Raw genomic sequence first — 144179 nt, forward strand, 5'->3', positions numbered from 1 at the left:
CCTCCAAACCCCTCTGTCCTCCATCCTTCAGACTGCTTAGACCCCTATCCCTTTTCTAAACACTTCTGTCCTCCTCCAGACTCATCTTTTGTCCCACAAAGTCTTCGTATGTATCAGCAGATGACAAGGCTGTAAAGGGTTGATTGTGACTTGTAGGATCGCTACTTCCAACAGGTGGCGCTATAGAGTTTAAGTCCTCTTTTTCTCAGAAGAGGCAATTTGCATATTATATTTCCCAGAGAAGCATTGCACGGCGAATAAGCCTCCTTACCTTGACAAGCCAGAGATGGTATGTCACTCTCCATAAGGAGAAACGATTCCCCTTAGACCCCAGTCCAGAGCCTCTCACCTAGCCAAATTAGTTCTCATGCTTCGCACTGATGAGGGCCAACAGCCCGAAACACAGTGTCTGCGAATTGAGATACTGATTTGGCTTTTATCCTAAGTCATATTGCACGACTCATTAAAGGGTTGATTGTGACTTGTAGGATCGCTACTTCCAACAGGTGGCGCTATAGAGTTTAAGTCCTCTTTTTCTCAGAAGAGGCAATTTGCATAAGGCTTAGCTGGCAACATGACCAACAAATGGCAACCAGACAACTCTTACTAGGTAAAGTACTAGAAAATATTGAGGACTGGTTTAGATAACACATCCCCCAAACCTGTCTCACACAGAATCTCTCTAGAGGGACAAGAGCTAACACTCCTTGAAGTAGAATTACACTGTTTAATGTAGGGAAGTGAGGAAATTATGCATGGATGAGAAGTAACAAAACTAATTAAGACTCCCCACAAAGTACAAGTGAATAAATAGGAAATATCTTTTCTGAGGTCCAGATGACAAAGGGACATGTGTTTACTAAAGCGCTGCAGAATATGTTGGCGCTATATAAATAAAGATTATTATTATTACTAGGCTTGAGCGAAACGGATCGGACAAATTCATAAGTCGCCGACTTTTGGCAAAGTCGGGTTTCATGAAACCCGACCCGATCCTAGTGTGGGATCGGCCATGCGGTTGGCGATCTTTGCGCCAATGTCGCGTTTCGTATGACGCGTTTGGCGCCATTTTTCAGCCAATGAAGGAGCACGGGCAGAGTGATGACATAGGTCTTAGGACGCCTATCGCCATCTTCTCGCTTGTGCGCTGTAGCGATTTGCAATGTGTAGCACTAGCTTTTCTGTTACTTGCAACCAGGGGAGCGCGGACCTCCGCCTCAGGCCGGCTCTGCAACAGTGCTCCGCAGATGACACAGAGAGACATCTGCAGCTGGTCCTGCAATTCAAAGAGGCCCAGTAGGAGGAGCAGAGAGCCCAGCAGAGGCTGAGAGGGCTGAGCAGCAAACGGAGCAGGAGTACCAGCTGGAGTTAGCCCGACTCCAAATGCAGGGGTCGTCCCAGTCCAGCCATGAGCCCAGCGGCGCTCAGATTCAAAAACCCCGGCCAGAGCATTATCCTGTGATGGAAAAGGACGGGGACTTGGACACTTTTCTGTGGGCCTTTGAGAAAGCCTGCAGACAGTACCAGCTGCCTGGGGACCAATGGGCCTGATACCTGATCCCAGGACTAAAAGGCAAAGCTCTGGAGGCGTTTGCTTCTCTTCCGCCAGACCAAGATGACGACTATGAGGCCATCAAGCAGGCCCTGATGACCAAGTACCAGCTTACACCTGAGGTGTACCGTAGAAAGTTCTGGAACCTCCAACGTGGCCCACACAACAGTTACAGTGATGTGGTGCATGGACTGGGGACCCACTTTGACCAGTGGACCCAAGGATTGTCAGTGACCACCTTTGCACAGCTGCGAGACCTGATGATCAAAGACCAGTTCTTACATCTTTGCCCAGCTGAGGTGCGACAGTTCATGATGGACAGAGAGCTGCAAGTTCCAAACCGGAACTGGGAAGTGGGATACAGATAAATCCCCTTCAGAAGGAACCAGGGGCAACCAAACAATCCCGGTTCGCAACAAATTAGTGTGAGTAGTGGGGACGAAAAAGATATCCTCCCTGGCATCCCTAACAGATTGGGGGGATCCGTGACAGTGTTGGCAGCATGGTGTGAACCGTGACACTTTTGTACATTTTTTATAAACACTGCCTATCGTTTTGGATTAAATATAACATTTAATAGCTCTGTTCCTTTTGTTCTGTAAACTGCACCCTGAAGCCATACGCTACTAGAACCAGGCATCAAATCGGCCTGTATAAACTATTGGTGGTGGCAGCGAGTAATTCTTGAGTTATCGTTGAGTTCGCAGTGATCATGCCGGGATATATATATATATATTCTATGCTTTAGAATCGGAGGTGTATACACCATATGTTCACCTTTATTTTTCCAATAACCGGCCTATTAGTCGTAACAGGCTTCGACCTCTTCTGTTAATCGTTGGTCAATCGCGTAATTCTCCATTCGATAGGGGGCAGCAGAGAGCTGTTTGTGAGAGAGGTAACAGCGGGCGGATCTGCGTGACCTCCCAGGCAGCTGTGAACTGACAATTGGTGGCAGCGGTGGAATCTGCGTTGTCTCTCTGGTATCATTCTTGACAAGGACTGTATAATATATATCTACTGTACAGTACTGTGCAAAATGGGGAAAATTACCAAAATGTAAAGTTACTTAAGGGAAGAGACATGTAAATCTCATCAGTATCTGGTGACCGTCCATTACTTCCATCATCAGTATCTGAGGATCACCCGTCGTCTCCACCATAAGTATCTGTCAGGTATTTTTTTGTCCTCCGTACATTTTTCTATTTCTGGATATGCAGTTTATCCGTTTTATGTATTCTACGGTCCTCAACGTCACCCATATCTTGGTGCTTCTTCAAAAGATCTTGACCCTCACATCTTGAATCCCCAGTCTTCTGTGAAATCTTTGCCTGGGAGAGACCTCGCTGATGCAATATAACTACCTTGTATCCTGTTGCTGCTCTCAGTCTCGCCATGGTGAATGACCTGAGACATGAAATGATCTTTACAACCTCATCTCCGTCTCCCTCCACACCTTTTGTGTCCTCCTGCAGACATCTCTATCTTCTCCAGACCCCTCTGAATTTCCTTAAGACTTTCCTGACTCCGCAACAACCATTGAACATGGTCACGTGGGAGCGTTCCAGGAGTTGGAAATGTGACGTTGCACAATATGAAGGTGCAGAGATGATACCTGTCTCATCATTGCATAAGACAAAATGCAACATACGGATCAGCAGCTAGTTCCTGTTCCCACAGAATGTATATGTAGCAAGATTTGTCTAGCCACAACTCAATGGCCACTGTTGTGATTAGACAATTCAGTACCACAGTGAACATAGAGGTCAGAGCACATACAGTGATCTGACAATAATCCAAAAACAAAGAACGAGCTCTGAGACGTGGGAACTCTGTTGACCGCAATCCCTGATCCTCTCCAACAACACTAGAGGCAGCCGTGGATTGCGCCTAACCAGTGGCGTAACTACAAAGTTATGGGCCCCGGTGCGAACTTTCAAATGGGGCCCCCCACCATGCCAAAATATTTTCCACCCAAATTCACATTTTCCCTATTAATATTGCACACTATAGCTTTATTGCAAAGTTGTATAGTGTGACCTCAGTTGCATAACTATCCAGTGCCCCATCCTGGCATATATTTGTCCCCCGTACTGCCATTGTTATGTAATGTATAAAAGAAAATAAACCATTATACTCATCAGGGGTTAACATAGAAGTCATGGGGATCCATATGAGAACTATAATGTACTCCTTATAGTATAATACACTCCTCATAGTCCCCCATATAGTATTGTACACTCCTCAGTCCTCCATATAGCATAATACACTCTTCGTAGTGCTCCATATAGTATAATACACTGCTCAGTCCTCCATATAGTATAATACACCCCTCATAGTCTTCCATATAGTATAATACACTCCTCAGTCCTCCATTTAGTATTATACACTCCACATAGTCCTCCATATATTAAAATACACTGCTCAGTCCTCCATATAGTATAATCCACTGCTCATAGTGCTCCATATAGTATAATGCACCCCTCATAGTCCTCCATATAGTATAATACACTCCTCAGTCCCCCATTTAGTATTATACACTCCACATAGTCCTCCATATATTAAAATACACTGCTCAGTCCTCCATATAGTATAATACACTCCTCATAGTGCTCCATATAGTATAATGAACCCCTCATAGTCCTCCATATAGTATAATACACTCCTCAGTCCTCTATTTAGTATTATACACTCCACATAGTCCTCCATATATTAAAATACACTGCTCAGTCCTCCATATAGTATAATATACTCCTCATAGTGCTCCATATAGTATAATGCACCGCCATCGTCATCCATGTTGTACAATTCACTTCCCATAGTATGATGGACCATAGTTCTTCATATAGTATAATATATTCCCCATAGTCCTCGATTCAGTATAATGCAGCCCACATATAGTATAATACAGCCACCCCACAGAGTATACTGCAGCCCGGCCATACAATACAATGTAACCCCCATAGAATATAATGCAGCCCCCCTCACAGTATAATGCAGCCCCTCATACAGGGGCAGTGAGAAAGACATGAGCAAATGGTGACTAGGGGGCAGGGGACAAGGACACAAGGGGAGTAGGGGAGACAGGCACAATAGTAATATAGGGGGGCTAGGGAGCAAGGAAGACAGGCACAAGGGGACACTTGGGGGCTAGGGGGCAGGGGAGAAGGTTAAAAGGGGACTAGTGGGCAAGGGAGACTGACACAAGGGGACAAGGGAGACTGGCACAAGGGGACACACAGGGACTAGTTGGCCATGGAGACTTAGAAGGGGACACACAGGGACTAATGGGCAAGGAAGACTGGCACACGGGGACAAGGGACACAAGCATAAGGGGACAAGGGAGACAGGCGCAAGGCGACACACAGGGACTAGTTGGCAAGGGACACTGACACACGGCTACACACGGGGACAAGGGATAGAAGCACAAGGGGACTCATAAGGACTAAGAGGAAGGGGAGAAGGGCACAATGGGACACACGGGGACTAGGGTGCAATGGAGACAGGCACAAGAGGACACAAGGGGACTCCGAGGGCAGAGTAGATAGGGACGCAAGGGGACAGAGGAAGATGGGGGGGGGGAAACTTGGGAGGAGGGAAGAAGGGGGCACAGGGATTACAAGGACAGGGTAGATGGAGAACACACGGTGAGAAAGGTGACAGGGGAGACTTGAGAGCAGGGCAGACGAGTCACACGGGGACAAGGGGCAGGGAATGCATGGGGGGTGCAGGAGGACTCAGGGCATGGGAGATGAGGAGCATTGGGAGACCAGGGGAGGAGGAACAAGGTGTGTACGGGGAGCCCAGAGGAGCACCATGACCTGAACCTGGGGACCTACTAAGACATGGGGCACGGGACAGCAGGGAGGAAACGGGGCTGGTGTCACAGGGGGCCAGGGACGCTGGGGGCCGAGACGGCGACACACGGGCAGCAGACACACCTCACTTCCGCCGGTCCTGTACACCTCCATGTTCATCCCCGGATCCTCCATATGGCTGAGCCGCTGCGGCATCCCCCTCCTGGGCGGCTTGGTCCACGTGCCCCCCACTAGCTCCGGCACTACCTGTTCCCGGTCCCAGCAGCCGCCTCAGGCTTTGCCAATATGGCGGCCACCATCACCAGAACCTGCAGAGCTGAATCCTGACATTGCAGCTTCTGAATTCTCACAACGCATGCACTGCACACTACTAGGATTCTCCCTTGCCGGTGGACGGTCATGTCAGCACAAGTATGCGATTTATATACCTCTGGCCACATTCCAACTAGACATGCCCGGCCTCGCTCAGTTCATTTTCACTGACGGAGGCTACACATGTCTAGTCAGCATGTGACCGCACGTATGTAAATCGCCAGCACGACAGAATCCTGACAGCGTGCAGGGCGCACTGTGAGAAGTCAGAAGTCTGCAGTCACAAAGAATGACTGCAGACTCATTACAAACCTGGACAACCCCTTTAAAGCTCCTAACATAAATAAAAACATGAGAGTTAGTCAGTATCACAAATAACATTTACATCCAGGTACCTTATAGATGACGTCGTCTCTGGAGCCATTCTTCTTTTCTTCATCTTGTCCAGATCCCATGATGAGTTTTCTCATCCACAGCCGTCTCTGCAGACTTCCATCTTTTCCGCTCTTTTGCAGAAAGTCTCCACAAGATGCTCTTAAAGATACAAGTGTCATTATAATGCTCTGGAATAAAAAATTGCCCCTCACTATATTGTCTGCACAAAATATGACCCCCACACTGTCCTTCTTATGGTACATACTCTTCACACTGACCTCTCCTTTCTATACCGGCCCCCTCTTCACACTGTCCACTCACACTGTGTCCCCCCTATAGGGCCCAGTATTTATACTCCATATTTATACTCCATCCTCCCACCCTGTGTGCATGGCTCCCCCATCCTTCTCCCCTGCGTTCACGGCTCCCCCATCCTTCTCCCCTGCGTGCTGGGCTCCCCCATCCTTCTCCCCTGCGTTCACGGCTCCCCCATCATTCTCCCCTGCGTTCACGGCTCCCCCATCCTTCTCCCCTGCGTTCACGGCTCCCCCATCCTTCTCCCATGCATTCATGGCTCCCCCATCCTTCTCCCCTGTGTGCTGGGCTCCCCCATCCTTCTCCCCTGCGTTCACGGCTCCCCCATCCTTCTCCCCTGCGTTCACGGCTCCCCCATCCTTCTCCCCTGCGTTCACGGCTCCCCATCCTTCTCCCCTGCGTGCTGGGCTCCCCCATCCTTCTCCCCTGCGTTCACGGCTCCCCCATCCTTCTCCCCTGTGTTCACGGCTCCCCCATCCTTCTCCCCTGCGTTCACGGCTCCCCCATCCTTCTCCCCTGCGTTCACGGCTCCCCCATCATTCTCCCCTGCGTTCACGGCTCCCCATCCTTCTCCCCTGCGTTCACGGCTCCCCCATCCTTCTCCCCTGTGTTCACGGCTCCCCCATCCTTCTCCCCTGCGTTCACGGCTCCCCCATCCTTCTCCCCTGCGTTCACGGCTCCCCCATCATTCTCCCCTGCGTTCACGGCTCCCCCATCCTTCTCCCCTGCGTTCACGGCTCCCCATCCTTCTCCCCTGCGTTCACGGCTCCCCCATCCTTCTCCCCTGCGTTCACGGCTCCCCCATCATTCTCCCCTGCGTTCACGGCTCCCCCATCCTTCTCCCCTGCGTTCACGGCTCCCCATCCTTCTCCCCTGCGTTCACGGCTCCCCCATTCTTCTCCCCTGCGTTCACGGCTCCCCATCCTTCTCCCCTGCGTTCACGGCTCCCCCATTCTTCTCCCCTGCGTTCACGGCTCCCCCATCCTTCTCCCCTGCGTGCATGCCTCCCCTATCCTCCCACCCTGCATGCATGGCTCCCCATCCTTTTTCCTTGTGTGCATGGCTCCCCATCCTTTTTCCCTGTGTGCATGGCTCCCCGTCCTTTTTCCCTGTCATACTTACCTCTTACCGCGCAGCACAGAACAGAACTTCCTTCCTGGCATCTCTTCTGCAGCGTCTTCCTTCCTGTCTTCAGCGGTCACATGATAGCGCTAATTAAGGTCATGAATATGCGCATATTCATGATCTTAAATTAGCGGTGCCATGTGACCGCTGAAGACAGGACGCGCTGCCGGCGCTGAGATGCAGTTGCAGCCACCGCTGGAGGAAGGTGAGTATTACGTCTTCAGGGAGGGGGAGCGGGAAGGAGGGAGGAGGGGGGGCGGGAAGGAGGGAGGTGGGAAGGAGGGAGGGAGGAGGGGGGGTGGGAAGGAGGGAGGAGGGGGGGCGGGCACTTGACCCCAGAGTTTTATAAAAAAAAAAAAAACTAGCAGCGCAAATCCAGTTCTGCCGCCCTCTCTTCTGCCGCTAGTAGCGTCCCTGGCCGCACTGCAGGGGCCCCCCAGAGCTGCACCGGTTGAACCGGCGGTATGTCCGCCCATGAACATGGTGTCGGCCGGTGCCTCTGATCTGCCGGGGGGAGGGCCCCTGACCAGCCCGGGCCCCGTCGCAATGGCGACCGCTGCGACCGCGGTAGTTACGCCACTGCGCCTAACACTGCCTATGCAACTCGGCACAGCCTGAGAAACTAGCTAGCCTGAAGATAGAAAATAAGCCTACCTTGCCTCAGAGAAATACCCCAAAGGAAAAGGCAGCCCCCCACATATAATGACTGTGAGTAAGATGAAAAGACAAACGTAGAGATGAAATAGATTTAGCAAAGTGAGGCCCGACTTTCTGAACAGAGCGAGGATAGGAAAGGTAACTTTGCGGTCAACACAAAACCCTAAAAACCACGTAAAGGGGGCAAAAAGACCCTCCGTACCGAACTAACGGCACGGAGGTACACCCTCTGCGTCCCAGAGCTTCCAGCAAACAAATAGATAAGCTGGACAGAAGAAAAGCAAACAAAATAGCAAAGAAAAACTTAGCTATGCAGAGCAGCAGGCCACACGAACGATCCAGGAGGAAAACAAGTCCAATACTGGAACATTGACAGGAAGCCAGGATCAAAGCACTAGGTGGAGTTAAGTAGAGCAGCACCTAACGACCTCACCACATCACCTGAGGGAGGAAACTCAGAAGCCGCAGTACCACTTCCCTCCACCAACGGAAGCTCACAGAGAGAATCAGCCGAAGTACCACTTGTGACCACAGGAGGGAGCTCTGCCACAGAATTCACAACAGTACCCCCCCTTGAGGAGGGGTCACCGAACCCTCACCAGAGCCCCCAGGCCGACCAGGATGAGCCACATGAAAGGCACGAACAAGATCGGGAGCATGGACATCAGAGGCAAAGACCCAGGAATTATCTTCCTGAGCATAACCCTTCCATTTAACCAGATACTGGAGTTTCCGTCTTGAAACACGAGAATCCAAAATCATCTCCACAATATACTCCAACTCCCCCTCCACCAAAACCGGGGCAGGAGGGTCAACAGATGGAACCATAGGTGCCACGTATCTCCGCAACAATGACCTATGGAATACGTTATGTATGGAAAAAGAATCTGGAAGGGTCAGACGAAAAGACACAGGATTAAGAACCTCAGAAATCCTATACGGACCAATGAAGCGAGGTTTAAACTTAGGAGAGGAAACCTTCATAGGAATATGACGAGAAGATAACCAAACCAAATCCCCAACACGAAGTCGGGGACCCACACAGCGTCTGCGATTAGCAAAACGTTGAGCCTTCTCCTGGGAGAAGGTCAAATTGTCCACTACCTGAGTCCAAATCTGCTGCAACCTGTCCACCACAGTATCCACACCAGGACAGTCCGAAGACTCAACCTGTCCTGACGAGAAACGAGGATGGAACCCAGAGTTGCAGAAAAATGGCGAAACCAAGGTAGCCGAGCTGGCCCGATTATTAAGGGCGAACTCAGCCAAAGGCAAAAAGGACACCCAGTCATCCTGATCAGCAGAAACAAAACATCTCAGATATGTTTCCAAGGTCTGATTGGTTCGTTCGGTCTGGCCATTAGTCTGAGGATGGAAAGCCGAGGAAAAAGACAAGTCAATGCCCATCCTACCACAAAAAGCTCGCCAAAACCTCAAAACAAACTGGGAACCTCTGTCAGAAACGATATTCTCTGGAATGCCATGTAAACGAACCACATGCTGGAAGAACAATGGCACCAAATCAGAGGAGGAAGGGAATTTAGACAAGGGTACCAAATGGACCATCTTAGAAAAGCGATCACACACCACCCAAATGACTGACATCTTTTGAGAAACGGGAAGATCTGAAATAAAATCCATAGAGATATGTGTCCAAGGCCTCTTCGGGACTGGCAAGGGCAAAAGCAACCCACTGGCACGAGAACAGCAGGGCTTAGCCCGAGCACAAATCCCACAGGACTGCACAAAAGTACGCACATCCCGCGACAGAGATGGCCACCAAAAGGATCTAGCCACTAACTCTCTGGTACCAAAGATTCCAGGATGACCAGCCAAGACCGAACAATGAACCTCAGAGATAACTTTATTCGTCCACCTATCAGGGACAAACAGTTTCTCCGCTGGACAACGATCAGGTTTATTAGCCTGAAATTTTTGCAGCACTCGCCGCAAATCGGGAGATGGCAGACACAATTACTCCTTCCTTGAGGATACCCGCCGGCTCAGACAAACCCGGAGAGTCGGGCACAAAACTCCTAGACAGAGCATCCGCCTTCACATTTTTAGAGCCCGGAAGGTACGAAATCACAAAGTCAAAACGGTCAAAAAACAGCGACCAACGAGCCTGTCTAGGATTCAACCGCTTGGCAGACTCGAGATAAGTCAAATTCTTATGATCAGTCAATACCACCACGCGATGCTTAGCTCCTTCAAGCCAATGACGCCACTCCTCGAATGCCCACTTCATGGCCAGCAACTCTCGGTTGCCCACATCATAATTTTGCTCAGCAGGCGAAAACTTCCTGGAAAAGAAGGCGTACGGTTTCATCACTGAGCAATCAGAACTTCTCTGCGACAATACAGCCCCTGCTCCAATCTCAGAAGCATCAACCTCGACCTGGAACGGAAGCGAAACATCTGGTTGACACAACACAGGGGCAGAAGAAAAACGACGCTTCAACTCTTGAAAAGCTTCCACAGCAGCAGAAGACCAATTGACCACATCAGCACCCTTCTTGGTCAAATCGGTCAATGGTTTAGCAATACTAGAAAAATTGCAGATGAAGCGACGATAAAAATTAGCAAAGCCCAGGAACTTTTGCAGACTTTTCAGAGATGTCGGCTGAGTCCAATCATGGATGGCTTGGACCTTAACAGGATCCATCTCGATAGTAGAAGGGGAAAAGATGAACCCCAAAAATGAAACCTTCTGCACACCAAAGAGACACTTTGATCCCTTCACAAACAAAGAATTAGCACGCAGGACCTGAAAAACCGTTCTGACCTGCTTCACATGAGACTCCCAATCATCCGAGAAGATCAAAATGTCATCCAAGTACACAATCAGGAATTTATCCAGGTACTCTCGGAAGATGTCATGCATAAAGGACTGAAACACTGATGGAGCATTGGCAAGTCCGAATGGCATTACTAGATACTCAAAATGGCCCTCGGGCGTATTAAATGCAGTTTTCCATTCATCGCCTCGCTTAATTCGCACAAGATTATACGCACCACGAAGATCTATCTTGGTGAACCAACTAGCCCCCTTAATCCGAGCAAACAAATCAGATAACAACGGCAAGGGGTACTGAAATTTAACCGTGATCTTATTTAGAAGGCGGTAATCTATACAAGGTCTCAGCGAACCATCCTTCTTGGCTACAAAAAAGAACCCTGCTCCTAATGGCGACGATGACGGGCGAATATGCCCCTTCTCCAGGGACTCCTTCACATAACTGCGCATGGCGGCGTGCTCAGGCACAGATAAATTAAACAATCGGCCTTTTGGGAACTTACTACCAGGAATCAAATTGATAGCACAATCACAATCCCTATGCGGAGGTAGGGCATCGGACTTGGGCTCATCAAATACATCCCGGTAATCAGACAAGAACTCTGGAACCTCAGAAGGGGTGGATGACGAAATTGACAGAAATGGAACATCACCATGTACCCCCTGACGACCCCAGCTGGACACCGACATGGATTTCCAATCTAATACTGGATTATGGACTTGTAGCCATGGCAACCCCAACACGACCACATCATGCAGATTATGCAACACCAGAAAGCGAATAACCTCCTGATGTGCAGGAGCCATGCACATGGTCAGCTGGGTCCAGTACTGAGGCTTATTCTTGGCCAAAGGCGTAGCATCAATTCCTCTCAATGGAATAGGACACTGCAAGGGCTCCAAGAAAAACCCACAACGCTTAGCATACTCCAAGTCCATCAAATTCAGGGCAGCGCCTGAATCCACAAATGCCATGACAGAATACGATGACAAAGAGCAGATCAAGGTAACGGACAGAAGAAATTTAGACTGTACAGTACCAATGGTGGCAGACCTAGCGAACCGCTTAGTGCGCTTAGGACAATCAGAGATAGCATGAGTGGAATCACCACAGTAGAAACACAGCCCATTCAGACGTCTGTGTTCTTGCCGTTCAACTCTGGTCAAAGTCCTATCGCACTGCATAGGCTCAGGTTTAAGCTCAGGTAATACCGCCAAATGGTGCACAGATTTGCGCTCACGCAAGCGTCGACCAATCTGAATGGCCAAAGACATAGACTCATTCAAACCAGCAGGCATAGGAAATCCCACCATGACATCCTTAAGGGCTTCAGAGAGACCCTTTCTGAACATAGCTGCCAGCGCAGATTCATTCCATAGAGTGAGCACGGACCACTTTCTAAATTTCTGACAATATAACTCTATCTCATCCTGACCCTGACAAAGAGCCAGCAAATTTTTTTCTGCCTGATCCACTGAATTAGGTTCATCGTACAGCAATCCGAGCGCCAGGAAAAACGCATCGATATTACTTAATGCAGGATCTCCTGGCGCAAGAGAAAATGCCCAGTCCTGAGGGTCGCCACGCAAAAAAGAAATAATGATCAAAACCTGTTGAACTGGATCACCAGAGGAGCGAGGTTTCAAGGCCAGAAATAGTTTACAATTATTTTTGAAACTCAGAAACTTAGTTCTATCACCAAAAAACAAATCAGGAATAGGAATTCTTGGTTCTAACATAGATTTCTGATCAATAGTGTCTTGAATCTTTTGTACTCTTGCCGAGAGCTGATCCACACATGAAGACAGACTTCTAATGTCCATTGCTACACCTGTGTCCTGAACCACCCAAATGTCTAGGGGAAAAAAAGGCAAAACACAGTGCAGAGAAAAAAAAATGGTCTCAGAACTTCTTTTTTCCCTCTATTGAGAATCATTAGTACTTTGGGCTTCCTGTACTGTTGTGATTAGGCAATTCAGTACCACAGTGAACATAGAGGTCAGAGCACATACAGTGATCTGACAATAACCCAAAAACATAGAACGAGCTCTGAGACGTGGGAACTCTGTTGACCGCAATCCCTGATCCTCTCCAACAACACTAGAGGCAGCCGTGGATTGCGCCTAACGCTACCTATGCAACTCGGCACAGCCTGAGAAACTAGCTAGCCTGAAGATAGAAAATAAGCCTACCTTGCCTCAGAGAAATACCCCAAAGGAAAAGGCAGCCCCCCACATATAATGACTGTGAGTAAGATGAAAAGACAAACATAGAGATGAAATAGATTTAGCAAAGTGAGGCCCGACTTTCTGAACAGAGCGAGGATAGGAAAGGTAACTTTGCGGTCAACACAAAACCCTAAAAACCACGCAAAGGGGGCAAAAAGACCCTCCGTACCGAACTAACGGCACGGAGGTACACCCTCTGCGTCTCAGAGCTGCCAGCAAACAAATAGATAAGCTGGACAGAAGAAAAGCAAACAAAATAGCAAAGAAAAACTTAGCTATGCAGAGCAGCAGGCCACAGGAACGGTCCAGGAGGAAAACAAGTCCAATACTGGAACATTGACAGGAAGCCAGGATCAAAGCACTAGGTGGAGTTAAGTAGAGCAGCACCTAACGACCTCACCACATCACCTGAGGGAGGAAACTCAGAAGCCGCAGTACCACTTCCCTCCACCAACGGAAGCTCACAGAGAGAATCAGCCGAAGTACCACTTGTGACCACAGGAGGGAGCTCTGCCACAGAATTCACAACAGGCCACACACACAAAACCAGCTCAGGTCGGTGTCTGCTGGTATATACGAGGGTATCTGATGGGCCTCTAAAGATAACAATATCTTATGAAAAGCATTGGTTAGGTATAAAGTATGAATATTCCGATGAATTCAAATTGGTAACCAACCAAATGGTATGGACCAAATATGGACAAATCGTCAATTAGACAAGCAAAACAAAAAGAAAAGAACCTCATGATCAAAAAGTCCAAAGCTTTGTAAAAAGATTATATACTTTATTACTGAATACATAGTGAAGGGAATGTTACAATGACTGTGAAAACACACATAGAGAACATAAAAAACATAAAAAAATGCTCAAGGACAGGCAGGACCACAAATGGGCCAATATTCCAGGTAAATCCAATTCAATAATAAATGTTTGTATATCTAAAGACCGGAAAAGCCCACATGCTGTTAGATTGCCTACTACATGTTGGTTGATTTGTTTGAGGCACTTGATACTATATATAGGTGCCTGCCTGTAGGCATATTATCTGTGGGCTTTTCCGGTCTTTAGATATAAAAACATTATTGTATTGGATTTACCTGGAATATTGACCCATTTGTGGTCCTGCCTGTCCTTGAGCGTTTTTTATGTTTTTTATGTTCTCTATGGGTGTTGTCACAGTCGTTGTTACATTCCCTTCACTATGTACTCAGTAATAAAGTATATAACCTTTTTACAAAGCTTTGGACTTTTTGATCATCAGGTTCTTTTCTTTTTGTTTTGCGGGCCTCTAAAGAGTTATATGTTAATTTTAACGCAATGAACCACAAATAAGGCAAATTACCTGTAAAAAAGTATTTTATTAAAAACAACTATTTTCTGTACCACAGAATTAAATACAATGATCAGTACATCCTAACAAGAGTCGGCTCAGGAGCCTTGTAAACATTTAGCAGTATAGGGGTACGCACCTGTCAGGTTGTCCTGGCGCGGCAGTCTGGGGTCAATAGTAGGAGATACAGACACAAAATGAAGAGAGAAGCTATATGGTCAAGAAGAGGAGTATTCATAATTGTATAATCTGGCATCAGTGCGGACCCCATGGCCGTACCCCATACTTTAAGTGGTCATTAACACTGGAAATAAAACCACCATATGATGTTTTAAGCTATGTAATATATACCTTGCTTTCTATATATCTTCAATCAGCCTGGTATTGAGGCACCGTACGTGCTGGAAATGTCTTCATCCATCAATCTGCCTAGAGATTGACTGACTAGTGATTCCCATAGCAAATAAATAGATTAAAGGGACACTTTAAATAGTAAAAATATGGATGTACAAACATTTCGTATATCATATAAAAGGGAGCGTCGTCACTCTGCAGAGGTAAAACGCAGCAGAGATCGGACATGAACGTACCAATCAGTCTAAATTGTAACCAATCAGTCTAAATTGTAACCATAGAATTTCTGAAAAATACACTTGAGGATATCTACAGCAGCGGTCGGCAATCTGTGCTAAAACTACAACTTCCAGCATTTCCGGCTGGGATCATGCAACACCCCAGAATATCGGCACCAGCTAATACGTGTATATAGTATACCGTCCATATTGCACTGTGCGTGTTTCCTATGGTAGCAGAGGATGATGTAAACTAGTACAGTATATAATACACAGTATATGAGCGAGTCTCCTGATAGCCAATCCCTGGTCAGATGTTTTATCCACACAGAATACAACGTATGACTTACTACATGTTCCATGTATAACCTCCATGGGCATGTGTGTATGTATACGCTTGGCAGAGAGGTCATCTTCACTGAGACAGGCCTCACCTGAGTGTACAATCCTCAAGTGAAGTTCTCTAAGTAGGTGCATGGGTGGGATGCCACCCGGATTTCCAATCATTGGAGGCTATTACAACGAGGGCTGTGATGAGGGAACAGCCGCCATCTTGGAACAGGCATACTAACAGATTGGCGTGACTCCATTTTGTCTCCTGGTCACAGGTCTGCAGCGAGGAACGCTTCTGGCCCCCACCTTTTCTAATGAATAAAGTTACTATTAGTATGCTAACGGGCTGAGCTCAGTGTAAACTGTAGACGGTATTTCAAAGCTCAATGAGGAAACCACGCCAGCAGGGAGCTTGGAAATGCTTGGGGGCTTAATTAAAACACGCATGCCAAGTGGCCACTGGATACACATCTATTATGGCAGCCCAGTCGAACCGTCTCCAACATGGAATTGTGAATTATGGACACATCGTCCGAGGTACAGGCTCATAAAAAATATTCTCCTTGCCCTAAAGAAATTGTGCATCCAACAGTGCGACTCCCGTGGCGGTGGGAGGCCTGAAACCCGAGATATAGAGATCAGCCTCCCACAGGGACCGAATGGGTCCAGGTTTGATCCCAGTACGACCGGCAGAACAAACCACAGGTGCTGGTACTGCCCGTGTGCTGATCCGATCATCCTGAGGGAAGTTATCCCATTTATTAGAAATTGGAATAAATCTTGCAGGGAGGCAGAGGGGGTGGAGATTGCTAAGCCCACCCAGCTGCAGGCAGGGGGGCTCAGCCAGGTTTAAGAAGAAGCTGAGGTCACTGGGAGGCTCTGACTCCACAGAAGAAGATGATGATGATATCTTAAGGAACAGGGTATGCCAGCCAGAGGGGAGCAAGCACACGCTTTCTGGGGGCTGCCCGGTAACTAAGTTTTGGACCTGCGGAATGCTGCGCGCCCCCGGCTTCCACAAGCGACCTTCAACCTGGTAAATCGACCTCCAGCTTTATACCTTTAAGCCTTGTATTATTGTTGTTATATTGTACTCTGACTGTAACTCTTGATATATTGTGATTGTATATTACTTGTAATTATCTAGTGCGCCCTTAAGGCAATTAAATCATAAATTAATTTTGGGCTGATCCTTTTACTCTGATTGCGAATCTTAGAATACCCAGTGTGGGTAACAGGGCAGTCTCCCCGGCGGCCATTTGCTCTAGGTGCAGTTCCTTTACTGACCTGAGAGACAAAGGGGGCGCCGGAGAGCTGGGCCTGTGTAGTGACGTCACGGATCGGTGACGTGGGAGGAAGGGGTAATCCTTCACAAGGGCCATTTGGAAGGAATTACTTTTCTACACGTCCTTCATCTTCTCATGAAACCAACACTCAATCAATGGACATAAAGTCCTGTTGTGACGGATATCATCATAGGTCCATGTGAAAAGACATCGGAAGCATCGGATCAGATGGCATGAGCTGGGACATAATGGGAGAGATGCATTACTTTTCTCTGGCTCCACATGGGTGAGGGATGAGAGAACATAATTTTGGCTTTCTCTTCACACTTCAATATTTCTTGCATATTCTAATTTTATAAGGCACTGAAAAAAAAGTCTTAATATTGGTCCAGAAAGACGATGAAAGTCTTCTTCACGCTCAGACCAAGTCCAGTAGACCATCGCCGGAGTGTAGGGGATATCATTCCACATACATTTGAGAAGATCATGGATGTTCCTCCATGAAGTACCTCAGTGCAATACACTACGAAGGCACGCTTTGTGTCCAGCATGATCAGATGTCCTCTTTTCACCTTGACGTGTCTACAATCTCAGTATGGAAATCTCAGCAGTTTTAGGGTCTTCTCATCCTCATAGTGCTGGTGTCAGGATGTCGTATCTCCTAGTTCCTGGCTTTGTTTCCAACTCTTGGATTGCTGACTACATCATTGTTTTTGGAGAAAGGCCGCAGCTGTAGCTTGAACTCTACTTCCAGGCTTTGGCCTTCAGGAAGAAAGAAACGAGTCAGTTTTTGGATCGTTATATGTTTTTATGTCGCATCTGTAACTTTTCATGTTAAAATACAAATATAGTTGTGGATATGTGCAGAATGATCAGTTGTCCGTGTGGTGAAGACCCTCCATAGTAACAAGTCACCTACCAGTGTAAGGCTTTCATCTGCACGGCGGAGTTGGTCAGAGGAGGTTTCACCGGTGTCTTCACCATAAAACATTCCTTGTGGACTGGATTCCCAGGAAGTGGCTTTCGGGGAGGGTTCACCTTTGAAAAATACAGAGAACAAGTCACATTATAGTGTAATTCTTCCAGAGTGCTAGAAAACTTTGCACTTGACAACATTACCTGTGGGGTCCGGACTGGACACGAGGGCAGTGGCTTCTTAGGCGGCAGGAGCTTTGAGTGCTGGCCATCCTGCTTGGCTGGTATGAGTGGGGAGGACTTGACTGGTGGAGGAGGTCTGGATGGTTTCAGCTGTATGCTTGTCTTTGGTGTCTGGATGCTTGGTGGCACCAGTGGCCGAACAATGTTGACCGGCTGAGAGTTGACCTGCGAGGCCCCACGTTTCCCATGAAAAGCAGACCATGAGCTCTGTGTAGTGAGAGCAAAAGATCAAGTACACCGAAAAGTGGACAGGCAGCGGTGTGACGTGAAGAGGAAAATGGATTGACGTGTTGATAAGGTAATCATAAGAGTCTCTGGGGTTTCACCTTACTCCAAACCCGAACTGTGTTCAGGTCGACCTGTGGACAGATTGTAAAATGCATGGGCTCCACAATAAGTAATGGAGCATTCCAACTTTACCTTTTGTGCTGCTGGAGATGCGGCTGGAGGTGGAAAACTGCGCTGGGTGAAGATGGTGCTGGAGTGTCCTCTAGCCGGCTGCTGGCGATGACCTGTCCCCATTCTGTAAAATGACAAGACAACTATGGAGAAAGCTTATAGTAAATATGTAGAAAGTTTTATTGCGGCCGAGGACACGTGTCAGAAGTCAGAGGTCCTGGAGCAGAAATGTGAAATGAAGACCCTGCGGAGAACCGTCCTATGTGAAGAAGATAATGGGAGGACAAAGAGCTTCTCCAAGAGAGAACTCTACGGCGCTCAGTCACCAACACCATAAGATTTGGTCACATTCAAGAACAGTTGGGCAACAGGGTCCATGTTCCAGGTTCCCATTGGTTCTGAAAACCCAAATGTGATAGGACATGGCTCCTGCACCCAGAGATGCCCACCATGGGGAGACTTGCACTGGACTGTCCTCGCCCTAAAGACACCAATCGCGTTATCGTGTGTATTATGTTTTGGGTCTTTTGTATACAGATACATGGTGTCATGTGATATGTTTCTGTGTAATTCAAGATTAGTAATGTATAGAATAGAATAAGTGTAGGGTAAGACATAGGTCAGGGCTTAAGACACAAGTGACTGTAGATAGGTAGCAACATTGGGGTAAGGATAGTGTTAATGTCTGGAACTAGCCCATAGTGGGAGGACCTTAGTGTTAGGGCAAGTGACTGCTTCATGTTAGATAGTCAAATATGGACAAGTTCAAGTACAAGTTGGAAGTGTCTGTGAGCATTGCTACCATTTGGGTGAGCTACTAAGAAAAGGAGACTAAGGGACAAGGGAGTAGTGCTATCTGGAACTGGCCAAATGCAAGACAAAGTGGCCTTACATCTTAAAGGGGTCCTTAGATAGGATGATGTGTCAAGAAAAGCATTGAGCTTGCAAAAGGCCAAAGGCAATTGACCTAAACGTGACTGAATTTCGTTGGACTAGTGGAGGTCAAGAGCGGTGAATCCAGGGCACCAGTAGTGGAAGAAACAGGATGTGGAACTACTGAGGCTGTAGAGAGACCGGCTGAACAGGACTGTGGCCACAAGCTAGGCTGTGACGAAGTAGGACGAAACTGTGTGTGTGAAAATGCTTTAGACTGTGTGTGTAGGAAACATCCATAAGATTTTGTACCCACTGCCCTTGTACATAACCCTTAGCAATTCACCGTTTCGTAAAGACTTTTAGAACGGGAGTCTCCTTTATTGGACTCTGAAACCTATGATCCTGGCCGGCCAACACCACCGACTACAGGCGGCCTACCAGGGCGTAAGGCCCTCACAGCACCAACACCACCGACTACAGGCGGCCTGAACGGGCGAAAGGCCCTCACAGCACCAACACCAACTACAGGCGGCCTGACCGGGTGAAAGGCCCTCACAGCACCAACAGTAAGGCCCTCACAGCGCCAATACCACAGAATACAGGTGTCCTTTATGGGCGTAAGGCCCTAACAGCACCAACACCACCGACTACAGGCGGCCTTCACGGGGGTAAGGCCCACACAGCACCAACACCACCGACTACAGGTGGCCTTTACGGGTATAAGAACCTCTCAGCACCAACACCACCGACAACAGGTGTCCTTCACGGGCGTAAGGCCCTCACAGCACCAACACCACCGACTACAGGTGTCCTTCACAGGCTTTAGGCCCTCACAGCACCAACACCACTGACTACAAGTGTCCTTCACGGGGCAAGGCCCTAACAGAACCAACACCACCGACTACAGGCAGCCTTTTCGGGTGTAAGGTCCTCACAGCACCAACACCACCGACTACAGGCAGCCTTCACGGGCGTATGGTCCTCACAGCACCAACACCACCGACTACAGGTGTCCTTCACAGGGGTAAGGCCTTCACAGCACCAACACCCAGCTAGGACCCACTCTTTCATGTAGCGCGCTGGGGCATGATAGGAGAAGACCAGTGCCTCACCCACACCTGCGTTACAGATACATAGATAATGTCCTTCACATCCGCTTACCTGCACTTCGCTCTGCTCTTGTTGACCCATTTCTTCAGTTGCGAATCCGGTGTTTTGTACCAATAGTACATCCCAAATCCAATGAGAGGAAGGATGACAAGGAAGAGGAGGAGCAGGAAGACGATGAGACCTTCCTGGACTGTAAAGAGAAACATAATATGTCACAGTGGTCTCATACAGGAGGGTGGACTTCAGTGTAGGCGGACATGGTCTCCACCTTTGTAGTGGCGCCTGATATTAACGATGGCGATGATGGAACATAATGAAGAAGAACTGAGACAACAAATATATCCACATGGACTAACTCACAGTCATCCGGGACTGGTCCACTGTCAATGCTTCCTCCGTCACCAGATGTTTCACAGAATGGAGGGCCCCAGCCTGCGTTACAGTGGCAGTTTCCTTTACTGTTGCACACCTAGAGAAGGGTGAAGAACCAGTCAGTAATAAACCCTCAGCTGTGAGAAATATTATGTCTGGACTCGTTTTTAGCCATTGCATTTGGTACTGGTTGTGGTTTCTTTGCACTGGTCACTTTTCCGAGGACTCACCCCGTGCCCATTGCATCGCGCTATACATTTATCCCATTCGAAGAAGGAAGCGTTCTGGCACTGGCGATCCTTACACACCTAGAAGGAGAGGCGAGAGCATCGTCACACGGGGGGCAGAAAGCTCGCCCAGAAAGAAAAATGGTCGTCCGTAAGACATTTCCAGGAATATGAAAGGTTCTCAACATGGAGAAAAGAAAAGACGCTGGAGGTCAGAAAAAAAGAACAGACCAATGAGAACGAGGATATGTGGCCTCCAGGGGACCCCGAGGGTGAGAAATGGAGAAAGACGCTCAAGGGTGGGGGGTTTTAACTGCCCAATCCTCAGTTCCCATGACAATTAATCCAATGGTGGAGATGTGTGGATGGAGCAGATCCCACAGATGATCGATCGCCTGAGATCTGGAGATAAGTCATCACCTGGATTCTCAGATCATTCCTGGCCGGCCATTGACCTACTGAAGATGGCACTGCAAGAATCCCACCATTATGCATGGGAACCGTACAAGTGTGACATCCACATGACGCACCCGTCACATGGCCACACCAATGACTTGTCTTCTTGCCAGACTGTATCCTTCTGGAGGTACATGAGGTGCGCACACAAACGCCAGGACCCAGCAGAACCACAATGTGCACAGTGTAGACACGATCATGAAGGAGGTCATGGACCCTGTGCCACAGACACATGGACTCACCATGCCATCGCCACACTTGGTGCCAGTCATCACCAGACCAGGGTCGGAGGAGTCTCCTTCTTCCTCCTGCACGGAGTAGGAGTGTGTGCCACGACACTTCACCTCGTGCCCATTGATCTGGATGGTGGTGTCCATGGACACGGTGTTCTCGTGTTTGGGCTTCTGGGCGCTGCTCTCACACTGGATTTTTCCACATTTGGCATCTCTGTAACAAAAAAAAAACAAAGAAAAATCTGTAGACCTTCATACCATTGTCAAAAATCATCGAATCGGACAACTGAAATACATTGCTGATGTTGCCTGACAACCATGACCGTCCCTCAGCGCATCTGACCTCCCTTACGCCTTATCACATTACAGCACAGTTCCTCCACCATCGTCTGTCATCTCTTCATTGTTCTTCCCTTTCATCTTCTCTGAACACTTGATGCTCCTTCGATTGTCTTCCCCCATGGTGGAGTTTTCCCCTGGGGTCCATCACCAGACGATGTCGGGGCCCCTGGGGCCAGCAGACTCCATGGCTGCAACAGGAGTGGTGGGACATGGGGGCTTTGGGCTGTCCACCTTCGCTTGTTACTGAGGGTTACTCACTTGGGTTTACACCTGATGAACTTCCCCTGGGTGTCTTTTCCACAGTTCCCGTATTTATCCCCAGCCTTGTTCACGTCAATGAAGCAGATGTCCTGTGCCGGCCGCGCGCCTGAGGAGGAACCGGGAGAAGATCAAGATGGAGAAGTCAATCACCAAGTCATGTTCTACTGAAGATGAGGAATCTGAGGCCGGAGGAGACAACAGAGGCACATCCACCGACCCAGGGATGGATCAGAAGAGTCTGGTACTACCCAAAGCCAAGAGCAGGAGCCTGTAGTAGACCAATCACAGGAGGCCACCCAGAAAAAGTGCAGGGCCAGTAATGCAATATATGTACACAGTGACTGCACCAGCAGAATAGTGAGCGCAGCTCTGGAGTATAATACAGGATGTAACTCAGGATCAGTAATGCAATATATATACACAGTGACTGCACCAGCAGAATAGTGAGTGCAGCTCTGGAGTATAATACAAGAGGTAACGCAGGATCAGTAATGTAATGTATTTACACAGTGACTGCACCAGCAGAATAGTGAGTGCAGCTCTGGGGGATAATACAGGATGTAACTCAGGATCAGTAATGTAATGTATGTACACAGTGACTGCACCAGCAGAATAGTGAGTGCAGCTCTGGAGTATAATACAGGATGTAACTCAGGATCAGTAATATAATGTATTTACACAGTGACTGCACAAGCAGAATAGTGAGTGCAGCTCTGGGGTATAATACACGATGTAACTCAGGATCAGTAATGTATGTACAAAGTGACTGCACCAGCAGAATAGTGAGTGCAGCTCTGGGGTATAATACAGGATGTAACTCAGGATCAGTAATGTACGGTATTTACATGGTGACTGCACCAGCAGAATAGTGAGTGCAGCTCTGGAGTATAATACAGGAGGTAACTCACGATCAGTAATGTATGTACACAGTGACTGCACCAGCAGAATAGTGAGTGCAGCTCTGGGGTATAATACAGGATGTAACTCAGGATCAGTAATGTAATGTATGTACACAGTGACTGCACCAGCAGAATAGTGAGTGCTGCTCTGGGGTATAATACAGGATGTAACTCATGATCAGTAATGTATGTACATGGTGACTGCACCAGCAGAATAGTGAGTGCAGCTCTGGGGTATAATACAGGATGTAACTCGGGATCAGTAATGTATGTACACAGTGACTGCACCAGCAGAATAGTGAGTGCAGCTCTGGGGTATAATACAGGATGTAACTCAGGATCAGTAATGTAATGTATGTACACAGTGACTGCACCAGCAGAATAGTGAGTGCAGCTCTGGAGTATAATACAGGATGTAACTCAGGATCAGTAATGTAATGTATGTACACAGTGACTGCACCAGCAGAATAGTGAGAGCAGCTCTGGAGTATAATACAGGAGGTAACTCAGGATCAGTAATGTAATGTATGTACACAGTGACTGCACCAGCAGAATAGTGAGTGCAGCTCTGGAGTATAATACAAGATGTAACTCAGGATCAGTAATGTAATGTATGTACACAGTGACTGCACCAGCAGAATAGTGAGTGCAGCTCTGGAGTATAATACAGGATATAACTCAGGATCAGTAATGTAATGTATGTACACAGTGACTGCACCAGCAGAATAGTGAGTGCAGCTCTGGAGTATAATACAGGATATATCCGGCATTACTCGCTATATACCTGCGCCCCACAGGTGCACACATTGCTGTCCGTGTGTCAGACACATGCCGTTCATACAGTACGCCTCGCCGTAGGAGCAGGGGGAGCCATCCAGCATGTACACATTGGCCGGGCAGAAGGCGGCGTCTCCTCGGCAGAACTCGGGCAGATCACAAGCCCCCGACTTCTCACGGCAGAGGGTCCCGGCAGATGTTAACTATTGATAAGAAGAGAATAATCGTTTAGCTGATGTCGCGATTTCTACAATCTTTATCCGCCATATAACAGTCGGTGGTGCGTGGCCGGCGGACGTATCTGGCCCGGGCGTTACCGCACCTTGCAGTCCTGGCAGCAGTCTCCGTGGGCGCACTGGGCGCCGGCCTTTAGGGTGCAGTCTACGGCGTTACAGCACGGATTGGTGCATTCCTGCAGGAGACATATTGTGTCAGCGCGCTGGGGTGAGACTCCTACAGGACGAGAGACCTCCTACAGGAAAGTGAGACCCCCTACAGAATGGTGAGACCCCCTACAGAATGGTGAGACCCCCTACAGAATGGTGAGACCCCATACAGAATGGTGCGACCCCCTACAGAAAGGTGAGACTCCCTACAGAAAGGTGAGACTCCCTACAGAATGGTGCGACCCCCCTACAGTAATGCGAGACTCCCCTAAAGAGGTGAGACCCCCTAGGAACATGAGACCCCCTACAGAAAGGTGAGACCCTCTACAGGAACGTGAGACCCACCTACAGGAAAGTGAGACCCCCGTACAGAAAGGTGAGATCTCCCTACAGGAACATTAGACCTCCTACAGAAAGGAGAGACCCCCTACAGAGAAGCGAGACTGACTAGAGAGAGATGGGACCCACTACAGAGAGGAGAGACCCCCTACAGAGAGGTGAGACCCCCTACAGAGAAGCGAGACCCCCTACAGAGAGGCGAGACTTACTAGAGAGAGATGGGACCCACTACAGAGAGGAGAGTCCCCCTACAGAGAGGCGAGACCCCCTACAGAGAAGCGAGACCCCTTACAGAGAGGCAAAACTGACTAGAGAGAGATGGGACCCCCTACAGAGAGGCGAGACCCCCTACAGAGAAGAGAGACCCCCTACAGAGAGGCGAGACCCCCTACAGAGGAGAGACCCCCTACAGAGAAGCGAGACCCCTTACAGAGAGGCGAGACCGACTAGAGAGAGATGGGACCCCCTACAGAGAGGAGAGACCCCCTACAGAGAGGCGAGACCCCCTACAGATAGGAGAGACCCCCTACAGAGAGGCAAGACCCCCTACAGAGAGGCGAGACCCCCTACAGAGAGGAGAGTCCCCCTACAGAGAGGAGAGACCCCCTACAGAGAGGAGAGACCCCTACAGAGAGGAGAGTCCCCCTACAGAGAGGAGAGACCCCCTACAGAGAGGAGAGTCCCCCTACAGAGAGGAGAGACCCCCTACAGAGAGGAGAGACCCCCTACAGATAGGAGAGACCCCCTACAGAGAGGCAAGACCCCCTACAGAGAGGCGAGACCCCCTACAGAGAGGCAAGACCCCCTACAGAGAGGAGAGACCCCCTACAGAGAGGAGAGTCCCCCTACAGAGAGGACAGACCCCCTACAGAGAGGAGAGACCCCCTACAGAGAGGAGAGACCCCCTACAGAGAGGAGAGACCCCCTACAGAGAGTCAACTCCCTACATAAGGCGGACGCACCTCAGGCTCCCCACAGTCGCACTGCTCGCCCTCCTCCAGGAAGCCGTTCCCGCACTTCTTGGCCATCACCAGGTCCTTGGTGTCCGGCATGTTGAACAGGCACATACCGCCGCCCTTCTGGAAGTAACCGCGCAACTGCTGCTGGCTGCACGAGCTGAACTTACGAGGGAAGGGATGTCTGGAAAAGCAGAAAGGCGACAATGATCCCTGGAGTCACACTGCGGGGGTGGTCAGACTGCGGGGGGTGGTCAGACTGCGGGGATGGTCACACTGCGGGGGTGGTCAGACTGCGGGGGGTGGTCACACTGCGGGGGGTGGTCAGACTGCGAGGATGGTCACACTGCGGGGGTGGTCAGACTGCGAGGATGGTCACACTGCGGGGGTGGTCAGACTGCGGGGGTGGTCAGACTGCGGGGGGTGGTCAGACTGCGGGGATGGTCACACTGCGGGGGGTGGTCAGACTGCGAGGATGGTCACACTGCGGGGGTGGTCACACTGCTGGGGTGGTCACACTGCGGGGGTGGTCAGACTGCGGGGGTGGACAGACTGCGGGGGGTGGTCACACTGTGGGGGGTGGTCACACTGCGGGGGGTGGTCACACTGCGGGGGGTGGTCACACTGCGGGGGGTGGTCAGACTGCGCGGGGTGGACAGACTGCGGGGGGTGGACAGACTGCGGGGGGTGGTCAGACTGCGGGGGGTGGTCAGACTGCGGGGGGGGTCAGACTGCGGGGGGTGGTCAGACTGCGAGGGGGGGACAGACTGCGGGGGGTGGACAGACTGCGGGGGTGGTCAGACTGCGGGGGGTGGTCAGACTGCGGGGGTGGTCAGACTGCGGGGGGTGGACAGACTGCGGGGGGTGGTCACACTGCGGGGGGTGGACAGACTGCGGGGGTGGTCAGACTGCGGGGGTGGTCACACTGCGGGGGGTGGTCAAACTGCGGGGGGTGGTCACACTGCGGGGGGTGGTCACACTGCGGGGGGTGGACAGACTGCGGGGGGGTGGTCACACTGCGGGGGGTGGACAGACTGCGGGGGGTGGTCACACTGCGGGGGGTGGTCACACTGCGGGGGGTGGTCACACTGCGGGGGGTGGTCACACTGCGGGGGGTGGACAGACTGCGGGGGTGGACAGACTGCGGGGGGTGGTCAGACTGCGGGGGGGGGTCAGACTGCGGGGGGTGGTCAGACTGCGGGGGGTGGACAGACTGCGGGGGGTGGACAGACTGCGGGGGTGGTCAGACTGCGGGGGGTGGTCAGACTGCGGGGGTGGTCAGACTGCGGGGGGTGGACAGACTGCGGGGGGTGGTCACACTGCGGGGGGTGGACAGACTGCGGGGGTGGTCAGACTGCGGGGGTGGTCACACTGCGGGGGGTGGTCAGACTGCGGGGGGTGGTCACACTGCAGGGGGTGGTCACACTGCGGGGGGTGGACAGACTGCGGGGGGGTGGTCACACTGCGGGGGGTGGACAGACTGCGGGGGGTGGTCACACTGCGGGGGGTGGTCACACTGCGGGGGGTGGTCACACTGCGGGGGGTGGTCAGACTGCGGGGGTGGTCAGACTGCGGGGGTGGTCAGACTGCGGGGGGTGGTCAGACTGCGGGGGTGGTCACACTGCGGGGGGTGGTCAGACTGCGGGGGTGGTCACACTGCAGGGGGTGGTCACACTGCGGGGGGTGGTCAGACTACGGGGGGTGGTCAGACTGCGGGGGTGGTCAGACTGCGGGGGGTGGTCAGACTACGGGGGTGGTCAGACTCTGCAGGGACCTCAGGGCTGCAATGTTACACCACAGACTCCTGGACAAGCTGTTCTCTTACACCAACAGGAGAAGATCAATCACATCAGGCTGAGGCCTTGGAAATAAAAACATTCTCCCATAGACTACAGAGCAGCCTGTGGATCACTGTTAGTGTCAATGCATGTGGATCACTGTTAGTGTCAATGCCTGTGGATCACTGTTAGTGTCTCTGCCTGTGGATCACTGTTAGTGTCTCTGCCTGAGGATCACTGTTAGTGTCTCTGCCTGTGGATCACTGATAGTGTCTCTGCTTGTGGATCATTGATAGTGTCTCTGCCTGTGGATCACTGATAGTGTCTCTGCCTGTGGATCACTGATAGTGTCTCTGCCTCTGGATCACTGATAGTGTCTCTGCCTGTGGATCACTGTTAGTGTCTCTGCCTGTGGATCACTGTTAGTGTATCTGCCTGAGGATCACTGTTAGTGTCTCTGCCTGTGGATCACTGTTAGTGTCTCTGCCTGAGGATCACTGTTAGTGTCTCTGCCTGAGAATCATTGATAGTGTCTCTGCCAGTGGATCACTGATAGTGTCTCTGCCTGTGGATCACTGATAGTGTCTCTGCCTCTGGATCACTGATAGTGTCTCTGCCTCTGGATCACTGATAGTGTCTCTGCCTGTGGATCACTGATAGTGTATCTGCCTGTGGATCACTGATAGTGTCTCTGCCTGTAGATCACTGATAGTGTCTCTGCCTGTGGATCACTGTTAGTGTCTCTGCCTGTGGATCACTGTTAATGTCTCTGCCTGTTGATCACTGTTAGTGTTTCTACTTGCGGATCACTGTTAGTGTCTCTGCCTGTGGGTCACTGTTAGTGTCTCTGCCTGTGGGTCACTGTTAGTGTCTCTGCCTGTGGGTCACTGTTAATGTCTCTGCCTGTGGGTCACTGATAGTGTCTCTGCCTGATGATCACTGTTAGTGTTTCTACTTGCGGATCACTGTTAGCGTCTCTGCCTGTGGATCACTCTTAGTGTTTCTACCTGTGGGTCACTGTTAGTGTCTCTGCCTGTGGATCACTGTTAATGTCTCTGCCTGTGGATCACTCTTAGTGTTTCTACCTGCGGATCACTGATAGTGTCTCTGCCTGTGGATCACTGATAGTGTCTCTGCCTGTGGATCACTGATAGTGTCTCTGCCTGTGGATCACTGTTAGTGTCTCTGCCTGTGGATCACTGTTAGTGTCTCTGTCTGTGGATCACTGTTAGTGTTTCTACCTGCGGATCACTGTTAGTGTCTCTGCCTGTGGGTCACTGGTAGTGTCTCTGCCTGTGGATCACTGTTAGTGTCTCTGCCTGTGGATCACTGTTAGTGTTTCTGCCTGTGGATCCCTGTTAGTGTTTCTGCCTGTGGATCTCTGTAAGTGTTTCTGCCTGTGGATCCCTGTAAGTATTTCTGCCTGTGGATCTCTGTAAGTGTTTCTGCCTGTGGATCACTGTTAGTGTTTCTGCCTGTGGATCACTGTTAGTGTTTCTGCTTGTGGATCACTGTTAGTGTTTCTGCCTGTGGATCCCTCTTAGTGTTTCTGCCTGTTCATCACTGTTAGGGTTTCTGCCTGTGGATCCCTGTTAGTGTTTCTGCCTGTGGATCACTGATAGTGTCTCTGCCTGTGGGTCACTGTTAGTGTCTCTGCCTGTGGGTCACTGTTAGTGTTTCTGCCTCTGGATCACTGTTAGTGTTTCTGCCTGCTGATGATCGTTTCTATTTCTGCCTCTGGATCACTGTTACAAATTTTAACAGTGGTTCACTATTTGTCTTTTTATCCTCAAATCAAGAGATCTTTGTTTGAGATCTAGGTTGGACTTGTTGAGAAGATATGATAAAAGTTCTATATGCAGAGGCATGGCCCCCAATCACTCGACCAGGAGAGGACCGCTCTCTCAGTATCTTAGCAAAACCTCAGCTGTATTTTCTTCCGTCTTGTTGTGTTCGGTGTTTGTTCTTCTACTGTTCTGTGTCAGGAACTTTAGAGAATGCAGAGCAGCGCTCCACGCCACGTGCTGACCTTGCTGGGTTTTTGTCCTTGCCCTGCCGTCAGTGTCTGGTTGGTGACTCGATCGTTAGAAGAAGGCCTTACAGGGTTCTGGTCGGAGGAGAACCTTAGCAAGTTCATGTATCTTTGCTGCTGCGGTCTCTCTCATGTAGAAGTATCTTACATATCTCATAATATATGGTATTGTCTCAACGTGCTATGATGTCCACCTGCCCACAAGACCATTCACTTGTTTTGGTGAGACTCCCCCTGACCCCAAGTCCTCACACAGTGCTCATATCAGATGCCGTCCTCACTCACCCGGTGGCAGCCGCCATGATGCATCCCCCTTGTTCAGGAGTGGCCTCTACACAGCAGTGCTCCTTGTCATGACTCAACCCAAAGTTATGTCCGATCTCATGAGCCATGGTGGCCGCCGCTCCAATCGCCAGCTCGGAGTGGTCCTAGAATTCATCGGCAATACATTTTCACAACCCCAGAACCTCAACATTGACCCAGCCTCCCCGCACAAGAACAATGAGAGGACGGCACAATACAATGTATATTACTCTTTCCAAAAGCAGATCTCGGTGAAGCTCCTCAGGGGAGGGGCCAAAGGATAACGTTTTTAATAAGGTAGAAATAGTTAAGTTAGTAATTAATAAATACATAATGGCAGGCACTTACCATACTGACTCCTCCTGAATTATCTGCAGTGCACATCCCCTCCAGGGGAGCCATCCCAATGGTCGTTCCTTTGAAGGTCACGCCCCTTAAAGGAACACACACATAAATAGTTAATAACATAACGTGCACCCATGTACAGAACATTAGTAGAGAAGAGGTTATTTCCTCTCCTTCTGTAAATAGCCATAATTTTTGCTTCTTTTTCGCAGAACAAGTTGCAATTTTGCAATTTATACCATTCACTTTACCATATAATGTACTAAAACAAAATTCCAAACAAGATGAAATTATGAAAAAAAGTAATATTGGCATTTTTGGGGGGGTTCTGTTTTTACGGCGTTAACTGTGTGGTTAATTGAGGCACAATCGCACTGGTCAGGATGGCGGGGTTTAAGCGCTGCTCGCAGGTATTTAAAGGGTTAACAGAAGCGACCAGAGCTGGATCCGGTAGCTGCTGTTAGAGGTCGATGCTGGCTGTGTAGCGCAGCTGCTGAACCTGCTCCATGCACACGTGCCGGCTCGATAACATAATATTACGTGATGGGGTAGAAACGGGTTAATAACAGTACTAATGGTCCTGAGTGATATACGAGGCGATGATTTCGTACTCACGTGATCAGTTGAGCGTTATCGTGCTTTTTCTTGTTTTTTAGTTTTTGCTTCCAGGTGAGGAAAGATCTCAGACTTTCGTTGGCATCAACATGGATGTCACACAGGTCTCTCTCGGTCCATACCTCCAGGCCGATTAGAGCAACTTTGATGTTTACAGACATGTAAAACTGTGCAGAAGAAAACAGGGAGAAATAGTTACTGCTACAACCCGGAGCCAAGGGAATCTCTAATGCCAGAGTTGTCTGCCAGCTGCTTATCGCTCTCCCTGGCAAAATAAACATGCATGCTACGTCAATTCCTTCATGCGGGATTCTTTATAGACAGTCTGCAGACATACGCCAGAGTAGCATGTGATATATACCACTTCCCTTTTAATGGGCCCATGAACCATGGCTCTTGACTCACCTTATCAACAAAGTTGGCTATCTCCTTAATGCGTTGCTTTGTTTGACCCAGATCCTTATTTTGTTTTAAGTACTGTAAACCAATCAAATATTATTTATATGATTAGGTCTGTTAATGCTAAAATAGCTGTATTCCAGATAATCACACAAAGTATCTAATAGAAGTTTTAACATTTGCCTATTTTACACTGATTACATAGAGGTAAAGTAAAAATAAGTTAATGATTCAAGATCAGGAACACTTTAATCAAAGTTAAAGAAAAAAAGGGACCGCAATGGGGTCCTTAACAATTCAAGAACTAGACAGGAGACATATATAGACAAGAAAATAATTAGTATAAAAAGAAACTCCAGAATTACAGGAAGCAGAAAGAATATTTTTGTGAAAAATTGCAAGTTTTTTAAAAAATGTTTAAAAAAGGACAGCAATATGGTTTTTAAATTGAGAAACACTTATGGTAGTTTGTTTTTTAAAGGTAGAAACTCAAAATATAAGGAAAGAAATATTTCTCTGTGAAAATTTATAACGAAATCATAGAAATGAACAACAATAGAGAGCAAAATACTTCAAAAGCAAATCGGCATGTAATAGAGAGGGGACATACAGTGGGGCAAAAAAGTATTTAGTCAGTCAGCAATAGTGCAAGTTCCACCACTTAAAAAGATGAGAGGCGTCTGTAATTTACATCATAGGTAGACCTCAACTATGGGAGACAAACTGAGAAAAAAATCCAGAAAATCACATTGTCTGTTTTTTTATCATTTTTTTTGCATATTATGGTGGAAAATAAGTATTTGGTCAGAAACAAACAATCAAGATTTCTGGCTCTCACAGACCTGTAACTTCTTCTTTAAGAGTCTCCTCTTTCCTCCACTCATTACCTGTAGTAATGGCACCTGTTTAAACTTGTTATCAGTATAAAAAGACACCTGTGCACACCCTCAAACAGTCTGACTCCAAACTCCACTATGGTGAAGACCAAAGAGCTGTCAAAGGACACCAGAAACAAAATTGTAGCCCTGCACCAGGCTGGGAAGACTGAATCTGCAATAGCCAACCAGCTTGGAGTGAAGAAATCAACAGTGGGGGAAATAATTAGAAAATGAAAGACATACAAGACCACTGATAATCTCCCTCGATCTGGGGCTCCACGCAAAATCCCACCCCGTGGGGTCAGAATGATCACAAGAACGGTGAGCAAAAATCCCAGAACCACGCGGGGGGACCTAGTGAATGAACTGCAGAGAGCTGGGACCAATGTAACAAGGCCTACCATAAGTAACACACTATGCCACCATGGACTCAGATCCTGCAGTGCCAGACGTGTCCCACTGCTTAAGCCAGTACATGTCTGGGCCCGTCTGAAGTTTGCTAGAGAGCATTTGGATGATCCAGAGGAGTTTTGGGAGAATGTCCTATGGTCTGATGAAACCAAACTGGAACTGTTTGGTAGAAACACAACTTGTCATGTTTGGAGGAAAAAGAATACTGAGTTGCATCCATCAAACACCATACCTATTGTAAAGCATGGTGGTGGAAACATCATGCTTTGGGGCTGTTTCTCTGCAAAGGGGCCAGGACGACTGATCCGGGTACATGAAAGAATGAATGGGGCCATGTATCGTGAGATTTTGAGTGCAAACCTCCTTCCATCAGCAAGGGCATTGAAGATGAAACGTGGCTGGGTCTTTCAACATGACAATGATCCAAAGCACACTGCTAGGGCAACGAAGGAGTGGCTTCGTAAGAAGCATTTCAAGGTCCTGGAGTGGCCTAGCCAGTCTCCAGATCTCAACCCTATAGAAAACCTTTGGAGGGAGTTGAAAGTCCGTGTTGCCAAGCGAAAAGCCAAAAACATCACTGCTCTAGAGGAGATCTGCATGGAGGAATGGGCCAACATACCAACAACAGTGTGCGCGACCTTGTGAAGACTTACAGAAAACGTTTGACCTCTGTCATTGCCAACAAAGGATATATTACAAAGTATTGAGATGAAATTTTGTTTCTGACCAAATACTTATTTTCCACCATAATATGCAAATAAAATGTTAAAAAAACAGACAATGTGATTTTCTGGATTTTTTTTTTCTCAGTTTGTCTCCCATAGTTGAGGTCTACCTATTATGTAAATTACAGACGCCTCTCATCTTTTTAAGTAGTGGAACTTGCACTATTGCTGACTGACTAAATACTTTTTTGCCCCACTGTACATGGATAGTAAGAAGATGGCCACAAATAGACCAGAGCTACAGGGAGGAAAAAGATTTACCTTTGAGTGGCCACTCTGATTTGACCTAGTACAGTACTCTAATACTAGCATTCCTTCTACCTAACCCCCTGGACTTATCTCCCCATGAATATGTATTTGTAACTATTTTTCTCCCTGACCCACTTTCTGGTACTGTCCTGGTTTGTTTAATATTTGCCCTCATCTCACTCCACCGGTTAGAAGCTATTTTGCAGACAGAACATGATGGCTTCCTCAGCAAAGTCTAGAACTCTATTCTGGAGTTAGAAGGTGAAAGCCATGAAGCCCCCAGACTGCTAAATGGGGTGCCTAGCACCAAGCCTGAACTTCCCTCTATAAGCTGAACAATTATTACAAACCCTAAGGATGGGAAAGGGAACTTGTATAAAGTACGCAAGATTTAGTGAAAGCTAAAATGGAACCGCAATGGGGTCCAAGTCTACCCCAGAACAAATGAATGTGTGAAAACAAATACAGTGACAGAGTTAAGACATATGGGAAATGGAACAGAAAGGTTATAAAGGCAAAATGGAAAGAATGAGCTGAAACCAGAATTTTATGGCATTATCAGGATGAATTTGTAGGATCAGACAAAGGAGATGATAAATGAAACATATGGACAGACAAATATTGGGCTTACATAAGTTTCAGATTTCAGTAAGTCACGCATTCATATAAACTCACCAGTGAGTGGTCAGCGACAATATACAGCTCCATGTACTTCTGAGCTCCCCAGACATTCCTCTTCATCTGCAATAGGAGCAATAGATGTTAGGATTCAATTGCCAGTGATGATAAAAATACAAAAACGAGTAACATAGCAAGCCATTAGTGTCCGAAATTAAATCTAACAATATGGTTAAGGGTTATTTTCATCATTTTGATTTTTTTTTAGCAATAATCCACTACTCATGGATGTGTGTAGATCACACACAATGCCAGAAATCTGCAGTAAGCCTTGATTTCACAGCCCCCCTCCCCCTGCTTTACAGCAGGAGACAATTTAGCACTCGGCCAACAGATGGCGATAAAGTGTGCTCCTTAATCTGTTCTACAAAATCACCACTAGATGGCACCCTAACCTCTAGAGGAGCAGCACTAAAATCTGCAGTTCTCCTAGTCCTATACAGTCTATATGGCCGAGCTCTGGGTCAGGGCTGCTGGTAATGGTGCTGGATATGTAGTGATGCCCCGCGGGTCCAGTGTCCATATCTGCAGCTCTGCTTGGTCTGCTATGGTGGGTCAGTCTTAGTCTCACCCTGTGGTGCCCAGGCTGGGAGGTGAAGTCTTCCAGGTGTGTTGTGGCAGGATTGGGGGGTCCTTCATGGCCACAGCCCCCTGCTTTAATGGGCAGGTGTCTGGTCTGGTACAGTATATGGGTCTGGGAGCTCGGTCCAGTTCGAGGATGGAGGTAGAAACTGTTGTTGGCGCTGAGGATGATGAGACCGCTGGAATAAAGAGCGCAGAATATTAGAATCCACGACGCAGGCCATTATAATGGACACTCCGTCCGACAGTGACCCCTATAATGGACGCTCCGTCCGACAGTGACCCCTATAATGGACGCTCCGTCCGACAGTGACCCCTATAATGGACGCTCCGTCCGACAGTGACCCCTCCATCTTACCTGATCCCTGAGCAGGTGCTGAGAGCCACCGAGGACGCGGCGTGGCCCTTCACCTGGCCGTGATAGTAGCAGTGCTCCTGTGGACAAGAGGAGGATAGGAGTGATAGTACCACATAGAAACCTCTAGTAAGGACTACAAGTCCCATCATCTGAGGAATGACCGACCCAGAGAACCTGCATGAAGAGCGGGTCATACCGGACCCTCTGCCCCTGAACATGAGGGTCCTAGAGGGGGACATAGTGGATATGCCAGAAAGGCCTTAAATGGGGATACCCCTTTAAGAGTGGAGTGCACAGTGTCAGTGTGCAGCTGCGCAGGAAGGAAGCGCTGACACATCTGTGATTCCCCCTGAACCCTCGGGTCACAGATAATGTGGAGAGATAAACTGGGACTTACAGTGTGATCAGGGGCCACGGTCACCGGCTCTCCGTCCGCCGTGTAGTGCGTCTCGGTGAAGCCCGGAGAAAACAGGAGGCTGCGGGGAAAGGAGACGCGGGGTTAATGGCGAATGTAGGAGGCGTCACACAGTGTATCACACCTAGATACAGGGTATCACACTCCTAGATACAATATATCACACTCCTAGATACAGTGTATCACACTCCTAGATACAATATATCACACATATAAAGTGTATCACACTCCTAGATACAATATATCACACATATAAAGTGTATCACACTCCTAGATACAATATATCACACATATAAAGTGTATCACACTCCTAGATACAATATATCACACATATAAAGTGTATCACACTCCTAGATACAATATATCACACACCTACAGTGTATCACACTCCTAGATACAGTGTATCACACTCCTAGATACAATATATCACACACCTACAGTGTATCACACTCCTAGATACAGTGTATCATATATTATTATTATTATTTATATAGCACCATTAATTCCATGGTGCTGTACATGAGAAGGGGTGACATACAGAGCTATAGATATCATTTACAGTACACAGACTTACAGGTTTACGATGACAGACTGATACAGAGGGGAGAGGACCCTGTCCTTGCGGACTTACATTCTACAGGATTATGGGGAAGAGACAAGAGGTCGGTGGTGCAGCACTGGTGGTGGTGAGGCAGCAGCTCGGGTGGTTGGTGACCTGGCAGCAGCTCGGGTGGTTGGTGACATAGCAGCAGCTCGGGTGGTTGGTGACATGGCAGCAGCTTGGGTGGCTTGTGATGTGGCAGCAGCGTGGGTGGCTGGTGACGTGGCGGCAGCGCGGGTGGCTGGTGATGTGGCGGCAGCGCGGGTGGTTGGTGACGTGGCGGCAGCGTGGGTGGTTGGTGACGTGGCGGCAGCTCGGGTGGTTGGTAACGTGGCGGCAGCACGGGTGGTTGGTGAAGTGGCGGCAGCTCGGGTGGTTGGTGACATGGCGGCAGCTCGGGTGGTTGGTGATGTGGCGGCAGTACGGGTGGTCGGTGAAGTGGCGGCAGCTCGGGTGGTTGGTGACGTGGCGGCAGCTCGGGTGGTTGGTGACGTGGCGGCAGCTCGGGTGGTTGGTGACGAGGCGGCAGCACGGGTGGTTGGTGAAGTGGCAGCAGCTCGGGTGGTTGGTGACGTGGCGGCAGTGTGGGTGGTTGGTGAAGTGGTATCAGCTTGGGTGGTTGGTGATGTGGCGGCAGCACGGGTGGTTGTTGACGTGGCAGCAGCTCGGGTGGTTGGTGAAGTGGCGGCAGCCCAGGTGGTTGGTGACATGGCGGCAGCTCGGGTGGTTGGTGACGTGGCGGCAGCTCGGGTGGTTGGTGACATAGCGGCAGCTCGGGTGGTTGGTGACGTGGCGGCAGCACAGGTGGTTGGTGAATTGGCGGCAGCTCGGGTGGTTGGTGACGTGGCAGCAGCTTGGGTGGTTGGTGACGTGGCGGCAGCTCGGGTGGTTGGTGACATGGCGGCAGCTCGGGTGGTTGGTGACGTGGCGGCAGCACAGGTGGTTGGTGAAGTGGCGGCAGCTCGGGTGGTTGGTGACGTGGCGGCAGCTCAGGTGGTTGGTGACGTGGCGGCAGCACGGGTGGTTGGTAAAGTGGCGGCAGCTCGGGTGGTTGGTGACGTGGCGGCAGTGTGGGTGGTTGGTGAAGTGGCGGCAGCTCGGGTGGTTAGTGACGTGGCGGCAGCACGGGTGGTTGGTGACGTGGCAGCAGCTCGGGTGGTTGGTGACATGGCAGCAGCTCGGGTGGTTGGTGAAGTGGCGGCAGCTCGGGTGGTTGGTGACGTGGCGGCAGCACGTGTGGTTGGTGAAGTGGCGGCAGCTCGGGTGGTTGGTGACGTGGCAGCAGCTTGGGTGGTTGGTGACATGGCAGCAGCTCGGGTGGTTGGTGAAGTGGCGGCAGCTCGGGTGGTTGGTGACGTGGCGGCAGCTCAGGTGGTTGGTGACATGGCGGCAGCTTGGGTGGTTGGTGACGTGGCGGCAGCACGGGTGGTTGGTGAAGTGGCGGCAGCTCGGGTGGCTGGCGACATGGCGGCAGCTCGGGTGGTTGGTGAAGTGGCGGCAGCTTGGGTGGTTGGTGACGTGGCGGTAGCTCGGATGGTTGGTGACATGGCAGCAGCTCGGGTAGTTGGTGAAGTGGCGGCAGCGAGGGTGGTTGGTGACGTGGCGGCAGCGCGGGTGGTTGGTGACGTGGCGGCAGCTCGGGTGGTTGGTAACGTGGCGGCAGCACGGGTGGTTGGTAAAGTGGCGGCAGCTCGGGTGGTTGGTGACATGGCGGCAGCTCGGGTGGTTGGTGATGTGGCGGCAGCACGGGTGGTTGGTGAAGTGGCGGCAGCTCGGGTGGTTGGTGACGTGGCGGCAGCTCGGGTGGTTGGTGACGTGGCGGCAGCTCGGGTGGTTGGTGACGTGGCGGCAGCACGGGTGGTTGAAGTGGCAGCAGCTCGGGTGGTTGGTGACGTGGCGGCAGCTCGGGTGGTTGGTGACGTGGCGGCAGCACGGGTGGTTGAAGTGGCAGCAGCTCGGGTGGTTGGTGACGTGGCGGCAGTGTGGGTGGTTGGTGAAGTGGCAGCAGCTTGGGTGGTTGGTGACGTGGCAGCAGCTCGGGTGGTTGGTGGAGTGGCGGCAGCATGGGTGGTTGTTGACGTGGCAGCAGCTCGGGTGGTTGGTGGAGTGGCGGCAGCTCGGGTGGTTGGTGACGTGGCGGCAGCACAGGTGGTTGGTGAAGTCGCGGCAGCTCGGGTGGTTGGTGACGTGGCAGCAGCTCTGGTGGTTGGTGACATGGCAGCAGCACAGGTGGTTGGTGACGTGGCGGCAGCTCGGGTGGTAGGTGACATGGCAGCAGCTCGGGTGGTTGGTGACGTGGCGGCAGCACAAGTGGTTGGTGAAGTGGCGGCAGCACAGGTGGTTGGTGAAGTGGCGGCAGCTCGGGTGGTTGGTGACGTGGCGGCAGCTCAAGTGGTTGGTGACGTGGTGGCAGCACAGGTGGTTGGTGAAGTGGCGGCAGCTCGGGTGGTTGATGACGTGGCGGCAGTGTGGGTGGTTGGTGAAGTGGCGGCAGCTCGGGTGGTTGGTGACGTGGCGGCAGCACGGGTGGTTGGTGACGTGGCAGCAGCTCGGGTGGTTGGTGACATGGCAGCAGCTCGGGTGGTTGGTGAAGTGGCGGCAGCTCGGGTGGTTGGTGACGTGGCGGCAGCACGTGTGGTTGGTGAAGTGGCGGCAGCTCGGGTGGTTGGTGACGTGGCGGCAGCACGGGTGGTTGGTGACGTGGCGGCAGCTCAGGTGGTTGGTGACGTGGCGGCAGCTCGGGTGGTTGGTGACGTGGCGGCAGCACGGGTGGTTGGTGAAGTGGCGGCAGCTCGAGTGCCTGGTGACATAGAATGACATAGAATAACAAATCTGCAGGTGGTTGGGCATTTAGGAAATAGCGACCACAATATTGTGCAGTTTCACCTGTCTTTCACTAGGGGGACTTGTCAGGGAGTCACAAAAACATTGAACTTTAGGAAGGCAAAGTTTGAACAGCTTAGAGATGCCCTTAATCTGGTAGACTGGGACAATATCCTCAGAAATGAGAATACAGATAATAAATGGGAAATGTTTAAGAACATCCTAAATAGGCAGTGTAAGCGGTTTATACCTTGTGGGAATAAAAGGACTAGAAATAGGAAAAACCCAATGTGGCTAAACAAAGAAGTAAGACAGGCAATTAACAGTAAAAAGAAAGCATTTGCACTACTAAAGCAGGATGGCACCATTGAAGCTCTAAAAAACTATAGGGAGAAAAATACTTTATCTAAAAAACTAATTAAAGCTGCCAAAAAGGAAACAGAGAAGCACATTGCTAAGGAGAGTAAAACTAATCCCAAACTGTTCTTCAACTATATCAATAGTAAAAGAATAAAAACTGAAAATGTAGGCCCCTTAAAAAATAGTGAGGAAAGAATGGTTGTAGATGACGAGGAAAAAGCTAACATATTAAACACCTTCTTCTCCACGGTATTCACGGTGGAAAATGAAATGCTAGGTGAAATCCCAAGAAACAATGAAAACCCTATATTAAGGGTCACCAATCTAACCCAAGAAGAGGTGCGAAACCGGCTAAATAAGATTAAAATAGATAAATCTCCGGGTCCGGATGGCATACACCCACGAGTACTAAGAGAACTAAGTAATGTAATAGATAAACCATTATTTCTTATTTTTAGGGACTCTATAGAGACAGGGTCTGTTCCGCAGGATTGGCGCATAGCAAATGTGGTGCCAATATTCAAAAAGGGCTCTAAAAGTGAACCTGGAAATTATAGGCCAGTAAGTCTAACCTCTATTGTTGGTAAAATATTTGAAGGGTTTCTGAGGGATGTTATTCTGGATTATCTCAATGAGAATAACTGTTTAACTCCATATCAGCATGGGTTTATGAGAAATCGCTCCTGTCAAACCAATCTAATCAGTTTTTATGAAGAGGTAAGCTATAGACTGGACCACGGTGAGTCATTGGACGTGGTATATCTCGATTTTTCCAAAGCGTTTGATACCGTGCCGCACAAGAGGTTGGTACACAAAATGAGAATGCTTGGTCTGGGGGAAAATGTGTGTAAATGGGTTAGTAACTGGCTTAGTGATAGAAAGCAGAGGGTGGTTATAAATGGTATAGTCTCTAACTGGGTCGCTGTGACCAGTGGGGTACCGCAGGGGTCAGTATTGGGACCTGTTCTCTTCAACATATTCATTAATGATCTGGTAGAAGGTTTACACAGTAAAATATCGATATTTGCAGATGATACAAAACTATGTAAAGCAGTTAATACAAGAGAAGATAGTATTCTGCTACAGATGGATCTGGATAAGTTGGAAACTTGGGCTGAAAGGTGGCAGATGAGGTTTAACAATGATAAATGTAAGGTTATACACATGGGAAGAGGGAATCAATATCACCATTACACACTGAACGGGAAACCACTGGGTAAATCTGACAGGGAGAAGGACTTGGGGATCCTAGTTAATGATAAACTTACCTGGAGCAGCCAGTGCCAGGCAGCAGCTGCCAAGGCAAACAGGATCATGGGGTGCATTAAAAGAGGTCTGGATACACATGATGAGAGCATTATACTGCCTCTGTACAAATCCCTAGTTAGACCGCACATGGAGTACTGTGTCCAGTTTTGGGCACCGGTGCTCAGGAAGGATATAATGGAACTAGAGAGAGTACAAAGGAGGGCAACAAAATTAATAAAGGGGATGGGAGAACTACAATACCCAGATAGATTAGCGAAATTAGGATTATTTAGTCTAGAAAAAAGACGACTGAGGGGCGATCTAATAACCATGTATAAGTATATAAGGGGACAATACAAATATCTCGCTGAGGATCTGTTTATACCAAGGAAGGTGACGGGCACAAGGGGGCATTCTTTGCGTCTGGAGGAGAGAAGGTTTTTCCACCAACATAGAAGAGGATTCTTTACTGTTAGGGCAGTGAGAATCTGGAATTGCTTGCCTGAGGAGGTGGTGATGGCGAACTCAGTCGAGGGGTTCAAGAGAGGCCTGGATGTCTTCCTGGAGCAGAACAATATTGTATCATACAATTATTAGGTTCTGTAGAAGGACGTAGATCTGGGTATTTATTATGATGGAATATAGGCTGAACTGGATGGACAAATGTCTTTTTTCGGCCTTACTAACTATGTTACTATGTTACTATGTTACATGGCAGCAGCTCGAGTGGTTGGTGAAGTGGCGGCAGCTCGGGTGGTTGGTGACGTGGCGGCAGCTCGGGTGGTTGGTGAAGTGGCGGCAGCTTGGGTGGTTGGTGACGTGGTGGCAGCTCAGGTGGTTGGTGATATGGCGGCAGCTCGGGTGGTTGGTGAAGTGGCGGCAGCTCGGGTGGTTGGTGACGTGGCGGCAGCTCAGGTGGTTGGTGACATGGCGGCAGCTCGGGTGGTTGGTGAAGTGGCGGCAGCTCGGGTGGCTGGTGACATGGCAGCAGCTCGAGTGGTTGGTGAAGTGGCGGCAGCTCAGGTGGTTGGTGAAGTGGCGGCAGCTCAGGTGGTTGGTGACATGGCGGCAGCTCGGGTGGTTGGTGAAGTGGCGGCAGCACGGGTGGTTGGTGACGTGGCGGCAGCTCAGGTGGTTGGTGACATGGCGGCAGCTCGGGTGGTTGGTGAAGTGGCGGCAGCACGGGTGGTTGGTGAAGTGGCGGCAGCTCGGGTGGTTGGTGACGTGGCGGCAGCACGTGTGGTTGGTGAAGTGGCGGCAGCTCGGGTGGTTGGTGACGTGGCGGCAGCTCGGGTGGTTGGTGATGTGGCAGCAGCTTGGGTGGTTGGTGACATGGCAGCAGCTCGGGTGGTTGGTGAAGTGGCGGCAGCTCGGGTGGTTGGTGACGTGGCGGCAGCTCGGGTGGTTGGTGACTTGGCGGCAGCTCGGGTGGTTGGTGACATGGCGGCAGCACGGGTGGTTGGTGAAGTGGCGGCAGCTCGGGTGGTTGGTGACGTGGCGGCAGCTCAGGTGGTTGGTGACATGGCGGCAGCTCGGGTGGTTGGTGACATGGCGGCAGCACGGGTGGTTGGTGAAGTGGCGGCAGCTCGGGTGGCTGGTGACATGGCAGCAGCTCGAGTGGTTGGTGAAGTGGCGGCAGCTCGGGTGGTTGGTGATGTGGCGGTAGCTCAGGTGGTTGGTGACATGGCAGCAGCTCGGGTGGTTGGTGAAGTGGCGGTAGCTCGGGTGGTTGGTGACGTGGCGGCAGCTCGGGTGGTTGGTGACGTGGCAGCAGCACGGGTGGTTGGTGATGTGGTGGCAGCACGGGTGGTTGGTGATGTGGTGGCAGCACGTGTGGTTGGTGATGTGGCGGCAGCATGGGTGGTTGGTGACGTGGCAGCAGCGCGGGTGGTTGGTGAGGCAGCAGCTCAGGTGGTTGGTGAGGCAGCAGTGCCGGTGGTTGGTGAGGCAGCAGCGCGGGTGGTTGGTGAAGCAGCAGCGCGGGTGGCCGGTGACGTGGCGGCAGCTTGGGTGGTTGGTGACGTGGCGGCAGCTCGGGTGGTTGGTGAGACGGTAGAATGGATATTGCAGGCTGTAGGCTTTCCTGAAGAGATGGGTTTTCAGGTTCCGTCTGAAGGAGCCGAGGGTGGTGGATAATTGGACGTGTTGAGGCGTGAAATTCCAGAGGAATATATCTAACACAATGTATCACAAACCTAGATACAATGTATCACACACCTAGATACAATGTATCATTCCTCATGCATCACATCTACAGACAGCGTCACTTATTACTCTGGATAAACCTTCCGGCCTTTGTGCATTAAACGCTGCACAGCGAGAAGCTTCCATAGACAGAAGTGTTAATAGTTTATGGGAGAGACCTGTCAGTCACCAGCTCAGCGCTGCGAGGAGCCGGCTGGGGGCACAGACAGACGAGTATTGTCTCCAGCAAAGGTTCAAAGAGTTATACACCTAGATGTAGCCACGTAGCCAAACTGCAATTCATGCTGCCACCACATGCATCAGGTGAAATGGGAATCCCATCAGTATCTGGTGACTGCCCATCATCTCCATCATCAGTATCTGGTGATCGCCCGTCGCCTCCATCATCAGTATCTGGTGATCGCCCGTCGCCTCCATCATCAGTATCTGGTGACTGCCCGTCATCTCCATCATCAGTATCTGGTGATCGCCCGTCGCCTCCATCATCAGTATCTGGTGATCGCCCGTCGCCTCCATCATCAGTATCTGGTGATCGCCCGTCGCCTCCATCATCAGTATCTGGTGACTGCCCGTCATCTCCATCATCAGTATCTGGTGATCGCCCGTCGCCTCCATCATCAGTATCTGGTGATCGCCCGTCGCCTCCATCATCAGTATCTGGTGACTGCCCGTCATCTCCATCATTAGTATCTGGTGATCGCCCGTCGCCTCCATCATCAGTATCTGGTGACCGCCCGTCTCCTCCATCATCAGTATCTAGAGACCGCCCGTCACCTCCATCATCAGTATCTAGAGACCGCCCGTCTCCTCCATCATCAGTATCTAGAGACCGCCCGTCGCCTCCATCATCAGTATCTGGTGACTGCCCGTCGCCTCCATCATCAGTATCTGGTGACCGCCCGTCACCTCCATCATCAGTATCTAGAGACCGCCCGTCGCCTCCATCATCAGTATCTGGTGACGGCCCGTCGCCTCCATCATCAGTATCTGGTGACCGCCTGTCACCTCCATCATCAGTATCTGGTGACCGCCCATCGCCTCCATCATCAGTTTCTGGTGACCACCAGTCTCCTCCATCATCAGTATCTGGTGACCGCCCGTCTCCTCCATCATCAGTATCTGGTGACCATCCGTCACCTCCATCATCAGTATCTGGTGACCGCCCGTCCCCTCCACCATCAGTATCTGGTGACCGCCCGCCTCCTCCATCATCAGTATCTGGTGACTGCTCGTCACCTCCATCATCAGTATCTGGTGACCGCCCGTCTCCTCCATCATCAGTATCTGGTGACCGCCCGTCTCCTCCATCATCAGTATCTGGTGATCGCCCGTCTCCTCCATCATCAGTATCTGGTGACCGCCCGTCACCTCCATCATCAGTATCTGGTGACCGCCCGTCACCTCCATCATCAGTATCTGGTGACCGCCCGTCTCCTCCATCATCAGTATCTGGTGATCGCCCGTCGCCTCCATCATCAGTCTCTGGTGACCGCCCGTCTCCTCCATCATCAGTATCTGGTGACCGCCCGTCTCCTCCATCATCAGTATCTGGAGACCGCCCGTCACCTCCATCATCAGTATCTGGTGACCGCCCGTCACCTCCATCATCAGTATCTGGTGATCGCCCGTCTCCTCCATCATCAGTATCTGGTGACCGCCCGTCTCCTCCATCATCAGTATCTGGTGACCGCCTGTCTCCTCCATCATCAGTATCTGGTGACCGCCTGTCTCCTCCATCATCAGTATGTGGTGACCGCCTGTCTCCTCCATCATCAGTATCTGGTGACCGCCGGTCTCCTCCATCATCAGTATCTGGTGACCGCCCGTCTCCTCCATCATCAGTATCTGGTGACCGCCCGTCTCCTCCATCATCAGTATCTGGTGATCGCCCGTCTCCTCCATCATCAGTATCTGGTGACCGCCCGTCTCCTCCATCATCAGTATCTGGTGACCGCCCGTCTCCTCCATCATCAGTATCTGGAGACCGCTCGTCTCCTCCATCATCAGTATCTGGTGACCGCCCATCACCTCCATCATCAGTATCTGGTGACCGCCCGTCTCCTCCATCATCAGTATCTGGTGACCGCCTGTCGCCTCCATCATCAGTATCTGGTGACCGCCCGTCTCCTCCATCATCAGTATCTGGTGACCGCCCGTCTCCTCCATCATCAGTATCTGGTGACCGCCTGTCGCCTCCATCATCAGTATCTGGTGACCGCCCGTCTCCTCCATCATCAGTATCTGGTGACCACCCGTCTCCTCCATCATCAGTATCTGGTGACCGCCCATCTCCTCCATCATCAGTATCTGGTGACCTCTCGTCTCCTCCATCATCAGTATCTGGTGACCGCCCATCTCCTCCATCATCAGTATCTGGTGACCTCTCGTCGCCTCCATCATCAGTATCTGGTGACCGCCCGTCTCCTCCATCATCAGTATCTGGTGACCGCCCATCACCTCCATCATCAGTATCTGGTGACCTCTCGTCTCCTCCATCATCAGTATCTGGTGACCGCCCGTCTCTTCCATCATCAGTATCTGGTGACCGCCCGTCTCCTCCATCATCAGTATCTGGTGACCGCCCGTCTCCTCCATCATCAGTATCTGGTGACCGCCCGTCACCTCCATCATCAGTATCTGGTGACCGCCTGTCTCCTCCATCATCAGTATCTGGTGACCGCCCGTCTCTTCCATCATCAGTATCTGGTGACCTCTCGTCGCCTCCATCATCAGTATCTGGTGACCGCCCGTCTCCTCCATCATCAGTATCTGGTGACCGCCCATCACCTCCATCATCAGTATCTGGTGACCTCTCGTCTCCTCCATCATCAGTATCTGGTGACCGCCCGTCTCTTCCATCATCAGTATCTGGTGACCGCCCGTCTCCTCCATCATCAGTATCTGGTGACCGCCCGTCTCCTCCATCATCAGTATCTGGTGACCGCCCATCACCTCCATCATCAGTATCTGGTGACCGCTCGTCTCCTCCATCATCAGTATCTGGTGACCGCCCGTCTCCTCCATCATCAGTATCTGGTGACCGCCCATCACCTCCATCATCAGTATCTGGTGACCTCTCGTCTCCTCCATCATCAGTATCTGGTGACCGCCCATCACCTCTGTGATGAGGGAACAGCCGCCATCTTTGGACGGGCGTACTAACACAGATTGGCGTGACTCCATTTTGTCTCCTGGTCTCAGGTCGGCAGCAGGAGCGCTCCTGGCCCCCACCTTTTTCTAATGAATAAAGTTCCTATTAGTATGCTAACGGGCTGAGCTCAGTGTAAACTGTAGACGGTATTTTAAAAGCTCACTGAGGAAACCACGCCAGCAGGGGGGCTTGGAAATGCTTGGGGCTTAATTAAAACACGCATGCCAAGTGGCCACTGGATACACATCTATTATGGCAGCCCAGCCGAACCGTCTCCAACATGGAATTGTGAATTATGGACGCATTGTCCAAGGTACAGGCTCATAAAAAATATTCTCCTTGCCCTAAAGAAATTGTGCATCTAACAGTGCGACTCCCGTGGCGGTGGGAGGCATGAAACCCGAGATATAGAGATCAGCCTCCCACAGGGACCGAATGGGTCCAGGTTTGATCCCAGTACGACCGGCAGAACAAACCACAGGCGCTGGTACTGCCCGTGTGCTGATCCGATCATCCTGAGGGAAGTTATCCCATTTATTAGATATGGGAATAAATCTTGCAGGGAGGCGGAGGGGGTGGAGATTGCTAAGCCCACCCAGCTGCAGGCAGGGGGCTCAGCCAGGTATAAGAAGAAGCTGAGGTCACTGGGAGGCTCTCACTCCACAGAAGAACATGATGATGATATCTTAAGGAACAGGGTATGCCAGCCAGAGGGGGGAGCAAGCACATGCTTTCTGGGGGCTGCCCGGCAACTAAGTTTTTGGACCTGCGGAATGCTATGCCCCCCCCGGCTTCCACAAGCGACCTTCAACCTGGTAAATTGACCTCCAGCTTTATACTTTTAAGCCTTGTATTATTATTGTTATATTGTACTCTGACTGTAACGCTTGATATATTGTGACTGTATATTTCTTGTAATTATCTAGTGCGCCCTTAAGGCAATTAAATCATAAATTAATTATGGGCTGATCCTTTTACTCTGATTGCGAATCCTAGAATACCCAGTGTGGGTACCAGGGCAGTCTTCCCGGCGGCCATTTGCTCTAGGTGCAGTTCCCTTACTGACCTGAGAGACAAAGGGGGCGCCGGAGAGCTGGGCCTGTGTAGTGACGTCACGGATTGGTGACGTGGTAGGAAGGGATAATCCTTCACAGTGGTGGCAGCGTACGTGGGATCAGAGTAATAGTGTGCGTGGGACTCCTACTCCCAGACACTAGAGACTACCAGCGGTATCTTTCACTGCTGGGGTCTTAAGGTCAGCCCAGCACTAGACGGTCAGAGTGTAGATATAATAAGTTGTGTGCAAGGTCGAGGTTACAGCTGTGTCAGTAACCAGAGGTTCCAAAGATGGCTGATGGCACCAGGAGCGCAGTGAGGGCGCAGGCCAGTGCTATGGCCTATGAGGAGGTGGTGGTGGACGGTACTGTTCCAGGCGAGGGGGAGCTCAGCCCAGACTCCCCAAGGAGCCAGCCACCCGTGCTTAGTCCGGCAAGGGACTACCCACCACCTACCCGCCCCAGCCTGTCCACATCAGCGGCCCTTGTTGCAGCGGCAGTGGCACGTCTCGAGGCGGGTAATGAAGACGCCTATATGAGACTCATGGCAGCTGCAGAGAAAGCAGCTGAGGCCGAGCGTGCAGAACGCCGTGAAGCAGAGGAGTGGGCAGAACGCCGTGAAGCAGAGGAGCGGGCAGAGAGAGCTGCTGAGCGGGCAGCGGAGCGCCAGCACCGACTGGAGATGGCTCAACGCGGGCTCCCGCTGGGCGCCCCAGCACCACCAGAGTCCAGGGCTTCCAAAGTCCGAGCCGAGGACTTCCCTCTGCTTGAGAAGGATGGAGACCTGGATTCCTTCTTGCTGGCCTTTGAAAGGACCTGCCTTCAACACCATCTGGCCCCGGATCAGTGGGCAAGATACCTGACCCCCCGTTTGAGGGGTAAGTCCCTGGAAGTTTTGGGGGACTTACCTGCCGGGGCGGAGCAGGACTACAGCAGCATCAAGCGGGCCCTGATCCAGCACTACAACCTCACCCCAGAGTCTTACCGCAACTCAGTCGAGGGGTTCAAGAGAGGCCTGGATGTCTTCCTGGAGCAGAACAATATTGTATCATACAATTATTAGGTTCTGTAGAAGGACGTAGATCTGGAGATTTATTAATTGATGGAATATAGGCTGAACTGGATGGACAAATGTCTTTTTTCGGCCTTACTAACTATGTTACTATGTTACTATGTAAGTTCCGGAGCCTGCAGCGGGGCCCAAAGGACACCTGGACCGACCACATGCGGGCGTTGCTGAGAGCTGCAGAGCACTGGACCTCGGGTCTAGCGCTCACCACCCGCCAGGAGGTCCAGGAACTGTTCGTCACGGAGCAGTTCTTGTGGAACTGCCCAGAGGACCTCCAGCAGTTCCTCCGTGACCGGAAACCGAAGGGGGCTTCTGCTACAGCCGCCCTGGCAGACGAGTATGCCAATAACAGGGCGCCTGAGCCGAAGAAGCCTGCCAGCAGCTCCTGGAGAGGGGGTAAGCCCAATCCTGCCCCTGTTTCCCCAGCCCCCAGAGTGCAAGGGGTGTACCCCCCTGCTGCCCTCTCCAGGCCAGGCGCAGAACCCAGACGTTGTCATCACTGCAACCAGCTGGGACACTTCAAGACCGCATGTCCCCAGCGTCTTAAGGCCCCATCCATGTCCCCGAAACCGTCCACTGTTTTATGTGTGGGAGGGGGTGGTGGGAGGTCCCTGGACAATTACCAACCCGTCACTATCGGCCGCTCAGCGGTCATGGGACTGCGGGACACAGGCGCTGAACGAACCCTGGTACGTCCTGAGGTGGTGTCCCCTCAAGACTTGGTGCCGGGGAGAACCCTTTCCGTCTCCGGAATTGGAGGCGTGGAACCGGCGCTGCCTGTCGCAAAGGTGTTTTTGGACTGGGGTGCCGGGAGGGGAGTACGGGAGGTGGGAGTAACGTCAAATATTCCTGCTAATGTATTACTTGGGACCGATTTGGGGCGGTTAGTGTCTCAGTATGTGGCCACTGAACCCCCAAGTTCGGCTCCCCAAGAATGTCATGACTCTACTGTGAATGTTGATGTGTTGAATGTGCCTCCAACAGTGGGGGAGGGAGTGAAACCTGAGGGTACTCCATGCACTGACACCACACACACGGGGCTCACGGGGAGGACAGGTGAGGAGACTGTAGGGGAGAGCTCAGAGGTGGAGGGAGGGGCTGCTACGGGCAGTGTAGGGCCCCTAAGAGAATCCAGCCTGCTGAGTCTAGGGCCCCTGCGGGAAGAGGAACAGGCCATGGGGGGAGGAGGCGCCCCGAGAGAGGAGCCACCAGGTAAGACCCTAGGGCAGGAGTTCCCCACACCCGGGATGTCAGGAGGGCAGGGAAGTCTGCCTGACCCGGCGACTTGGTCAGGAGCCGGGGGGAAGCAGGCGCTACCCGTGGGCACAGCGGTCGTGGCCGCTGTCACCAGGAGTGGGAGCGCCGGAGCCCAAGGAGCCTTGCAGAGGTCCGACGGCTTCACCCTCTCTGACCAAGTGGCTGCCGAGTCAGACAGCGGCCAGGAGACAGATCCCGGGGAGCTGACGGTGGATGTGGCGGTGTCGTCCATTCTTGCCACATTGAGTCAGGGATTTCAGGAAGCGTTGGAAGCTGATGCTAGCCTGAAAGCTCTTAAGGAGCAGGCGGCACAGCCTCCCGGGGAGTCAGACCGCGAGCGGGTGGTCTGGGACCAGGGACGGCTGTACCGGGTATCGGTCCAGCAGGGCTCACCGGAGGCGTGGCCCAGGGACCGACAGTTAGAGGCAGCCTCAGAGAGAGGAGGAGGGGGCAGAGACAGCCTCAGCGAGAGAGAGGAGGGGGCAGAGACGGCCTCAGAGAGAGAAGGAGGAGGAGGCAGAGACAGCCTCAGAGAGAGAGAGGAGGGGGCAGAGACAGCCTCAGAGAGAGAGAGGAGGGGGCAGAGACAGCCTCAGAGAGAGACAGAGGAGGAGGAAGAAACAGCCTCAGAGAGAGGGAGGAGGGGGCAGAGACAGCCTCAGAGAGAGAGAGGAGGGGGCAGAGACAGCCTCAGAGAGAGAAGGAGGAGGGGCAGAGACAGCCTCAGAGAGAGAGAGGAGGGGGCAGAGACAGCCTCAGAGAGAGACAGAGGAGGAGGAAGAAACAGCCTCAGAGAGAGGGAGGAGGGGGCAGAGACAGCCTCAGAGAGAGAAGGAAGTGGGGGCAGAGACAGCCTCAGGGAGAGAGAGGAGGGGGCAGAGACAGCCTCAGAGAGAGACGGAGGAGGAGGGGGCAGAGACAGCCTCAGAGAGAGAGAGGAGGGGGCAGAGACAGCCTCAGAGAGAGAAGGAGGAGGAGGGGGCAGAGACAGCCTCAGAGAGAGACAGAGGAGGAGGCGGAGACCGCCTCAGGAAGAGAGGGGAGGAGGCAGAGACAGCCTCAGAGAGAGAAGGAGGAGGGGGCAGAGACAGCCTCAGAGAGAGAGAGGAGGGGGCAGAGACAGCCTCAGAGAGAGAAGGAGGAGGGGCAGAGACAGCCTCAGAGAGAGAGAGGAGGGGGCAGAGACAGCCTCAGAGAGAGACAGAGGAGGAGGAAGAAACAGCCTCAGAGAGAGGGAGGAGGGGGCAGAGACAGCCTCAGAGAGAGAAGGAAGAGGGGGCAGAGACAGCCTCAGGGAGAGAGAGGAGGGGGCAGAGACAGCCTCAGAGAGAGACGGAGGAGGAGGGGGCAGAGACAGCCTCAGAGAGAGACGGAGGAGGAGGCAGAGACAGCCTCAGAGAGAGAGAGGAGGGGGCAGAGACAGCCTCAGAGAGAGAAGGAGGAGGGGGCAGAGACAGCCTCAGAGAGAGAGGAGGGACAGAGTCAGCCTCAGAGAGGAGGAGGCAGAGACAGGCTCAGGGGGAGAGAGGCCGAGACCATAGTAATGCTGATGGGTTGTCCCGTCAAGGAGAAGATGCGGAAGGGTGCATGGGGGAACACAGGAATGTGATGCCCCCTAGCGCCCTCTAAAGCAGGGAGGTGTGATGAGGGAACAGCCGCCATCTTTGGACGGGCGTACTAACACAGATTGGCGTGACTCCATTTTGTCTCCTGGTCTCAGGTCGGCAGCAGGAGCGCTCCTGGCCCCCACCTTTTTCTAATGAATAAAGTTCCTATTAGTATGCTAACGGGCTGAGCTCAGTGTAAACTGTAGACGGTATTTTAAAAGCTCACTGAGGAAACCACGCCAGCAGGGGGGCTTGGAAATGCTTGGGGCTTAATTAAAACACGCATGCCAAGTGGCCACTGGATACACATCTATTATGGCAGCCCAGCCGAACCGTCTCCAACATGGAATTGTGAATTATGGACGCATTGTCCAAGGTACAGGCTCATAAAAAATATTCTCCTTGCCCTAAAGAAATTGTGCATCTAACAGTGCAACTCCCGTGGCGGTGGGAGGCATGAAACCCGAGATATAGAGATCAGCCTCCCACAGGGACCGAATGGGTCCAGGTTTGATCCCAGTACGACCGGCAGAACAAACCACAGGCGCTGGTACTGCCCGTGTGCTGATCCGATCATCCTGAGGGAAGTTATCCCATTTATTAGAAATTGGAATAAATCTTGCAGGGAGGCAGAGGGGGTGGAGATTGCTAAGCCCACCCAGCTGCAGGCAGGGGGGCTCAGCCAGGTATAAGAAGAAGCTGAGGTCACTGGGAGGGTCTCACTCCACAGAAGAAGACGATGAGGATTTCTTAAGGAACAGGGTATAGAAGAAAGGGAAAACTGAAACGTTCAATAAAATGTGGTCTCCATGGATTGCTATGGGATAGTAATGTGAAGTGTGGCTTATACGAATGGTTGAGGGATTAGATACTCTATTGTTTTAATGATGGTAGTAATTAACAAGATGAGCTGCTTTGTGGGGTGGGGGAGGGGGGCTTTGGGATCGAAGGGGGCTGTTTGAAGGGGGAGGGGGGAAATACTCTATATTGAAAATGTAAATGTAACATGTTAATTGCCTTGTTATTCTTAATAAAAATGTATTTGAATAAAAAAAGGAACAGGGTATGCCAGCCAGAGGGGGGAGCAAGCACATGCTTTCTGGGGGCTGCCCGGCAACTAAGTTTTTGGACCTGCGGAATGCTATGCCCCCCCGGCTTCCACAAGCGACCTTCAACCTGGTAAATTGACCTCCAGCTTTATACTTTTAAGCCTTGTATTATTATTGTTATATTGTACTCTGACTGTAACGCTTGATATATTGTGACTGTATATTTCTTGTAATTATCTAGTGCGCCCTTAAGGCAATTAAATCATAAATTAATTTTGGGCTGATCCTTTTACTCTGATTGCGAATCCTAGAATACCCAGTGTGGGTACCAGGGCAGTCTCCCCGGCGGCCATTTGCTCTAGGTGCAGTTCCCTTACTGACCTGAGAGACAAAGGGGGCGCCGGAGAGCTGGGCCTGTGTAGTGACGTCACGGATTGGTGACGTGGTAGGAAGGGGTAATCCTTCACAACCTCCATCATCAGTATCTGGTGACCTCTCGTCTCCTCCATCATCAGTATCTGGTGACCGCCCGTCTCCTCCATCATCAGTATCTGGTGACCGCCCGTCCCCTCCATCATCAGTATCTGGTGACCGCCCATCTCCTCCATCATCAGTATCTGGTGACCACCCGTCTTCTTACTGTGCACACATTTTAGTGCATGTGTCAGACGGCGTCATATACACCGTGTGTAGACGCTAGACCCCATAGAGCGGCTCCAGTGACCCCCTCACTCGCCCCACCCGTCACGCAGGATTGCAGTGGGGTGAAGAGCTGACATTCTAAGTCCCATTGAAGTAGAATTGCCCAATTAACAGATGGGAAATTATGTATCATTGGGGGGTGAGGAAACCAATTAAGGTAGGAAGCGTTAACCATGAAAGTTCCCTGTGAAGCCAAGACTGCCTGATGTGAACAAACAAGGCAGGTGTCAATGAATGACACTGGAGGGGTCATGCAGAATCCCACCACTGTCACCAACTGTCCAAGATCACAGCCGGGGAGATCACGTAGATCCAACCACACTCTCTGCTGCCACCTATCATCTGGACATCCACCCACGCTCTCTGCTACCACCTATCATCTGGACATCCACCCACGCTCTCTGCTGCCACCTATCATCTGGACATCCACCCACGCTCTCTGCTGCCACCTATCATCTGGACATCCACCCACGCTCTCTGCTGCCACCTATCATCCAGACAATTACGCTATTGCCTGATGATTAACAATGGAGGCTGCGGCGGTTTCCATAAAGGCCGGTTATTGAGAAACGAACAGTGAGTGTATGGTTTTTACACCTCCGATTTCCACGCATGGAATATGTGTATACCCCGATACGGACACTGCTAACCCTACGATAACCCAAGAACTACTCGCTGCCACCACCAGTCATTTTTATACAGGCCACCCGATTTCCTGTTCTGGTAGCATATGGCTTCGGGGTACAGTTTACAGAACAAAAGGAACAGAACTATTCATTTTCATAGTTAATCCAGAATAATAGGCAGAGGTTATAAAAAAAATATACAAGAGATTTTACAAAGGGGACAAAACAATACAGCATATACAATTACATAAAATAAACAGGACCAACAAAAGAAACTTACTATGCTGATCTCAGAGATGATTCGGCTTGGCGAAGGAGGGCATTGCGATTGCAAACTTCAAGCGAAGGGGATCGTGAACATAGATCATAATTCGTCGTGACCTTTTATCAGCACCTGAGTTATACCCACAAACCTCCCCTTCATGACCTCTTGTGGGCCGGGATGTGGGATGCTCTCAGCCCTTCAAAATTTTATGAAATTCCCTATTTCCATCAAAACATTTACAATAGACAGTTGAACACCGGTGGAAAGTTATGAATATTGGGGTTTGTAATAATAATAATAATAATAATTTTTAGTTATATAGCGCCAATATATTCTGCAGCACTTTACAATTAAGCGGGGACATGGGTTTGTATAGATCTAATATTGATGACACATGGATTTTCAACTTCAGGACTAATTGGGGAAGAGCATACATATTTTCTCATTACTGTGACACCTGCCTATAAGCCCCAAATCAATAATGGTCAGATTGCTGGCATCAGCCATGTCATGTTTACATCTATGAAAAGGTAAAATACTGATGAAAAAAAAATATGGCAGTGATCTCAAAAGTCTGCAATCTTCAGAGGCAAAGATATCTGATAAGTGGGGAATGCCATAAAATCCAGAAGGGCTGAGAACATTCCACAACCCGGCCCACGTGAGCGCATTAATGGGGATGTGTGAGTGTAACTTAGGTGCTGATTAAAGGACAAAGCAAATTTTGATGTGTTCAATGCTAAGGAAGATACCTCCACTTCAACCAGATGTTTTCATTAGGATTGATTCCATCCGCTAGCTGAGCCATCTCTGTGACCAGCGTAGTAAGATTACCTGTTAATCCATTTTATTTTATGTAGCTGTATATGCTGCCTTTTGTAGATAAACACTGCCTATTGTTCTGGATTACATTTAACATTGAATATTCTGTTCCTTTTGTTCAGTAAACCACACCCCAAAGCTATATGCGTGCACAGGGCTGTAATCACACATCAGTGTCGGCACTATCTGATCATACACAGAACATCACACATTGAGTCATCCTCAGGAGCCGACGCGTTTCATCTCATGTATTGTACGTGCTCCCACCCTAACCGTTACAATTCAATAACGGGAACCGTAAATGCGGATTATTAGACATTCTGGATTACCGGGTGCCAGATTATTAGACATTCTGGATTACCGGGTGCCAGATTATTAGACATTCTGGATTACCGGGTGCCGGATTATTAGACATTCTGGATTACCAGATGACGGATTATTAGACATTCTGGATTACTGGGTGCCGGATTATTAGACATTCTGGATTACCAGATGACGGATTATTAGACATTCTGGATTACTGGGTGCCGGATTATTAGACATTCTGGATTACTGGGTGCTGGATTATTAGACATTCTGGATTACCGGGTGCCGGATTATTAGACATTCTGGATTACCAGATGCCGGATTATTAGACATTCTGGATTACCGGGTGCCGGATTATTAGATATTCTGGATTACAAGGTGCCGGATTATTAGACATTCTGGATTAACGGATGCCGGATTATTAGACATTCTGGATTACCAGGTGCCGGATTATTAGACATACTGGATTACCAGGTGCCGGATTATTAGACATTCTGGACTTATGCTCCCGCCCGCCCGCTCGGTGTTTTCTCTCTGTGTTGAGAACGTGTTGGATAAAACCCGAATCTGAAACTTTTCAATAAATAAACTCTGGTACAGAAAAGTGAGACCCAGACGGTGCTGAAGTGGCTGATAACTGCGAGTCAGTAGAACAATGATCCAGAGGAAATTTTATTTAATGAAAGTTCTGGAACTTTCTGGCAGACTTCAGGATCTGGAGACTTTTGTACTGTTTCTATAAACAGATAAAACGCAGACTCAGTCACTTCTTTTGTGGAAATAAATTGCTGACTTTTTACTATTTTATGACCGCTCTTACAGTAGAGAATCCACAGTGTTACTGCTCTTACAGTAGAGAATCCACAGTGTGACCCCTGTTACAGTAGAGAATCCACAGCGTGACCGCTCATACATTAGAGAACTTATAGTGTGACCTCTCTTACAGTAGAGAATCCACAGCGTGACCTCTCTTACAGTAGAGAATCCACAGCATGACCTCTTACAGTAGAGAATCCACAGCATGACCTCTCTTACAGTAGAGAATCCACAGTGTGACCGCTCTTACAGTAGAGAATCCACAGTGTTACCTCTCTTACAGTAGAGAATCCACAGTGTGATTGCTCTTACAGTAGAGAATCCAGTGTGACCGCTCTTACAGTAGAGAATCCACAGCGTGACCGCTCTTACAGTAAAGAATCCAGAGCGTGACCGCTCTTACAGTAGAGAATCCACAGCGTGACCGCTCTTACAGTAGAGACCTCTGCATTGTGGCCGCTCTTACAGTAGAGAATCCAGTGTGGCCGCTCTTACAGTATAGAATCCGCAGCGTGACTGCTCTTACAGTAGAGACCTCCACAGCGTGACTGCTCTTACAGTAGAGACCTCTGCAGTGTGGCCGCTCTTACAGTAGAGAATCCACAATGTGACCACTCTTACAGTATAGAATCCACAGTGTGGCTGCTCTTACAGTAGAGACCTAGTGTGACCGCTCTTACAGTAGAGACCTCTGCAGTGTGACCGCTATTATAGTAGAGACCTCTGTCCGCAGTGTGGCCGCTCTTACAGTAGAGACCTCTGTCCGCAGTGTGGCCGCTCTTACAGTAGAGACCTCCGTCTGCAGTGTGGCCGCTCTTACAGTAGAGACCTCTGTCCGCAGTGTGGCTGCTCTTACAGTAGAGACCTCCGCAGTGTGACTGCTCTTACAGTAGAGACCTCCGTCTGCAGTGTGAGCGCTCTTACAGTGGAGTATTATGTAGTGTTACATTAGATACATTGTTGCTCTGCGTTCCGCAGATGTTCCGCCCGTCTCTCGCCCTCTGTTACTTCCTCTCCCTGTTCTGTCTGGATCTCAGTCCACGTGAGCAAAGCTGATACTGATGAGTAAGACGGATCCATTACAGTTGGCTCAGGACAGAGAGGCCCTAACTGAATCCAGCTGCTGTGGGGGCAGGGAGACTAAGTGGGTCAGCTGTGTGCGCTGGGTTATATGGCCGCAGCTTCCTCCATTGTTTACCAGTGATGTATTGTTTTATTGTTACAATGTATCGTTTCCATTCTAGAGTCGACAGTGCACATTAGGTAAAGGTTCCAGAAACCAATCGATCACTACACCTAGTGGTTATGACATGTTCTCTAATGGCAGACGGCACTGAAAATGGTCGGTACCAGGAAAAGACTCAGGAGTGTGCGCCATGGTGCCAAAAAGAGGCTGAGAGTGTGCGCCATGGTGCGAAAAAGAGGCTGAGAGTGTGCGCCATGGTGCCAAAAAGAGGCTGAGAGTGTGCACCATGGTACCAAAAAGAGGCTGAGAGTGTGTGCCATGGTGCCAAAAAGAGGCTGAGAGTGTGCACCATGGTGCCAAAAAGAGGCTGAGAGTGTGCACCATGGTACCAAAAAAAGGCTGAGAGTGTGCGCCATGGTGCCAAAAAGAGGCTGAGAGTGTGCGCCATGGTACCAAAAAGAGGCTGAGAGTGTGCGCCATGGTACCAAAAAGAGGCTGAGAGTGTGCGCCATGGTACCAAAAAGAGGCTGAGAGTGTGCGCCATGGTGCCAAAAAGAGGCTGAGAGTGTGCGCCATGGTGCCAAAAAGAGGCTGAGAGTGTGCGCCATGGTACCAAAAAGAGGCTGAGAGTGTGCGCCATGGTGTCAAGAAAAGCCGGAGAGAGTGTGTGCCATGGTGCCGAGGAGAGCCTGAGAGAATGTGCGCCATGGTGCCAAGAAGAGCCTGAGAGAGTGCACTGTGGTGCCACGAAAAGCCTGAAGGAGTGTGGTAGTGGTGCAAAAGAGAGCCTAAGAGAGTATGCGCTGGTGGTGCAGAGAAGAGCCAGAGAAAGTGTGCGCCGAGGTGCCAAGAAGAGCTTGAGAGAGTGTGCGCCATGGTACCAAAAAGAGGCTGAGAGTGTGCGCCATGGTGCCAAAAAGAGGCTGAGAGTGTGCGCCATGGTGCCAAAAAGAGGCTGAGAGTGTGCACCATGGTACCAAAAAGAGGCTGAGAGTGTGCACCATGGTACCAAAAAGAGGCTGAGAGTGTGCGCCATGGTGCCAAAAAGAGGCTGAGAGTGTGCGCCATGGTACCAAAAAGAGGCTGAGAGTGTGCGCCATGGTACCAAAAAGAGGCTGAGAGTGTGCGCCATGGTGTCAAGAAAAGCCGGAGAGAGTGTGTGCCATGGTGCCGAGGAGAGCCTGAGAGAATGTGCGCCATGGTGCCAAGAAGAGCCTGAGAAAGTGCACTGTGGTGCCACGAAAAGCCTGAAGGAGTGTGCTAGTGATGCAAAAGAGAGCCTGAGAGAGTATGCGCTGGTGGTGCAGAGAAGAGCCTGAGAAAGTGTGCGCCGAGGTGCCAAGAAGAGCTTGAGAGAGTGTGCGCCATGGTACCAAAAAGAGGCTGAGAGTGTGCGCCATGGTGCCAAAAAGAGGCTGAGAGTGTGCGCCATGGTACCAAAAAGAGGCTGAGAGTGTGCGCCATGGTACCAAAAAGAGGCTGAGAGTGTGCGCCATGGTACCAAAAAGAGGCTGAGAGTGTGCGCCATGGTACCAAAAAGAGGCTGAGAGTGTGCGCCATGGTACCAAAAAGAGGCTGAGAGTGTGCGCCATGGTACCAAAAAGAGGCTGAGAGTGTGCGCCATGGTACCAAAAAGAGGCTGAGAGTGTGCGCCATGGTACCAAAAAGAGGCTGAGAGTGTGCGCCATGGTATCAATAAGAGTAAGCATGTGCCCCGTGGAGCAAAAAAGAGACTGAGAGTGTGCTCCATGGTGTCAAGAAAAGCCGGAGAGAATGTGCGCCTTGGTACCAGGAAGTGCCTGAGAGAATGTGTGCCGTGGTGGCAAGAAGAGCCTGAGATAGTGTGCGCCGTGGTGCCAAGAAGAGGCTGAGAGTGTGCGCTGAGCTGCCAAGAAGAGCCTGAGATAGTGTGCGCCGTGGTACCAGGAAGTGCCTGAGAGTGTACACTGTGGTGCAAGGAAGGGGAGGCGTGTGCAACGTGGTGCCAAGAAGAGGCAGAGAGTGTGCTCCGTGTTGTGAAAAAGAGGCTGAGTGTTCTTCGTGGTGCCAAGAGCCTGAGAAAGTGTGCGCCGTGGTGCCAAGAAGAGCCTGAGAGCATGTTTGCCGTGGTGCCAAGAAGAGCCTGAGAGCGTGTTTGCCGTGGTGCCAAGAAGAGCCTAAGAGAGTGCACTGTGGTGCCAGTAAAAGCCTGAAAGAGTGTGCTGGTGGTGCAGAAGAGAACCAGAGAGAGTGTGCACCGTGGTGCCGAGAAGAACGTGAGAGAGTGTGCGCCATGGTGCCAAGAAGAGCCTGAGAGAGTGTGCGCCGTGGTGCTGAGAAGAGCCTGAGAGAGAATGTGTGCTGTGGTGCAAAGAAGAGCCTTAGAGAATGTGCGCCGTGAATTCCAAGACGAGCCTGAGAGAATGTGCGCCGTGGTGCCAAGAAGAGCCTTCGAGAATGTGCACTGTGGTGCCAGGAAAAGCCTGAGAGAATGTGCACCGTGTTGCAGAAGAGAGCCTGAGAGAGTGTGCACCATGGTGCCGAGAAGAGCCTCAGAGAGTGGGCGCCATGGTGCCGAGGAGAGCCTGAGAGAGTGTGCGCCGTGGTGCCAAGAAGAGCCTGAGAGAGTGTGCGCCGTGGTGCTGAGAAGAGCCTGAGAGAGAATGTGTGCTGTGGTGCAAAGAAGAGCCTTAGAGAATGTGCGCCGTGAATTCCAAGACGAGCCTGAGAGAATGTGCGCCGTGGTGCCAAGAAGAGCCTTCGAGAATGTGCACTGTGGTGCCAGGAAAAGCCTGAGAGAATGTGCACCGTGTTGCAGAAGAGAGCCTGAGAGAGTGTGCACCATGGTGCCGAGAAGAGCCTCAGAGAGTGGGCGCCATGGTGCCGAGGAGAGCCTGAGAGAGTGTGCGCCGTGGTGCCAAGAAGAGCCTGAGAAAGTGTGCGCCGTGGTGCCAAGAAGAGCCTGAGAAAGTGTGCGCCGAGGTGCCAAGAAGAGCCTGAGAAAGTGTGCGCCATGGTGCCAAGAAGAGCCTGAGAGAGTGTGCGCCGTGGTGCCGTAAAGAGCCTGAGAGACTGTGCGCCGTGGTGCTGAGAAGAGCCTGAGAGAGTGAGCGCCGTGGTGCCAAGAAGAGCCTGAGAGTGTGCCGTGGTGCCGAGAAGAGCCTGAGAGAGTGTATGCCGTGGTGCTAAGAAGAGCTGGAGATTGTGCCGTGGTGACAGGAAGAACCTGAGAGAGTGTGCACTGTGGTGCCAAGAAGAGCTTGAGAGAGTGTGCGCCATGGTGCCGATTAGAGCCTGAGAGAGTGTGCGCCATGGTGTCGAGAAGAGCCTGAGCGAGTGTGCGCCATGGTGTCGAGAAGAGCCTGAGAGAGTGTGCGCCGTGGTACTGAGAAGAGCCTGAGAGAGTGTGCGCTGTGGTGCTGAGAAGAGCCTGAGAGAGTGTGCGCCATGGTGCCGAGAAGAGCCTGAGAGAGTGTGTGCCATGGTGACAGGAATAGCCTGAGAGAGTGTGTGCCATGGTGTCGAGAAGAGCCTGAGAGAGTGTGCGCCGTGGTGCTGAGAAGAGCCTGAGAGAGTGTGCGCCGTGGTGCTGAGAAGAGCCTGAGAGAGTGTGCGCCGTGGTGCTGAGAAGAGCCTGAGAGAGTGTGCGCCGTGGTACTGAGAAGAGCCTGAGAGAGTGTGAGCCGTGGTGCTGAGAAGAGCCTGAGAGAGTGTGCGCCATGGTGCCGAGAAGAGCCTGAGAGAGTGTGCGCCATGGTGCCGAGAAGAGCCTGAGAGAGTGTGCGCCGTGGTGCTGAGAAGAGCCTGAGAGAGTGTGCGCCGTGGTGCCAAGGAGAGCTTGAGAGAGTGTGTGCCATGGTGACAGGAAGAGCCTGAGAGAGTGTACGCCGTGGTGCCAGGAAGAGCCTGAGAGAGTGTGTACTGTGGTGCCGAGAAGAGTCTTAGAGAATTTGCGTCGTGGTGACAGGAAGAGTCTGAGAGAGTGCGTCGTGGTGCCGAGAAGAGCGTGAGAGAGTGTGCGCCATGGTGCCAAGAAGAGCCTGAGAGAGTGTGCGCCATGGTGCCAAGAAGAGCCTGAGAGAGTGTGATCAGTGGTGCCAAGAAGAGCCTGAGTGTGCGCTGTGGTGACAGGAAGAGCCTGAGAGTGTGCGTCGTGGCACCAGGTAGAACCTCGGGGGTGTGCTGTAATGCTGTAATGCCGCAGTGTTGCCCTCCAGGCCTGACGGGAGAGACAGATGGCGGCTGATTGCAGAGAGCGGTTTGTGCCTGTAGAAGGTTCGGCGCCTGCGTCCACATGTGGTGCCATATTGAGCCTCCGCTTTCATTGCCCAGATCTGATTTTTTGCTGCAGCCGCTGATGGTGGAGAGGGGCCCTGTGAATATTCCGCTTTGGGGCTCATTCTTCTGGTTTCATTCCCGGGTGAAACAAAGGATCAATCAACAGCAAAAGCGAAACATAATAACAGATACAATAAATACGATTCACAGGGGGATAAAGAGGAGACGCCGACACTCACTGGTTCCTCTTCACCTCCAGGATGAGATGTCGTCCTCCTGACGTCACCGCGATCTCCCCGCCAGCGGGATCCACCTGAAGAGACACAATCATTAATATCAGCGGCACCATCATGTCCTGACCACAAGGGGCGCTAGGTGGCATCTGAACTCCATCTCCTGTATGTGATGAGTCTGCTCTGTGGAGAGAAGTCAGAGGCCTCTGCCATAAAAAATGCCCTCCTTCCCCAGTAGTCACAGCAGCACCTCCTTCCCCCAGTAGTCACAGCAGCTCCTCCTTCTCCCAGTAGTCACAGCACCACCTCCTTCTCCCAGTAGTCACAGCAGCACCTCCTTCTCCCAGTAGTCACAGCAGCACCTCCTTCCCCCAGTAGTCACAGCAGCACCTCCTTCTCCCAGTAGTCACAGCAGCACCTCCTTCCCCCAGTAGTCACAGCAGCTCCTCCTTCTTCCAGCAAACAGAGCAGCACCTCCTTCTCCCAGTAGTCACAGCAGCACCTCCTTCTCCCAGTAGTCACAGCAGCTCCTCCTTCTCCCAGCAGACAGAGCAACATAACATAACATAGTTAGTAAGGCCGAAAAAAGACATTTGTCCATCCAGTTCAGCCTATATTCCATCATAATAAATCCCCAGATTTACGTCCTTCTACAGAACCTAATTGTATGATACAATATTGTTCTGCTCCAGGAAGACATCCAGGCCTCTCTTGAACCCCTCGACTGAGTTCGCCATCACCACCTCCTCAGGCAAGCAATTCCAGATTCTCACTGCCCTAACAGTAAAGAATCCTCTTCTATGTTGGTGGAAAAACCTTCTCTCCTCCAGACGCAAAGAATGCCCCCTTGTGCCTGTCACCTTCCTTGGTATAAACAGATCCTCAGCGAGATATTTGTATTGTCCCCTTATATACTTATACATGGTTATTAGATCGCCCCTCAGTCGTCTTTTTTCTAGACTAAATAATCCTAATTTCGCTAATATATCTGGGTATTGTAGTTCTCCCATCCCCTTTATTAATTTTGTTGCCCTCCTTCTCCCAGTAGTCACAGCAGCACCTCCTTCTCCCAGTAGTCACAGCAGTACCTACTTCCCCCAGCAGACTGAGCATGTATTCCCAGCAGTCTTGCTCCCAGCGACTGCCATTACCTGGGGCCTCTCTCACTCTTCACACTATCTCCTCCTCTCATCTTGTCGTAAAGAACCCGCCATCTCTGTGCCTCATTAGCACGGGCGCCGCGGATCTCCACTGTTCCAGCTTCCCATCCCAAAAACTGTACTGAAAGTAGCTGCAAAGTGAGGGGACCGGGCCTCAGAAACCTGAGGAGAGGGAAGGCACCAGAAACCTGAGGAGAGGGAAGGCACCAGAAACCTGAGGAGAGGGAAGGCACCAGAAACCTGAGGAGAGGGAAGGCACCAGGAACCTGAGGAGAGGAAAGGCCCCAGAAACCTGAGGAGAGGGAAGGCACCAGAAACCTGAGGAGAGGGAAGGCACCAGAAACCTGAGGAGAGGGAAGGCACCAGAAACCCGAGGAGAGGAAAGGCACCGGAAACCTGAGGAGAGGAAAGGCACCAGAAACCTGAGGAGAGGAAAGGCCCCAGAAACCTGAGGAGAGGGAAGGCACCAGAAACCTGAGGAGAGGAAAGGCCCCAGAAACCTGAGGAGAGGGAAGGCACCTGAAACCTGAGGAGAGGGAAGGCCCCAGAAACCTGAGGAGAGGGAAGCCACCAGAAACCTGAGGAGAGGGAAGCCACCAGAAACCTGAGGAGAGGGAAGGCCCCAGAAACCTGAGGAGAGGGAAGGTACCAGAAACCCGAGGAGAGGGAAGGCCCCAGAAACCTGAGGAGAGGGAAGGCACCAGGACCACGAACTCCACCAATCCAGCAGATTCACCACTGCAACCAGAGAGCTCCTTACTCCAGGCTTGGTCAACATAGATGGCTCTATCACCGACAGTCAGCTGATGCGTCATGTGACTTTTTATAGGATGGTGGGAGTGGTCACCATCCACATCAGTTGACTAGCCAGGAAGCAGCTGCCAGCAAGGAAATTTACATTAACCCTTGCTGGCCTGAAAGGACAAAAGCTACATTTAAATAATAACAGACCCAGAGCTGCCTCCCATCCCATAATGAATCATGGCCCAAATCAAGGAGGGCTGGTGATAAATCACTAATACCAGGGGGCGAGGCTGACAACCTCACACATGTACACAGGCGGGTTGTCAGCAGTAAGAGCCAGTGCTTTAGTATACGGTGTGTGATCCGTGGGGTGGAGAGACCCCTTACAGTGTCTCATCACTCAGTATCACCCAGTCACACATGTCCTCACCTCCGGGGCCCTCGCTTTGTGTCATATATGTGTGTGCATCACCAGACCAGGCCATAAGCCCCGCAGCGACCGCTGCACAATGCTCACACTGATTCATGATGAGGACCTACAGCCATGTACACGGCGTGGTGTGTGCACTTATGCAGTCTCCTACCAATGACCTGCAGCCATGTACACCGTGTGCAAAATTATTCGGCAAGTTGTATTTTGATCACAAGATACTCTTTATACATGTTGTTCTACTCCAAGCTGTTCAGGCTGAGAGCCAACTACCAATTACGTAAATCCGGTGATGTGCATCTCTGTAATGAGGAGGGGTGTTGTCTAATGACATCAGAACCCTATAGAGGGTAAAGTCCACAATTGCGAGATGTCTTGCAGATGGATGCAGCGGTCTGGAAATTGCCAAACCTTTGAAGTGTGATCACCGAACAATCAAGCGTTTCATGGCAAATAGTCAACAGGGTCACAAGAAGCGTGTTGGGCAAAAAAGGCGCAAAATAACTGCCCATGAATTGAGGAAAATCAAGCGTGAAGCCGCCAAGATGCCATTTGCCACCAGTTTTGCCATATTTCAGAGCTGCAACGTTACTGGAGTAACAAAAAGCACAAGGTGTGCGATACTCAGGGACACGGCCAAGGTAAGGAAGGCTGAAAAACGACCACCTCTGAACAAGAAACATAAAACGTCAAGACAGGGCCAAGAAATATCTGAAGACTGACTTCTCAAAGCTTTTATGGACTGATGAAATGAGAGTGACTCTTGATGGGCCGGATGGACGGGCCGGAGGCCGGATGGACGGGCTGGAGGCTGGATCAGTAAAGGGCAGAGAGCTCCACTCCGACTCAGACGCCAGCAAGGTGGAGGTGGGGACTGGTATGGGCCGGGATCATCAAAGATGGACTTGTGGGACCTTCTCGGGTTGAGGATGGAGTGAAGCTCAACTCCCAGACCTACTGCCAGTTTCTGGAAGACTTCTTCAAGCAGTGGTGCAGGAAGAAGTTGGTATCATTCAAGAAAAACATGATTTTCCTGCAGGACAATGCTCCATCACAGCCTCCAAGTACTCCACAGCGTGGCTGGCCAGGAAAGGTCTCAAAGAAGAACAAATAATGACATGACCCCCTTGTTCACCTGATCTGAACCCCATAGAGAACCTGTGGTCCATCATAAAATGTGAGATCTACAGGGAGGAGAACAGTCCTCCTCTCGGAGCAGTGTCTGGAGGCTGTGGTGGCCGCTGCTCGCAATGTTGGCCGTAAACAGATCAAGCAACTGACAGAATCTATGGATGGAGGCTGCCGGGTGTCATCATAAAGAAAGGGGCTGTATTGGGCACTCATTTATGGGGGTTTTGTTTTTGCAGGTCAGAAATGTTTATTTTTATATTTTGTGCAGTTATATTGGTTTACCTGGTGAAAATAAACAAGTGAGATGGGAATATATTTGGTTTTTATTTAGTTGCCTAATAATTCTGCACAGTAATAGTTATCTGCACAAACAGATATCCTCCTAAGAGCCAAATCTAAAAAACCCACTGCAACGTCCAAAAATATTAATCTTTGATATTTATGAGTCTTTGGGTTGATTGAGAACATAGTTGTTGATCAATAATAAAAATAATCCTCTAAGATACAACTTGCCTAATAATTCTGCGCACGGTGTATACAGCAGGGTGTGCGCACTTATGCAATCTTCTACCAATGACCTTCTCTGCTCTCAGCTCTGCCTTCAGCCGCCATATTCCGCCCATGGAGCAGCTTTCTGTCTCCGTCATCTTGTGTCTCCTTCGCCCTCTGGCAGCTCTCCCTGGAAGCCAATCACAGAGCAATAAATGCAGATTTTCTGGACACGTATCTCACAGCCTCTGCTGTTTGGATGCTGCTGCCCCATAACTGCTGGGAATTGTAGTTCACTGGTGACATCAGTGAGGGAGGAAGGAGAGAACTTCTCCTCCTACTTGTGCTCCAGCCAACAGGGCTGCATCCTGAGATACAACTGCAGGAAAGCGCAGACCTCAGCAGAGACAGGGGGAGGCGGAGACACTAGGGGGCGGAGACACAGGGAGGCGGAGACAGGGGAGGTAGAGAAACTAGGGGTGGAGACACAGGGAGGCGGAGACACAGGGAGGCGGAGACACGAGGAGGTGGAGATATAAGGAGGCGGAGACAGGGGAGGCAGAGACAGGGGAGGCGGAGACATGAGGAGGCAGAGATATAAGGAGGCAGAGGCAGGAGAGGCAGAGACAGGAGGAGGTGGACATATAAGGAGGCGGAGACAGGGGAGGCAGAGACACGAGGAGGTGGAGATATAAGGAGGCAGAGACAGGGGAGGCGAAGATATAAGGAGGCGGAAACAGGGCAGAGACATGAGGAGGCGGAGATATAAGGAGGCGGAGACAGGAGGAGGCGGAGATATAAGGAGGTGGAGATATAAGGAGGCGGAGACACTAGGGGGCGGAGACACGGGGAGGCAGACACAGGGGAGGCAGAGATATAAGGAGGCGGAGATATAAGGAGGCAGAGACAGGGGAGGCAGAGATATAAGGAGGCGGAGATATAAGGAGGCGGAGACAGGAGGAGGTGGAGATATAAGGAGGCAGAGACAGGAGGAGGCGGAGATATAAGGAGGCGGAGATATAAAGAGGCGGAGACACTAGGGGGCGGAGACACGGGGAGGCAGAGACAGGGGAGGCAGAGATATAAGGAGGCGGAGATATAAGGAGGCAGAGACAGGGGAGGCAGAGATATAAGGAGGCGGAGATATAAGGAGGCAGAGACAGGGGAGGTGGAGATATAAGGAGGCAGAGACAGGAGGAGGCGGCGGTGGTCGTTACACCCTGGAGGTCCTCCGCGCACAATTCTCCTTCTGGAAATGAAGTCTCTGGTTTTCCCCGATTGTGACCACCGGGCAGTGAGAGCCTTAATTCTGGGTCACTCTTCCAGTCACCCCCAGGACCATCCCTGGTAGAAGGTCCTCACGCCTTAACCCCTGCTTGCCTGCAAAGCGTAAAATAGTAGAGAACGAGGTGACCCCACCGACAATCCAGGCTGGAGGACGGAAACCTTTCCAGGGTGGCAGTGACAAGCGGAGTAATGTGGGGATCCCCGGGTGTCTCCTGATGATCCATAGGGTATTAGTGACCCCTCATGAGGAATGTGAGACCCCGCAGAGCTCCAGGTGACTCCGCAGAGCTCCGGGTGACTAACACCGCGTCATGGGGCTTTCGGCCAGCGCCAGATTGTTTCCTGAGATTTTCTACAATCGGGTGGTGAACATTTCATGATCCGACACCGTCCACAAAAACAAAGGGGCACGAGGCCGAAACGTTCCCCCGGGATATCGGGGCAGATAAGGGGCTCATTGGGGAGGTGGGTAGCCTCAGAGGAAACCCCTGGGCAAGAACAGTCCTCTAGTTCTGTCTATGGCCCCCTGAGCTCTCGGGCTCCTGTGCCCTCACCAATGAGATGTCCTCCCCTGTATGGCACTGTATATAGGGGCCATCAGGTCTACGCTGACTCCTTGTGGCCAGAAGATCAGCGTTCCTCCACAGGGTCCCATCTCAGTGATGCGGACTGACAATTGGATTTTGTCATTTTATTCAAGCAGAGGGGCAAAACATTAAAGGGCCCAAAAACTCTTAGAAAACTTTTGATAACTTGTATCCATCACTCAGCTGCTTATGTTGCTGGAGCTGCCCAATCTCCCATGGATCCCAAAAAGTAGGAGGACTGATCACCTAATCTGGAGATGGCTGCTGTGGAGCCCCCAGGCCGGAGCGTCCGGTTCTCTTCTCTTGGTGTCCTCTGTATATGTATGGCAGATCGGGAGCATTTGTACGGTGCTCACCCACAATGCCAGCTTCATGCCCTCTGGGTGCCAGCTGTCTCATACAGCAGACACCCGCCCATTACTGCTGTGGAGTCCCCAGGCAGGAGGGTCCGGTTCTCTGTCTGCTTCTCTTCTCTTGGTGTCCTCTGTACATGTATGGCAGATTGAGAGCATTTGTACGGCGCTTACCCACAATTCTAGCTCCATGCCCTGTGGGTGCCGGCAGTCTCATACAGCAGACACCCGCCCGTTACTGCTGTGGAGCCCCCAGGCTGGAGGGTCCGGTTCTCTGTCTGCTTGTCTTCTCTTGGTGTCCTCTGTATATGTATGGCAGATCAGGAGCATTTGTACGGCGCTCACCAACAATGCCAGCTCCATACCACCTGGGTGCCGGCAGTCTCATACAGCAGACATCCGCCCGTTACTGCTGTGGAGCCCCCAGGCAGGAGGGTCCAGTTCCCTCGCCCCCTTCTCTTTGCCTGGTGTCCTTCGTATACGTACGGTAGATGTTGGGAGGTTTTGTATGGCGCTCACCCACAATTCTAGCTTCATACCACCTGGGTGCCGGCAGTCTCATACAGCAGACACCCGCCCGTTACTGCTGTGGAGCCCCCAGGCAGGAGGGTCCAGTTCCCTCGCCCCCTTCTCTTTGCCTGGTGTCCTTCGTATACGTACGGTAGATGTTGGGAGGTTTTGTATGGCGCTCACCCACAATTCTAGCTCCATACCACCTGGGTGCCGGCAGTCTCATACAGCAGACACCCGCCCGTTACTGCTGTGGAGCCCCCAGGCAGGAGGGTCCAGTTCCCTCGCCCCCTTCTCTTTGCCTGGTGTCCTTCGTATACGTACGGTAGATGTTGGGAGGTTTTGTACGGCGCTCACCCACAGTTCTAGCTCCATACCACCTGGGTGCCGGCAGTCTCATACAGCAGACACCCGCCCGTTAGTGCTGTGGAGCCCCCAGGCAGGAGGGTCCAGTTCCCTCGCCCCCTTCTCTTTGCCTGGTGTCCTTCGTATACGTACGGTAGATGTTGGGAGGTTTTGTACGGCGCTCACCCACAATTCTAGCTCCATACCACCTGGGTGCCGGCAGTCTCATACAGCAGACACCCGCCCGTTACTGCTGTGGAGTCCCCAGGCAGGAGGGTCCGGTTCTCTTTCTGGTTCTCTTCTCTTGGTGTCCTCTGTATATGTATGACAGATCGGGAGCATTTGTACGGCGCTCACCCACAATTCTAGCTCCATGCCCTCTGGGTGCTGGCAGTCCACCCGCCCGTTACTGCTGTGGAGCCCCCAGGCTGGAGGGTCCAGTTCCCTCGCCCCCTTCTCTTTGCCTGGTGTCCTTCGTATACGTACGGTGTCCTTCAAACCACATATCCAAGCCCTTTCCACTTCCTGCCGACTTCAACTCAAAAATATTTCACGAATCCGTTCATTCCTCAACCATGAATCTGCAAAAACCCTAGTCCATGCCCTCATCATCTCCCGCCTTGACTACTGTAACCTCCTGCTCTGTGGCCTCCCCTCTAACACTCTCACACCCCTCCAATCTATTCTAAACTCTGCTGCCCGACTAATCCACCTGTCCCCCCGCTATTCCCCGGCCTCTCCCCTCTGTCAATCCCTTCACTGGCTCCCCATTGCCCAGAGACTCCACTACAAAACCCTAACCATGACGTACAAAGCCATCCACAACCTGTCTCCTCCATACATCTGTGACCTCGTCTCCCGGTACTTACCTGCACGCAACCTCCGATCCTCACAAGATCTCCTTCTCTACTCCCCTCTTATCTCCTCTTCCCACAATCGTATACAAGATTTCTCTCACGTATCACCCCTACTCTGGAACCCTCTACCACAACATATCAGACTCTCGCCTACCATCGAAACCTTCAAAAAGAACCTGAAGACCCACATCTTCTGACAAGCCTACAACCTGCAGTAACCACCGATCGACCAAACCGCTGCATGACCAGCCCTATCCTCACCTACTGTATTCTCACCCATCCCTTGTAGACTGTGAGCCCTCGCGGGCAGGGTCCTCTCTCCTACTGTATTCTCACCCATCCCTTGTAGATTGTGAGCCCTCGCGGGCAGGGTCCTCTCTCCTCCTGTATCCTCACCCATCCCTTGTAGATTGTGAACCCTCGCGGGCAGGGTCCTCTCTCCTCCTGTATCCTCACCCATCCCTTGTAGATTGTGAGCCCTCGCGGGCAGGGTCCTCTCTCCTCCTGTATCCTCACCCATCCCTTGTAGATTGTGAGCCCTCGCGGGCAGGGTCCTCTCTCCTCCTGTATCCTCACCCATCCCTTGTAGACTGTGAGCCCTCGCGGGCAGGGTCCTCTCTCCTACTGTATTCTCACCCATCCCTTGTAGATTGTGAGCCCTCGCGGGCAGGGTCCTCTCTCCTCCTGTATCCTCACCCATCCCTTGTAGATTGTGAACCCTCGCGGGCAGGGTCCTCTCTCCTCCTGTATCCTCACCCATCCCTTGTAGATTGTGAGCCCTCGCGGGCAGGGTCCTCTCTCCTCCTGTATCCTCACCCATCCCTTGTAGATTGTAAGCCCTCGCGGGCAGGGTCCTCTCTCCTCCTGTATCCTCACCCATCCCTTGTAGATTGTGAACCCTCGCGGGCAGGGTCCTCTCTCCTCCTGTATCCTCACCCATCCCTTGTAGATTGTGAGCCCTCGCGGGCAGGGTCCTCTCTCCTCCTGTATCCTCACCCATCCCTTGTAGATTGTGAGCCCTCGCGGGCAGGGTCCTCTCTCCTCCTGTATCCTCACCCATCCCTTGTAGATTGTGAGCCCTTGCGGGCAGGGTCCTCAATCCTCCTGTATCCTCACCCATCCCTTGTAGATTGTGAGTCCTCGCGGGCAGGGTCCTCTCTCCTCCTGTATCCTCACCCATCCCTTGAAGATTGTGAGCCCTCGCGGGCAGGGTCCTCTCTCCTCCTGTATCCTCACCCATCCCTTGTAGATTGTGAGCCCTCGCGGGCAGGGTCCTCTCTCCTGTATCCTCACCCATCCCTTGTAGATTGTGAGCCCTCGCGTGCAGGGTCCTCTCTCCTCCTGTATCCTCACCCATCCCTTGTAGATTGTGAGCCCTCGCGGGCAGGGTCCTCTCTCCTGTATCCTCACCCATCCCTTGTAGATTGTGAGCCCTCGCGGGCAGGGTCCTCTCTCCTCCTGTATCCTCACCCATCCCTTGTAGATTGTGAGCCCTCGCGGGCAGGGTCCTCTCTCCTCCTGTATCCTCACCCATCCCTTGTAGATTGTGAACCCTCGCGGGCAGGGTCCTCTCTCCTCCTGTATCCTCACCCATCCCTTGTAGATTGTGAGCCCTCGCGGGCAGGGTCCTCTCTCCTCCTGTATCCTCACCCATCCCTTGTAGATTGTGAGCCCTCGCGGGCAGGGTCCTCTCTCCTCCTGTATCCTCACCCATCCCTTGTAGACTGTGAGCCCTCGCGGGCAGGGTCCTCTCTCCTACTGTATTCTCACCCATCCCTTGTAGATTGTGAGCCCTCGCGGGCAGGGTCCTCTCTCCTCCTGTATCCTCACCCATCCCTTGTAGATTGTGAACCCTCGCGGGCAGGGTCCTCTCTCCTCCTGTATCCTCACCCATCCCTTGTAGATTGTGAGCCCTCGCGGGCAGGGTCCTCTCTCCTCCTGTATCCTCACCCATCCCTTGTAGATTGTGAGCCCTCGCGGGCAGGGTCCTCTCTCCTCCTGTATCCTCACCCATCCCTTGTAGATTGTGAACCCTCGCGGGCAGGGTCCTCTCTCCTCCTGTATCCTCACCCATCCCTTGTAGATTGTGAGCCCTCGCGGGCAGGGTCCTCTCTCCTCCTGTATCCTCACCCATCCCTTGTAGATTGTGAGCCCTCGCGGGCAGGGTCCTCTCTCCTCCTGTATCCTCACCCATCCCTTGTAGATTGTGAGCCCTTGCGGGCAGGGTCCTCAATCCTCCTGTATCCTCACCCATCCCTTGTAGATTGTGAGTCCTCGCGGGCAGGGTCCTCTCTCCTCCTGTATCCTCACCCATCCCTTGAAGATTGTGAGCCCTCGCGGGCAGGGTCCTCTCTCCTCCTGTATCCTCACCCATCCCTTGTAGATTGTGAGCCCTCGCGGGCAGGGTCCTCTCTCCTGTATCCTCACCCATCCCTTGTAGATTGTGAGCCCTCGCGGGCAGGGTCCTCTCTCCTCCTGTATCCTCACCCATCCCTTGTAGATTGTGAGCCCTCGCGGGCAGGGTCCTCTCTCCTGTATCCTCACCCATCCCTTGTAGATTGTGAGCCCTCGCGGGCAGGGTCCTCTCTCCTCCTGTATCCTCACCCATCCCTTGTAGATTGTGAGCCCTCGCGGGCAGGGTCCTCTCTCCTGTATCCTCACCCATCCCTTGTAGATTGTGAGCCCTCGCGGGCAGGGTCCTCTCTCCTCCTGTATCCTCACCCATCCCTTGTAGATTGTGAGTCCTCGCGGGCAGGGTCCTCTCTCCTCCTGTATCCTCACCCATCCCTTGAAGATTGTGAGCCCTCGCGGGCAGGGTCCTCTCTCCTCCTGTATCCTCACCCATCCCTTGTAGATTGTGAGCCCTCGCGGGCAGGGTCCTCTCTCCTGTATCCTCACCCATCCCTTGTAGATTGTGAGCCCTCGCGGGCAGGGTCCTCTCTCCTCCTGTATCCTCACCCATCCCTTGTAGATTGTGAGCCCTCGCGGGCAGGGTCCTCTCTCCTCCTGTATCCTCACCCATCCCTTGTAGATTGTGAGCCCTCGCGGGCAGGGTCCTCTCTCCTCCTGTATCCTCACCCATCCCTTGTAGATTGTGAGCCCTCGCGGGCAGGGTCCTCTCTCCTCCTGTATCCTCACCCATCTCTTGTAGATTGTGAGCCCTCGCGGGCAGGGTCCCCTCTCCTCCTGTATTCTCACCCATCCCTTGTAGATTGTGAGCCCTCGCGGGCAGGGTCCTCTCTCCTCCTGTATTCTCACCCATCCCTTGTAGATTGTGAGCCCTCGCGGGCAGGGTCCTCTCTCCTCCTGTATCCTCACCCATCTCTTGTAACATAGTAACATAGTAACATAGTTAGTAAGGCCGAAAAAAGACATTTGTCCATCCAGTTCAGCCTATATTCCATCATAATAAATACCCAGATCTACGTCCTTCTACAGAACCTAATAATTGTATGATACAATATTGTTCTGCTCCAGGAAGACATCCAGGCCTCTCTTGAACCCCTCGACTGAGTTCGCCATCACCACCTCCTCAGGCAAGCAATTCCAGATTCTCACTGCCCTAACAGTAAAGAATCCTCTTCTATGTTGGTGGAAAAACCTTCTCTCCTCCAGACGCAAAGAATGCCCCCTTGTGCCCGTCACCTTCCTTGGTATAAACAGATCCTCAGCGAGATATTTGTATTGTCCCCTTATATACTTATACATGGTTATTAGATCGCCCCTCAGTCGTCTTTTTTCTAGACTAAATAATCCTAATTTCGCTAATCTATCTGGGTATTGTAGTTCTCCCATCCCCTTTATTAATTTTGTTGCCCTCCTTTGTACTTTCTCTAGTTCCATTATATCCTTCCTGAGCACCGGTGCCCAAAACTGGACACAGTACTCCATGTGCGGTCTAACTAGGGATTTGTACAGAGGCAGTATAATGCTCTCATCATGTGTATCCAGACCTCTTTTAATGCACCCCATGATCCTGTTTGCCTTGGCAGCTGCTGCCTGGCACTGGCTGCTCCAGGTAAGTTTATCATTAACTAGGATCCCCAAGTCCTTCTCCCTGTCAGATTTACCCAGTGGTTTCCCGTTCAGTGTGTAATGGTGATATTGATTCCCTCTTCCCATGTGTATAACCTTACATTTATCATTGTTAAACCTCATCTGCCACCTTTCAGCCCAAGTTTCCAACTTATCCAGATCCATCTGTAGCAGAATACTATCTTCTCTTGTATTAACTGCTTTACATAGTTTTGTATCATCTGCAAATATCGATATTTTACTGTGTAAACCTTCTACCAGATCATTAATGAATATGTTGAAGAGAACAGGTCCCAATACTGACCCCTGCGGTACCCCACTGGTCACAGCGACCCAGTTAGAGACTATACCATTTATAACCACCCTCTGCTTTCTATCACTAAGCCAGTTACTGACCCATTTACACACATTTTCCCCCAGACCAAGCATTCTCATTTTGTGTACCAACCTCTTGTGCGGCACGGTATCAAACGCTTTGGAAAAATCGAGATATACCACGTCCAATGACTCACCGTGGTCCAGCCTATAGCTTACCTCTTCATAAAAACTGATTAGATTGGTTTGACAGGAGCGATTTCTCATAAACCCATGCTGATATGGAGTTAAACAGTTATTCTCATTGAGATAATCCAGAATAACATCCCTCAGAAACCCTTCAAATATTTTACCAACAATAGAGGTTAGACTTACTGGCCTATAATTTCCAGGTTCACTTTTAGAGCCCTTTTTGAATATTGGCACCACATTTGCTATGCGCCAGTCCTGCGGAACAGACCCTGTCGCTATAGAGTCCCTAAAAATAAGAAATAATGGTTTATCTATTACATTACTTAGTTCCCTTAGTACTCGTGGGTGTATGCCATCCGGACCCGGAGATTTATCTATTTTAATCTTATTTAGCCGGTTTCGCACCTCTTCTTGGGTTAGATTGGTGACCCTTAATATAGGGTTTTCATTGTTTCTTGGGATTTCACCTAGCATTTCATTTTCCACCGTGAATACCGTGGAGAAGAAGGTGTTTAATATGTTAGCTTTTTCCTCGTCATCTACAACCATTCTTTCCTCACTATTTTTTAAGGGGCCTACATTTTCAGTTTTTATTCTTTTACTATTGATATAGTTGAAGAACAGTTTGGGATTAGTTTTACTCTCCTTAGCAATGTGCTTCTCTGTTTCCTTTTTGGCAGCTTTAATTAGTTTTTTAGATAAAGTATTTTTCTCCCTATAGTTTTTTAGAGCTTCAATGGTGCCATCCTGCTTTAGTAGTGCAAATGCTTTCTTTTTACTGTTAATTGCCTGTCTTACTTCTTTGTTTAGCCACATTGGGTTTTTCCTATTTCTAGTCCTTTTATTCCCACAAGGTATAAACCGCTTACACTGCCTATTTAGGATGTTCTTAAACATTTCCCATTTATTATCTGTATTCTCATTTCTGAGGATATTGTCCCAGTCTACCAGATTAAGGGCATCTCTAAGCTGTTCAAACTTTGCCTTCCTAAAGTTCAATGTTTTTGTGACTCCCTGACAAGTCCCCCTAGTGAAAGACAGGTGAAACTGCACAATATTGTGGTCGCTATTTCCTAAATGCCCAACCACCTGCAGATTTGTTATTCTGTCAGGTCTATTAGATAGTATTAGGTCTAAAAGTGCTGCTCCTCTGGTTGGATTCTGCACCAATTGTGAAAGATAATTTTTCTTGGTTATTAGCAGAAACCTGTTGCCTTTATGGGTTTCACAGGTTTCTGTTTCCCAGTTAATATCCGGGTAGTTAAAGTCCCCCATAACCAGGACCTCATTATGGGTTGCAGCTTCATCTATCTGCTTTAGAAGTAGACTTTCCATGCTTTCTGTTATATTTGGGGGTTTGTAACAGACCCCAATGAGAATTTTGTTACCATTTTTCCCTCCATGAATTTCAACCCATATGGACTCGACATCCTCATTCCCTTCGCTAATATCCTCCCTTAAAGTGGACTTTAGACAAGACTTTACATAGAGACAAACCCCTCCTCCTCTCCGATTTTTACGATCCTTTCTAAACAGACTGTAACCCTGTAAGTTAACTGCCCAGTCATAGCTTTCATCTAACCATGTCTCGGTTATTCCCACTATGTCAAAGTTACCTGTAGATATTTCTGCTTCTAGTTCTTCCATCTTGTTTGTCAGGCTTCTGGCGTTTGCGAGCATGCAGTTTAGAGGATTTTGTTTTGTTCCAATCTCCTCACTGTGGATTGTTTTAGAAATGTTCTTACCTCCCTTCTGAGTATGTTTTCCTGGGTCGTCTTTGTTCGAGTCTAATGTTTTTCTTCCCGTCCCCTCTTCTTCTAGTTTAACGCCCTCCTGATGAGTGTAGCGAGTCTTCTGGCGAATGTGTGTTTCCCAGGTTTGTTGAGGTGTAGTCCGTCTCTGGCGAGGTGTCCATCATACCAGTAATTCACACCGTGGTCCAGGAATCCAAATCCTTGTTGTCTGCACCATCGTCTTAGCCAGTTGTTTGCATCAAGGATCCTGTTCCATCTCCTGGTGCCATGCCCGTCTACTGGAAGGATAGAAGAAAAAACTACCTGTGCATCCAGTTCCTTTACTTTCTTCCCCAACTCTTCAAAGTCCTTGCAGATTGTCGGTAGGTCCTTCCTTGCCGTGTCATTGGTGCCAACATGTATCAGAAGAAATGGGTGGACGTCCTTGGAGCTGAAGAGCTTTGGTATCCTATCGGTCACATCCTTGATCATCGCACCTGGAAGGCAGCATACTTCTCTTGCAGTTATGTCCGGTCTGCAGATGGCTGCTTCGGTGCCTCTCAGTAGTGAGTCTCCCACCACCACCACTCTTCGTTGCTTCTTGGCTGTACTTTTTGCTGTCACTTGTTGCTGTGTGCCCTTTTCTTTTTTGCTTGCTGGTATTGCTTCATTCTTAGGTGTGCCATCTTCATCCTCTACAAAGATTTGATATCGGTTCTTCAGTTGTGTGGTTGGTGATTTCTCCATGGTCTTCTTGCTTCTTTTGGTCACATGCTTCCACTCATCTGCTTTTGAATGTTCTCTGACACTTTTTTCACCTTCTGTGACCAGTAGAGATGCTTCTGTTCTGTCTAGAAAGTCTTCATTCTCTTTGATGAGTTTCAAAGTTGCTATTCTTTCTTCCAGACCCCGCACCTTTTCTTCTAAAAGGGCCACTAGTCTACACTTCTGACAGGTGAAATTGGATTCTTCTTCTGGTCGATCTGTGAACATGTAGCACATGCTGCAGCTCACCATGTAGGTTGTCACATCTGCCATGTTGCTCCTAGATCCTGCTGACTTGCTGTGTGTTTTCCTTCTTGTGTAATCTACTCAGCCAAGCTCTCTTGCAATAATGTCCTACAGGCAAAAATTTGCGCGCCGTAAGGCGCGCGGTTTGGTGATGCTTTCGAAGCAGCTGGTCCCGGCTGTACCCAACGATCTTCTAGCTTAGGGAGACTTCGCTTCTCCCAGAAGGCACCTGGAATATGCAAATTAGCCTCCTGAAGCTTGAATCCCTGGTTTTCAAGATTTTGTAGATTGTGAGCCCTCGCAGGCAGGGTCCCCTCTCCTCCTGTATTCTCACCCATCCCTTGTAGATTGTGAGCCCTCGCGGGCAGGGTCCTCTCTCCTCCTGTATCCTCACCCATCCCTTGTAGATTGTGAGCCCTCGCAGGCAGGGTCCCCTCTCCTCCTGTATCCTCACCCATCCCTTGTAGATTGTGAGCCCTCGCGGGCAGGGTCCTCCCTCCTCCTGTATCCTCACCCATCCCTTGTAGATTGTGAGCCCTCGCGGGCAGGGTCCTCTCTGCTCCTGTATCCTCACCCATCTCTTGTAGATTGTGAGCCCTCGCGGGCAGGGTCCTCTCTCCTCCTGTATCCTCACCCATCCCTTGTAGATTGTGAGCCCTCGCGGGCAGGGTCCTCTCTCCTCCTGTATCCTCACCCATCCCTTGTAGATTGTGAGTCCTCGCGGGCAGGGTCCTCTCTCCTCCTGTATCCTCACCCATCCCTTGTAGATTGTGAGCCCTCGCAGGCAGGGTCCTCTCTCCTCCTGTATCCTCACCCATCCCTTGTAGATTGTGAGCCCTCGCGGGCAGGGTCCTCTCTCCTCCTGTATCCTCACCCATCCCTTGTAGATTGTGAGCCCTCGCGGGCAGGGTCCTCTCTCCTCCTGTATCCTCACCCATCCCTTGTAGATTGTGAGCCCTCGCAGGCAGGGTCCCCTCTCCTCCTGTATCCTCACCCATCCCTTGTAGATTGTGAGCCCTCGCGGGCAGGGTCCTCCCTCCTCCTGTATCCTCACCCATCCCTTGTAGATTGTGAGCCCTCGCGGGCAGGGTCCTCTCTGCTCCTGTATCCTCACCCATCTCTTGTAGATTGTGAGCCCTCGCGGGCAGGGTCCTCTCTCCTCCTGTATCCTCACCCATCCCTTGTAGATTGTGAGCCCTCGCGGGCAGGGTCCTCTCTCCTCCTGTATCCTCACCCATCCCTTGTAGATTGTGAGTCCTCGCGGGCAGGGTCCTCTCTCCTCCTGTATCCTCACCCATCCCTTGTAGATTGTGAGCCCTCGCAGGCAGGGTCCTCTCTCCTCCTGTATCCTCACCCATCCCTTGTAGATTGTGAGCCCTCGCGGGCAGGGTCCTCTCTCCTCCTGTATTCTCACCCATCCCTTGTAGATTGTGAGCCCTCGCGGGCAGGGTCCTCTCTCCTCCTGTACCAGTTGTGACTTGTATTGTTTAAGATTATTGTACTGAACTTGTTTTTATTATGTATACCCCTCCTCATATGTAAAGCGCCATATAATAAATGGCGCTATAACAATAAATAATAATAATAATAATAATGTTGGGAGATTTTGTACGGCGCTCACCCACAGATCCTGCTCCACACCCTCTGGGTGCCGGCGGTCTCATACATCAGACACTCACTGGTACTGCTGTGATTGGAGCTTGTTCAGATTGCACAGCTTAACCCCTTAGATGCTGCAGTGAGCAGCACCATATCAGTGGTCACACAGACGCAGGCCCTCTACAACCTCTATTGTCTGCCCAGGACAGGGGCAATGAAATTCAATGGCATCTGCGGGTCCATGGGGGAAGTCCTCAGCCGGAGCATCACTGTGGGTGCCCCAGATTCCTCTGCACCCCTGAGGGGTCCGTACTGCAGAAGCCCCAGCTATAGGATGATCGTGTCTGCACTACGTGGAGGCCACCGACCACCTCTGGAAGCCTCCACACACCTGATCGTCTGCAACTTCCATCATTTCAAGATAATTTTAATTTCACTGATATTCTCGAAGAACTGCGCAGTGTGAACTCAGACGTGACCTCTGTGCTGCCAGCAGGCGCGAAGCCGCGGAGCCGTGTTCTGACTCGTCCGGTTACAATGTCGGCTCTTCCCAGTGGTTTTCCTCATATTGCTGTAATTTTTATGACATTTGTAAGCGATTAGTGGAGGCGAACGGCGTAGAACAGTCACCGCAGCTCTCCAAATAAGGAGCGCAGACCTCGCAGATAACGACCGTCACACCCCATGTTCCCAGAGCCGAGCGCCCTGCTGGGAAGATACCAGGAAAGTGACATCACCCCGAAGCCTCCCGCACAGAAACATGTGTCCGAGAGGCTGAAGCCCACCAAAGACCCCGCGAAGTGCAGGATGGACACATACTAAGCCTCCTATAGAGGGGCTGTATTATATCAGCGCTACTATTCTGCATAGGGGGCAGCATTATAGTAGTTATATTCTTGTACATAGGGGCAGTATTATAGTAGTTATATTCCTGTACATAGGGGCAGTATTATAGTAGTTATATTCCTGTACATAGGGGCAGTATTATAGTAGTTATATTCTTGTACATAGAGGCAGTATTATAGCAGTTATATTCTTGTACATAGGAGCAGTATTATAGTAGTTATATTCTTGTACATAGGAGCAGTATTATAGTAGTTATATTCTTGTACATAGGAGCAGTATTATAGTAGTTATATTCTTGTACATAGGGGCAGTATTATAGTAGTTATATTCTTGTACATAGAGGGCAGTATTATAGTAGTTATATTCTTGTACATAGAGGCAGTATTATAGCAGTTATATTCTTGTACATAGGAGCAGTATTATAGTAGTTATATTCTTGTACATAGGAGCAGTATTATAGTAGTTATATTCTTGTACATAGGAGCAGTATTATAGTAGTTATATTCTTGTACATAGGAGCAGTATTATAGTAGTTATATTCTTGTACATAGGGGCAGTATTATAGTAGTTATATTCTTGTACATAGGAGCAGTATTATAGTAATTATATTCCTGTACATAGGGGCAGTATTATAGTAGTTATATTCCTGTACATAGGGGCAGTATTATAGTAGTTATATTCTTGTACATAGGAGCAGTATTATAGTAGTTATATTCTTGTATATAGGGGGCAGTATTATAGTAGTTATATTCTGTACATAGGAGCAGTATTATAGTAGTTATATTCTTGTATATAAAAGGCAGTATTATAGTAGTTATATTCTTGTACATAGGAGCAGTATTATAGTAGTTATATTCTTGTACATAGGAGCAGTATTATAGTAGTTATATTCTTGTATATAGGAGCAGTATTATAGTAGTTATATTCTTGTACATAGAAGGCAGTATTATAGTAGTTATATTCTTGTACATAGGGGCAGTATTATAGTAGTTATATTCTGGGACATAGCAGGCAGTATTATAGTAGTTATATTCTTGTACATAGGAGCAGTATTATAGTAGTTATATTCTGTACATAGGAGCAGTATTATAGTAGTTATATTCTTGTACATAGAAGGCAGTATTATAGTAGTTATATTCTTGTACATAGGAGCAGTATTATAGTAGTTATATTCTTGTACATAGGGGCAGTATTATAGTAGTTATATTCTTGTACATAGGGGGCAGTATTATAGTAGTTATATTCTTGTACATAGGGAGCAGTATTATAGTAGTTATATTCTTGTATATAGGAGCAGTATTATAGTAGTTATATTCTTGTACATAGGGGCAGTATTATAGTAGTTATATTCTTGTACATACGAGCAGTATTATAGTAGTTATATTCTTGTACATAGGAGCTGTATTATAGTAGTTATATTCTTGTACATAGGGGCAGTATTATAGTAGTTATATTCTTGTACATAGGGGCAGTATTATAGTAGTTATATTCTTGTACATAGGGGCAGTATTATAGTAGTTATATTCTTGTACATAGGAGCAGTATTATAGTAGTTATATTCTTGTACATAGGGGCAGTATTATAGTAGTTATATTCTTGTATATAGGAGCAGTATTATAGTAGTTATATTCTTGTATATAGGGGCAGTATTATAGTAGTTATATTCTTGTACATAGGGGCAGTATTATAGTAGTTATATTCTTGTACATAGGGGCAGTATTATAGTAGTTATATTCTTGTACATAGGGGCAGTATTATAGTAGTTATATTCTTGTACATAGGAGCAGTATTATAGTAGTTATATTCTTGTACATAGGGGGCAGTATTATAGCAGTTATATTCTTGTACATAGGGGCAGTATTATAGTAGTTATATTCTTGTACATAGGGGCAGTATTATAGCAGTTATATTCTTGTACATAGGGGCAGTATTATAGTAGTTATATTCTTGTATATAGGAGCAGTATTATAGTAGTTATATTCTTGTACATAGGGGCAGTATTATAGTAGTTATATTCTTGTACATAGGAGCAGTATTATAGCAGTTATATTCTTGTACATAGGGGCAGTATTATAGCAGTTATATTCTTGTACATAGGGGCAGTATTATAGTAGTTATATTCTTGTACATAGGGGCAGTATTATAGTAGTTATATTCTTGTACATAGGGGCAGTATTATAGCAGTTATATTCTTGTACATAGGGGCAGTATTATAGTAGTTATATTCTTGTATATAGGAGCAGTATTATAGTAGTTATATTCTTGTACATAGGAGCAGTATTATAGTAGTTATATTCTTGTACATAGGGGCAGTATTATAGTAGTTACATTCTTGTACATAGGGGGCAGTATTATAGTAGTTATATTCTTGTACATAGGGGCAGTATTATAGCAGTTATATTCTTGTACATAGGGGCAGTATTATAGCAGTTATATTCTTGTACATAGGGGCAGTATTATAGTAGTTATATTCTTGTACATAGGGGCAGTATTATAGTAGTTATATTCTTGTACATAGGGGCAGTATTATAGCAGTTATATTCTTGTACATAGGGGCAGTATTATTGTAGTTATATTCTTGTACATAGGGGCAGTATTATAGCAGTTATATTCTTGTACATAGGGGCAGTATTATAGCAGTTATATTCTTGTACATAGGGGCAGTATTATAGTAGTTATATTCTTGTACATAGGGGCAGTATTATAGTAGTTATATTCTTGTATATAGGAGCAGTATTATAGCAGTTATATTCTTGTACATAGGGGCAGTATTATAGTAGTTATATTCTTGTACATAGGGGCAGTATTATAGTAGTTATATTCTTGTACATAGGGGCAGTATTATAGTAGTTATATTCTTGTACATAGGGGCAGTATTATAGTAGTTATATTCTTGTACATAGGGGCAGTAGTATAAATCCTGTATTCATTTGCAGGTGCAGGGTTTAATTTCGGGTAATCAGAGCAGAAATCACTTGTGGGCCGGATGGGTGTGAGCGGTGGATATTGGGTGGGGTTACGGTTGTATTTATGTGATTTGGCAGAAGATGTAGAGAAGAAAAGAAATTATTACAGGAAATAATATTCTGTGAATTTCCTGGTTTGGTTTCTCGCTTTTCTCCGTACATCAGGTTGTGTTTCCCTTGTACTATGGAGTCCGGGGGGCACATACTTTCCCTCCTGCTGCTTGAGGACATTGGGGGAGCAGCACGTTTTACATGGGAATGTGAATGAGGAGGGTGAGTGGCTTGAATCCCCCCAAGGTGTGGATGGTAACAGGATTAGTCAGGACCCCTGCTGGGAGCTCTGTGGATGTGGCCCCTGGGGCCCCCGCCCCTCCCCCATTGGTAGATCCTCACAGACTTTCTCTCCCCATGAGGAATCCTCCGGATTTCTTATAATCTTTTATGTTCCGATCACTTCTGGATTTGCTTGCAGTCAGTAAATATCATTAACCCGTGCAGTGCCGGTCCCGCTCTCAGCTGAGGAGTCGATACAATTGTTTCTAATATAGAATTATAGAGACTGACACATTGTAACAAAGCCTCAGCGGTCTGTTCCGCTCACAGAGCAGAGTCCAGACAGGAGGCAAGTGTAACAAACCCTCAGCTGTGAGTATTGTCTGGTCTGCAGGACAATGGCGGCAAAGAAAGGCGACATATTGGGGCAGTCACTGCCCCCTGGCCCGGGTTAATGTCTGTCATCAAGGAACCGAAGATATGAGAGGCTGCATCCTGTTTCCCCAGTGCCATCACTTGTCCTCCAATGTCGGCGCCATCACCTGTCCCCCAGTGTCGGCGCCATCACCATCACCTGTCCTCCAATGTCGGCGCCATCACCATCACCTGTCCTCCAATGTCGGCGCCATCACCATCACTTGTCCTCCAATGTCGGCGCCATCACCCGTCCCCCAGTGTCGACGCCCTCACCATCACCTGTCCCCCAGTGTTGGCGCCCTCACCATCACCCGTCCCCCAGTGTCGACGCCCTCACCATCACCTGTCCCCCAGTGTCGACGCCCTCACCATCACCTGTCCTCCAGTGTCGGCGCCCTCACCATCACCTGTGCTCCAGTGTCGGCGCCCTCACCATCACCTGTGCTCCAATGTCGGCGCCCTCACCATCACCTGTGCTCCAGTGTCGGCGCCCTCACCATCACCTGTGCTCCAGTGTCGGCGCCCTCACCATCACCTGTCCTCCTATGTCGGCGCCCTCACCATCACCTGTACTCCAGTGTCGGCGCCCTCACCATCACCTGTCCTCCAGTGTCGGCGCCCACACCATCACCTGTCCTCCTATGTCGGTGCCCTCACCATCACCTGTCCTCCAGTGTCGGCGCCCTCACCATCACCTGTCCTCCAGTGTCTGCGCCCTCACCATCACCTGTCCTCCTATGTCGGCGCCCTCACCATCACCTGTCCTCCAGTGTCGGCGCCCTCACCATCACCTGTCTTCCAGTGTCGGCGCCCTCACCATCACCTGTCTTCCAGTGTCGGCGCCCTCACCATCACCTGTCCTCCTATGTCGGCGCCCTCACCATCACCTGTCCTCCTATGTCGGCGCCCTCACCATCACCTGTCCTCCAGTGTCGGCGCCCTCACCATCACCTGTCTTCCAGTGTCGGCGCCCTCACCATCACCTGTCCTCCTATGTCGGCGCCCTCACCATCACCTGTCCTCCTATGTCGGCGCCCTCACCATCACCTGTCCTCCTATGTCGGCGCCCTCACCATCACCTGTCCTCCAGTGTCTGCGCCCTCACCATCACCTGTCCTCCTATGTCGGCGCCCTCACCATCACCTGTCCTCCAGTGTCGGCGCCCTCACCATCACCTGTCTTCCAGTGTCGGCGCCCTCACCATCACCTGTCCTCCTATGTCGGCGCCCTCACCATCACCTGTTCTCCAGTGTCGGCGCCCTCACCATCACCTGTCCTCCTATGTCGGCGCCCTCACCATCACCCGTCCCCCCAGTGTCAGCGCCATCACCCGTCCCCCAGTGTCAGCGCCATCATCCATCCCTCAGTGTCGGCGCCCTCACCATCACCTGTCCTCCAATGTTGGTGCAGTCACCCGTCCCCCAGTGTCGACGCACTCACCCATCCCCCAGACTAAACTCCAAAGGATGTGAAACAAGTCTGGTGGTAGAAGCAATCTGCTATATAGCTTATAATACATGTCTGTGTAGGCCAGAGAAGCAGTCTACTATACAGAATGTAAAATAAGACTGTGCAGGCCAGAGAGGAAGTCTACTGTACAGCAGATACTACAGATTTTTGCAGCACAGCGAGGCAGTGTCCTGTACAGCAGATACTACAAGCCTGTGGTGCACAGAGAGGCAGTGTTCTGTAGAACAGTCAATACCAGGGCACTACGCTCTTCTCTGGACAGCAGGGCCGGTCTGGTCGTCGGCCGCCTTGTCTGCTACATTATTAGAAGAATCTGTGTTTTCCAGACCCCCATAGTGATAACAGTTGTGATGGAGCACAGAGTCGCTGACTCCGACACTGACCTCAGCGGCCGCGGGGATCATTAGAAATATTGGTCTTGTAGTAAATCTCCCTTTCCTCCATCCAGGGTAATATTAGTGAAAGATCCCATCTGATTCCTGTGGATACCATGGGCCGGTGTGATGGGCCTGTGTGATGGGCCGGTGTGATGGGCCGGTGTGATGGACCTGTGTGATGGACCTGTGTGATGGGCCGGTGTGATGGGCCGGTGTGATGGGCCGGTGTGATGGGCCGGTGTGATGGGCCGGTGTGATGGGCCGGTGTGATGGACCTGTGTGATGGGCCTGTGTGATGGGCCGGTGTGATGGGCCGGTGTGATGGGCCTGTGTGATGGGCCTGTGTGATGGGCCGGTGTGATGGGCCGGTGTGATGGGCCGGTGTGATGGGCCGGTGTGATGGACCTGTGTGATGGGCCTGTGTGATGGGCCGGTGTGATGGGCCGGTGTGATGGGCCGGTGTGATGGGCCGGTGTGATGGACCTGTGTGATGGGCCGGTGTGATGGGCCGGTGTGATGGACCTGTGTGATGGGCCTGTGTGATGGGCCGGTGTGATGGGCCGGTGTGATGGGCCGGTGTGATGGGCCGGTGTGATGGGCCGGTGTGATGGACCTGTGTGATGGGCCTGTGTGATGGGCCGGTGTGATGGGCCGGTGTGATGGGCCGGTGTGATGGGCCTGTGTGATGGGCCTGTGTGATGGGCCGGTGTGATGGGCCGGTGTGATGGGCCGGTGTGATGGGCCGGTGTGATGGGCCTGTGTGATGGGCCTGTGTGATGGGCCTGTGTGATGGGCCGGTGTGATGGGCCGGTGTGATGGGTCGGTGTGATGGGCCGGTGTGATGGGCCGGTGTGATGGGCCGGTGTGATGGACCTGTGTGATGGGCCTGTGTGATGGGCCTGTGTGATGGGCCGGTGTGATGGGCCGGTGTGATGGGCCGGTGTGATGGGCCGGTGTGATGGGCCGGTGTGATGGGCCGGTGTGATGGGCCGGTGTGATGGACCTGTGTGATGGGCCGGTGTGATGGGCCGGTGTGATGGGCCGGTGTGATGGGCCGGTGTGATGGGCCAGTGTGATGGGCCTGTGTGATGGGCCGGTGTGATGGGCCGGTGTGATGGGCCGGTGTGATGGGCCGGTGTGATGGGCCTGTGTGATGGGCCTGTGTGATGGGCCTGTGTGATGGGTCGGTGTGATGGGCCGGTGTGATGGGCCGGTGTGATGGGCCGGTGTGATGGGCCTGTGTGATGGGCCGGTGTGATGGGCCTGTGTGATGGGCCTGTGTGATGGGCCTGTGTGATGGGTCGGTGTGATGGGCCGGTGTGATGGGCCGGTGTGATGGGCCGGTGTGATGGGCCGGTGTGATGACCAATGCCAGGGCTGAATTTCATCCCCTGTCCGCACCTGGATGACAGTATCTGTGGTTTCGGGCCCCTATGAGTTGAGGGCCTGGGGGGCGGCTTCTCAGAGTTTTCCTGTTTGTGGTTTTGGCCCGGACTCGGCAGCACTAGGGGTTTTATAGCACAGCTGTTAACCCTTTGCCGACTGCACCCCGACCCCTCAGGCTTACACTGGGGGCGCCCGGCCCGTCCTCCGGGGAGACCGAGAACACAAGATCTCAGCTCATTCCTGAGGATTTGTCTAATGTGGACGGAGATAAACAGCCGCACACGGGGACCACCGCCCCGAGATAGAGGGGCCGCCAAAATCTGCAGACTGCACCCAGCGGGTGGGAGCAGACCCCACTCCATGACTGGTCCTACCACCTGCCAACACTCCATACAAGACCCCCACCGCCACGAGGCCCAACCCACCGCACTGGTATGAGGCCCATTGGACCATCAGGAGACCACCGCAATGCCACAAAGCCCACCCCACCGCCAGGAGACCACCCCACCGCCAAGAAGACCATCGGACCGCCAGGAAACCACCCCACCGCAATGCCACAAAGCCCACCCCACTGCCAGGAGACCATCCCACCGCCAAGAAGACCATCAGACCACCAGGAGACCACCCCACCGCAATGCCATGAAGCCCACCCCACCACTAGGAGACCATCCCACCGCCAAGACCATTGGACCGCCAGGAGACCACCCCACCGGAATGCCACGAGGCCCACCGCTAGGAGACCACCCCACTGCCAGAAGCCCACCCCACCGCAATGCCATGAAGCCCACCCCACCACCAGGAGACCACCCCACCGCAATGCCACGAGGCCCACCGCTAGGAGACCACCCCACCGTCAGAAGACCACCCCACCGCAATGCCATGAAGCCCACCCCACCGCTAGGAGACCACCCCACCGCCAGGAAGACCACCGGACTGCCAGGAGACCACCCCACCGCAATGCCATGAGGCCCACGGGACCACCACGAGGACCAACTCACGGCATTGGTACGAGGCCCACCGGACCGCTAGGAGGACCGCTCTTCATCCCGCACCCAGAATAGGACCAGTTCACACATGGCGGCGGTCAGCACCACCCGACCACTCACAGCACAGCAGGAAGGGTTAAGTCACACATGGCCGCTCTTCCCTATTTGTGGTGAAGTCAATTCTGAAGAAAACCACAATGTTTCAACAAAGTCCTCACCCCCTGCACCACAGTGTAGAGACCCAGCGTCCTCCACTCCCTACACCCTCGGCATCCTCAGCCTCTGTCCCACACCCCGTGCGTCCTCAGCCTCCACCCTGCGACACCAGTGTCCTCAGCCTCCACCCTGCGACACCAGTGTCCTCAGCCTCCACCCTGCGACAACCAGTGTCCTCAGCCTCCACCCTGCGACACCAGTGTCCTCAGCCTCCACCCTGTGACACCAGTGTCCTCAGCCTCCACTCCCTACACCCTCGGCATCCTCAGCCTCTGTCCCACACCCCGTGCGTCCTCAGCCTCCACCCTGCGACACCAGTGTCCTCAGCCTCCACCCTGCGACACCAGTGTCCTCAGCCTCCACCCTGCGACACCGGTGTCCTCAGCCTCCACCCTGCGACACCGGTGTCCTCAGCCTCCACCCTGCGACACCGGTGTCCTCAGCCTCCACCCTGCGACACCGGTGTCCTCAGCCTCCACCCTGCGACACCGGTGTCCTCAGCCTCCACCCTGCGACACCGGTGTCCTCAGCCTCCACCCTGCGACACCGGTGTCCTCAGCCTCCACCCTGCGACACCAGTGTCCTCAGCCTCCACCCTGCGACACCAGTGTCCTCAGCCTCCACCCTGCGACACCAGTGTCCTCAGCCTCCACCCTGCGACACCGGTGTCCTCAGCCTCCACCCTGCGACACCAGTGTCCTCAGCCTCCTCCCTGCGACACCAGTGTCCTCAGCCTCCACCCTGCGACACCGGTGTCCTCAGCCTCCTCTCTGTATCCCATGTTCTTAGCACCTTACCTTGTTCTGTGATCGCAGCGACCTTCGCAACCGTCCATTCAGCAGCCATTGCACAGTCACTGCCTCACCCTGCGTCTCCACTAAAAAATAAATGCAAAATATAAACACATTGGCGGTGAGTCGGAGAGGTAAAAACATACACAGGCAGAAAAAAACAGGATTTAGCACATGAGGCCACTCTAGCTAGATAGGACAGGATAGGACAGAGTTCTGTGCGGTCAGTATTAAAACCCTTCAAAAATATCCACAGCAGAATATACAAAAAACTTCCTACATCTAACTAACAGATGTAGGAGCGTAAATCTGCAACTCCAGTGAATCCTACAAACAGAGCAGGAATAAACTGAAACAAGCACACTGGCAGTGTGCCACAGATACAAAAACCAAACACTTATCTTTGCTGAAATTGGCAGCTAAGCAGGTGAGGCCAGGCAGAGAACCAATACTTCCAAAGAAACATTGACAACTGGCAAGGACTAATGAATCCTGCACACTTAAATATCCCAGTCAGAACAGCAATTAGCAGATACACCTGGCCAGGAATGTGACTCAGAGACAACTGCATTCCCAGCTACAACCACTGGAGGGAACCCAAGTGCAGAATTCACAACAGATAATACACACAGTGATGTCACAGTGCAGGGATAATACACACAGTGATGTCACAGTACAGGGATAATACACACAGTGATATCACAGTGCAGGGATAATACACACAGTGATCTCACAGTACAGGGATAATACACACAGTGATGTCACAGTACAGAGATAATGCAAACAGTGATGTCACAGTACAGGGATAATACACACAGTGATGTCAGAGTACAGAGATAATGCACACAGTGATGTCACAGTGCAGGGATAATACACACAGTGATGTCACAGTAGAGGGATAATACACACAGTGATGTCACAGTGCAGGGATAATACACACAGTGATGTCACAGTACAGAGATAATACACACAGTGATGTCACAGTACAGAGATAATACACACAGTGATGTCACAGTACAGGGATAATGCACACAGTGATGTCACAGTACAGGGATAATACACACAGTGATGTCACAGTACAGGGATAATGCACACAGTGACGTCACAGTACAGGGATAATACACAGTGATGTCACAGTGCAGGGATAATACACAAAGTGATGTCACAGTGCAGGGATAATACACACAGTGATGTCACAGTACAGGGATAATGCACACAGTGATGTCACAGTACAAAGATAATGCACACATTGATGTCACAGTACAGGGATAATGCACACAGTGACGTCACAGTACAGGGATAGTGATGTCACAGTACAGGGATAATACACACAGTGATGTCACAGTACAGGGATAAAACACACAGTGATGTCACAGTGCAGGGATAATACACACAGTGATGTCACAGTGCAGGGATAATACACACAGTGATGTCACAGTACAGAGATAATGCACACAGTGATGTCACAGTACAGGGATAATATACAGTGATGTCACAGTACAGGGATCATGCACACAGTGATGTCACAGTACAGGGATCATGCACACAGTGATGTCACAGTACAGAGATAATACACACAGTGATGTCACAGTACAGAGATAATACACACAGTGATGTCACAGTACAGAGATAATACACACAGTGACGTCACAGTACAGGGATAATACACAAAGTGATGTCACAGTACAGAGATAATGCACACAGTGATGTCACAGTGCAGGGATAATACACACAGTGATGTCACAGTACAGGGATAATACACACAGTGATGTCACAGTACAGAGATAATGCACACAGTGATGTCACAGTACAGGGATAATACACACAGTGATGCCAGAGTACAGGGATAATACACACAGTGATGTCACAGTAGAGGATTAATACACACAGTGATGTCACAGTACAGGGATAATACACACAGTGATGTCACAGTACAGAGATAATGCACACAGTGATGTCACAGTGCAGGGATAATACACACAGTGATGTCACAGTACAGAGATAATGCACACAGCGATGTCACAGTACAGAGATAATACACACAGTGTGGTCACAGTACAGGGATAATACACACAGTGATGTCACAGTACAGGGATAATACACACAGTGTGGTCACAGTACAGGGATAATACACACAGTGATGTCACAGTACAGGGATAATACACACAGTGATGTCACAGTACAGAGATAATGCACACAGCGATGTCACAGTACAGAGATAATACACACAGTGATGTCAAAGTGCAGGGATCATGCACACGGTGATGTCACAGTACAGGGATAATACACACAGTGATGTCACAGTACAGAGATAATACACACAGTGATGTCACAGTACAGAGATAATACACACAGTGATGTTACAATACAGGGATCATGCACACAGCGAAGTCACAGTACAGGGATAATACACACAGTGATATCACACTACAGGGATCATGCACACAGTGATGTCACAGTACAGGGATAATACACACAGTGATATCACACTACAGGGATCATGCACACAGTGATGATGGAAAATGGGATAATGACATCACAGTATTCCTTAGCCATTATACTCTCATATCCATTACAGAATATTTCTGCTCTTCCAGAATGTACTAAAATATAACTTTTATAAATCATTAAAATTAATGATAAAGACTTGAACTCCCCGCACAAATACCGGCCCCGGACGATGACGGGGGATTGTGTGTTACTCCATCATCTCCCTACAACCCTGCCTTACAGCGGAGGCTGGCACCCCACAACCCTGCCTTACAGTGGAGGCTGGCACCCCACAACCCTGCCTTACAGCGGAGGCTGGCACCCTACAACCCTGCCTTACAGCAGAGGCTGGCACCCTACAACCCTGCCTTACAGCGGAGGCTGGCACCCCACAACCCTGCCTTACAGCGGAGGCTGGCACCCTACAACCCTGCCTTACAGCGGAGGCTGGCACCCCACAACCCTGCCTTACAGCGCAGGCTGGCACCCTACAACCCTGCCTTACAGCGGAGGCTGGCACCCCACAACCCTGCCTTACAGCGGAGGCTGGCACCCTACAACCCTGCCTTACAGCGGAGGCTGGCACCCTACAACCCTGCCTTACAGCGCAGGCTGGCACCCTACAACCCTGCCTTACAGCGGAGGCTGGCACCCCACAACCCTGCCTTACAGCGGAGGATGGCACCTCACAACCCTGCCTTACAGCGGAGGCTGGCACCCCACAACCCTGCCTTACAGCGGAGGCTGGCACCCCACAACCCTGCCTTACAGCGGAGGCTGGCACCCCACAACCCTGCCTTACAGCGGAGGCTGGCACCCTACAACCCTGCCTTACAGCGGAGGCTGGCACCCTACAACCCTGCCTTACAGCGCAGGCTGGCACCCTACAACCCTGCCTTACAGCGGAGGCTGGCACCCCACAACCCTGCCTTACAGCGGAGGATGGCACCTCACAACCCTGCCTTACAGCGGAGGCTGGCACCCCACAACCCTGCCTTACAGCGGAGGATGGCACCCCACAACCCTGCCTTACAGCGGAGGCTGGCACCCCACAACCCTGCCTTACAGCGGAGGCTGGCACCCCACAACCCTGCCTTACAGCGGAGGCTGGCACCCTACAACCCTGCCTTACAGCGGAGGCTGGCACCCTACAACCCTGCCTTACAGCGGAGGCTGGCACCCTACAACCCTGGACACATGACGCCCCAGATCACTGATGACCGACACTCTTGAACTTCTTTTCAGGTCATTAACCCCTTAAGCCCCGAGGGTGGTTTGCACGTTAATGACCGGGCCAATTTTTACAATTCTGACCACTGTCCCTTTATGAGGTTATAACTCTGGAACGCTTCAACGGATCTTGGCGATTCTGACATTGTTTTCTCGTGACATATTGTACTTCATTTTAGTAGTAACATTTATTCGATATAACTTGCGTTTATTTGTGAAAAAAACGGAAATTTGGCGAAAATTTTGAAAATTTCGCAATTTTCCAACTTTAAATTTTTATGCCCTTAAATCACAGAGATATGTCACGCAAAATACTTAATAAGTAACATTTCCCACATGTCTCCTTTACATCAGCACAATTTTGGAACCAAAATTTTTTTTTGTTAGGGAGTTATAAGGGTTCAAAGTTGACCAGCGATTTCTCATTTTTACAACACCATTTTTTTTTAGGGACCACATCTCATTTGATGTCATTTTGAGGGGTCTATATGATAGAAAATACCCAAGTGTGACACCATTCTAAAAACTGCACCCCTCAAGGTGCTCAAAACCACATTCAAGAAGTTTATTAACCCTTCAGGGGTTTCACAGGAATTTTTGGAATGTTTAAATAAAAATGAATATTTAACTTTTTTTCACACAAAATTTATTTCAGCTCCAATTTGTTTTATTTTACCAAGGGTAACAGGATAAAATGGATGCCAAACATTGTTGTACAATCTGTACTGAGTACGCTGATACCCCATATGTGGGGGTAAACCACTGTTTGGGCGCATGGCAGAGCTCGGAAGGGAAGGAGCGCCATTTGACTTTTAAATGCAAAATTGACAGGAATTGAGATGGGACACCATGTTGCGTTTGGAGAGCCACTGATGTGCCTAAACATTGAAACCCCCCACAAGTGACACCATTTTGGAAAGTAGACACCCTAAGGAACTGATCTAGATGTGTGGTGACCACTTTGACCCACCAATTGCTTCACAGAAGTTTATAATGCAGAGCCGTAAAAATAAAAAATCATATTTTTTCACAAAAATGATCTTTTCGCCCCCAATTTTTTATTTTCCCAAGAGTAAGAGAAGAAATTGAACCTCAAAAATTGTTGGCCAATTTGTCCTGAGTACGCTGATACCCCGTATATGGGTGTAAACCATTGTTTGGGCGTATGGCAGAGCTCGGAAGGGAAGGAGCGCCATTTTACTTTTCAATGCAAAATTGACTGGAATTGAGATGGGATGCCATGTTGCGTTTGGAGAGCCCCTGATGTGCCTAAACATTGAAATCCCCACAAGTGACACCATTTTGGAAAGTAGACCCCTTAAGGAACTTATCTAGAGGTGTGGTGAGCACTTTGACCCAACAAGTGCTTCACAGAAGTTTATAATGCAGAGCCGTAAAAATAAAAAATCATATTTTTTCACAAAAATAATCTTTTCGCCACCAATTTTTTATTTTCCCAAGGGTAAGAGAAGAAATTAGACCACAAAAGTTGTTGTGCAATTTGTCCTGAGTGCGACGATACCCCATATGTGGGGGTAAACCACTGTTTGGGCGCATGGCAGAGCTCGGAAGGAAAGGAGCGCCATTTGACTTTTCAATGCAAAATTGACTGGAATTGAGATGGGACGCCATGTTGCGTTTGGAGAGCCCCTGATGTGCCTAAACATTGGAACCCCTCACAAGTGACACCATTTTGAAAAGTAGACCCCTTAAGGAACTTATCTAGATGTGTGGTGAGCACTTTGACCCAACAAGTGCTTCACAGAAGTTTATAATGCAGAGCCGTAAAAATAAAAAATCTTATTTTTTCACAAAAATGATCTTTTCGCCCCCAATTTTTTATTTTCCCAAGGGTAAGAGAAGAAATTAGACCACAAAAGTTGTTGTGCAATTTGTCCTGAGTGCGACGATACCCCATATGTGGGGGTAAACCACTTTTTGGGTGCATAGCAGAGCTCGGAAGGGAAGGAGCGCCATTTGACTTTTCAATGCAAAATTGACTGGAATTAAGATGGGACGCCATGTTGGTTTGGAGAGCCCCTGATGTGCCTAAACATTAAAAACCCCCACAAGTGACACCATTTTGGAAACTAGACCCTCTAAGGAACTTATCTAGATGTGTTTTGAGAGCTTTGAACCCCCAAGTGTTTCACTACAGTTTATAACGCAGAGCCGTTAAAATAAATTTATTTTTTTTTCGCAAAAATTTTTTAGCCCCCAGTTTTGTATTTTCACAAGGGTAACATAATAAATTGGACCCCAAAAGTTGTTGTCCAATTTGTCCTGAGTACGCTGATACCCCATATGTGGGGGGGAACCACTGTTTGGGCGCATGGCAGAGCTCGGAAGGGAAGGAGCGCCATTTGGAATGCAGACTTAGATGGATTGGTCTGCAGGAGTCACGTTGCATTTGCAGAGCCCCTGATGTACCCAAACAGTACAAACCCCCCACAAGTGACCCCATATTAGAAACTAGACCTCCCATGGAACTTATCTAGATGTGTTGTGAGAACTTTGAACCCCTAAGTGTTTCACTACAGTTTATAACGCAGACCCGTGAAAATAAAAATTCTTTTTTTTTTCACAAAAATGATTTTTTAGCCCCCAGCTTTGTATTTTCCCAAGGGTAACAGAATAAATTGGACCCCAAAAGTTGTTGTTCAATTTGTCCTGAGTACGCTGATACCCCATATGTGGGGGGGAACCACTGTTTGGGCGCATGGCAGAGCTCGGAAGGCAAGGAGCGCCATTTGGAATGCAGACTTAGATGGATTGGTCTGCAGGCGTCACGTTGCATTTGCAGAGCCCCTGATGTACCCAAACAGTAGAAACCACCCACAAGTGACCCCATATTGGAAACTAGACCTCCCATGGAACTTATCTAGATGTGTTGTGAAAACTTTGAACCCCCAAGTGTTTCACTACAGTTTACAACGCAGAGCCGTGAAAATAAAAATCCTTTTTTTTCCCACAAAAATGTTTTTTAGCCCCCCAAATTTTTATTTTCCCAAGGATAACAAGAGAACTTGGACCCAAAAAGTTGTTGTCCAATTTGTCTCGAGTACGCTGATACCCCATATGTTGGGGTAAACCCCTGTTTGGGCGCACGGGAGAGCTCGGAAGTGAAGGAGCACTGTTTTACTTTTTCAATGCAGAATTGGCTGGAATTGAGATCGGACGCCATGTCGCGTTTGGAGAGCCCCTGATGTGTCTAAACAGTGGAAACCCCCCAATTATAAATGAAACCCTAATCCAAACGCACCACTAACCCTAATCCCAACTGTAACCCTAACCACACACCTAACCCAGACACACCCCTAATTCTAATCCCAACCCTAATCCCAACCGTAAATGTAATCCAAACCCTAACCCTAGCCCCAACCCTAGCCCTAACCCTAACCCTAACCGGAAAATGGAAATAAATACATTTTTTTTAATTTTATTATTTTTCCCTAAGGCTAGGTTCACATTGCGTTAGGGAAATCCGTTTAGCACTAGCGGATTGCGCTAACACAATGTCTTTTTAGGTGTCGTGTTTAGTGGTCGCGTTAACGTCCCCGCTCTGGAAGATCGGGGATCGGACCTCGGGCGCGCCGCGGACGCTGCAAGCAGCGTCTGAGGCGCGCCACAAAAGAATGGCACCTTGCTAGCGCGAGCCGAAAATGGCACGCTCTAGCGATGCGCTACACCTGAAAATCACATTGCTGTCAATGGTTGTGCTAACGGACCCGTTGCACGGCGTTAATTGTGACATTTTCGCCGTGCAACGCTGTCCGTTAGCGTTAACCCATTAACGCAATGTGAACCTAGCCTAACTAAGGGGGTGATGAAGGGGGGTTTGATTTACTTTTATAGCGAGTTTTTTAGCGGATTTTTATGATTGGCAGCCGTCACACACTAAAAGACGCTTTTTATAGCAAAAAAGTTTTTGCGTCTCCACATTTTGAGACCTATAATTTTTCCATATTTTGGTCCACAGAGTCATGTGAGGTCTTGTTTTTTGCGGGACGAGTTGACGTTTTTATCGGTTACATTTTCGGACACGTGACAGTTTTTGATCGCTTTTTATTCCGATTTTTTTGTGAGGCAGAATGACCAAAAACCAGCTATTCATGAATTTCTATTGGGGGAGGCGTTTATACCGTTCCGCGTTTGGTAAAATTGATGAAGCAGTTTTATTCTTCGGGTCAGTACGATTACAGCGACACCTCATTTATATCATTTTTTTTATGTTTTGGCGCTTTTATACGATAAAAGCTATTTTATAGAAAAAATAATTATTTTGGCATCGCTTTATTCAGAGGACTATAACTTTTTTATTTTTTTGGTTATGATGCTATATGGCGGCTCGTTTTTTGCGGGACAAGATGACGTTTTCAGAGGTAACATGGTTATTTATATCCGTCTTTTTGATCGCGTGTTATTCCACTCTTTGTTCAGCGTTATGATAATAAAGCGTTGTTTTTTGGCTCGTTTTTTTTTTTTTTTTCTTACGGTGTTCACTGAAGGGGTTAACTAGTGGGCCAGTTTTATAGGTCGGGTCGTTACGGACGCGGCGATACTAAATATGTGTACTTTTATTGTTTTTTTGTTTTTTTTTTATGTAAAGAAATGTATTTATGGGAATAATATTTTTTTTTTTCTGCTTTATTTAGGAATTTTTTTTTTATTTTTTTTTTTACAAGTGTGGAAATTTTTTTTTTTACTTTTTCACTTTGTCCCAGGGGGGGACATCACAGATCACCGATCTGACAGTGTGCACAGCACTCTATCAGATCGGTGATCTGACATACAGCCGGGCAGGATTAGAGCTGCAGCTGCAGCCTGATCCTGACCCGGAAGTGCTCCCTGCAGGACCCGGATGCAGCCCGGCGGCCATTTTGGATCCAGGGACTGCAGGGAGAAGACGCTCGGTACACGGTGAGCACATCACCGTGTACCGATCGTCTCAGGAAAGCCCGCAGGGAGCCCTCTCCCTGCGCGATGCTTCCCTGCACCGCCGGCACACCGCGATCATCTTTGATCGCGGTGTGCCGGGGGTTAATGTGCCGGGAGCGGTCCGTGACCGCTCCTGGCACATAGTGCCGGATGTCAGCTGCGATAGGCAGCTGACACCCGGCCGCGATCGGCCGCGCTCCCCCCGTGAGCGCGGCCGATCGCATATGACGTACTATCCCGTCCATGGGAATTAAGTCCCAGGTCACCTGGACGGGATAGTACGTCATATGGGATTAAGGGGTTAAAATCATTGCTCTATGTCAGAAAGGGGAATTGGGACCAAAATGCTCTTCACTGCAGGTATAGTGTCTGCACAAAACTTACCTGCTGTTTCCAAATGCAAGCAGCAGAATAGTGAGTGCAGCTCTGGAGTATAATACAGGAGGTAACTCAGGATCAGTAATGTATGTACACAGTGACTGCACCAGCAGAATAGTGAGTGCTGCTCTGGAGTATAATACAGGATGTAACTCAGGATCAGTAATGTGTGTACACAGTGACTGCACCAGCAGAATAGTGAGTGCAGCTCTGGAGTATAATACAGGATATAACTCAGGATCAGTAATGTAATGTATGTACACAGTGACTGCACCAGCAGAATAGTGAGTGCAGCTCTGGGGTATAATACAGGAGGTAACTCAGGATCAGTAATGTAATGTATGTACACAGTGACTGCACCAGCAGAATAGTGAGTGCAGCTCTGGAGTATAATACAGTATGTAACTCAGGATCAGTAATGTAATGTATGTACACAGTGACTGCACCAGCAGAATAGTGAGTGCAGCTCTGGAGTATAATACAGGATGTAACTCAGGATCAGTAATGTAACGTATGTACACAGTGACTGCACCAGCAGAATAGTGAGTGCAGCTCTGGGGTATAATACAGGATGTAACTCAGGATCAGTAATGTAATGTATGTACACAGTGACTGCACCAGCAGAATAGTGAGTGCAGCTCTGGAGTGTAATACAGAATGTAACTCAGGATCAGTAATGTAATGTATGTACACAGTGACTGCACCAGCAGAATAGTGAGTGCAGCTCTGGAGTATAATACAGGACGTAACTCAGGATCAGTAATGTAATGTATGTACACAGTGACTGCACCAGCAGAATAGTGAGTGCAGCTCTGGAGTATAATACAGGAGGTAACTCAGGATCAGTAATGTAATGTATGTACACAGTGACTGCACCAACAGAATAGTGAGTGCAGCTCTGGAGTATAATACAGGAGGTAACTCAGGATCAGTAATGTATGTACACAGTGACTGCACCAGCAGAATAGTGAGTGCAGCTCTGGAGTATAATACAGGATGTAACTCAGGATCAGTAATGTAATGTATGTACACAGTGACTGCACCAGCAGAATAGTGAGTGCAGCTCTGGGGTATAATACAGGATGTAACTCAGGATCAGTAATGTAATGTATGTACACAGTGACTGCACCAGCAGAATAGTGAGTGCAGCTCTGCAGTATAATACAGGATGTAACTCAGGATCAGTAATGTAATGTATGTACACAGTGACTGCACCAGCAGAATAGTGAGTGCAGCTCTGGAGTGTCATACAGGAAGAGGCGGAGCCTGTTTGCCGTGTGCTGCCTAGAGAGAGCTCCTGGGAAGGGAGGTAAAGTTTTCCATCCAGGACTTTTTGTCTGCCCCCTTCCCAGGAAAGAAGGCTCATTTTGAGACTGGCCTCCGGGGCTGGGCCCCCGGCTCCCACCTCCCGGTCCAAGTCGGCGGGGGGTGGGAGGACTCCAACTCCGGCTAGGGCCACAAGATCTGGCCAAGGATCCAACATGAAGACCCGTAGGACCCCTGAGGCCGCGGCGGCTCCTTCCCCCGGAGGTAGGCCGAGTACGAGCAGGGGTGCTGCAGCGGTGCCTCTTGGTTGGGGCACCAAGGCGGCTAGAGAATCCGCCCTGGTCTATGGTTCCCGCGTCCATGCGCACCTCTGCGAGTATGAGGACGCCTCAAGGAAGCTAAAATCCCTCTGGGGGGAGTTGAGGGTAGCTAAGGAGAGGTCTGACAGGGCCTCCGGCAATAAGAAGGCCGAGCTATCCGCCGCGGTCAAGAAGATCAAGAAATCCATACAAGACCTGGAAAGCCGGAGATGTGAGATCCTGGATGGTAGCGGGCCCTTCTGTGAAAAGCTGGAGAACGATGACCGGTTCAGAGCCATGGCCGGTGGGGCTCTGGAGGGGTCACGGAGCTCCGGCCAGGTGGTGGAGGAGGTGGTGGAGGAGGATGATGAGGAAGAGGAATGTGAGGAGGAGGTCGTGCCCTACCCACCGCCTGGTGGCCTGGTAAGAGATCTCCAGGTGTCGCATAGCGGGATAGCCCCCGAGCAGGTGGCTCTCCCGTCAGATTCTGGCCCTTCAAGGGACAGCGGGAGCGAAGGGGAGGATGAGGATGGTGGGAGTAGTAGCAGTGAGGGGGGCTGCCTCGTCATGCAGCAGATCCGGCAGATCGAGTCCCCGGTCCGTTTTAACCAGCTGAGGTTCGGGGATGAGATCTGCGAGGACGAGGCAACCAGGAGGGGGATGAAGAGAAAGGCTAAGAAGAGGAATAAGCAGAAAACATCTACTGTGCAGAAATTTGTGTATGTCCCCCTCTCTGGGGCCCCCCGGTCCCGCTGTGCGGCACCCGCTACCCACCCCGGCTCGGCCTCTGTTGTGGGTCCGCAGCGAGGGAGCGGGGAGATTACAGGCCATGACACGCAGGGCGCTGCCTCTGTTTGTGGTAACGGAGGGGGTAGTGATGTGTCTGATATGGAGCATGATGTGGAGGGCGGCCCAGTGGTGGGCAGGAGAGTGACAGCCGGGACCGCATCTCCGGCGGTGAGCGCTGGGGTGTCCGGGTCCCCCACTTACGGATCCGTTAAAGCTGGATCGCTTCTGGGGACCCAGGCACCTAGTAAAGTAAAGGGTGAGGGGCCTGCGGCTCCGGCTGAACAGGCTCATAAAAAGAAAATGGTGGAAGCTCCCCTGGCGGGGTCTGCGGTGAAGTCGGGGTCTCCTGCATTGGGGGCACCGCCGCTGGTGGATGCTGAGGGGGAGTGGCCTAGCCTGGGGCCATCCGCTGGAGTTGCTGTGGCCAGGCTGTTTGTGGCCCAGGGTGTGGTGGTGGGGGGTGCTGTGCCTCAGGGGACTGGTACCGCTGGGGGGATTCCTGGGGGTGGATCCAGCTCTGGGTCGGCTCTGGGGGTCCCGCTGCGGCCGGTCTCAGGGGGCGTGGCCTCCTCGGCACCCGCTGCCCATGTAGGAGCAGCTTTGGATAGCTGTGCTGTGCAGCTGAAGGCTGGGGGCGTGGCTTCCCAAGCCAAAGAAAAAAAAATGGTCTTAGCTGCGGTCAGCAATGGTGCAGGAACTGCAGCAGATAGCAGCAAGGGCGCCTGCCTGGCGGGGTCCCCTGTGTCGGGGGGCTTACCTGCGGTGGGGGCTCTGGCCACAAGGCAGGATGGAGCTGGAGGTGGGTCTGCTCCTGACTTCCTACCTGCCAGTGAGGGAGGAAGCTCTGTGCCTGCTGTGGTGGAAAGTAAGAAAGTGCTGCTTAAACCCAATGGCAGCAGGACTCTGAAAGGGACAGCAGCGCTGTGTGTGCAAAACCCCCCAGCAGGGAAGATGCCACCAGTAGGTGGCGGTAGCAGTGGGAAAACAAAACCTGGAAATACCCAAAAGGTGAGGCAAAATAATACTGACCCCAGTGTGCATGTGAGTGAGAGTGGGGTGACTGATGGAGTGGATGAGGAGGGTGCGGGTATGGAAGTGTCTGTGGTTGAGGATGCGAGTGGAAGTGCGTCTGAGGTGGCAAGTGTGAATATCGTGGCAAGTGTGAGTACGGTGTCTGATGGTAGTGGGAGAAGGGGGGAGGGGGTCGGTCCATCTGCCCCCCCGGCCACAGGTCCTCTGAGTTATTCGGGGGTGGTGGCTGGAGCCTCGGGGCCTAATCAAGGGGTTTCCTCGCCTCTGGACCTCAGGGATAGCGTCTTGCGGCGCCGTTTCCTGGAGGCCCTCAAAAAGGGAGAATGGACGATCGAAGTAGAGGGAAGAGTGGTGGACTTGGCCTTTTGGCTGGATAGACACGGCCTGGCTGCCTTCCAAGATAAAAGGGAAGGGGAAACGGTTTGGTCCCTCCCGACAGCCGGGCAGGGGGTGGCCAGGCGGAATGTGGTCCGTCTTCGGTGGAGGGGCAGTGAAGCGTGCCCGCCAAGAGCGAGGGTTGTGGAGCTCCTTCTGAAGATGGACTTCAGGCAGTGGCGTAGGAAGGGGGGTGCGGGGGGGGGCGGTCCGCCCCGGGCGGCACAATGCTGGGGGCGGCCGGCGCTGCAGAAGAAGATAAAAAAAAAAAAAAAAAAAAGACGCCCCTTTAAATCTTCGGGCGGCGCCGTCCGCCGCCACGACCAGGGCCAGCTCCCCCCACCCCCGGGTCCCGCCCCCACCCCCGCCCCCTGCTCTATACTCACCTCTCCTGGTTCCTGCGGCGCCGGCAGCTGCAGCGTCCTCTGACTCTGCGACGTCTCAGAGCAGAGGGCGCGATGACGTCACTACTGTGCGCGCCGCTCTGCCTCTCTGTCCTGAGCGTCGCAGAGCCGGAGAGACGCTGACTGCACCGGACCTGCGCTGGGAACGGGAGAGGTGAGGATTTTACTTTTTTTTTCTTTTTTCTTTATTTCTGACTGTCTGGGGCTGGGGCAATGCTGGAGACCATGGGGCAGAATGCTGGACACACTGGGGCAATACTGGAGACCATGGGGCAGATTGCTGGACACACTGGGGCAATACAGGAGACCATGGGGCAGATTGCTGGACACACTGGGGCAATACAGGAGACTATGGGGCAGATTGCTGGACACACTGGGGCAATACAGGAGACCATGGGGCAGATTGCTGGACACACTGGGGCAATACAGGAGACCATGGGGCAGATTGCTGGACACACTGGGGCAATACTGGAGACCATGGGGCAGAATGCTGGACACACTGGGGCAATACTGGAGACCATGGGGCAGATTGCTGGACACACTGGGGCAATACAGGAGACTATGGGGCAGATTGCTGGACACACTGGGGCAATACTGGAGACCATGGGGCAGATTGCTGGACACACTGGGGCAATACAGGAGACTATGGGGCAGATTGCTGGACACACTGGGGCAATACTGGAGACCATGGGGCAGAATGCTGGACACACTGGGGCAATACTGGAGACCATGGGGCAGAATGCTGGACACACTGGGGCAATACTGGAGACCATGGGGCAGAATGCTGGACACACTGGGGCAATACTGGAGACCATGGGGCAGAATGCTGGACACACTGGGGCAATACTGGAGACCATGGGGCAGAATGCTGGACACACTGGGGCAGTACAGGAGACTATGGGGCAGAATGCTGGACACTCTGAATACTGGAGACCATGGGGCAGATCTCAGGACACATTGAGGCAATGCTGGAGACCCTGGGGCAGACTTCTGGACACACTGGGGCAATACTGGAGACCATGGGGCAGATTGCTGGACACACCGGGGCAATACTGGAGACCATGGGGCAGAATGCTGGACACACTGGGGCAATACAGGAGACCATGGGGCAGATTGCTGGACACACTGGGGCAATACTGGAGACCATGGGGCAGAATGCTGGACACACTGGGGCAGTACAGGAGACTATGGGGCAGAATGCTGGACACACTGGGGCAATACTGGAGACCCTGGGGCAGATTGCTGGACACACTGGGGCAATACTGGAGACCCTGGGGCAGATTTCTGGACACATTGAGGCAATGCTGGAGACCCTGGGGCAGACTTCTGGACACACTGGGGCAATGCTGGACACTGGGGCAGATTGCTGGACACACTGGGGGTAATATACTGGACACACTGGGGCAATGCTGGACACTGGGGGTAATATGCTGGACACACTGGGGCAGACTGCTGGACACACTGGGGAAAGGCTGGACACTGGGGCAGATTGCTGGACACACTGAGGGCAGATTGCTGGACACACTGGGGGTAATATGCTGGACATACTGGGGCAGATTGCTGGACACACTGGGGGTAATATGCTGGACACACTGGGGCAGATTGCTGGACAACATGGGGGTAATATGCTGGACACACTGGGGCAGATTGCTGGACAACATGGGGGTAATATGCTGGACACACTGGGGGCAGGACTTGAGGCATGGGCAGAATGTAGATACGGGGCATGATTGGAGACACGGGGCAGGATTGGATCATGGGGCAGGACGGATACGATAGAGGCTGGTGGGGCAGGATGGGGAGATCATATGGGGTAGAATGGATACTCATGAGGGCAGGATACGACAACATATGGCTGGAGCCAGGAATGAGATAAACGGGGCCAGGGTGGGGAATATTATTACCATAGGGGATAATTAAGGGATATTGTTACTGCAGTGATGTATTTATTTTATTTTTTGAGTATACTGTTTTAAATGGGGGGGCGGTCCTGTTACTGTGCAGAGTGACACTATATCACCTTTTTTTCTTCATGTGGTGTAATGTAGAAGTTGTGAAAAATTAAGTAATGTGTTCTGCAAGCGGAGCTCGAGATAACTGTGTTATTTCCTGCAGAAACGAGTCCTGGCTGGAAGGAATGATGGCGGTCTGTGCTGGATAAAAGATGAAGGACTTCACCTAGAGACGTCACTGGTGAGTCAGTGTTACCTATACACTGACACTATACACTGTATACTATATAGAGGTCCTGTGTATAATGTCACCAGTGATCTCTGTATTACCTCTACACAGACACTGCATACTAAGTACAGATCTCCTGTGAATACTGGCACTTATGGTGATAGTATTGTGGTTTTTTTTTTATTACTGATCAGTATTGTAGTATTCAGTCACTATGTGGTGGTAATATGTGGTCTGGAAATGGTGCGGTGGTATTTGTCCCTTGTATGTAGTATTATTCGGTCACTATGTGGCCTGGTCATGGTGTGGTGGTATTAAGTCACAGGTGTGGCATGTGGGGGTGACACCATTAGGCCCAGTTTAAGTTCTACAAAACAGGAAAAACATTTTTGGTAACCTTTGTGTGTATTGAGCTGGAGGGGGGGTGGGACGGGGGGGGGGGGGGGGGGGGCGCCAAACTCGGGAACAGCCCCGGGCGGCAAAAGCTCTAGCTACGCCTCTGACTTCAGGGCAATGGACATCTTTGCCCTGATTCATCTGTTTGGCACCTCCTTCTTCGATGTCAGTTTTGTTCGGCCGGAGGGCTTGGAGCTTTTCTGGTCGAATTTTGAACTGGCAAAGGGGGAGCCCGGCTGGCGAGACTTTGCCGTGCAGGCGGTGTCTCGTCAAAATAGTGTAAAGAGGGTGACCGTTCTGACAGGTAACGAGTCACTCTCTGGGGTCGACATAATGACGTGGCTTTCCCGTTATGGGGAAGTCACCGAGGTCCCTAAGAAAAATAGGGACGAGTTTGGCATTTGGTCAGGGGGCTGGACCTTCATGGTAAAGTTGAAGGTTTCAGGAGGTACGGTCACCCACATCCCCTCCTCAGCATTTCTGGGGAGGGACAGAATCCAGATCTTCTACCAGGGGCAACCGAAGGTCTGCCACAGGTGCGGTGATCCCCGCCACTTCAGCGCAGGCTGCAAGGTGCAGAAATGTGCCTTGTGTGGCGGGGTAGGCCATCTTGCCGCAGCCTGTGGTGACATTAGGTGTCACCTGTGTGGTGACCTAGGTCACCCGTATAGCCGCTGCCCCCGTTCCTTTTCCAGCACCATCTCTGGCCCGGCAGGGGGGAGCCCCGGGGGGGTCCCTGGTGGTGCAGCTTCTGCTGGGGCTGAGGGTGGAGGCTTGAGGGGAGCTGAGGGGTCAGTGAGGAAAGGCGAGGCTGGTACATCTGCCCACCAGTGGCAACAGGTGAGGCGCCGTAAGGGCAGGGGGCAGGATAAGCCTCAGGCAACTGGGGTGATGACTGCCCCCAGCCTGGACGCGGCAGCCGAAGCCTCTGAGGCCCTGGGGAAGAAGGCGGTGAGCGAGGAGATCCGGAGGATGGAGAGGGAGGAGTTGGCTGCTTCTGATAACTCTTCCCAGTATGAAAGTCTGGATGAAGAGGTGGTGGAGCAGCCTAAAAAAACGGGTGACAATCGTACCGGTAAGAGTCGGAAGAAGAAGAAGAACAAGGCTAAAAAATCTAAGCCCCCCCCCCTGGCCACTGGGGTGCCTACGGAAGGGCTCACCGACTCCCCTCTGATCCCCCTCTCCAATCGGTTCCAAGCCCTCGATGACTCTGCTGTGTCGGAGGTCGGGGGTGAGGGGCCGGACGCAACATCTGGGGTGCCTTCGGGGAATGGTGAGGTCTGTCCTCCGGGGGATTCACACTCCTCTGGGGGGGGACTACCTCGGGGTCCAGGGGCGAGGAATCTATTTCTGGGAAGTCCTGTACTGTAAAGGAGGATATGGACACCTCGGTGTCTTTAAAGAGGAGGGGTGAATCGGGCTCCTCCTCAGAGGGGAAGAGGAAATCAGGGGGTACGGTTAAAAAACAGGCCATCTAACTCAATCACCCATGATGGCGGAACCTACCCCGTTGACTCTGGCGTCAATTAATGTCGCCAGCATAAAGTCAGATACGGCTAGATTTACGGCCTTTGATTTTTTCACCCGGGTTGAGGCTGATATTTTATTTTTGCAGGAGACCAGACTAACGGACCTGGGGTCCATCTACAAAGCAAAGAGGGAATGGAGGAGTGGGCCCTCATACTGGTCTCTTGCGGCCGAGCCGTATAGCGGGGTAGCGGTCCTTTTTAAGACCGCGGAGGTGGAATGCAGACGGGTGATTGAGGTAGAAATGGGGAGATGTTTGGTCCTTGACGTCTTCATGAGGGGACAGGAGCTTCGGCTCATCAATATCTATGGCCCGCAATCTAAGTGGGACCGTAAATGTCTCTTCCTGAGGATCAAGCCCTATCTTTTTACAATCCGGCAGGTGGTCTTCGGTGGGGATTTTAATACTGTAACCAGACTCCGTGATAGGGGAGGCCCCGGAGACCGGCTGGCTTATGATAGCGTAGCCTTGAATAGCATAGTAAGCGAAGCTCGCCTGGTGGATGTCCACATCCGGCACACCCCAGGTCACGGGGGTTTCACCTTTTTTAGGGGAAGCAGTAGGTCTAGGATAGATAGGTTTTTTTTAAAGGAGGAAGCCGTCTCTTCTGCAGTGTCCGCTGTTGAGGTGGAGTTCTCCGATCACTGTTTCATTTTCTTTACTTTGAATGTTACAGAGACCCCCCGCATGGGGAGAGGCCTATGGAAGCTGAATTCGTCCCTTCTGGAAGAGGCGGAAGTAAGACAGTCCTTTGAGGAATTTCTTCAGAGCCAGGTACCTCTCTTGGGTCTTTGTAGCAGTAAGTCTGAGTGGTGGGAGATCTTCAAAAGAAGGGTCGCGGGGTTCTTCCGTCAGCTCTCGAGCCTCAGGGGCCTGAACAGGTACCGCCTGTATCGGGAGCTGGGGAGGAAACTCGAGCAGCTCGTCTCGACTGGAGGGGACCGAGAGGAAATCTCCAGGGTGAAGACCTTGCTCAAGGGGTGCCAGTATGATAGGCACACATCCTTGGTTTTTGAGAGGGATTTCGGGAGGTACCGCTCACCCGACCCTTACAGAAACTGCAGGTTGTCAGTGAATTGTAAGATGGTGAGAGGACTGATTGACAGTACGGGGTCCCTGAACAGATCCAAATCGGGGATTCTGGAGGTGGTCAGATCCTTCTACTTGCACCTCTTGGGGAGGAGGGATCCTGATCGAGATGAGATGTCGGCTTTCCTGACTGAAACCATCCCTGAGCCAGGGGATGACCCCTCTCTTCATGTTTTGACAGAAGCAATCAGGGAAGAGGAAGTGAGACGGGCGATTGATGGGCTCCGGCCCAAAAAGTCGCCCGGTCCGGATGGCTTAACATCCGAGTTCTACAAGACTTTTAGGGACTCTTTGGTCCCCCTCTTGACTGAGATGTTTAATGAGTGTCTCTCCTCGGACATTCTGCCCAGTTCAATGAGGAAGTCAGCCCTGATTATCCTGTCAAAGGGTAAAGACTCGTCCCGTATTGAGAATTGGCGTCCCATAGCGCTTCTCAATACGGACCGAAAGGTTCTGGCAAAGGTGCTTTTTAATCGGTTGGTGCAGTTTGCGCCCCGGCTCCTTTCGGGGGCCCAGCACTGCTCTGTTCCAGGCCGCAGTACATTTAGTGCTGTGCTCGGTGTCCGGGAGGCAGTGGAGCAGGGCAGGGCGGGTCACTGGAAGGGGTACTTGCTGTCCTTAGATCAGGCGAAGGCCTTTGACCGGGTTAACCATGAGTACCTCTGGTCCGTCCTTCTGAGATATGGTCTGCCTGGGAGGTTTGTTGATTGGTTGAGAGTTTTATACAATGGGGCAGAGACTTTTCCGCTCGTGAACGGTTGGGTCGGACACCCTTTTGAGGTGAGGTCTGGTGTCCGCCAGGGCTGTCCTCTGAGCCCACTGTTATACGTGTTTGCGATCGACCCCCTTTTAAGGAGGGTGGAGCGTGGACCGTTGGTGGGAGTCAGGATGGACCAGGCGGATCCTGAGGCCGCCTTGAGGGTAGTGGCGTACGCTGACGATGTTTCCCTTTTTGTATCCTCGAGAGAGGAGGCAGATTGGGTGATGTCTGAGGTTGAACGCTACTCGGTGGCATCCGGATCCATGATCAACCGGGACAAGTGTGAGAGTCTCTGGCTGGGAGGGGGAGATCCAAGTTTTGATCTCCCGGACACCCTTCCAGGGCCTCAGGCCACAGCAAAATTATTAGGCATCAGTTTCGGCCCGGGGGACTATCCCCAGCAAAACTGGGAGGGCAGACTTAAGATTGCCGCTCAGAAGGTGAATCAGTGGAAGGGTTGGTCTTTGACCCTAAGGGAAAGGGTTAGTCTTGCCAAGGGCTATTTGCTTCCTTTGCTAATATATCTGGGCAGCGTCTGCATCTTGCCAGAGCCTCTTTGGACACGGGTTTACAGCCTGTTTTTCCAATTATTATGGGGAAATAGGCTGAACCTAATCAAGAGGGAGGTCACGTACCGCACGAGGAGACTAGGAGGGTTGGGTATGGTCAACCCAGTGGTGTTTCTAGTAAACACCTTTCTTAAGGCAAACATCGCCAACCTCTGGTTAGAGAGGGCTCCTCTGTGGGTATTCTCCTGTAGGGGGTGGTTTCGGCCTTTCTTCCAGGAATGGGAGACAGGAGGGCAGGTGAAGGACCTTCGTACACCTCATGGGCATCTTCCGGCTTATGCTACCCCAGTTCTGAAGGTGATCCGTCGGTGGGGTCTGGGAGTGTGGGAGATCAGGACCATGTTGAGAAGGTTTCTTGACAATAGGGTCCTGTTGACCCACTTTCAGAAGCCCCTGGCGCTCAGGGATTGCCCAAGCTGGGATCTGGAGGTGGGGCTCGGGTTATTGAACTCTAAGCGGATCCCCTTGAAGTTTTGGGACTTGGCTTGGCGCTGCTTCCATGGGAAGCTGTATGTGAGGGACAACCTGAAGTGCAGACGCTCTGATGACCGGGATTGTCCCCGCGAGGAGTGTGGCGGCATGCTTGAAAGCATGGAGCATTTCCTGCTTCGGTGTCCCTTTAATACAGAGGTCTATAGCAGGGTGGGTGCTTCCATTGGCTGGCCCAGGCTGGCAGGCCTTTCCTATGCGGAGTGGGCCTATGGGGCATTCAGGTCCCTTGGTGGCCGAGATCGGGGCACTGTTTTCTTAGTTAGTTTAGTAACTAGGTTCCACACGTGGAATGCACGGTGTCTAGTGTCTACTCAGCGGAAAGTCCTCCCCAGGGAAGAGGTGATTAGGAACATCCTGGGTGACCTGGCAAAAGTGCGCTTGCTGGAGTTTGAGAGGCTGGGTGCAGGGAGGGCCTCTCTTCTATGGAGGGGTTTCTCCTTTAATGTGCCCTAGGGAGAATTAGGTTCTGTGTGCCTGTGATAGGGTTGAGTTTTATCCTTTTATCTTTATTTTGTAGGGTCAGATAGATGTGTAGGGACAGGGAGGGACAGATAGGGACAGTCTTTAGGGACAGGTAGTTAGTATTAGGTTGGTAGTGAGGGTCAGTGAGGGACAGATAGGGGCAGGTAGGGAGAGATTGGTAGGGCTATAGGGACAGGATTTTCTCTTTTGTGTTGTTAGGGAGGGTCAGGGTGATGTGCGGTAGATTAGGGAGAGAGCCTCTATGGTCTCCAGTTCCTGGTGGTGGGCTGTAACCCTCACTTACAGATTTTTGTTTTGTAATTGGTAACCTGGGTATAGGGCTTGCAAGCATTGAACTTGGGCCTGTTCTTTGGTCATGGTTAAGGTGTGTAGTGGTTATTATTATTATGTTATTATTGATATGTTATTATAAGGTTGTATATATATGTTACATGTGTATTATGATGCGTGTAGGGGGATTTAGTTTAGGTGGGGTGGGGGGTTTCTTGGGGGGTGGGGGGATGGGTTTTGGAGAATGGACGTCCGGCGGGATGCCAAGAAGAGGAAAAAAAGGCCATAAACTTTTATGGACCTTGCTGTATAGGAAAGGCCACAAACTTTGGTGGGACCTGGTGTGATAGGCCACAAACTCTCGTGGGACCTGGTGTGATAGGCCACAAACTTTCGTGGGACCTTTGGGGGAATGGTGGTGGTATAGTTTAGGAGGAAAAAAAAAAAAAAAAAAATTATAAAAATATATATATATATATATATATATATATAATATATATATATAAAATTTAAAAATATATAAAAATATATGATTAAGTTTCGGCCAGGTGGCCTATTTACTTTGTTTAGGGCAGTTGGCCGACTTGTTTATTTTTCTAGGGATGAATGCATGGGTATGTGTGTATGAGGGGGAAAAAGGATATAGGTTGAGGTCTCTTCCCTTGCTGGGGGTATTAATGAAATGGAGGAACATTTTGTTTGTATAAATCTGCTGGACATTGGACTTTTTGGGGATTGTAAATAATTTGTTTTGAGTTTGTCTGTAAGCTTTGCCTGTAAGTTTTGTTTGGTACTTTTATAATAAAAAGAGATACAGGATGTAACTCAGGATCAGTAATGTATGTACACAGTGACTGCACCAGCAGAATAGTGAGCACAGCTCTGGAGTATAATACAGGATGTAACTCAGGATCAGTAATGCAATGGAAATGTAATGTAATGCAAACTTACCTGGAGCAGCCAGTGCCAGGCAGCAGCTGCCAAGGCAAACAGGATCATGGGGTGCATTAAAAGAGGTCTGGATACACATGATGAGAGCATTATACTGCCTCTGTACAAATCCCTAGTTAGACCGCACATGGAGTACTGTGTCCAGTTTTGGGCACCGGTGCTCAGGAAGGATATAATGGAACTAGAGAGAGTACAAAGGAGGGCAACAAAATTAATAAAGGGGATGGGAGAACTACAATACCCAGATAGATTAGCGAAATTAGGATTATTTAGTCTAGAAAAAAGACGACTGAGGGGCGATCTAATAACCATGTATAAGTATATAAGGGGACACTACAAATATCTCGCTGAGGATCTGTTTATACCAAGGAAGGTGACGGGCACAAGGGGGCATTCTTTGCGTCTGGAGGAGAGAAGGTTTTTCCACCAACATAGAAGAGGATTCTTTACTGTTAGGGCAGTGAGAATCTGGAATTGCTTGCCTGAGGAGGTGGTGATGGCGAACTCAGTCGAGGGGTTCAAGAGAGGCCTGGATGTCTTCCTGGAGCAGAACAATATTGTATCATACAATTATTAGGTTCTGTAGAAGGACGTAGATCTGGGGATTTATTATGATGGAATATAGGCTGAACTGGATGGACAAATGTCTTTTTTCGGCCTTACTAACTATGTTACTATGTTACTATGTTACTAATGTATGTACACAGTGAATGCACCAGCAGAATAGTGAGTGCAGCTCTGGAGTATAATACAGGATGTAACTCAGGATCAGTAATGTAATGTATGTACACAGTGACTGCACCAGCAGAATAGTGAGTGCAGCTCTGGGGTATAATACAGGATGTAACTCAGGATCAGTAATGTATGTACACAGTGACTGCACCAGCAGAATAATATGGTTGGAGCGCTGCAGAGGAGGAAGGAAGATGAAAGCGGAGGTCATGTGGCTGTGGCAGGTGCTGGCAGGATGCAGCTGTCTGGTGATCAGGGTGTAGGATGATGTAGATTCCAGGACTTGCAGTGTCCAGTGATGACAGCTTTATTGTCTCCATCAGTGGATTAACCCCTCACATTCTGTAGAGTCTAGTGATCTGGTTGTTTTCTATTCTGGCTGCGATGCGCTCTTATTATAGGGAGGCACAGAGGGGGACTATTACTATATGGCCAAACAGATAAGGTTACACACTGTAGCGCCATAGCATGCTAACATGAAGTATGAAAATTGAATTGCATTACTGCACTAGAACTATGAAAAATTGAGAAATTAGCGCATAAATTGGCCAATTCATGTGTACCTGGAAGCCACGTTAAGGCGATTCTCATTACCAGGACCTAACATAATGCCAATCCTCTCAGAATAAAGTTTTCATCTGTATGGGAACTAAATGTGTATAGTCTCTTAGACTGAAATCTGTATCTCTATGGAGGACCCCACCCCTCCAGAGTCTGGCGCACTATGGAAGGTTAGCGCAATCTATGTTGTGCTGGGAAAGTGATGAACCAAAGACGTCTGTGCGTCACATCCTGCAGAGACAAGTCGTGGACGCAAGAAGCTGTCATGGTGGTCCGGGTAGGACAGAGATAAAAGGAGAGTGACCCCAATGACAGAGTCGTCATCTGTGAGTTTCTGGCTTTACCTGCACCTCTGTGGGGTGATCTGTACACTATGTGCTCACTGTATGGCGGTATTATCTGTCATGGTGCAGTGCTTTTGGTGAATGATCAGTATGGTGGTATTAGGCCGGGTCCACATTAGCATATCTGTGCGCAGCGTATGCTTGCGTACAGATCCGCATGCGTCTTGCGTACCTATATTTAACATGGTGTACGCAGGGACATGCGTTGGCATCAGTTTGCATGCGGATGCGTATGCATGTGTTGTTTCGCCATGCCCGCCGAATGCAACATGTTGCATTTTTTGTCGCGTCAAATATGTACATGCGGTTGAGTGCGTCAAAACAACGAATTACTGTCTATGGGAATGCATTGGTACACAAGGACATGCATATGTCCAGGAACTGATTGAGACACGCCCCCTGGAAATATCGAACGCATGCGCATAATCAACGCAAACGCAGGCAAAAAGCATACAAGCGCATGCACACGCAGCATTTCTTTATGCGTCATGTGTAAGCTGATGCAGATAAAAAACAGCGTAGGCATGCATTTAAATGTGTTTTGGCATGCAGGTGATACAATGCGCACAAATACGCTAATGTGAACCTAGCCTTATTCAGTCTCCATGTGGCGGTATTATCCTGTGTATAGCGGTATTGTGTGACTGACCGCATGTTTTCTGCTCATGTATTATGCGTCTGATCAGCCGCAGCCAAAATATCCCACATCCAGTCATCCAGCGCACAGAGCGTTCACCTTCATACCCGGCCCGCACTCGTCTTTATTGTCCGCACTCGTCCCAGCAGCCCCGCACTCTTCTTTATCGTCCTCACTTGCCTCCGCGGCCCGCCCTCGTCTCTATTGTCCGCACTCGTCTCTGTGACCCGTTCTCATCTCTATTGTCCGCACTCGTCTCTATTGTCCGCATTCATCTCTATTGTCCGCATTCATCTCTATTGTCCGCACTCGTCTCTGTGACCCGTTCTCATCTCTATTGTCCGCACTCGTCTCTATTGTCCGCACTCGTCTCTATTGTCCGCATTCATCTCTATTGTCCGCATTCATCTCTATTGTCCGCACTCATCTCTATTGTCCGCACTCGTCTCTGTGACCCGTTCTCATCTCTATTGTCCGCACTCGTCTCTATTGTCCGCACTCGTCTCTATTGTCCGCACTCGTCTCTATTGTCCGCACTCGTCTCTATTGTCCGCACTCGTCTCTATTGTCTGCACTCGTCTCTATTGTCCGCTCTCGTCTCTATTGTCCGCACTCATCTCTATTGTCCGCTCTCGTCTCTATTGTCCGCACTCGTCTCTATTGTCCGCACTCGTCTCTGTAACTCGTTCTCATCTCTATTGTCCGCACTTGTCTCTATCATCCGCACTCGTCTCTATTCTCCGCACTCGTCTCTATTGTCCGCACTCGTCTCTATTGTCCGCACTCGTCTCTGTAACTCGTTCTCATCTCTATTGTCCGCACTTGTCTCTATTGTCCGCACTCGTCTCTATTGTCCGCACTCGTCTCTATTGTCCGCACTCGTCTCTATCGTCCGCACTCGTCTCTATCGTCCGCACTCGTCTCTATTGTCCGCACTCGTCTCTATTGTCCGCACTCGTCTCTATTGTCCGCACTCATCCCAGCAGCCCGCACTCATCTCTGTGACCTGTTCTCATCTCTATTGTCCGCACTCGTCTCTATTGTCCGCACTCGTCTCTATTGTCCGCACTCGTCTCTATTGTCCGCACTCGTCTCTATTGTCCGCACTCGTCTCTATCGTCCGCACTCGTCTTTATCGTCCTCACTTGTCTCCGCGGCCCACACTCGTCTCTGTGACCCGTTCTCCTCTCTATTGTCCGCACTCGTCTCTATTGTCCGCACTCGTCTCTATTGTCCGCACTTGTCTCTATTGTCCGCACTCGTATTTATCGTCCTCACTTGTCTCCGCGGCCCACACTCGTCTCTGTGACCCGTTCTCCTCTTTATTGTCCGCACTCGTCTCTATTGTCCGCACTCGTCTCTATTGTCCGCTCTCGTCTCTATTGTCCGCACTCCTCTCTATTGTCCGCACTCCTCTCTATTGTCCGCACTCCTCTCTATTGTCCGCACTCCTCTCTATTGTCCGCACTTGTCTCTATTGTCCGCACTCGTCTTTATCGTCCTCACTTGTCTCCGCGGCCCACACTCGTCTCTGTGACCCGTTCTCCTCTCTATTGTCCGCACTCGTCTCTATTGTCCGCACTCGTCTCTATTGTCCGCTCTCGTCTCTATTGTCCGCACTCGTCTCTATTGTCCGCACTCGTCTCTATTGTCCGCACTCGTCTCTATTGTCCGCTCTCGTCTCTATTGTCCGCACTCGTCTCTATTGTCCGCACACGTCTCTATCGTCCGCACTCGTCTCTATTGTCCGCACTCGTCTCTATTGTCCGCTCTCGTCTCTATTGTCCGCACTCGTCTCTATTGTCCGCACACGTCTCTATCGTCCGCACTCGTCTCTATTGTCCGCACTCGTCCCCAGCAGCCCGCACTCGTCTCTATTGTCCGCACTCGTCTCTATTGTCCGCACTCGTCTCTATTGTCCGCACTCGTCTCTATTGTCCACACTCCTCTCTATTGTCCGCACTCGTCTCTATCGTCCGCACTCGTCTCTATTGTCCGCACTCGTCTCTATTGTCCGCACTCGTCTCTATTGTCCGCTCTCGTCTCTATTGTCCGCACTCGTCTCTATCGTCCGCACTCGTCTCTATTGTCCGCACTCGTCCCCAGCAGCCCGCACTCGTCTCTATTGTCCGCACTCGTCTCTATTGTCCGCACTCGTCCCCAGCAGCCCGCACTCGTCTCTATTGTCCGCACTCGTCTCTATTGTCCGCTCTCGTCTCCATTGTCCGCACTCGTCTCTATCGTCCGCACTCGTCTCTATCGTCCGCACTCGTCTCTATTGTCCACACTCCTCTCTATTGTCCGCACTCGTCCCAGCAGCCCGCACTCGTCTCTGCGATGCAGGAAGGAGACTAGAGAACAGAGGCGCTGCTCATCATTTACGCTCAGTTCAGTTCAGTTAAACAGCGCCACCTCGGCCTGCAGGCTGTGTGCTGTATTGCCGCTTGTCTTTTCACTTGTCCCGTCAGTAATTATTGCCGATTCCTCTCCGTCTTCAGTAGTCTGGTCGCTGTCTCATTTCCCCCTGCGCTCTCACAGCTGCAGTGCCTGTGTCAATGTATCAGGGCAGGAAACAGGAGCAGCTCTCAGAGTCTGCACTGATACATTGTAACACATCCTCAGCTGTGTGAGCAGGACAAGTCCTGGAAGACCCTAGGATACAACAGCAGAACGTGAACCCTTTGTTTGCGGTGCTGGTCTCTTTGGGGTGGCAACATTTGGGTGCGGGCGACCCCGCATCACCTGATAGCGGAGGAGTCAGACACCGGACACAATGTAGCAAACCTGCAGCTGAATCTTCACAAGGAGTCTGACAGCAAGCAGAGGTCCGGATTCTGAAGACCTGGACCACCAACTGAACACGGGGGGCCCCGGGCCCCATGTAGCGACCACCCCCTCCATTCCCAGGCCTCATTCTGCTCCAGTTAACCCTTCCTGCGCCGCTCTCATGCCCTGAAATTAGAGGGTCTCTATAAATAGCTTGGGGGGATGGGGTTATGTTCTTCCATATGAGGGGGTCACGTCGGGGGTCCGGCTGGTAACAGAGGATAATTGCTGCTTTATGGGAAGGAATGCAGGGGCTTCCTGTGCGGACAGGATCAGGGGGTCCTGTGTCCCCAGGCCCACCACAGACCGGCAGGGCAGCAATATACCTCGGGGTCCCAGGCTGCACAGCTGTTTACACCACCAGCCGTGCGACCCCCAGCTCTCCATCAATTCTGCAGAGTCCCCTTGTTATTTGCCCCATAGAGGGGTCTATACGAGAGATCAGCGGCAGTGCTGACCCCCACTAGTTACCCGGCACAGCGCCATACTGTGGGGTGGTCGTGTCTGGTACTGCAGCTCAGTCTCCACTGCTATGGGTCAGGGCAGCGAAGAGCTGCAGTACCAGACACGACCACGGTGCCTGTGTGGCGCTGTAGTGAGGGGGTCTGCAGTCAGCTGAGCGGTGGGGTGTCGCGGACACTGCTTGTGGTGGGGGTCTCATACATGGTGTATGGGGCTGCGATGACCCCGTGTATCCACCATCATGTAGTGCCAGATGAGGAGCGGGGTCCTCCCAGGACTCAGGGTCGCCTCCAGCAGCTGTCGGGGCTAACAGACATAACATTGTTATAGAGCAGCCGGACCCCGGGGGGCAACCAAGACCCCGCTGATATCTGACACGGTCATAAGGCAGAACAGGGCGCGATGTGCTGCGAAAACACAAAGTCTCACTGAAAGGAGACAGTCAGCATGCTGGTACTGTCCTCACTAAAAAGAGGAGACGGCTAAATCTAAGGTGGAGACAGTCAGCATGCTGGTACTGTGCTCACTAAAAAGAGGAGACAGCTAGATCTAAGGTGGAGACAGTCAGCATGCTGGTACTGTCCTCACTAAAAGGAGGAGACAGCTAAATCTAAGGTGGACACAGTCAGCATGCTGGTACTCTCCTCACTAAAAAGAGGAGACGGCTAAATCTAAGGTGGAGACTGTCAGCATGCTGGTACTGTGCTCACTAAAAAGAGGAGACGGCTAAATCTAAGGTGGAGACTGTCAGCATGCTGGTACTGTGCTCACTAAAAAGAGGAGACAGCTAAATCTAAGGTGGAGACTGTCAACATGCTGGTACTGTGCTCACTAAAAAGAGGAGACAGCTAAATCTAAGGTGGAGACTGTCAGCATGCTGGTACTGTGCTCACTAAAAAGAGGAGACAGCTAAATCTAAGGTGGAGACTGTCAGCATGCTGGTACTGTGCTCACTAAAAAGAGGAGACAGCTAAATCTAAGGTGGAGACAGTCAGCATGCTGGTACTGTGCTCACTAAAAAGAGGAGACAGCTAAATCTAAGGTGGAGACTGTCAGCATGCTGGTACTGTGCTCACTAAAAAGAGGAGACAGCTAAATCTAAGGTGGAGACTGTCAGCATGCTGGTACTGTGCTCACTAAAAAGAGGAGACAGCTAAATCTAAGGTGGAGACTGTCAGCATGCTGGTACTGTGCTCACTAAAAAGAGGAGACAGCTAAATCTAAGGTGGAGACTTTCAGCATGCTGGTACTGTGCTCACTAAAAGGAGGAGACAGCTAAATCTAAGGTGGAGACAGTCAGCATCCTGGTACTGTGCTCACTAAAAAGAGGAGACGGCTAAATCTAAGTTGCAGGTGGAGACAGTCAGCATGCTGGTACTGTGCTCACTAAAAGGATAGGACAACGGCTATCTGAACTGCAGGACTAAGTCACTAACGGCGGGGGCGACGTCACTAACGGCGGGGACGACGTCACTAACGGCGGGGACGACGCCACTAACGGCAGGGACGACGTCACTAACGGCGAGGAAGAAGTCACTAACGGCGGGGACGAAGTCACTAACGGCGAGGACGACGCCACTAACGGCGAGGAAGAAGTCACTAACGGCGAGGACGACGCCACTAACGGCAAGGAAGAAGTCACTAACGGCGGGGGCGACGCCACTAACGACGAGGAAGAAGTCACTAACGGCGAGGAAGAAGTCACTAACGGCGGGGGCGACGCCACTAACGGCAGGGACGACGTCACTAACGGCGAGGACGACGCCACTAACGACGAGGAAGAAGTCACTAATGACGAGGAAGAAGTCACTAACGGCGGGGGCGACGCCACTAACGGCAGGGACGACGTCACTAACGGCGGGGACGAAGTCACTAACGGTGAGGACGACGCCACTAACGGCGAGGAAGAAGTCACTAACGGCGAGGACGACGCCACTAACAGCGAGGACGAAGTCACTAAAGGCGGGGAGGAAGTCACTAAAGGCGGGGAGGAAGTCACTAAAGGCGGGGAGGAAGTCACTAACGGCGGGGACAAGTCACTAACGGCGGGGACGAAGTCACTAACGGCGAGGACGACACCACTAACGGCGAGGAAGAAGTCACTAACGGCGGGGACGAAGTCACTAACGGCGAGGACGACGCCACTAACGGCGAGGAAGAAGTCACTAACGGCGAGGACGACACCACTAACAGCGAGGACGAAGTCACTAACGGCGGGGACGAAGTCACTAAAGGCGGGGACGAAGTCACTAACGGCGAGGACGAAGTCACTAAAGGCGGGGAGGAAGTCACTAACGGCGGGGACAAGTCACTAACGGCGGGGACGAAGTCACTAACGGCGGGGACAAGTCACTAACGGCGGGGACGAAGTCACTAACGGCGAGGACGAAGTCACTAACGGCGAGGACGACGCCACTAACGACGGGGACGAAGTCACTAACGGCGAGGACGACGCCACTAACGACGGGGCGACATCACTAACGGCGAGGACGACGCCACTAACGGCGGGGACGAAGTCACTAACGGCGAGGACGACGCCACTAACGACGGGGACGAAGTCACTAACGGCGAGGACGACGCCACTAACGGCGGGGACGAAGTCACTAACGGCGAGGACGACGCCACTAACGACGGGGCGACATCACTAACGGCGAGGACGACGCCACTAACGGCGGGGACGAAGTCACTAACGGCGAGGATGACGCCACTAACGGCGGGGACGAAGTCAATAACGGCGGGAACGAAGTCACTAACGGCGGGGAGGTCGTCACTAACGGCGGTGAGGACGTCACTAACGGCGGGGACGACGTCACTAACGGCGGTGAGGACGTCACTAACGGCGGTGAAGACGTCACTAACGTCGGGGCGACATCACTTAACAGCGGAGCCGGCTGTGTCACTCCTTGGGGTCGCTCCCTTGTAAAGAGCCGATCATACAGTAGAAGGTACAGAAGATCCATCTGGTCATTAACCTCAGACATGTGATGCGATGGGCGCGATGGCTCCGGCTCATCTGACGTTTATTGGGTCATTGAAGGTCGTAGTCAGACGTCTCAGATGGAGCCGCGATGACGGGGCCGATGTGTGAGAAGCGTTTCGGGCCGCGCGGCTCTTGATCACTGGTTACAGTGTAACATAACATATTTCATACATGAAAACCGCACAATGAAGATGGTCTCCACTGGTCAGTCCGCAGCAGATACAGACCCTCTCCTGCGTCTCACTTTCTTATCTACAGGACCTGTTGTTACATTGAGGTAATGAATGCGGAGGAGGGAGCCGATGATTGCAGGGTGAGAGGGGATTAGATCATTCCTGGGCTCGGAGACTCAGGGGTCCTAGTATTTCATGTATCATCAGCTACTCACAGCAGGAAATGTCCCCCCACAACTACCCCCATCATTTCATTAACCCTTCAACCACCATCCAAAGAAATGTTGTTTTTTTTAATATACAATCTTGTGATAACATCAGGCATCCGGGCAACGAGCTGACAATCTACGAAGAAGATGAGACGTGACCGATACGCAGAGGAGAGATCCAGTAACAAATCGTCACATCCACAAAGATTTCATTTCACTCTACTGACCAATCGGCCCCAGAAGTCACATAATCAGTACATTGTGCCCCCCCCCCCCCGCTGTGATTTCTTCTCAGTATAACTACAGCTGTTCTGTGAAGGCCTCAGAGGTTTGTGTGAGAACATTCAGGATCAAACAGCATCATGAAATCCAAGGAGCTCACCAGACAGGTCAGGGATAAAGTGGTGGAGGAGAGGAGAGCAGGGTTAGGTTATAGAAAATAGCCCAAGCTCTGAACATATCATGGAGCATCAGTCCATCATCCAAACATGGAAGGATTATGGCCCAACTGCAAACCTCCCAGGACATGGCCGTCCACCTAACCTGACACCCCCAGCAAGGAGAGCACTAATGAGAGAAGCAGCCGAGAGGCCCATGGTCACTGGAGGATCCGCAGCTCAAGGGGAGAATCTGTCCAGGAACAACTATGTAAATCAGACAATGCAAGAGAAAAACGGACTGCACTGGGACCCATGTTATTCTATGCGGCCGTGCAGACCTGTGGGTTTGTTCTCGACTGCGAATATCACTCCGAAATCTGATCGTCTAAAAGATGAAAGGCTGCTAAATAAAAAAAAGGACCACTCAGGGATGGGACGGGACAGAGACAGGAGAGGGACCAGACAGGGACAGGACAGGGACAGGACAGAGACAGGACAGACAGGGACGGGACAGAGACAGGAGAGGGACGAGACAGGGATGGGACATTACAGGGACGGGTCAGAGACAGGGACAGGACAGACAGGGATGGGACAGGAGAGGGACGAGACAGTGACGAGACAGGGACAGGACAGAGACAGGGACGGGACAGGACAGGGACGGGACAGGACAGGGATGGGACAGGGATGAGACAGCGACGGGATGAGACAGGGACGGAACAGAGACAGGGATGGGACAGGGATGAGACAGGGACGGAACAGAGACAGGGATGGGACAGGGATGAGACAGGGACGGGACAAGACAGGGACGGGACAGAGACAGGGATGGCAAGTGAGAAAAAAACAGTCCTACTCTCCTGAATGAGCAGAGAACCAAATATTATACACTAATGTGAGCAAAACCTCAGTCACAAACTCCACAAATCTGAACGTTATGGAAGAAAGACATTTTTAGTGACGTTACAATGTGTCGGTATTGGCGATGGTACGATGTGTCGGTATTGGCGACGGTACGACGTGTCGGTATTGGCAACGTTACGACGTGTCGTATTGGCGATGTTACGATGTGTCGGTATTGGCGATGTTACGATGTGTCGGTATTGGCGACGTTATGATGGGTCGGAATTGGTGATGTTACGATGTGTCGGTATTGGCGACGTTACGACGTGTCGGTATTGGCGATGTTACGATGTGTCGTATTGGCGATGTTACGATGTGTCGGTATTGGTGACGTTACGATGTGTTGGTATTGGCGATGTTACGATGTGTCAGTTCGGTGACCGTTATTACTTTCCGCCCTTCTCTGTATCGGAGACAGTTCAGGGGATGAAGACTTTTTCTGCCCCCTCCCCCTGCTCAGAAGACAAGAGGACAGTGCAGAAGTCGGGGTTACTCACCAAGAGTCTTTTCTGGGGAGGTTAAAGGGGACAGAAGAAGACAGATGTAGACAATCCATATCCCAGGCCATAGACCTGCCGTTTGCGGACTACTCCCCCAGCGTGTTCTCATATCAGATCTGTGACTCTCTCCCTCATCTTCCAGCTCGGCTCCGTAGCCCCTGTGTATATATATATATATATTTCTGTGCTCTCCTCCCCTCGTCCGCCGGCCCCTTTGCTAATCACATCCAGCCCCATTCTGTGACCGGCCCCTCCTCAGCAGCCGGCAGCTGTGCAGGATTCCAGCTGTGGAGCCGCCCAGCACCGCAGGGGTTAAGTGATGAGTAGATTACACAGCTCAGGGGTAGGATGCCACCCCCATTACTGTCCCTCATTTCCTGCACAGAAGTTCAGGCGCTGGTAACAGAAAATGCAGACGCTGGAAAGACAGGGGGCAATATGTATATAGAGTATATTCAAGCGCTGAATGTATATAGGTGCGGGGTAGTATAGTGTATATAGCAGTGCTGTGTGTATATAGGTGGGGGTACCATAGTGTATATACCAGCGCTGTATGTATATAGGTGGGGGGGTACCATAGTGTATATACCAGCGCTGTATGTATATAGGTGGGGGGTAGTATAGTGTATATACCAGCGCTGTATGTATATAGGTGGGGGGTAGTATAGTGTATATACCAGCGCTGTATGTATATAGGTGGGGGTAGTATAGTGTATATACCAGCGCTGTATGTATATAGGTGGGGGTAGTATAGTGTATATACCAGCGCTGTATGTATATAGGTGGGGGGTAGTATAGTGTATATACCAGCGCTGTATGTGTATAGGTGGGGGGTAGTATAGTGTATATACCAGTGCTGTATGTGTATAGGTGCGGGGTAGTATAGTGTATATACCAGCGCTGTATGTATATAGGTGGGGGGTTTATAGTGTATATACCAGCGCTGTATGTATATAGGTGGGGGGTAGTATAGTGTATATACCAGCGCTGTATGTATATAGGTGGGGGTAGTATAGTGTATATACCAGCGCTGTATGTGTATAGGTGGGGGGTAGTATAGTGTATATACCAGCGCTGTATGTGTATAGGTGGGGGGTAGTATAGTGTATATACCAGCGCTGTATGTATATAGGTGGGGGGTAGTATAGTGTATATACCAGCGCTGTATGTATATAGGTGGGGGGTAGTATAGTGTATATACCAGCACTGTATGTATATAGGTGGGGGGTAGTATAGTGTATATACCAGCGCTGTATGTGTATAGGTGCGGGGTAGTATAGTGTATATACCAGCGCTGTATGTATATAGGTGGGGGGTTTATAGTGTATATACCAGCGCTGTATGTATATAGGTGGGGGGTTTATAGTGTATATACCAGCGCTGTATGTATATAGGTGGGGGGTAGTATAGTGTATATACCAGCGCTGTATGTATATAGGTGGGGGTAGTATAGTGTATATACCAGCACTGTATGTATATAGGTGGGGGGTAGTATAGTGTATATACCAGCGCTGTATGTATATAGGTGGGGGGTAGTATAGTGTATATACCAGCGCTGTATGTATATAGGTGCGGGGTAGTATAGTGTATATACCAGCGCTGTATGTGTATAGGTGCGGGGTAGTATAGTGTATATACCAGCGCTGTATGTATATAGGTGGGGGGTAGTATAGTGTATATACCAGCGCTGTATGTATATAGGTGGGGGTAGTATAGTGTATATACCAGCGCTGTATGTATATAGGTGGGGGGTAGTATAGTGTATATACCAGCGCTGTATGTATATAGGTGGGGGGTAGTATAGTGTATATACCAGCGCTGTATGTATATAGGTGGGGGTAGTATAGTGCATATACCAGCGCTGTATGTATATAGGTGGGGGTAGTATAGTGCATATACCAGCGCTGTATGTATATAGGTGGGGGGTAGTATAGTGTATATACCAGCGCTGTATGTATATAGGTGGGGGGTAGTATAGTGTATATACCAGCGCTGTATGTATATAGGTGGGGGTAGTATAGTGTATATACCAGCGCTGTATGTATATAGGTGGGGGTAGTATAGTGTATATACCAGCGCTGTATGTATATAGGTGGGGGTAGTATAGTGTATATACCAGCACTGTATGTATATAGGTGGGGGTAGTATAGTGTATATACCAGCACTGTATGTAGGTGGGGGGTAGTATAGTGTATATACCAGAGCTGTATGTATATAGGTGGGGGTAGTATAGTGTATATACCAGCGCTGTATGTATATAGGTGAGGGTAGTATAGTGTATATACCAGCGCTGTATGTATATAGGTGGGGGGTAGTATAGTGTATATACCAGCGCTGTATGTATATAGGTGAGGGTAGTATAGTGTATATACCAGCGCTGTATGTATATAGGTGGGGGTAGTATAGTGTATATACCAGCGCTGTATGTATATAGGTGGGGGGTAGTATAGTGTATATACCAGCGCTGTATGTATATAGGTGGGGGTAGTATAGTGTATATACCAGAGCTGTATGTATATAGGTGGGGGTAGTATAGTGTATATACCAGAGCTGTATGTATATAGGTGGGGGTAGTATAGTGTATATACCAGAGCTGTATGTATATAGGTGGGGGGTAGTATAGTGTATATACCAGCGCTGTATGTATATAGGTGGGGGGTAGTATAGTGTATATACCAGCGCTGTATGTATATAGGTGAGGGTAGTATAGTGTATATACCAGCGCTGTATGTATATAGGTGGGGGTAGTATAGTGTATATACCAGAGCTGTATGTATATAGGTGGGGGTAGTATAGTGTATATACCAGAGCTGTATGTATATAGGTGGGGGTAGTATAGTGTATATACCAGCGCTGTATGTATATAGGTGGGGGGTAGTATAGTGTATATACCAGCGCTGTATGTATATAGGTGAGGGTAGTATAGTGTATATACCAGCGCTGTATGTATATAGGTGGGGGTAGTATAGTGTATATACCAGAGCTGTATGTATATAGGTGGGGGTAGTATAGTGTATATACCAGAGCTGTATGTATATAGGTGGGGGTAGTATAGTGTATATACCAGAGCTGTATGTATATAGGTGGGGGTAGTATAGTGTATATACCAGCGCTGTATGTATATAGGTGAGGGTAGTATAGTGTATATACCAGCGCTGTATGTATATAGGTGGGGGTAGTATAGTGTATATACCAGCACTGTATGTATATAGGTGGGGGTAGTATAGTGTATATACCAGAGCTGTATGTATATAGGTGGGGGTAGTATAGTGTATATACCAGAGCTGTATGTATATAGGTGGGGGTAGTATAGTGTATATACCAGCGCTGTATGTATATAGGTGAGGGTAGTATAGTGTATATACCAGCGCTGTATGTATATAGGTGGGGGTAGTATAGTGTATATACCAGCACTGTATGTATATAGGTGGGGGTAGTATAGTGTATATACCAGAGCTGTATGTATATAGGTGGGGGTAGTATAGTGTATATACCAGCGCTGTATGTATATAGGTGGGGGTAGTATAGTGTATATACCAGAGCTGTATGTATATAGGTGGGGGTAGTATAGTGTATATACCAGAGCTGTATGTATATAGGTGGGGGGTAGTATAGTGTATATACCAGAGCTGTATGTATATAGGTGGGGGGTAGTACAGAGTGCTGAATGGATGGTGAATATCAGAAGTCTACACGTCCCTGTTAAAAAGCCATGTTATTGTGATATAAAGAAATCTTACCAAGAGGAATCATTTCAGAACTTTCCTACTTTAATGTCGCTTATAATCTGTAGAAATCTTTTGAGAATCAAACTGGAATCAGTTTGAGGGGGATGTGACTGTGCCCAGAGTCAGCCTATCACATTTCCCCATGTTACATAATAGTCATCGCTCGGCCGCCGTCAGGTTCAGTGACTCTGATTAACCCCAGAGAAAGTGTTGCTGCACTAGGAGGATTTTCCTGACATTTTCTGGCTGTAAACAGCTGACAACACAGCAAAGGATTTCAGTGTGTAAAGTTATGTCAGGAGAAGGGCCAAAAATATTTCCCAGGTCTCAGATCCACCATGGATACTGTGAAGACGTCATCAAGAAGTGGCTAAGACCATGACAGTACCTAGAACTGGATGTCTTTAAGAAATAAGAAAATTGGTCCCGGAGGCTGCTAGGAGGCTGACTGCAATGTTAACGGAGCTACAGGAATTTCTGTAAAGTTTTGGTTGTGTCCTGAATGTGACAACCGTCTTCAGTATCTTTCATATGTCCGGCCTGTGGGAGCAAGACACAAACCTTTTCTTACAAAACATTCAGATATGCCTTACAAAAACCTTCATCACGTCAGCCAGAAGCAAGCGGTGAACGTGTTCTGTCTGAGGAGACCACGGTGGAACTTTGTAGCCATAATTAGAAAAAGGTGTAAAGCTAGCACTGTGCATTACTAGAAGATCACCATCCCCACAGTAAGGCACAGTGGGGGCAGCATTGTGCTTTGCGACTGTTTGTTGGCAGCTAGAACTGGGACTTTAGTCAAGGCGGAAGGAATTATGACCAGAATGTGAGGCTATTTTGTAACAAAAACTTCCGGTTATTGCTGAAGATGAAGAGAAATTTCAACTTTCAGCCGACAACGACCCTAAGCAACCTCCCAATTGTCATAATAATGGATTCACCAGAAGAAGATGGATCCTAGAATGGTCCAGCCTGAGCCCAGACCTGAACCCATGGGTCAATCTGTGGTGACCTGAGGAGGGCGCTGTACAGTGGAGATGCCCCTGCAATCTGACAGATGTGGAGCTGCTGTAAGGAGGAGCCATCAAAAATCATCAATTCCAGATGTGCCATGTGAAACACTCAGACCCAAGGGTGGTAGGCTGTGATGAGGAGGTGTAGGTTTCTGCAACATTGTAGAAAGGACAAGGGTGATAGATAAGATGAGGAGATGTAGGGCAGTCCAGGAAAGGACGGGTAAGTGGTAGATCGATGAGAAGGAGATGTAGGGGCCGGGCAGTGCAGCACTGTGGAGAGGAAGGGTAGGTGGTAAACAGAGATGAGTACGAGATATAGAACTGTGCAACGATGTGGAGAGGATGGGTAGGTGGTAGACAGAGATGAGATGTAGTAGGATGGTGCAGCACTGTGGAGAGGATGGGTAGGTGGTAAGACAGGTGAGGAGATGTAGGGTGGTGCAGCACTGTGGAGAGGATAGGTAGGTGTAGACAGATGAGATGTGGGGGGTGCAGCACTGTGGAGAGGACAGGTAGGTGTAGTCAGCGATGAGGAGATGTAGGGTCGTGCAGCACTGTGGAGAGGATAGGTAGGTGTAGACAGATGAGATGTAGGGTGGTGCAGCACTGTGGAGAGGACAGATAGGTGGTAGACAGAGATGAGGAGGAGATATAGAACCATGCAGCACTCTTGCACTGTGGAGTGGGTGGGTATGTGGTAGACAGATTATTATTATTATTATTATTATAGCGCCATTTATTCCATGGCGCTTTACATGTGAGGAGGGGTATACATAATAAAAACAGGTACAATAATCTTAAACAATACAAGTCATAACTGGTACAGGAGGAATGAGGACCCTGCCCGCGAGGGCTCACAATCTACAAGGGATGGGTGAGGATACAGGAGGAGAGAGGACCCTGCCCGCGAGGGCTCACAATCTACAAGGGATGGGTGAGGATACAGGAGGAGAGAGGACCCTGCCCGCGAGGGCTCACAATCTACAAGGGATGGGTGAGGATACAGGAGGAGAGAGGACCCTGCCCGCGAGGGCTCACAATCTACAAGGGATGGGTGAGGATACAGGAGGAGAGAGGACCCTGCCCGCGAGGGCTCACAATCTACAAGGGATGGGTGAGGATACAGGAGAAGAGAGGACCCTGCCCGCGAGGGCTCACAATCTACAAGGGATGGGTGAGGATACAGGAGGAGAGAGGACCCTGCCCACGAGGGCTCACAATCTACAAGGGATGGGTGAGGATACAGTAGGTGAGGGTAGAGCTGGTCATGCAGCGGTTTGGTCGATCGGTGGTTACTGCAGGCTGTAGGCTTGTCGGAAGAGGTGGGTCTTCAGGTTCTTTTTGAAGGTTTTGATGGTAGGCGAGAGTCTGATGTGTTGTGGTAGAGGGTTCCAGAGTAGGGGTGATGGGCGAGAGAAATCTTGTATATGATTGTGGGAAGAGGAGATAAGAGGGGAGTAGAGAAGGAGATCTTGTGAGGATCGGAGATTGCGTGTAGGTAAGTACCAGGAGACGAGGTCACAGATGTATGGAGGAGACAGGTTGTGGATGGCTTTGTACGTCATGGTTAGGGTTTTGTGATGGAGTCTCTGGGTAATGGGGAGCCAGTGAAGGGATTGACAGAGGGGAGAGGCCGGGGAATAGCAGGGGGACAGGTGGATTAGTCGGGCAGCAGAGTTTAGAATAGATTGGAGGGGTGCGAGAGTGTTAGAGGGGAGGCCACAGAGCAGGAGGTTGCAGTAGTCGAGGCGGGAGATGATGAGGGCATGGACTAGGGTTTTTGCAGATTCTTGGTCGAGGAATGTACGGATCTGTGAAATATTTTTGAGTTGAAGTCGGCAGGAAGTGGAAAGGGCTTGGATATGTGGTTTGAAGGAGAGATCAGCGTCAAGGATTACCCCGAGGCAGCGAGCTTGGGGGACTGGGGAGAGTGGGCAGCCGTTTACTGTAATGGATAGGCTCGTTGGGGGGGGGTCGTGTGAGATGGGGGAAAGATGATGAATTCTGTTTTGTCCATGTTAAGTTTTAGAAATCTAGTGGAGAAGAAGGATGAAATAGCGGACCGACATTGAGGGATTCTGGTTAGGAGGGAGGTGATATCTGGTCCAGAGATGTAGATCTGCGTGTCGTCAGCATAGAGGTGATACTGAAAACCGTGAGATTCTATGAGCTGTCCCAGGCCAAAGGTATAAATGGAGAAGAGCAGGAGCCCTAGAACTGAACCTTGTGGGACTCCGACAGATAGAGGGCGAGGTGAGGAGGTGGTGTGTGAGTGGGAGACGCTGAATGTACGGTCAGTTAGGTATGATGAGATCCAGGATAGGGCCAATTCTGTGATTCCAAGGGATGAGAGGGTCTGCAGCAGCAGGGAATGGTCCACTGTGAGGAGATGTAGAATGGATGTAGACAGATGAGGAGATGTAGAATGGTGCAGCACTGTGGAGAGGATGGATAGGTGGTAGATACAGATGGGAATGTAGGGCGGTGCAGCACTGTGGAGAGGACAGGTAGGTGGTAGACAGTTGAGGAGATGGAGGGCAGTGCAGCACTATGGTGAGGATGGATAGGTGGTAGATACAGATGGGAATGTAGGGCAGTGCAGCACTGTGGAGAGGACAGGTAGGTGGTAGACAGTTGAGGAGATGTAGGATGGTGCAGCACTGTGGAGAGGACAGGTAGGTGGTAGACAGTTGAGGAGATGGAGGGCAGTGCAGCACTGTGAGAGGATGGATAGGTGGTAGATACAGATGGGAATGTACGGCGGTGCAGCACTGTGGAGAGGACGGGTAGGTGGTAGACAGTTGAGGAGATGGAGGGCAGTGCAGCACTATGGTGAGGATGGATAGGTGGTAGATACAGATGGGAATGTAGGGCGGTGCAGCACTGTGGAGAGGACAGGTAGGTGGTAGACAGTTGAGGAGATGGAGGGCAGTGCAGCACTATGGTGAGGATGGATAGGTGGTAGAAACAGATGGGAATGTAGGGCAGTGCAGCACTGTGGAGAGGACAGGTAGGTGGTAGACAGTTGAGGAGATGTAGGATGGTGCAGCACTGTGGAGAGGACAGGTAGGTGGTAGACAGTTGAGGAGATGGAGGGCAGTGCAGCACTGTGGAGAGGATGGATAGGTGGTAGATACAGATGGGAATGTAGGGCGGTGCAGCACTGTGGAGAGGACAGGTAGGTGGTAGACAGTTGAGGAGATGTAGGATGGTGCAGCACTGTGGAGAGGACAGGTAGGTGGTAGACAGTTGAGGAGATGTAGGATGGTGCAGCACTGTGGAGAGGACAGGTAGGTGGTAGACAGTTGAGGAGATGTAGGGCAGTGCAGCACTGTGGAGAGGATGGATAGGTGGTAGATACAGATGGGAATGTAGGGCGGTGCAGCACTGTGGAGAGGACAGGTAGAGTGACATAGATGAGGCCATGTAGCACTGCAAATAGGACGGGTAGGATGATAGATGAATAAGACATGTAGGGCTCTCTCTCTCTCAGAATACAGAATTGTGGGTGAGGGTGATAAGTGTATATTGGACCCTGTAGCTGTTTGACAACCAGTGCAATGACTGGCACAGGGTAGAGGCATCAGTGTAGCAGTTGCACAGAAATATGACCCTGGATTCTGGATAAATTGGAGAGAGGAGAGTTTAGTAAGAGGGAGACTGATTAGTACAGATTTGCAATAGAACAGACAAAAAGGAATAAGAACGGCAGTAAGATTTCTCAGAATCAATTTTTTTTTAAATCATACTCTGGAGATGTTTTTGAGGTGACACGAGCGAGTGAGGGATTGGATCTGGGGAGTGAAGGAAAGAGTTGAGTCAATCATAACCCCGGGACAGCGGGAATGCCGCTGAGGAGTTCAGCTTCTGACAGATTCAGGATGCAAATTGCCTCTTCAGAGAAGAAGAGGACTTAAACTGTAGAGCGCCCCCTGTGGTAAGCAGCGATCCTACAGGTCGCTGTGGACCCTTTAAGGAGTCTTGCAATATGAATTAGGATAAAAGCTCAATGGACTCAGCTTCAGATAGCGGGAGGACATGGTGATAGAGACAGCGGATAGACAATCACTGGTATCTGTAATAATGGCGGGTGGTGTCAGGAGACGTATAATTGGTGTCATCATCACCATAGAGATGGGACTGGAAAGCAAATCTACTGATAGTTTGTCCAGTAGGCGAGATTTAGTGGTTAGTAGATCATTAGAGGATTTCGTGAGAGCAGTTTCTGTAGAGTGTAAAGAGCAGAAACCAGATGGTAAAGGATCAAGAATAACGTTATCTGCGAGATGGCGGATTGCCAGAAGTTTAGAGATAAAGGGCATGCTAGAGACCAGTTTGTAGTTGGCAGCGCAGTTCTGGTCTACATATGTTTTTTTTTTTTTTTTAGTAATCGGGAAATGACAGTGTTTGAATGAGGAAAGATACCGAAAAAAAAGATGTTAAATATTTTACTTAGAAGATTGTGACAGCTGGGGAAAGAGACTACAGGAGATGTGAGGGAACAGGGTCACTGTTACAGGTAGTAGGACGAGAAGAAGCGCGGAGCCTGGTAACTTCGTTTTCTGCAATGGCTTCAAAGATATATTAAAAGTAAACTTGAAGTGCAAGATGAAAGTTGAGCCATGATATTACGGGATGGGGAAATGATTGTCAGATGTGGTGAATCTTCTTTTTTTTTAATGTACAAATAATTGGCCAGATAGTCAGCTCTGGGGTTAGTGATCGCGGCCGACACTTTAGGACTTAGGGGGAAGTGAAAAGAGTCAAAGTGGTTTAGGCTTGCTGGAGGTGAAGGGCAGAGTTATAGACTTATAGTGGATGAAGTCTTCTGCTGAATGTGATTTTCTCCAACAACACTCGGCACGTGGAGCACCTCCGGAAAAACCGTGGCGGCAGCACATGCCGGGGTTGCTGTCCTCTGTGCCGCAGTGTTCTGGGTGCAGCTTCATCCAGGGCACGTTCTGATGTCTTATTGTAATGTATTAAAGCTCAGTCTGGACATGAGAGGGAGGAGATTGAGGCCAACAATATCTGCAAATTCTTCCTAAGCTGCTGGGTATCAATGGCATGTAGATTCCTGTAAGTAGGGATGTCCTGAGTGGGGTGACAGTTACGGAGAAGGAAAGAATGTTGTGGCCAAAGAGCGGAGCAGGGGAGTTACTAAAAGTTATGCACTAAGCAGAGTCAGGAGAAGACCAGGTCCAGAGTATTCCCATCCACATGTAGGAGAGTTAGTAACTGGGAAAGGACGAAGGAGAAAGTTAAAGAAAGAAGAAGAGTGGCCGATGGGGAGAGCGGATCATCATGTGGGGCATGTGAGCTGTACATGGGGGAGAAGAGAGGGGGACTGATGTGGATGGAGCATGTGAGCTGTATATGGGAGAGGAGAGAGGGACTGATGTGGATGGAGCATGTGAGCTGTATATGGGAGAGGAGAGAGGGACTGATGTGGATGGAGCATGTGAGCTGTACATGGGGGAGAAGAGAGGGGGACTGATGTGGATGGAGCATGTGAGCTGTATATGGGAGAGGAGAGAGGGACTGATGTGGATGGAGCATGTGAGCTGTATATGGGAGAGGAGAGAGGGACTGATGTGGATGGAGCATGTGAGCTGTACATGGGGGAGAAGAGAGGGGGACTGATGTGGATGGAGCATGTGAGCTGTATATGGGAGAGGAGAGAGGGACTGATGTGGATGGAGCATGTGAGCTGTATATGGGAGAGGAGAGAGGGACTGATGTGGATGGAGCCTGTGAGCTGTATATGGGAGAGGAGAGAGGGACTGATGTGGATGGAGCATGTGAGCTGTATATGGGGAGGAGAGGGGTACTGATGTGGATGGAGCATGTGAACTGTATATGGGAGAGGAGAGAGGGACTGATGTGGATGGAGCATGTGAGCTGTATATGGGGAGGAGAGGGGTACTGATGTGGATGGAGCATGTGAGCTGCATATGGGAGAGGAGAGAGGGACTGATGTGGATGGAGCATGTGAGCTGCACATGGGGGTGGAGAGGAGAGGGACTGATGTGTATGGAGCATGTGAACTGTACATGAGGAGGAGAGGGAGACCGATGTGGATGGAGCATGTGACCTGTACATGGGATAGAAGAGAGGGACTGATGTGAATGGAGCATGTGAGCTGTACATGGGGAGGAGAGGGACTGATGTGTATGGAGCATGTGAGCTGTACATGGGGAGGAGAGGGACTGATGTGTATGGAGCATGTGAGCTGTACATGGGGAGGAGAGGGGAACTGATGTGGATGGAGCATGTGAGCTGTACATGGGGAGGAGAGGGACTGATGTGTATGGAGCATGTGAGCTGTACATGGGGAGGAGAGGGACTGATGTGTATGGAGCATGTGAGCTGTACATGGGGAGGAGAGGGGAACTGATGTGGATGGAGCATGTGAGCTGTACATGGGAGAGGATAGGTAGACTTGTGGATGGAGCATGTCAGCTGTACTGGGGGAGGGGAGGATAGTGGGACTGATGTGGATGTAGCAAGTAACTTGTACATGGGGAGGAGAGGGACTGTTGTGGATGGAGCATGTGAGCTGTAAATGGGAGAGGATAGGGGGACTGGTGTGAATGGGGCATGTCAGCTGTACATGGGGAGGAGAGGGACTGATGTGGATGGGGCATGTCAGCTGTACTGGGGGTAGGGGAGGAGAGAGGGACTGATGTGGATGGGGCATGTGAGCTGTACATGGGGAGATGAGAGGGGACTGATGTTGATGAAGCATGTGAGCTGTACATGGGGTAGGAGAGGAGGGGGACTGATGTAAATGGGTCATGTGAGCTGTACATGTGGAAAGAGAGAAAAGTTGTACTGATGTGGATGGAGCATGTGAGCTGTATATGAGGGGAGAAGAGAGGGACTGATGTGGATGGAGCATGTTAGCTGTACATGGGGGAGGATAGGGGGACTGATGTGGATGGGGCATGTGAATTGTACAATGGGATCTACAGAGATCTATAACTGTACAATGGGATCTAAAGCGCTACAGAGTTCTATAACCGCACATGGGATCTATAGCTCTGCACAGAGATCTATAACTTTACAATGGGATCTATAGCTCTACACAGAGATTTAACTGTACAGTGGGATCTTCAGCTCTACGGAGATCTATAACTGTGCAATAGAATCCATAGCTCTACACAGAGATCTATAACTGTACAATGGGATCTATAGCTCTTCAGAGAGATCTAACTGTACAATGGGATCTATACCTGCAAAGTGAGATCTATAGCTCTACAGCGAGAGCTATAAGATGAGCTACCCTACAGATCTGACTGTCCCTCATGGCCTGAGTCACATCCTGTATTATTCTCCAGAGCTGCACTTCCTATTCTGCAGGCTTCAGAGGTGAGATCTCCCAGCATCCTCTGCTTGTTCAGTGTCTGCACATGACTTGGCCTGATGTTCTCGGTGACCTGCGTTCTTGGATCCATCATCTGCCTCCATTGCCCGGTCGGAGTCACGGTCCAGCAGGATCTTGGGGCTGCGTCTTCCTCTTTTCTGATTCTCCATTGCTAAATCAGCTTCTTCTCACTTCCTCGTCCTGCATCCGTCCTAAACGGGAAAGTTCCAGGAACTAAAAATACATTTCCACATCCGTGTGAGGCGATCGGTGCCTAAAGAACAAAAACTATTTAGGATTTGTTTCTGTTAGGGGAGCAGTGGATTGGTTCCCAGCATTAGAGGTTCGCACAGTCGTGGTACGAGGCGCTTCCATCTCTGCCAACATCTTCTTCCAATCTTCTCCCCCGATGTGAGGAGTCATCACAAGCAGCGGCGTCCAGCAATAGTCACCAGCAGGGGCAGCAGAGAGCGTGGGGGTCTCACCCAGGTCCGATATCCCCCCGTATAACAGACTAGCCCTGGCAGATCTCTCCCGGGGGCTTTGGACCTTCACGTTTCACCCCTGAAGGTTCTCACTCGTGTGTCAACAGCCGCCCCGGTCTGGCCTAATTCTAATATAAGGGGGGCAATACATAAAGCAGATACAGAGCCTTGAATAAGTTTTCATACCCGGCGAACATTTCCACATTTTTTCTCATGTTACACTCACAAATGTAAATATACTTTATACACAAGTATGTGGAGACACGGGGTCAGTGGGTGGTCTCGTCCGATGCGCCGGCTGCCCCCAGAAAGACTGCAGGACCAGGGCTCGAACCACTGAACACCCGCGCTCTCCCCGGGGGCAGAACAGCACTCCGACAACACAGGGTGAGGGTAAAACAGTGGAGCAATAAAGAACCACAACACACAATAGCCAACAGAACCGTCCCAGCAAATACCCCAAGATGGTGCAAATTACAGACTCTCACCCTTCCCCCGACTCGCTGGGATAAGAGCTACTGTGAGTTAATAATAATAATAATAATCTTTATATAGCGCCAACATATTCCGCAGCGCTTTACAGTTTAACAGTTTCAAACACAAAAGTCATAAGTAACAACGTTAACAATACAATAATTAAAGCACAATAAGCCGCCCCTGCTGGTGAGAGCTTACAATCTACAATGAGGAGGGGGAGATACAAAGCACAGGTTTGTATTTACAATGATGTATTTACAATGAGGGTCCGGCCATCTTCAGGGGGTGGGGGATAGATGGGGATAGTGAATGGGCTACACACACACAAACATAACATAACTTTGATTAGTGAACGTGATAGGCCGCTCTGAACAAATGTGTTTTGAGCGAGCGCCTAAAACTATGCAAATTGTGGATGGGCCTAATATCTTGGGGTAGAGCATTCCAGAGGATTGGCGCAGCGCGGGAGAAGTCTTGGAGTCGGGAGTGGGAGGTACGGATTAGTGCAGAGGTTAGTCGAAAGTCATTTGCAGAGCGCAGTGGTCTGTTAGGCCGATAGACAGAAATGAGGGAGGAGATGTAAGGGGGTGCCGCACTGTGGAGAGCTTTGTGGGTGAGAACAAGTACTATGAATTGTATCCTGTAATTAATCGGCAGCCAGTGTAACGACTGGCGAAGAGCGGACGCGTCCGAGTAACGATTAGCCAGATGGACGACACTGGCTGCTGCATTAAGGATAGACTGGAGAGGGGAAAGTCGAGTGAGGGGGAGACCAATTAGTAGAGCGTTGCAGTAGTCCAGGCGGGAGTAGATCAGGGCGACAATGAGGGTTTTAGCTGTCTCCATGGTGAGAAAAGGGCGGATTCTAGAGATGTTCTTTAGGTGTAAGCGGCACGAGCGGGCAAGAGATTGCATATGGGAGGTGAAGGAGAGATCGGAGTCAAACATAACACCCAGACAGCGCGCCTGCTGCCGGGGTGTTATTATGGTGCCACCCACGGAGAGGGAAACGTCAGGTTGGTAGGGAGGTTGGTAGATGGTGGGAGCAGAAGAAGTTCAGTTTTGGAGAGGTTGAGTTTCAGATAGAGAGCGGACATGATGTTGGAGACTGCAGACAGACAGTCAGTGGCGTTCTGTAGTACAGCGGGAGTAAGGTCAGGGGAGGATGTGTATAGTTGTGTGTCATCGGCATAAAGATGGTACTGAAAGCCAAATCCGCTGATGGTCTGTCCAATTGGGACCGGGTAGAGAGAGAAGAGAAGGGGGCCAAGAACTGAGCCCTGAGGTACCCCGACAGTGAGAGGAAGAGGAGATGAAGTGGAGCCAGAGAACAGAACATTGAAGGAGCGGTCAGAAAGATAGGAGGAGAACCAGGAGAGAGCAGTGTCCTTAATGCCTAGTGACTGGACCCTAGAGAGTAGGGGAGGGTGGTCAACAGTGTCGAGTTCAGAGCTTCCATGGCCGACTACCGCACCTGTGGCACACACAGATAAGAGGCAAGACAAGCATAGTAAAATGACAGTCCACTCAGGTACAAACATCTCCATGGAGTCAGGTGACCGGTGGATCCCAATCCTGGCTTTCTCTAAATGGATCAATGGAGCAGATCTCTATTATTTCACCCTGCCCTGAGGTCCCCTAGGTTGTTTGTAGAATGATAGATCCGTGTCCCTCGTGATGGAACCATGATGTATTTGCAGCAGTCCTGGCAGAATCTCTGGCTGTCTCTCTCTCTATAGAGGCATGTAACCTTTTTTTAAACTTAACAAGTGTCCCTCATTCAGTATTGACATAAAGGGGAAGCATGGATATGAGATCAAGAAGCATTACTTGATTATTTAATCTATTTGCATAGTTTTTCCTCCTCTGTTCTTGAAGCCACCAAACTATCTAGCCACCAAACTATCTTGCATAATTAGCATCTCAGTAAACATCACTAGTAGTGATGAGCGAGTGTACTCGTTGCTCAGGTTTTCCCGAGCACGCTCGGGTGACCTCCGAGTATTTATGACTGCTCGGAGATTTAGTTTTCATCCTGGCAGCTGAATGATTTACAGCTACTAGCCAGCTTGATTACATGTGGGGATACCTTAGCAACCAGGCAACCCCCACATGTACTCAGGTTGGCTACTAGCTGTAAATCATTCAGCTGCCGGGATAAAAACTAAATACTCGGAGGACACCCGAGCAATGAGTACACTCGCTCATCACTAATCACTAGTCATCAAGAGTAAGAGCACAATATGTTATATGAAATGCCAATATTACAGGCTTACACAAGCAAAAGTATGCTTTCTTGACCCAGACATAAATTCAAAAGCCAATATACAGATAACAGTCTATTATTCTTGGTTTGCTAAAAGTAGTCATCTGGTTAATTGAGATACAAAGCTGTGTCTCCACAAAGTATTTGTAAAGTGTAAAAGAAAAGAAAAAAAAAAAGATACAAGGTTTTCTAATTATTTTACAATTCTAAATCTAAAATTTGTTCTGTGCATTAGTATTCAGCCCCCTGTAGCTTGATGCTGCTAAATAACATCCTGAGTGGCCAATCGCCCCGAGAAGTCACATAATCAGTACATTGTGCCCCCCGGTGTGATTTCTTCTCAGTATTACGACAGCTGTTCTGTGAAGGCCTCAGATTTGTGTGAGAACATTCAGGATCAAACAGCATCAAGAAAACCAAGGAGCTCACCAGACAGGTCAGGGATAAAGTGGAGGAGAGGAAAGCAGGGTTAGGTTATAGAAAATAGCCCAAGCTCTGAACATCTCATGGAGCATCAGTCCATCATCCAAACATGTAAGGATTATGGCCCAACTGCAAACCTCCCAGGACATGGCCATCCACCGAACCTGACATCCCCAGCAAGGAGAGCACTAATGAGAGAAGCAGCCGAGAGGCCCATGGTCACTGGAGGATCCACAAGGTAAGGGAAGAATCTGTCCACGGAACAACTATTAGGCCAGAGTCACAATACCATAAAATACGGACGAGTGCCATGTGAGAAAACATCGTATAGCACTCGGCCCAGTGTTAATCTATGGGGCAGCTCATATCACCGTGTGTTTTCTCAGGCATATTCAAAGTGCGTGTAAAATGGCAGCACGCTGTGAGTGTACACGTATATCATCCGAGACTCGCCAATGCAAGCTTATGGGTGCGAGAAAAAAAATCGGACACCACACAGACCATCCGTGTGACTTGCGAGAAATACGCACACATTTTCCTCATTTCAGCCCATGGAGCCATTAAATTCAATGGGGAAAAGCAGTGAGAAATGTAAAGCCATACACATGTCATACGGACACATAGGTGCGAGAAAATCACATCAACGCATTGCAAACGCATTACACACTGATGACCATACGGAGAACAGTCCCGTGACTCTTGGCAGGGAGACCCGGACCGATTTTCCATATGTTTAATGTGACCCCGGCCGTAGTGATATACACTCCTGACCTTTGTGTTGGGAAGAAGCAACCATTGTTGAAAGCCATAAGAAGTCCCTTGTAGGGGACACAGCGAGCATATGGAGGAAGGGGCTCTGCTCAGATGGGACCAAAGGAGAACTTTTTGATCTAAAAGAAAACTGTGTGTGGTAGAAAACGAACACTGCACATCACCCTGAAAACACCATCCCCACCGTCAGATATGGTGGTGGTAGAATGATGCTGTGGGAAGGCTTTTCTTCAGCAGAGGCAGGGAAGCTGGGAGGTGATGGGAAGATGGACGGAGCTAAATACAGGACAATCCTGTTAGAGGCTGCAGAAGACCTGAGACTGGGGCGCCGGTTCACCTTCCAGCAAGACAACGACCCTCAACATCCTGCCAGAGCCACAATGGAGGGTTAGAGCACAGCATATTCCTGTGTGTGAGCGGCGCAGCAAGAGACAGACCCCAAAAGACTGCAGAGAAAGGTGGGAGAGACAGACCCCAAAAGACTGCAGAGAAAGGTGGGAGAGACAGACCCCAAAAAACTGCAGAGAAAGGAGGAGAGACAGATCCCAAAAGACTGCAGAGAAAGGTGGAGAGACAGACCCCAAAAGACTGCAGAGAAAGCTGGAGAGACAGACCCCAAAAGACTGCAGAGAAAGGTGGAGAGACAGACCCCAAAAGTCTGCAGAGAAAGGTGGAGAGACAGACCCCAAAAGACTGCAGAGAAAGGTGGAGAGACAGACCCCAAAAGACTGCAGAGAAATGTGGAGAGACAGACCCCAAAAGTATGCAGAGAAAGGTGGAGAGACAGACCCCAAAAGACTGCAGAGAAAGGAGGAGAGACAGACCCCAAAAGACTGCAGAGAAAGGTGGGAGAGACAGACCCCAAAAGACTGCAGAGAAAGGAGGAGAGACAGACCCCAAAAGACTGCAGAGAAAGGTGGGAGAGACAGACCCCAAAAGACTGCAGAGAAAGGAGGAGAGACAGACCCCAAAAGACTGCAGAGAAAGGTGGGAGAGACAGACCCCAAAAGACTACAGAGAAAGGAGGAGAGACAGACCCCAAAAGACTGCAGAGAAAGGAGGAGAGACAGACCCCAAAAGACTGCAGAGAAAGGTGGAGAGACAGACCCCAAAAGACTGCAGAGAAAGGTGGAGAGACAGACCCCAAAAGACTGCAGAGAAAGGTGGAGAGACAGACCCCAAAAGACTACAGAGAAAGGTGGAGAGACAGACCCCAAAAGACTGCAGAGAAATGTGGAGAGACAGACCCCAAAAGTATGCAGAGAAAGGTGGAGAGACAGACCCCAAAAGACTGCAGAGAAAGGTGGAGAGACAGACCCCAAAAGACTGCAGAGAAAGGTGGAGAGACAGACCCCAAAAGACTGCAGAGAAAGGAGGAGAGACAGACCCCAAAAGACTGCAGAGAAAGGAGGAGAGACAGAACCCAAAAGACTGCAGAGAAAGGTGGAGAGACAGAACCCAAAAGACTGCAGAGAAAGGAGGAGAGACAGAACCCAAAAGACTGCAGAGAAAGGAGGAGAGACAGACCCCAAAAGACTGCAGAGAAAGGAGGAGAGACAGACCCCAAAAGACTGCAGAGAAAGGTGGAGAGACAGACCCCAAAAGACTGCAGAGAAAGGTGGAGAAACAGACGCCAAAAGACTGCAGAGAAAGGTGGAGAGACAGACCCCAAAAGACTGCAGAGAAAGGTGGAGAGACAGACCCCAAAAGACTGGAGAGAAAGGAGGAGAGACAGACCCCAAAAGACTGCAGAGAAAGGAGGAGAGACAGACCCCAAAAGACTGCAGAGAAAGGGGGAGAGACAGACCCCAAAAGACTGCAGAGAAAGGTGGAGAGACAGACCCCAAAAGACTGCAGAGAAAGGTGGAGAGACAGACCCCAAAAGACTGCAGAGAAAGGTGGAGAGACAGACCCCAAAAGACTGCAGAGAAAGGAGGAGAGACAGACCCCAAAAGACTGCAGAGAAAGGTGGAGAGACAGACCCCAAAAGACTGCAGAGAAAGGAGGAGAGACAGACCCCAAAAGACTGCAGAGAAAGGTGGAGAGACAGACCCCAAAAGACTGCAGAGAAAGTGGGAGAGACAAACCCCAAAAGACTGCAGAGAAAGGAGGAGAGACAGACCCCAAAAGACTGCAGAGAAATGTGGGAAAGACCCCAAAAGACTGCAGAGAAAGGTGGAGAGACAGACCCCAAAAGACTGCAGAGAAAGGAGGAGACAGACCCCAAAAGACTGCAGAGAAAGGAGGAGAGACAGACCCCAAAAGACTGCAGAGAAAGGAGGAGAGACAGACCCCAAAAGACTGCAGAGAAAGGTGGGAGAGACAGACCCCAAAAGACTGCAGAGAAAGGAGGAGACAGACCCCAAAAGACTGCAGAGAAAGGAGGAGAGACAGACCCCAAAAGACTGCAGAGAAAGGAGGAGACAGACCCCAAAAGACTGCAGAGAAAGGAGGAGAGACAGACCCCAAAAGACTGCAGAGAAAGGAGGAGACAGACCCCAAAAGACTGCAGAGAAAGGTGGGAGAGACAGACCCCAAAAGACTGCAGAGAAAGATGGAGAGACAGACCCCAAAAGACTGCAGAGAAAGGAGGAGAGACAGACCCCAAAAGACTGCAGAGAAAGGTGGAGAGACAGACCCCAAAAGACTGCAGAGAAAGGAGGAGACAGACCCCAAAAGACTGCAGAGAAAGGAGGAGAGACAGACCCCAAAAGACTGCAGAGAAAGGAGGAGAGACAGACCCCAAAAGACTGCAGAGAAAGGTGGGAGAGACAGACCCCAAAAGACTGCAGAGAAAGGAGGAGAGACAGACCCCAAAAGACTGCAGAGAAAGGAGGAGAGACAGACCCCAAAAGACTGCAGAGAAAGGTGGAGAGACAGACCCCAAAAGACTGCAGAGAAAGGTGGAGAGACAGAACCCAAAAGACTGCAGAGAAAGGAGGAGAGACAGACCCCAAAAGACTGCAGAGAAAGGTGGAGAGACAGACCCCAAAAGACTGCAGAGAAAGGAGGAGAGACAGACCCCAAAAGACTGCAGAGAAAGGAGGAGAGACAGACCCCAAAAGACTGCAGAGAAAGGTGGAGAGACAGAACCCAAAAGACTGCAGAGAAAGGAGGAGAGACAGACCCCAAAAGACTGCAGAGAAAGGTGGAGAGACAGATCCCAAAAGACTGCAGAGAAAGGTGGAGAGACAGACCCCAAAAGACTGCAGAGAAAGGTGGAGAGACAGACCCCAAAAGACTGCAGAGAAAGGAGGAGAGACAGACCCCAAAAGACTGCAGAGAAAGGAGAGACAGACCCCAAAAGACTGCAGAGAAAGGAGAGACAGACCCCAAAAGACTGCAGAGAAAGGTGGAGAGACAGACCCCAAAAGACAGCAGAGAAAGGAGGAGAGACAGACCCCAAAAGACTGCAGAGAAAGGAGGAGAGACAGACCCCAAAAGACTGCAGAGAAAGGAGAGACAGACCCCAAAAGACTGCAGAGAAAGGAGAGACAGACCCCAAAAGACTGCAGAGAAAGGTGGGAGAGACAGACCCCAAAAGACTGCAGAGAAAGGTGGAGAGACAGACCCCAAAAGACTGCAGAGAAAGGTGGAGAGACAGACCCCAAAAGACTGCAGAGAAAGGTGGAGAGACAGACCCCAAAAGACTGCAGAGAAAGGAGGAGAGACAGACCCCAAAAGACTGCAGAGAAAGGAGAGACAGACCCCAAAAGACTGCAGAGAAAGGAGAGACAGACCCCAAAAGACTGCAGAGAAAGGTGGGAGAGACAGACCCCAAAAGACTGCAGAGAAAGGTGGAGAGACAGACCCCAAAAGACTGCAGAGAAAGGAGGAGACAGACCCCAAAAGACAGCAGAGAAAGGTGGAGAGACAGACCCCAAAAGACTGCAGAGAAAGGAGGAGAGACAGACCCCAAAAGACTGCAGAGAAAGGAGCAGAGACAGACCCCAAAAGACTGCAGAGAAAGGTGGAGAGACAGACCCCAAAAGACTGCAGAGAAAGGTGGAGAGACAGACCCCAAAAGACTACAGAGAAAGGAGGAGAGACAGAACCCAAAAGACTGCAGAGAAAGGTGGAGAGACAGACCCCAAAAGACTGCAGAGAAAGGAGGAGAGACAGACCCCAAAAGACTGCAGAGAAAGGAGGAGAGACAGACCCCAAAAGACTGCAGAGAAAGGAGGAGAGACAGACCCCAAAAGACTGCAGAGAAAGGAGGAGAGACAGACCCCAAAAGACTGCAGAGAAAGGAGGAGAGACAGACCCCAAAAGACTGCAGAGAAAGGAGGAGAGACAGACCCCAAAAGACTGCAGAGAAAGGTGGAGAGACAGACCCCAAAAGACTGCAGAGAAAGGAGGAGAGACAGACCCCAAAAGACTGCAGAGAAAGGAGGAGAGACAGACCCCAAAAGACTGCAGAGAAAGGAGGAGAGACAGACCCCAAAAGACTGCAGAGAAAGGAGGAGAGACAGACCCCAAAAGACTGCAGAGAAGGGAGGAGAGACAGACCCCAAAATGCTCAGCAGAGAAAGGTGGAGAGACAGACCCCAAAAGACTGCAGAGAAAGGAGGAGAGACAGACCCCAAAATGCTCAGCAGAGGTCTCAGATTTATATTTTTGTATTAAATCTCTTATTTGGTGTCACAGAAAATAAAATAGATTTAAATTTGTGGGTCTAATGTTAAAAAATTCACGGGGTATGAAGACTTTTTCAAGGTGTAGTGAAAAGGTGAAATAAAGGACAAGAACAAAAGAAGCGCCTGCCTGAGGAAGAGCATTCCGGAGGAGAGGGGCAGCACGGGAGAGGTTTTCCTGGTGACATCGCAGCGGTCAGACCCCGCCGTGATCCTTCGCTCTCATCTACCTACGCAGCGATTTCCTCACGTCCAGCATTTACTAGATCTCACCATTCCTGGCAGATGATGGGGGTTATGATTGCGGACCCCCTGGACGGCCCCTCATCTGTACGGTAGATCTCTTCATACAGGGGTCCCCGGAATCTTCAGGAGACACCGATGACGCCTCAGTGTGATCCCAGCAGCCCCCCATCCTCCCTGTCCGGACCACCGCTCCAAAGAGCATCCAACGGTGGGGGACGTTGTGCAATGGTTAATGTCAGACACGTGTGACCCCAGAAGTGGCCGAGGATTCTCACATCTGTCGCACATTAGTGGAAGGGAAAGTCAGAAAATCCAGCAGAGGAAGTCGTATCACAAGTATCCGAGCCACGGGGCATTGTAAATGGCGGTACCACAAGTATCCGAGCCACGGGGCATTGTAAATGGCGGTACCACAAGTATCCGAGCCACGGGGCATTGTAAATGGCAGTACCACAAGTATCCGAGCCACGGGGCATTGTAAATGGCGGTACCACAAGTATCTGAGCCACGGGGCATTGTAAATGGCGGTACCACAAGTATCCGAGCCACGGGGCATTGTAAATGGCGGTACCACAAGTATCCGAGCCACGGGGCATTGTAAATGGCGGTACCACAAGTATCCGAGCCACGGGGCATTGTAAATGGCGGTACCACAAGTATCCGAGCCACGGGGCATTGTAAATGGCGGTACCACAAGTATCCGAGCCACGGGGCATTGTAAATGGCGGTACCACAAGTATCCGAGCCACGGGGCATTGTAAATGGTGGTACCACAAGTATCTGAGCCACGGGGCATTGTAAATGGCAGTACCACAAGTATCCGAGCCACGGGGCATTGTAAATGGTGGTACCACAAGTATCTGAGCCACGGGGCATTGTAAATGGCGGCACCACAAGTATCTGAGCCACGGGGCATTGTAAATGGCGGTACCACAAGTATCTGAGCCACGGGGCATTGTAAATGGCGGTACCACAAGTATCCGAGCCACGGGGCATTGTAAATGGTGGTACCACAAGTATCTGAGCCACGGGGCATTGTAAATGGCGGTACCACAAGTATCTGAGCCACGGGGCATTGTAAATGGCGGTACCACAAGTATCTGAGCCACGGGGCATTGTAAATGGCGGTACCACAAGTATCCGAGCCACTGGGCATTGTAAATGGCGGTACCACAAGTATCCGAGCCACGGGGCATTGTAAATGGCGGTACCACAAGTATCCGAGCCTCGGGGCATTGTAAATGGCGGTACCACAAGTATCCGAGCCTCGGGGCATTGTAAATGGCGGTAACATAGTAACATAGTTAGTAAGGCCAAAAAAAGACATTTGTCCATCCAGTTCAGCCTATATTCCATCATAATAAATCCCCAGATCTACGTCCTTCTACAGAACCTAATAATTGTATGATACAATATTGTTCTGCTCCAGGAAGACATCCAGGCCTCTCTTGAACCCCTCGACTGAGTTCGCCATCACCACCTCCTCAGGCAAGCAATTCCAGATTCTCACTGCCCTAACAGTAAAGAATCCTCTTCTATGTTGGTGGAAAAACCTTCTCTCCTCCAGACGCAAAGAATGCCCCCTTGTGCCCGTCACCTTCCTTGGTATAAACAGATCCTCAGCGAGATATTTGTATTGTCCCCTTATATACTTATACATGGTTATTAGATCGCCCCTCAGTCGTCTTTTTTCTAGACTAAATAATCCTAATTTCGCTAATCTATCTGGGTATTGTAGTTCTCCCATCCCCTTTATTAATTTTGTTGCCCTCCTTTGTACTCTCTCTAGTTCCATTATATCCTTCCTGAGCACCGGTGCCCAAAACTGGACACAGTACTCCATGTGCGGTCTAACTAGGGATTTGTACAGAGGCAGTATAATGCTCTCATCATGTGTATCCAGACCTCTTTTAATGCACCCCATGATCCTGTTTGCCTTGGCAGCTGCTGCCTGGCACTGGCTGCTCCAGGTAAGTTTATCATTAACTAGGATCCCCAAGTCCTTCTCCCTGTCAGATTTACCCAGTGGTTTCCCATTCAGTGTGTAATGGTGACATTGATTCCTTCTTCCCATGTGTATAACCTTACATTTATCATTGTTAAACCTCATCTGCCACCTTTCAGCCCAAGTTTCCAACTTATCCAGATCCATCTGTAGCAGAATACTATCTTCTCTTGTATTAACTGCTTTACATAGTTTTGTATCATCTGCAAATATCGATATTTTACTGTGTAAACCTTCTACCAGATCATTAATGAATATGTTGAAGAGAACAGGTCCCAATACTGACCCCTGCGGTACCCACTGGTCACAGCGACCCAGTTAGAGACTATACCATTTATAACCACCCTCTGCTTTCTATCACTAAGCCAGTTACTAACCCATTTACACACATTTTCCCCCAGACCAAGCATTCTCATTTTGTGTACCAACCTCTTGTGCGGCACGGTATCAAACGCTTTGGAAAAATCGAGATATACCACGTCCAATGACTCACCGTGGTCCAGCCTATAGCTTACCTCTTCATAAAAACTGATTAGATTGGTTTGACAGGAGCGATTTCTCATAAACCCATGCTGATATGGAGTTAAACAGTTATTCTCATTGAGATAATCCAGAATAACATCCCTCAGAAACCCTTCAAATATTTTACCAACAATAGAGGTTAGACTTACTGGCCTATAATTTCCAGGTTCACTTTTAGAGCCCTTTTTGAATATTGGCACCACATTTGCTATGC

General features: G+C 50.4%; 1 protein-coding gene across 1 annotated transcript; it reads right to left on the bottom strand.

The window, feature by feature from the left end:
- Positions 1 to 14519: 14519 nt before the first annotated feature.
- On the bottom strand, positions 14520 to 120191 carry LOC138657334 (disintegrin and metalloproteinase domain-containing protein 33-like). Its single transcript, XM_069745069.1, has 23 exons — positions 120024 to 120191; positions 87412 to 87491; positions 60906 to 60979; positions 35244 to 35322; positions 34847 to 34923; positions 34478 to 34667; positions 33904 to 33969; positions 30972 to 31043; positions 30567 to 30733; positions 29955 to 30039; positions 29589 to 29731; positions 25500 to 25677; positions 24135 to 24224; positions 23820 to 24015; positions 22134 to 22242; positions 21543 to 21747; positions 20848 to 20925; positions 20606 to 20714; positions 20297 to 20435; positions 18281 to 18383; positions 17822 to 18067; positions 17622 to 17740; positions 14520 to 17464 (listed from the first exon to the last, which is right to left on the bottom strand). The coding sequence occupies exons 1-23, from the start codon at positions 120133 to 120135 to the stop codon at positions 17407 to 17409; spliced, it is 2775 nt and encodes a 924-aa protein (XP_069601170.1). The 5' UTR covers positions 120136 to 120191; the 3' UTR covers positions 14520 to 17406.
- Between the last annotated feature and the right edge of the window lie 23988 nt (positions 120192 to 144179).

Source organism: Ranitomeya imitator, chromosome 1, assembly GCF_032444005.1.
Source record: "Ranitomeya imitator isolate aRanImi1 chromosome 1, aRanImi1.pri, whole genome shotgun sequence".
Lineage (NCBI taxonomy): Eukaryota > Metazoa > Chordata > Amphibia > Anura > Dendrobatidae > Ranitomeya > Ranitomeya imitator.

Coding starts and splice junctions, on each gene's coding strand:
- LOC138657334 (XM_069745069.1), bottom strand. CDS start 120,135: ATGAGAACACGCTGGGGGAGTAGTCCGCAAACGGCAGGTCTATGGCCT. Junction 24,016..24,134: donor ACTGCTGCCAGGACTGCAAG/GTGCGGTAACGC, acceptor TCTTATCAATAG/TTAACATCTGCCGGGACCCT. Junction 18,068..18,280: donor CATCTCCAGCAGCACAAAAG/GTAAAGTTGGAA, acceptor CTCACTACACAG/AGCTCATGGTCTGCTTTTCA.